Source organism: Xiphophorus maculatus, chromosome 11 (genome assembly GCF_002775205.1).
Source record: "Xiphophorus maculatus strain JP 163 A chromosome 11, X_maculatus-5.0-male, whole genome shotgun sequence".
Taxonomy (NCBI): Eukaryota; Metazoa; Chordata; class Actinopteri; order Cyprinodontiformes; family Poeciliidae; genus Xiphophorus; species Xiphophorus maculatus.
This window is the reverse complement of record NC_036453.1, coordinates 51733-189179: the sequence shown is the minus strand read 5'-3', so window position 1 is coordinate 189179 and position 137447 is coordinate 51733. Positions and strand designations below refer to the sequence as shown.

Sequence of the window (137447 nt, the reverse complement as noted above, 5' to 3'; positions counted from 1 at the left end):
AGCAGTATTGAAGGTAGACCTGCTCCTGCAGGAACATCATCTGCTGCTAGACTTTATTCACCAGAACAAACTGAAAGGTACTTCATTTATGTTGACTTCTCAACATATTTAAGGATTTAGTCTAATGTTCACACATAGGCCTGTCACAATAATCAATAAATCAGTTAATCGGATGATAAATTAAAACAAACTCAATCATTTCCATTGGCCTGATTTATCGTTTATCTTTTTTTCTCCCTTTTTCTACCAAAAACTGAATGATAAAAGTCTTCAATTTGGTACTTTGGTCTCAACTAGCTCATATTTTGAAAGGCAATTTTGTTTACAAAGATTTTCTAAATTCATTTTATTAGTTTTATTTATTTCTTTTGGATATTAAAAATGTATTTTAGTGTTAAGTGTTCATTAGAATTTAAAGTTTAATGACCTCTGAGAATGTGTTCTTGCATTATTATTTTGTCTTTACCATTATATTACTTAAAAAATGGTTTCAAAAAAACAATATTAGAGTTTGTTGAGATAACTTCTCTAACAATTTATCATACAGAAAAATTTTCCTTCGTGACAGACCTATTCACACATAATCCAGAATCTTCAGATTAAACTGTGTTTGTGTCTGGATCTCTGAAATCCAGAGACCCCATTTCATCGGCCTTTAAACAAATGTATACCTCATCTGCAAACCAGGACAAACCTGCTGTTCCTGTTTGTCTTCATTTCAAGTTGATAAATGTAGATGGTAAAATGTATTCACATGGTTTAGATTTTCACAAGCAGTAAATTTCTTTCTCAATTGATATTTTGACACAATTAACAGCCAATAAACACATACTTAAATTTTTTTTATATTTTATGCATTTATTTAAAGCAATTTTCAAGTTCAGCAATGTTCTGTCAAAGTCAGGTTTGTCCGTGCATCAGCTGTTCAGGAAAACCAACAAATTTTTTCTAACACTAACTATTTGTACTTTTTTCTGCATCTTCAGACAATCTGCAGCAGCTGAGATTCTGGGAGGTTCAACACCAAAACCTCAAGCTTCGAACTGAGCCGTCAACTGGACCAAGACATCTTTCACAACTTGCTCTGTTGGTAGACGTTATGGTTTATCCTTAATGTCTAGACTGACCTTGGTCTTCTTTGAATACACAGCTTTATGGTGTTTTCTTTTGTTAATTGATTATAGTAAATATTTGAACATCCATGTAAGTTTTAAAACATTTAATTGTTAACTTTAGGTAGCTGTGCAATCACCCATGTTAATCTGAACCTATTTTGTTAAAGATTAAACAGATTTGTTGCAATCTTAAATATTTAATCTGTCCTTTGTGTGCAGTGAAATGAACATCAAAGTTAATTCAGGAAACACTTTTGTCATCTGCTTTCTACATTATAAATCGAATGATGCTTCTATTAAAACCGTATATTTGTGACAAACTTTTTTCTGTCATAAAGCAGTGGTCAAACGATGGGTAAATGTAATTTACTTTCAACAAATAGAAACCAAAAAGATTTTAAAGTAAAGACACTATGAATACTCCTCATCTACCTCAACACAGGTAAAGTTTCCACTGTATGTAAGTAAATGTGATTATAATTGAGTGAAAATTGCACAGCAGGGCTTTAGCTCCAGTTCAGGAGGGTCCATGTCCTCCAACCTTTAGATGTCTCTTCTTTAACCCACCTGCGTCAAATCATGAGGTTAGAGGTCATTAGCACGACTCTGGAGAACCTGACTGTCCTAAGCAGCCATTTAATTCAGGTGTGTTGGACCAGGACGTATCTAAATGTTGCAGGACACTAGACATTGATTCCTGGATCTGAGGATTCCCGTTAGAGGATCAGTGTGTTGCTGTAGCAGCTCCATCGGATCAGAGGGTAGATGAGATCTCAAAGGTTCTGATCCTCCAGAAAGTAAAATAACACCAGACCCAATCCATCAGTTAGCCGTTTCGTCATGTGTAGAGAATTTAGGCCTGTCGCGATAAACGGTAAATCAATTAATCGTACAATAAATTAAAACTATCGACGTCATTTTAATTATCGGCATTATCGTCTCTTCCGGCCTTTTTCTCTTTCTGTTGATGACACCGAATGAAAAACGGCTCAACTCCGGTGCTCTCCACTGACTCCTCCCTTCCTCATTTCCTTAGTGTGTAAAGCTCAGCGCAGACGACACGATCTTGTCGGCCCATTTTCAAAACCTGACAGACCACACATTAGCCAGAAATCCTAGGTATAACGGTTCGATCGGGTTCGGTCCTGCCGTGTGGTGTCCAACAATGGGCACAAAATAATGGCTACAAGTCCATGAACTAATTTTAAAACCAGGCATTAATCAATTCTTTACTACAGTCTACCTGCAATGCATGTGGCTAGTGTCAGCGTAAAGTCCTGACTGAATGAAAATCATTAGAACCTATTTACGCCACGTTAACGAACAGCTGAAAAGTTGCCGGGTTTATCAACTGCGGTTGCAGTTTCGCTCCAACTCCTCCCCTTGTCATTTCTATATTCTTTGCAGGTTGAATAAACATTAATGTTGTTTCCACATATCATCTCCAATGTCCGCTGGACTTCGGGTTGCGCCTTGTCAGCGGAGGAGAATCCGCGCTTTCTGATTGGCTACCTGTCACATTCAACAGGCTGCTTTATGATCCCAGTCGGGGAAAACCCCTGATTTAGATCGAAGCGGCAACGACGATCTGCCATAACACACCACACAATCTTAGAAAGACCAACGTGCTAAGATTATCGTAAGGGGAAAAATAGGAGCAAAAAATCATGTAGTGTGAACTATTGCATCAGGTAGTGGATGACGTGCCCATTTTCTCTATGTAAATCTAATTATTACTGAAGGGCAACATAATATACAGACTTCATAATCTGCCCTCTTTTGCTTGAATGCAGTATTTATTTCCACTTTGGCTTTATGTTGTTTAGTTTATTTTTTTCAAGTGAGTTTTTTGTTAATGGAGACTGAGAATCCATTTTATTTTTGTTTTTGGCTGTTTTGTTTATTTTGTTTATCAGTTCCAGTGTTTAGTGCTCTTTTGAAAATAAAGTATATCTATCTTTGGCAGGAAATCGCATGAATTATTACGTCATTTCCATTAAATCAGTGTAAAAAGGTCTTCAAACAATATTATCGTTTATCGCAATAATTTTTGAGACAATTAATTGTTGAGCAAAATTTGCTATCGTGACAGGCCTAGTAGAGATAAATAAAAAATGTTATCTATACACATAGAAATTTAATAAATTAGAATCAAAAGGCTATTTGACTTACGGTAGTATACAGACTTCATAATCTGTACTCTTTTGGTTGAATGTAGTTTTTATTTTCACTTTGATTTTATGTTTAGTTTTTATTCAAGTGCATTTTTTGTTAATGGTACGGAGCCCCTAAGGGGACATGGAGAGAAAAAAAAAGGAAAGAAATCCCGACTTATTATCTCGAGATCCCGACTTATTATCTCGAGATCCCGACTTATTATCTCGAGATCCCGAGATCCCGACTTATTATCTCGAGATCCCGACATCAGTACATAACGACCTAATCACAGTGATGGAGGACACCCACCCATTTCGAGCTTGGGCTTGAGTATAAACACATTAAATCAGTGCTTGACAGCAGACATGGATTTAGTATTAGTGAGAGACATCTGAAGAGAGTTTTCATAGCGCGGGGTGAAAAAAAGTTCGACTCATATGTGTCAATAAAGGTGTAAAAACCGTATTTATTTCAAGTAATTTGCGAAATAAAACCCACCATTTTAGGGATTACATGGTTAAGAAATGTGATAATGTTACAAATATCTTTAAAATTTCCTCTTCGGTCATATTTCAGTCCGTTTTCTCGTCAATATGCGAGAGAACAGAGCGATGCGCGCTCCCGCGAGAGGGGATGCAATTTTGGGCAGGCATGCGTTTCTGGGCATAACACCGGTGGCCGGTGCTCGCACACGCATCAGCTGTGTTTCCAAACAAATAGTCCCAACGTAGTTCATTTGACATTCAGATCAAATAATAAAGTCATACCAGAACTCTGGAGAACTCAACAGAATAGCGAGATCAGTCTACTTTGGACCGAGGACACATTATGGGTTCCAAAGTGTGGTTATATTCTACAAAAAAAGACTAGGACCCAAACAAAGCTTGAATCACAATAAAGGGAACAAATCCTTCCAACGTCCCAAAAAATTAACACACATCATGCAAATGACTATTGAATGTAAAGTGTTTGACATGTTGCTTAGCCGTGATCCTCAGGGAGGTCTGAGGGTCCCTGGGGGAGGAATGGACTCTGGCTCCTCTGCCAGGCAAGTTTAGATGCTTCCATATCAAGGTTATTGTTTTAATATCAGCTCTGTACTGTATGAATAGTCTCAATCTCAGTTATATGTACAGTCATATTCAATAAATTAGAATTTGGGATGAGTATTGTCAAATTAAAAGCACTTTAAAATAACCTTAAAGCAGGAGTTTAGTGTTTTTATTGGTGTGATGTAATATTCTAATCTAAAATGTTATATTTTCCTTAGCTGTAAGCAAGACATCATTTTCATTAACACATAAATGCTATGTGTTAAGTCCACTAGTTTAAGCAGTGGACTAAATAAATCAGTATGACCATGATTTGATCTTGCATACTTGAAGTTGCTTAGCTTTCTCAGATGTTTAAATAACAATACACATATAATAATGTGTTTAACCATAGCTGGAGACACTGTAAGTCTTGAAAGACTTTTCCTGAGATGTGAAACATGCAAAATTGTGTTCGCAAACATTGTTGATGTGCAAAAAGTTGAATTTCATGTTAAAATTGTAATCTAACTGCAGGATTCTTCTTTTTTAAACCACCTTCAGTTTTGTTTGAATTGAATACAACATGGTGCAAATTTTAAATTAAGGACTTTATTCTCTAACTCATTGAGAATTGATGAAAATAAAATCAATAATTAATAATCATAATGAAATTGGTATTGCAAAGTTTTTAGGAATTCCTATCCCTATTTATGACTCTTATAATTTACTAATTTTAAGACAGATGAGTGTGTATGATTCTCATATTCATGTGTTCTTTGTGACAGGATGAGCTGGATGATACTGCCCAGGTTTGGAATGCACACTCCATCAGGCCATCAAACAACAGAAATGTCCCCAGTGGTCGACCCAATGTGATGTATGCATTACCTGAGCTCTACAGGACAAGAGACTTTCTTTGCCTTGTTGAAGAGGAACATGTTGAAGTATGCAAAAATGAGTGCATTTCTCGACTGACCAAACCATGTGATCCAGATGTCTTTGACCTCTGCAACATCCTTATGGCAGAGTCCCATCTGACCTTACCCACAGACGCTTACCAGGCTTTGAACTTGTATATGCATCTAAGAGAGGCAATCATTGCATCACTTTAAAATGTGCTGACTGCAAGCAAGAACATTTTTCAGCACCTTTACAAGCCCACTTAGAATGGCATGCAGATGTAAACAAACTGTGTTTCTTTTCTTTCAAAAGTATTTCATTATGTTCTCTAGAAGGGACAATGAAGAAATGTATTGTTCATTTGAGTTTCATGAACTGCCAGTTTATTCAACTGCTTCTAACCATTTTGTAAATATGCAATATCTGTTTCAGATCAAAATAAACTCTGTGAAAGCAAATATTTACTTGTCAAACAAAGATAAACATAAAAGGAAAATAAGGGTATTTAGTATAAATAATATTTATCTGAAAATGTAATTCTGTGATCAAAACAAAATGCTTCTTTTAAGTGATAAACTCTGTCCTGCCATTCTATTTTTAAAATAAATGTTGCATTAATTAACTTTTTAAAATTTGAAATGCTATAAAGAAAGGAAAAGTATTTGAAACAATCAACATGATACAAAGCAAAATGCATATTTCTTGCCTCTGAAGTTAATAAGGGTTGTAAACACAATTATGAACTTTTTAAAAAATCTGTAAAAACATCTAAAAGCTTAAACAGTAAACCTTACTGAAAGAACAAACTCTGCTTAAAGCAACATTGCACAGAGGCTACATCAACAGATCGGTCTTGTAGTACAGCATCTTGAAAGAAAATGAGAACACATTTCTGTTTAATTACAAAAAAAGGGGTTAGAATATGATAAAATCAAAGGAGCACTTCTTCATACATTGAAAAACAAAATCTTAACAAGTAATTCTGGTCTAGTTTCTAGTGAAAATATCCTATTACACTTAAAATAAGACAAATTAACTTAAAAGTAACTTTTCAGCAACATATAGAGTTTTAAGTAAGTAATTCTTTAATATTGATGAGAAAGTACTTGCTCTATTGGCAGATAAATTAACTTATAGGAAAAATATCTTGTTATAAGTTAAATAATTTTCCAATATAAACAGTACTTTTTGATCAATATTAAGGAATTATTTACTTAAAACAAGATCTTAAAATCTTGCGGAAAAGTAATTTTTACATTAATTTGTATTATTCACAAGGTATCTTTGAAAATAAATACAATTGAAATGTAAAGTAACAAAAACATACAGCCAAACCATGAAAACATAAAATCAATTGCTATATGACTGAATGCATTAAATATTTAAATATGAAATTTAGAAAAAAAAAAAAACTGCATTCAAAATTTCCAACCAAAACAAAAAGGTGCTGTAAATACCTCCCATCAACTTCAAATTATGTCCATTTCAAAGTAATTACTGGAGAGGATGTTGTCGAACTCTGTGCGAAAGTCTGGGTAAGAACTATAAGTGCAAGGAAGTTCTAGGGTAGCTCCACAGGTGCGAGCAACAGGCCTTCTATTAAGCCCGGTTTCAGTGTTGAAACAAATGAGAATTTTGTCAACACAGATTACAGAAGAGCCGGTGCAGAAACGCAGTATTTTTTCGGCCTTGTCTTCATCAGCATTTTTTACAAAACGTTGAAGGTGGTTAAAGGTTGTCTGTTCTCTCTGGGACAGCGTCACATTTGCTGATTCAAACAGCTGTAACAGTCTTTTACCTGAGGCCTTCTTTTTTTCATACAAAGACAACAGACTTTTCTTGTCAGCAAGTTCCACTTGTACACATGCCATGGATGTGGAGAAGCAATCCAATATATACTTTGGCTCTTGAAGAATTGCCTTGTGAGCCATGGTTTCAATGGCCTGCTGAATGTTCTCATTGGGAGGCAGGAAGTGGGACCCCATCCTTGTGAAGAGGTCTAGCAAGTCCTCTTCATCACCTTGATCCATGGTGCCCTGTAGAGCTTTCTCAACAGCTGATCTCTCTACTAGAGGGAGGTAGTTGAGAAATGATGGGATCAATACATCATCATCCACTGATTCAATTCCATGGACACAAGCTAAAATGAAAGCTTTCGATAGCCTCACTGGAATGACTCCATGGTCTAGAAATCCTTTGACCCAAATGTGTCCAATGGCTTGCCATTCAGACTCACAAAAGTCAGGCCTCAACCTGGGAACTCGCTCTGTTTCACCCTCACACTGTTCCAAAAACTGCTCCCAAAATGCAGTGTAAACCTCCCTTGATACCCCAGCATCATCGATTGCTCTTTCATTCACAAACTCCATTTTTAAAGTCTGATTCAAAAGGTTGTTTTCCATAAACACAGCCAAAAGATCTTCCACAACCTTGATCCTGCGAATTGACACATGTAGATGGTTTGCTAGATTTTCTGAGTTACCAGCTGAAACAGATTGGGGCAGTAGACCGCTTGAACTTGGGTGAGAATCTTCGGGTGGAATCAAGCCAGAGTCCTGGGTAAAAGATAAAGCAATAACCATTATTAACAACACAGATACAAATATAAGATTTCTACAAACAGATTGGACATTTGTTTGTTAATATTCTCTTCATTACTATGTTATGATTACCAAGCTAATTTGTAGAACTTTGGAAGATCTGGTGGAACACTAACCCTTCTGCTTAATCCATACTTTAATACTTTCATATGATTTTTTTTAATTAAATAGAAAATACCAATTCAATTAAATGAAAAATATATATTCAATTCAATAAAAAAATATGTATTCAATTCAAAAGATGTAATAATTGCATGACCTTTAAAAAAAGGTGGTACTGAGTTGTTCATTACAGAGGAGAAAATGAGCTCTGGGTTGTGTTGACTGTGTCCATTTCACCTGGCCAGTTTGTCCTGCCTCCATATTACTGGTTTGCATTTGTGATGAGAAGAGACTCCTGGCTGAAGGCAACAGTATCGGGGAACCGTGTCCAAAGGGACTGCTGAGATCGTCCTGAATGACAAAGTTGTACAGTATTGTAATATATAAAGTTATGTTTGATTACAGCACACAACACAAGTGTTAAACTATTCATACCTTTGCCTTAAGATAGATATTTATTTCACAGTTGATTAAAAATACATCACAAAAAAACTATGTAAATTCTACCAAATAATATGTTACTATTTTACCTCAATTCAAATGTCACATATCACTTCTATAAGTATCTAAATCGTATCACGCCAAAGCGTTTCTGATCTTACCTGTACAACTTCTTCAGTGTTGTCATAATTTAGTGTTACAACGACTATGTCACTGTCATCATCCAATCCAATTAGGTCCTCTTCAGGATTCCATACAACCGTGTCTCCCTCATCCATGTGTGGAACAGATCCAGAATTTTCAGAGCTGAAGGGCTGGGGCTGCCGAGGTGTGGATCCAGAATGAGGTGGATCTGTAAAATCAACAACTCCAGAATGGTTGTAGGAAGAGTCTAGGTGATTCAAAGTTTGATCATCACAATCCTCCATTTCACCAAAAGATCCTTTTCTAGCTGTTGGGGTTGAATCCATGTCATTTGGTTGTTCAGGACTTTGACAATCTTCTTCAGATGAATACTGAACTGTTTCTTCTTTCTTTGTGCACATGTAAAACCGTAGAAGCTTCAGCTTGGTTTTTTCATAAAGATTTCCGACTGTTTCATCTAAAGAAATCAGATTTTTTTTGAAGTCACAAACTTCAAAAAAAAAGTCTTCAATTACCCCTTTGGTGGAGGTCCCATCTGGAAAAAAAAGCTCCTTTCCCATTTCAAGAATTTGAGAAACAGTTGTACTTTTATCCACTGTTGCATGCCTCGTTCCTCCACCATTTCTTGTTCTCACTTGTTGGAATTCATCAATGTGAAAATGAAGCCACCCAATTTCAATTTTTCTCGAAGTCCTCCCTGCTGCCTTACTTCTTCCTCTTGCCATCTCCACCCCTTGCATTTGGAACAAACCAGATGTGCTACAAACAGCTCTTTTGGTCCTAGATCTCATTTTCCGTGCTCCAATTTTATCTCTTAAGTTCTGGAGAAGAGTATCTTTTTCTGCAATAAGTGTACTTTGCTGACAAAAAGACAGAACTGCTATTCTGTCACCATATGAAGTGATGTAATTGGTCATCTGTTCGTCTGTCATTATAGACAGCACAGCCTTGTCCACCTGGAGACATAAAAAATAAAAAAATAATTAGAATAAAGACATATATATATATATATATATATATATATATATATATATATATATATATATATATATATATATATATATATATATAGTAATAGTTGTATTTCAGAAAGCCATGCGAAGACTTCTTGTGTAGCACTATCGCTGCTAGTTATGGGTCGCATAATTTGTTGTGCCGTTGCCATAGTAACCCCCTTTTTTGAAGACAAATTGTAGAATGTGTGGTCAAACTTTAACAGATAAAACAAGTTTTTCTTGATAAAATACAAAGCGGTTCTTAGCTAAGGCTATCAAACGTAGTTTTTCACTGAGCGGATATTTATCAAACAATGTTTTATGCGATTATATTTACCTTGTCTCTTTGCATGTGCATGATATCCTCCTCTGGGACATCTCTGGACCGCAGAAAATGATATAAGTCGTCCTCCATAATCAATGTAGACACACTCCCCCACGTTTACCGCATAAAAACATGCCTTTCCCCCCAAAAAAAGTAACTCGCGATTTTTCAGAAATGTCGCGGGATCTCGAGATAATAAGTCGGGATAATAAGTCGGGATCTCGAGATAATAAGTCGGGATCTCGAGATAATAAGTCGGGATAATAAGTCGGGATCTCGAGATAATAAGTCGGGATCTCAAGATAATAAGTCGGGATCTCGAGATAATAAGTCGGGATTTCTTTCCTTTTTTTTTTTCTCTCCATGTCCCCTTAGGGGCTCCGTATAATGGAGACTAAGAGTCAATTTTATTTTTGTTTTTGGTTGTTTTGTTTATTTAGTTTACCATTTTCAGTGTATCTATTTTTGCAGGATATTGCTTGCATTATTATGTCATTACCATTACATCAGTTTAAAATGGTCTTCAAACAATATTATTGTTTATCGCAATAATTTTTGAGACAATTAATCTTACAGCAAAATGTTTTATCATCCACAATCTCTATTCTGAAAGCAGATGATCATCAGCCTTAACGCTATCTGTACCAACATTGTCCACATAAACAGAATCTATGGTAATAGTGTCTACATGTGCTTTCATCAAATGCTTCTTTAACATAGAATATGTGTAAAAAACAGATGAACAACATCGTAGGACACTGCAAACACAAGTGCGCCTTAAACAGTTCATCGAAGGCAGCCACTGCAGTCTGTGCCACACAAGGAATGGACTTCTGATCCAGGATGATGTAGAACTTCTGAATACTGCTCTTCTTTTTTCCAACGCAGAGGAGGAAGGGCTGTGCAGATCCAACTTTGCCAAGGAATATCGCCATGCTTGTCCCCACCTAAGATTGAGAGATAGCACATTAGAAATAATGGTTTTAGTCCCTCTCAAGCAACAAATTGAGAAAATTTTCCACCTTTCTTTAGCTGTGAACATGCCACAAAAGGGGATGCGACTTGCAAGGCAACTGTTGTGAGCTTAAGTGACAAGATCAGTTTTAATGGGCTCATACAATTCTATGTGCCATTATGTTCCCATAACCAATTTTTTGTTCCATTTTGTCATAAAATTAACCCTGATCCCTCCCACCCACCCCCAAAATAGCTAGAAATTCATAATACTTTGCTCAGGATGTTTTATGACTTTGTGGTTGCCAGTGCCATCCTGTATGCTGTGGTGTGCTGGGGCAGCAGGCTGAAGGTGGAGGACACCAACAGACTGAACAAACTGATCCGGAAGGCAAGTAACATTGTTGGAGTGGAGCTTTTACCAAAGTGCACCACAGAGCGCCACAGGAAGTCATTTCTGCCTGTTGCCATCAGACTTTTCAATACCCAAGTCTGTACTAATTGATTCAAATCTTTTCTGCGCTCATTTCTAGGTTATTTATTGATTAATATATTGCATGTGATTGCTTGTTATTTACTTATTTATTTGTTTATATCTAGTAATTTTAATCCTATCACTCTTAGGTATATATACTGTATATATATTTTACAAACTTTGTATGTATTACCTAAGATGGAGTAGCTTCCAACAAATAAGCAATTTCCCCTTGGGGATCAATAAAGTATATTCTATTCTATTCTATTCTATTCTATTCTATTCTATTCTATTCTATTCTATTCTATTCTATTCTATTCTATTTTATTCTATTCTACAAATAACACCAAATAATGACTTTACATTATTTGGTATAAAGTTTTACACCAGTTTACAAGACTGTAAACTGATCTTTACAGTCTTGTAAAGATCAGTTTTACAAGACTGTAAAATTGATCTGTTTTACAAGACTGTAAAACAGATCAATTGTAAGTGAAGCACAATAATTCATGTCAAAAACATACCTTCATGAACTTCACAACACAATCAGCAAGGCCATCTTGCAATAAACTTCCCCGAGATATCTTCTCCAAAGAGCATGATAAAGTCCTGCTCAATCTAGCAGAAGAAAAAATACCATCAAAACCCAATTCAAAAGTACAGTTAATCAAATCTGAGAGTTTCTCACCAAGCCTGGTGTATCCAAGAATATTGGGAAGTGATCCGAAATGAGTGATGACTGGTCCAGATCATGAGGCATATTTTGTCTATGCTCAAATGTTGCCTTCATTTTCTCCTTAACAACTTCCTGGTCTGATGCATGCTTCGTTATGGACATTGCTTCTTTGCATCCATCACCAAACAGCTGTTCAGAGGTTGAGGTTTCCCTCTGAGTTTTCGGGCCGCCTTGATGAGCAGACCTGGAGCTCCTCTTGAAGTCATTTGCAGTTCTACATTGAACGGTTTTCAATCGATAGGCCAGGTAGCCCTGTCCACTCTGAGGATCGTAGAAATGCTCCTATCACAGATCAGAAAACACAAAATGTCAATTACATTGCGTTCAAAAGGACTACATTGATTACACAGTTAATCGACATTGCAAAAACAGAAAGAAATCCAAACAGATTATGACCCAAGAAGAGAATCTTCAGGTGCTCTCATAGCCAGTTAGTGAGCAATTATCTTTCAACCTGGGAAAGAGGGTGACAATTCTCAGGGCATAGGTAATGCGGACATTTTCAGGAGGGACTGTCCTAAAAAAACAGTTCAATAAGAATATTCCTGTTTCACATAGGGGTTAAACAAACTAGAAAACTCATTCTCAGTAATAACAAATTGTTTGAATAATTATTATGTTAATTATATTTTTTCAAATAATTCTAACATTTCTATGGATTTCATACATGTACTGTATGTGTTTAATTCTTAAAAGTACTACCAGTCAAAAATATCAAAGTTAAATTCTGGCCCCCAATCAGCAGGCTGAGGTTTATTGGTACAAACCCATGACTTTCGATCATATCTGCCACTAAAATATTGACAAGTTTCCTTCTTGTTGGATCAGAGAGACTTTTGGTCTTGTACTCTTTTAATACATCTTCTCCCCCTGGTTTTTGGTACAGAGCTACATAGACAATCTGCAACATATTTCACTTGTCATCCTGGTATGAATTTTAAAATGGATCATCATTCTATTTCCCACCTTGACACAACTCACATCTTTTGCCATCTTACTGTCAGGTAGTCCTTCAGCCAGTCGCCTTCTCTGTGCTTTGGTGTTCTCTGTGATCAGTGTAGAACAGTGTTTCCCAACCCTGGTCCTCAAGGCACACTGTTTTAGACTGTCTACATGTTTTAGAGGTTTCCCTGCTTTAATGTGCCTGATTCAACTGATTGCAGTTCAGCAAATGCCTGTTAATCAATCAGCAATTGAAATCAGCTGGATTGAAGCAAAGGAATACATAAAACATGCAGGGCAGTGTACCTTGAGGGCCAGGGTTGGGAAACACTGCTGTAGAAGATGAGCTTGCTGAGCTTGGAGATTCAACTGAATCTGATCCATCTTCAGAACAGAAGGAAGCAACTTAAAAGTAAACAACTTAAAATGAACTTTTGATTTATGTATTTTTAAAATGCATTGGAAGGAACACTTGTTTTAATGCTTTTAAATCTTACCAAAGTGCTTAGTTACTACTTTGAAAGATACTGTAGCAGACCTCAGGAGTTCATCAAAAATATCAGCATCCACATAAACTCCAGAAGAGTCCTTCAGGTCTACACAGATTTCACTTGCCAAATTGAATTTAGCATGAACTGGAAGGAAACAAACATACTCATCTTAACATGCTAATTTATAGCATATGGTTAGAACTGGTAAGGGCCAAATACATTTATATTTAGAAAATATTTCAAATCACATTTTCAGACAATGAACTGGTGGTTGAAATAGTATATTTTATCTTTAATGTTGCTCATATTGCTGGTAGACAGTTCACCAAAATTTGACACAACCATTTTTATAAAAAATAATGACTTAATTATTAATTGAACAAGGACAGAGATAAAGAAACTACCTTAAACTCACTTAATTTAATGGCAGCTGCCACAACAACATAATTAGTACTCAACTTACCCTCTTGCATGAATTTCAAGTAATCATAACAGTCATCTGTCATTGGAACCCGAACCCATTTCTGAACTGTCTGATATTCCACTTGAACCAGCATTTCTGCATAATAAAAACAGTAAAATTGCACAGCTGACCGCAACTGAGAGCCCGGTGTTCTGTCAGATCATCATACGCTAAGTACTAGCATACTGTCTAGTACTTAGTGCAGCAAATAGAGCGGCTGCACACACTGTAATTTATCCAACGCCTTTTCTTTTTGTTGTGTCTTTTATCTCTTAAGCAGTGTAAAGGTACCGACGTGGACATAGTCTCCAGCCTCATATCTCACTTAAGCTTTAAATGAGAGGAGGGCTGCTCGTCAGCTTCACAGTTTCAGCATTGGGATCAATAAGCTTAAAGTAATCCATTGTTCTCTGGTCAAACGCTCACTCAGACTAAGAAATTAACTTGAATTCTAAATGTCAAAATCTGATATTGCAAAGACTAAAAGACACTACAGGTTTTAACATGTTTTATGTTTATGTGTGTTTGAATAAGTAAGTGATTTATAACTTCTTAAAATGTTGGGGAATAAGTGGATGAAACTATAGAATCATGGGAGAGAAAAGATATATAATATATAATAATATAAAAAAAATACCCCAAAAGAAAAACAAACCCTAATGACTCCTATGTGCTTCTTTCCTTTTCCTCTGTCTGAGCCTCGCTGTGGTGCATCTAACCTCAACTCAAACCTGTCCTCCCGTAGACCAGATGATGTCCTTCTCACACCACCAGCCAATGAAGACAGTCGAGAAGATCAAGAAGACAAAGAAGACCTCCAGCCATGAGGTGATTAGATTATAAAACAATATTGAACTGTTTATTCTTCCAACTCTATGAAGAAGATACTCTTTTTGAATATGAGACAACAGATATGTGCATTCAACATTTTTCTGACTTAACTTTTTGTTTATTTATATACTTTTCAATTCATCTGTGTTTGCTGCATAGCAAACACAAATAAAACAAACACTTGTTTGTTTTATTTGTTAGTGTTGTTGATTTAGCTGTTTTGTCAAAGCCTTTATTATCAATAGGGAAAAAGAGATTTCCTCTCTCCAAAATAAATAATTCTTCGCACTAGCTAGCCTAATAGCACTATATGTTTCATTTCACACTTTTGTAATTATGTACAACCATGTTAAATTCAGTGAATAATAATAGTTATGTAAATTATGCTTAACATACAATTTTAAATAAGTCACTAATCATGCAAATTATACTTAACATATAAGTGGAAAGAAGTCACAATATCCTCCTGCCTGATGAACAACTATTCATCTTTATAGGATTTCTCTTCTTTTAAAATACCGGTAAAGGATACAATAACTGAATAGGCCTGCGTAACAAGTCACCTGTAGAAGTACAAACATTACATGAATTACATGAACATTACAGGTCTGCCTGGAAAGACCTTTACCACTCTACCCATATTTCATCTCGGTCTGGGTCCTCCCAGACCCAGACCTCTTTTAGGGGCTCCTCCCCTAAAAGAGCTACATTTCCTACTTTGAGAACTGTTGGAGTAGATGTGTTCACCCTATGAGCTGATTTCAAGTCAGTCAAATAGTCTCTCCACCAGCTGTTGCAAAAGCTGGTCAAAAATTTCACTGTTTGCTGTGAGTACCTGATTTAGGTGAGGTGGCAATGGTAAACTGCGAGAAACGCCCCTCCGCCCCCACACACATAGAGAAAAAAAGTTCACTGCGGTGACCTCTGCATGAACAGGTAGGCTGTTATTTTTAGCTTAGTTTATTCTGCAAACGGCTGAAACATTTTGTATGGAAAAAAAAACATGTTGACATCTCAAAATTAAACATGAACAGTAAAAGACGGAATATACTGTATGTAAACACAGTGGCTATGTTTACATGATAAAGGCATGTTACACATAAAATCTAAAATGTGGTATAATTGCCCCTTGTATATTGAGACACTAGCAGATCTTTGTACTCAGCGTAACTGGTGTGGCCACATGGGAGTCTAGCGGCGGTAAAGTGTCACAGTATCCACAGTTTGGACTAAGTCAATGCCTAGCAGGCAGTATTCAGGGCATAACAACCGGAGAGCAGATCTGGACATTCTGACTCCACCCTCCACCCGCTTTGACGAGAACAACATCAGAAGGAGTGATAAATATCCCACAATAATCAACACAAATATCTGCAGGAGATAAAAGTATATTTAGAGCAGCTTTTCCAGAGCTGATTTTCATTAAATGTCGGTTTAGACACATTGAAGGGAATTTGGAACTCTCCCTGGAGCTGCTTCTTCTAGGCTAAATAAAAATGCAGCTTTGCTCTACTTTATTCAGGCACTCGTCAAACTGTTGATCTCACTGCTGAGTGGATACGGGCTTTTGGAGCACCAGTCAGGAGGACTCATCATACGAAAAAACAACAGGACGTTGTTTGATTTTTGTTGGGAATCCGGAGCCGCATAGAGTGCACCATGTAGTTTAAAGGTACGGTATGCTTCACATTCCATTAAGATTGAGTGACAGCACATATAGGCTACTTTATGAGCTGGTGTGTTAATGTCCTGTTTTTGTTTCAGTGCAGCTCATCCTGCAGGAATTAAAAGAAATGCTTTTGACAGTGGAAATAAAGCACAAACAAACCACTCTGAAATAGTTAACTTGATTTTATATTCACAATCATAAAACCATTTTTTAGTGGTTGTTGTACTGATTGATCAAACTGTGTGCAGTTTGCCTTCTGCAAACCAAATTAGGAGAGGTCTGCTCTGTGTACCTCATTCTAGTCTTTAGTGTCTTTGTTGGGTTACAGTTTTGACGAAGTCAGTATAAACTGTGATATACATTTGATCAGACTGCTTCCAAAGCAGATTGTTCATCATTAAAACAACCCTAAGAAGCTATGGTTTATTTTAAAAGCAGGGTTATGAAGTATGGTAGCCTCTACAAGAATCTACATGTATTTGATCATTTTCCAGGTCTGACTTGTACTGGAAAACAGAAGCTAGAGCACTTAAAATACTTTATTATTCATTCTTCTATCAAAAAGATTTAAGCTTCCTATTTAACAGATTTATATTTAATTTGAATCAGTTTTCTTTGAATTACCTGAACTAAAATTTTAATCAAATAAATTGATTAGTTTCGACTGACTGACTGACTGAGAGAACCCACAGACATTTCAAATCAGAATCACTTCAGATCAGGTGTCAAACAAAGCAAGTTTTCAACTTTTAAAACAGAAGAAACTTGTACAAAATTTACAAACTATGCTTCAAAAAAATGCATATTCAATGTAGGATTGTGGGGTCCAAATTTGACAAATTTTAATACTATAGCTTGTAAAGAAGAGTTGATTTCCTGCAAGAAAACAACATAAATTGAGTAGGCTGTTTACCAAGCTATTACTGTGAAACCCATTGTGCTGTTTCATAGTTCATATAACAAAAAAACAGTTTGTCCTGAAGTGTTTGGAAATCTTTTGAAATCTGTTACAGAAAACTGGAAAATGGATTGTAAAATGAAAAATGTGTAAGATTCCTAAAAACATCTCCAAAGAAGCTAACATATGTTAAGTGTGTCGTTCTTTCATTCCTACCCAAATCAGTCTAGAAAATTCTTGTTCATACAGTATTTATTCATCACATAATAACTTTGTAATGTGTTTTAATGTACCACTGCAACAGATTGTTTGCATTTAAGTTTAAAGAAGGATTAGTTCAAGATCAACCAAGATCAAGGAACATTCTGAACTTTTTTTTTTTTAGCTCTGAGTAGCCAGTATGAACAAGAGAAGATCTCAGATTAGTTCTTATAAAAATGTAACAATTTTTATGAAAGTACCGTATTTTCCGCACTATAAGGCGCACCTAAAACGCTTCAATTTTCTCAAATCCGACAGTGCGCCTTATAATCTGGTGCGCCTTATATATGGACCAATATTGAGGCACAACAGGTCTCGCAACTACGGTAAGCAGCCGCCGACTTCATTTTAACCCGTAGAAGAAGAAGCGCGCGGTGCATGCTGAGATATATGGCTGCGTGAAGCGTGCCGTTTCATTTCCATTTGTGTGTTTGTGTAAAGAGCCAGAATGGCTCCTATTAAGAGACACACTTACGACGCAGAGTTTAAACTCAAGGCGATCAGTCACGCAGTAGAACACGGGAATAGAGCAGCAGCGAGAGAATTTAACATTAACGACTCAATGGTGCGAAAGTGGAGGAAGCAACATGATGACCTGCGCCAAGTGAAGAAGACTAAACAGAGTTTCCGAGGGAACCAAAGCGAGATGGCTACAGTTGGAGGACAAACTCGAACAGTGGGTTGTTGAACAGAGAGCAGCAAGTAGAAGTGTCAGTACAATCACTATTCGAATGAAGGCAACAGCGCTAGCACTCGAACTTATCAATGAATTTAGAGGCGGTCCTTCTTGGTGCTTTCGGTTTATGAAAAGATGTAATCTCTCCATCCGCACATGAACGAATACCACGTCACTTACTTTACCTCGGGGAAAATAATAAAACAGCTGTTTATTCATTTTGGGAATGAACGGAGTTTTCAGAACGCTGGTTTGTAATTTATTAATAAAGTTTGACTGACCTAACTGTTTTGTTGACATTCCCTTTAGCGCAGCTCCATCTAATGGATGCATAACGTAACCCCAGCCTCTACTGTAGCACCTATTCTATGTGCCTTATAATGCGGTGCACCTTATATATGGAAAAAGTTTTAAAATAGGCCATTCATTGAAGATGCGCCTTATAATGCGATGCGCCTTATAGTGTGGAAAATACGGTATTCATTTTTGTTGCTGAGATTAGACTAAACCAACAAAATGAAAACTATTCAACCAAAAAAGTAAAAAACCTGTATACCTATCTTTTATAAAGGAAAACATCTCAGACTGTTTACAGGACCTACAATAAAATGTTCTTTTCTACTTTGTTTCACTAAAATATTGCATGTCTAAAATGATTTCTAAATAGAAAAAAATAGCTATTTAGCATTTTTAAGTAAAAAATAAACATGTCCTCTGTGTGTTTTCAGCTTGGTCATAATGGCCCACAACAGTTTGTAACCAATAGCACTTATATATTGTCAGTAAAAGACAGCAGCCTATTGGTAGGGTTCAGATTTTACGGAATTGCAGCAACCAATTGGATTAAGAACCAATAACCAAATGATTTTAGCCTCTGTAAATGTGCTAAATCCTTTAACAAAACAATTTGCTAATAATGTAGTAACACTTTTACGGCAATAAGATAAAACCATTTGCCAGTTGCGTGGTAAGTCATTATGTTATTTGTGTGATGTAAAATAAATCTTTGAACACATTGTAAATGTGAAACACCTGCATGTTACATTAAAACTGTTCTCCTGAATTCTAGCATATTCCAGTTCAGTTACTAAGTAATCTAAATAACAAATGCATGTCACAGTAATTAATGAAATATTCCATCATTCATTAAATTTTACCTAATTATAACAATGAGTAATTAGTTGTGCATTCTTTATTGATACATACAATCTAAGCAGTGTCCCATTTGCTATATATACAATATCCATAAAATCTGCAAAGCAAATATTTAATCCCAAAATTGCATGGCAGTTCATGTTTATACCATTATCAACTAAATGTATTACATGCTATGTTTATAACATAATAACTTACTGCATAGTTGGCAAGTTATAACATTGTTGGCTTTATTGCATTTAAAAAGGTTAACATTATTATGTCATTGGACTTTTTGTACTTGTTGATACAAGGAAAAATAATAGCATGCTATGCTATCTGGGCTTATAGCTCTTTTTGAGGAAAAGTTTGTTGCATGTAGATATGCTATATTGCCAAAAGTATTTGCTCTCCCATCCAAATTATCCGAATCAGGTGTTTCAATCACTTCCATAGCCACAGGTGTATAAAATTAAGCACCTAGACATACAGACTATTTTTACAAACATTGGTGGAAGAATGGGTCACTCTCAGGAGCTCAGTGAATTACAATGAAGGATTGTGATAGGATGCCACCTGAGCAACAAATCCAGTTGTGAAATTTCCTTGCTCCTAAATAACCTCATATGTGAGTCAAGGCAGGTGAGCGAATACTTTTGTCAATATAATGTATATAACCTGGCTTCAGAGTTGTTCCCTGTATTCTTTCTGTCATACTAAGTGGTGATCTTGACTCTGTGTGCATATCTTAGAGGTGATCTGAGACTAACTGTATGTTGGTTCTCTGTAATATAGCATCAAAAATATCACATGATTTATTGTTTTTTAACTACTGTACTTTTTACATCTGGTCTGATTTTTTTCTTGAGGTCTGACCTCGTCTTCTCGTACAACTGATCCTTAACTGTTTTCCGTTGGCCTTGGATTTGAGATCAAGTTCTAAAACTGAACTGTTTGCTTATTCAGTTTGTGGCCTGGTTATTCAATAACATTGTTTTGGTTGACCCTGTGAGGTGACAATGCTCTTGACCATCTCTCGTCACAGAAAATAAGTGTGTCATTATATGAAGGACTTTGCTTTAGTTTGTGAATTTGGTTTCCAGGTTTGTGTTTTTTTGTGTTAGCATTGTATTTTTAATGAACTGTATATTGTTAGTGTGGTCCCTGTGAGTCTTTCTTGTTTTTGTTCAGTCATTTTGCCCAGTCAGCCTCTCTTAGGTGCCTCAGCCTCTTTGTTCTCTTTCAGCTGTTGCTATTCAGTATTTGGACGCTTTGGCCTTCATTACTCACCTTTGAAAGGTCACTCTTGTCAATGAAAATTAGAATCAAAATTGGGATTTTCTCAAATTAGATTGTTTTTCCTCAAATTTTTTCAAGTTAAATAACATTTTTGTGGATATTACTACTAATACAGATATTAACAACTAATACAATAATAGACATAATTAATTAGTTAAATTTATTATGGTGGTGGTATCTCAGGACTCAATAACTTAAGAGAGGCACATGAAGCAAGGTCTTTTGTAGAGATTGGGAGGAGAATCACAAGGTTCAAGAGGCACCAAATGGATCCAGAACACAGCTGCAGCCATTGTGTTAAGGATCCAGAGACAACATCAGTCCTTAGTTCAGTTCTTACCTGAACTAAGGAGAAAAGTGAATGGATTGCTAAGTTATTTAACGTATTCTTTTAAGACAAAAGTAATTTTTATAGCTCATTTCCAATTTATTGCAGTGAAGAGGACTTGTCTTACTTAGAGGACTTCATTCAGTTAAATTAAATGTATATTTTTCAGAGGTTATAGGTTTATGTTCCAAATATAAATTATACTGTCCTCTTAGAATCAGATGTTTTTCCCCTTGCTGTCATTTACATACATTTGCATAACTATCAGATTACCCACCCTTCCTGGAGTCCTTGGAGGGGGTACTGGAGAGTGCCCCTCCTGGGGACTCCTTTGTTCTGCTGGGGGACTTCAACGCTCACGTGGGCAATGACAGTGAGACCTGGAGGGGCATGGTTGGGAGGAACGCTCCCCCTGATCTCAACTTGAGTGGTGTTCTGTTGTTGGACTTTTGTGCTTGTCATGGACTGTCCATAACGAACACCATGTTCGGGCATAAGGGTGTCCATATGTGCACTTGGCACCAGAACACCCTAGGCCGCAGTTCGATGATTGATTTTGTCATCGTTTTGTTGGATCTGCGGCCACATGTCTTGGACACTCGGGTGAAGAGACATGCGGAGCTGTCCACTGACCACTACCTGGTGGTGAGTTGGCTCCAATGGTGGGGGAGGATGCCGGTCAGACCTGGCAGACCCAGACATGTTGTGAGGGTCTGCTGGGAACGTATGACAGACTCTCCTGTGAGGCGGAGCTTTAACTCCCATCTCCGGCAGGACTTTGAACACGTTCCTGGGGAGATGGGGGACATCAAGTCTGAGTGGACCATGTTCCGTGCCTCCATTGTCGAGGCGGCTTACTGGAGCTGTGGCCGCAAGGTTATCAGTGCCTGTCGCGGCGGCAACCCTCAAACCCGTTGGTGGCACTTTCGGTGAGGGATGCTGTCAGGCTGAAGAAGGAGTCCTATTGGGCCTTTTTGGCCTGTGGGACTCCAGAAGCAACTGATGGTTCCAGCAGTCGAAGCGGCATGCAGCTCGGGTGGTTGCTGAGGCAGAAACTCGGGCATGGGAGGAGTTTGGAGAGGCCATGGAGAAAGACTTCCGTACGGCTTCAATGCGATTCTGGTCAACCATCTGGCATCTCAGGAGGGGGACGCAGTGCAGCACCAACACTGTTTATAGTGGGGATGGTGTGCTGCTGACCTTGACTCGGGACATTGTGGGTCCATGGGCAGAATACTTTGAAGACCTCCTCAATTCCACCAAGATGCTTTCCATTGAGGAAACTGAGCCTGAGGGTTCTGGGTCGGGCTCTCCAATCTCTGGGGACGAGGTCGTTGAGATGGTTAAAAAAGCTCCTTGGTGGCAGGGCCCCGGGGGTGGATGAGATTCGGCCAGAGTTCCTTAAGGCTCTGGATGTTGTAGAGTTGTGTTGGCTGACACGACTCTGCAATATTGCATGGACATCAGGGGCAGTTCCATTGGATTGGCAGACTGGGGTGGTGGTCCCTCTGTTCAAAAAGGGGGACCGGAGGGTGTGCTCCGATTACAGGGGGGTCACACTCTTAAGCCTCTCTGGCAAGGTCTATACAGGAGTCCTAGAGAGGAGGGTCCGTCGGATAGTCGAACCTCAGATTCAGAAAGAGCAGTGTGGTTTTAGTCCTGGTAGTGGAACACTGGACCAGCTCTACACCCTTAGCAGGTTTCCTCGAGGGTGCGTGGGAGTTTGCCCAACCAGTCTACATGTCTACAGGGAACCCTGTGGGGGGTTCTCTGGGAGTATGGGGTACCGGGCCCTATGATACGGCTGTTAGGTCCCTGTATGACTGGTGTCAGAGTCTGGTACGCATTGTCGGCAGTAAGTTGAGTTCGTTTCTGGTGAGAGTTGGACTCCGCCAGGGCTGCTCTTTGTCACCGATTCTGTTTATTACTTTCATGGACAGAATTTTTAGGCACAGCCAGGGTGTTGAAAGACTCTGTTTTGGTGGCCTTAGGATTGCATCTCTGCTTTTTGCAGGTGATGCTGTCCAGTTGGCTTCATCAGGTCATGATCTGCAGCTCTCGCTTGAGCGGTTCGCAGCCGAGAGTGAAGCGGCCGGGATGAGGATCAGTGCCTCCAAATCCGAGGCCAGGGTCTTGAGCCGGAAAAGGGTGGAGTGCCTTCTCCGGGTCGGGGGGATGGGGGGCACACTGCACCAAGTGGAGGAGTTTAAGTATGTCGGGATCTTGTACACGAGTGAGGGAAGAAGGGAGCGGGAGATTGACAGGCAGATTGGCGCAGCGCCTGCAGTGAAGCGGGTGCTGTACCTGTCTGTCGTGGTGAAGAGAGAGCTGAGTCAAAAAGTGAAGCTCTCGATTTGCCGGTCGACCTACGTTCCCACCCTCATCTATGGTCATGAACTTTGGGTCATGACCGAAAGAACGAAATCACGGATACAAGCGGCCAAAATGGGTTTTCTCTGTAGGGTGTCTGGGCTCTCCCTTCTTGAGCTGCTACCCCCGCGACCCGACCCTGGATAAGCGGAAGAAAATGGATGGATGGAGGCCTTTGCTTCAATATGTATAGTGCTTCATTTCACTGGTTTAATGCAGGGATATTATTGCTTGGCAACACAATCTGAAAAGTAAATGATTCTTTGAAAGGACTTTTTGAATTAAACAAATGTCCAGATTTGGTTTGTGCTTGCAAGAGTTTTCAGCCTGAGAAATAAATGCAGCTCTCTAGGGAATGTGCCTGCCTGTACTGTGAAATGACAAGATCCAAAAGTACACTTTATTCCTTCATAGCAATCTAAAACTGCTGAAGTGATTGGTTTAGGAGACCAATCCTAAACCACCATCCTTGGGGTTGCACCATTTTCTATGGGTTAGGACATTTCCTTCAAACAACCTATGTCAGATTTATTTTACTTTCCTGTCTATAGCTTTGAGCAGTGACCTTTTACAGAACTTTCAAAAACTTTAGAGGGAAGTTCAAATAATCTGGTGCAAAGTGTTGTTAGGACGTACCATATTTTCAGAACATTCTACAGTGAACAGCTGTCCGCCTTCAGTCTGATGTTTAAGTTGTTCCTGAGGTGGAAATCAATGACTCTAGGTAGAACCCAAACTCCTTTAATAGAACATGTTCTGCTGTGTCTCTGGAACTATTTAGTTCTAAGATAACATAATTGGAGTTTTTACTTTTGCTTTTACTTTTGCTTTAATAACTCATTTGAGGGGTTTAAATTAAATTTTATTTTGATTCTAATTTATTTTTTTGTGGTATTATATTAGCCTTCATTGTGTCCTTGCCCCTCTAGATTTGTATAAGGCCTAGAGTTTTAATTTTTTTGCCTGTATAATCTCTGCCTGTAGTGTGTGGTTGAATGCAGGAAGGCCTGGCATAAAAGGAACAAACAGCATCTTGCAACATCTTACCTTCATGGGTGTGGCAGGATTATAAAGACTGTACTACACTGCTTAAAGTTTTGTTCTTATTCACCAACATTCCCGTTACTTAGTGGAGTCTGCACAGCCTTTAAGATCCTTATAGTTATTGGATCAATTTATAAGGAAGGATTTTTAGAATTCAGTCACAAACAACAAGCAGAACATTAAAACATATGTTAAATAAGTTATTTATTTTCTTACATATTTTTATTTAAAAACACTAAACATGGCAAGTCAGATAATTTAACAACAAACTCCTACAGTTAAAGGTTACATCTCCTGAAAAGTGTTAAGCAGTAGTATGAAACATTTTCTACAAATGGACAATTAAAACAGTGTAAACCTCTCCATGCTTTGTGAAAGCAAATATGCTGTCCACCATTGAGTGACACTCACCACTGCTAGAATTTCATTTAATATTAGATTCTGTTCTTTAAGCTTCACTGCCTTATTTTCACTGTAACGTGTAAAAAAGGGAACTCAGTCAAAAATTGACTGTTTGACAGCATAATTTTCTTATTGCAAATATAAACTCCTTAAACTCAATGTTTTCTTCATTCTTTTACAATGTAACATCCTGGGATTTGTTGAAATGGGGCTTTTTCTAATCTTTGGCCATATGGCACCTTGGAGAAGAGCAGGGTAGAGGGGGAGGGTGGCATCTAGGTCAGTCTGTATTCTGGAAACAAAGAGTAAACTAATCCTTATAGTTGGAATGTAAAATAGATTTTTTTATATCCATAAAATAAAAAGTCAATCTGAATCTGCTTTTGCTATGGGGACAATGCAAGAAAGATTTTGGCACAATGTTTGGTAGCTGCAACTAATTTCACAGCGCCTAAATTTAGGTCACATTAAAAGCTATACGTTCAAAATAAAAAATTTAATAAGTTAAAAAAAACTCAAGCTCTTATTTTGTATTAAGATGAAGAAAACATGTTACACTTTGACATGAATATTTAAAAACCTAAATCTGAATATAAAAACTCCATTCCAATGATTTATGTAGATCCGGACCAGAAGGGAATTTTTGAATGAATATGATTTTATTGGTCTCTGATGTTGTGAAGGGCATTTATTTTTGCATAACTCCCTTACAATTCCACCACTGCTTTTCAGTCAGGTTGACGTTTGGAGCTTGGCTAGGCCCTTGCAACCAATTGTTTTCCTTTTTCAGCCACTCTGTTGTAGAACAGATGCTTTTTAGAATGGTTATTCTTTGGCAGCACCTTAATTAAGAATTTTTCAAAACTTGTAATTGGTTATTAAAACCCCCCAAACAAATAAAGTTTGCCAGTTTTTTAGTTTTGATGGAGGTATCATTGATATAATTTCCCTGATATATCAGTGAAAAGTTACGATAAAATAGCACACAGTGGGAAATGATACACAGCTCTGAATGTTTTATACTGCATTTTACTTTGTATTCTGAACAAAGGTGCTTTGGAACTACATACTGCTCTTAACGATTCTCTGTAGACGAACATAAACTGGTTAAAATGCTGTAGCATTTCAAGTATAGATCAGGGAGGCTGAGATTATCTGTATGGGGGCAGGGCTCCATTTAGAGAGATTTAGGTCATTACTGAAAATGTCATGTTAATACTGTTGTCATTCAGCTTTGAGTGACAACATGTCATAAATGGATTTCATGGTGGTTCTCTCTGTCTCACTGAATGGATCAATAGAATCATTGATCTATTGATCAATTTAAAATTTAATAAGTAAAAAAAAAATTCAAGCTCTTATTTTGTGTTAAGATGAAGAAAACAACATGTTACACTTGGACATGAATATTTAAAAACCTAAATCTGAATATAAAAACTCCTTTCCAATGATTTACGTAGATCCAGATCAGAAGGAAATGTTTGAATGAATATGATTTTACTGAATGGAAAATCAGATCCATTCAGTGGATCTGATTTTCCTTTGAACTTCTCCAGTCGTGTTTTTGCACAAATTTTTTTACAATGAAAATTATAGCAACTTAACACATAGGAGCAAGGTATGCTGCACAGTGTTGATTTTCAACCTCTGAAAAAGGTATGCTGAAGAAGGAACGGCTTATCCTGCTCTCTCGTCTTTACTGATAACTTTCCCTTTGAGTTATTTTGAAGATGTTATTTATTGATGTTATTTTAAAGGTGTTGAGGGGATACGTTTTGGTGGCCTTTGATGGCCTCTGCTTTTTGCAGATGATGTGGACCTATTGGCCTCATCAGGTCATGATCTGCAGCTCTCGCTTGAGTGGTTCGCAGCCTAGTGTGAAGTGGCTGGGATGAGGATCAGTACCTCCAAATCCGAGGCCAGGGTCTTGAACCGGAAAAGGGTAGAGTGCCTTCTCCGGGTTGGGGGGGGTGTCCTGCCCCAAGTGGAGGAGTTTAAGTATCTCGGGATCTTGTTCACGAGTGAGGGAAGAAGGGAGCGAGACATTGACTGGCGGATTGGCGCAGCATCTGCAGTGAAGCAGGCGCTGTACCGGTCTGTCGTGGTGAAGAGAGAGCTGAGTCAAAAAGTGAAGCTCTCGATTTACCGGTCGATCTACGTTCCCACCCTCATCTATGATCATGAACTTTGGGTCATGACCGCAAGAACGAGATTGCGGATACAACGGGCCAAAATGGGTTTTCTCTGTAGGGCAGGGGTCTCAAACTCCAGTCCTCGAGGGCCACAGTCCTGCAACGCCTCTGCTGCACCACACCTGAACAGAATAATTAGGTCATTAAGGCTCTGGAAAACTGATCTACACAAGGAGGAGGTCATTAAGTCATTTCATTCCAGTGTTTTGTACCTGTGGCACATCTAAAAACTGCAAGACTGCGGCCCTCGAGGCCTGGAGTTTGAGACCCCTGCTGTAGGGTGTCTGGGCGCTCCTTTAGAGATAGGGTGAGAAGCTCGGTCATCCGGGAGGGACTCAGAGTAGAGCCGCTGCTCCTTCAAATCGGGAGGGATCCAGTTGAGGTGGCTCGGACATCTGGTCAGGATGCCTCCTGGACGCCTCCCTGGTGAGGTGTTCCGGGCACATCCCAGGACACGCTTTAGGGACTATGTCTCCTGGCTGGCCTGGGAACGCCTCAGGATTCCCCCAGAGGATCTGGAACAAGTGGCTGGGGAGAGGGAATTCTGGGCCTCTCTTCTTAAGCTGCTACCCCCGCGACCCGACCCTGGATAAGCGGAAGAAAATGGATGGATGGAGGCCTTTGCTTTAATATGTATAGTGCTTCATTTCACTGATTTAATGCAGGGATATTATTGCTTGGCAACACAATCTGAGAAGCAAATGTTTCTTTGAAAGGACTTTTTGAATTAAACAAATGTCCAGTTTTGGTTTGGGCTTGTAAGAGTTAGCCTGAGAAATAAATGCAGCTCTCTAGTGAATGGGCCTGTCTGTACTGTGAAATGACAAGATCCAAAAGTACACTTGATCCAAAAGTACACTTGATAGCAATCTAAAACTGCTGAAGTGATTGGATTAGGAGACATCCTTGGGGTTGCACCATTTCTATGGGTTAGGACATTTCCTTCAAACAGTCTATGTCAGATTTATTTTACTTTCCTGTCTATAGCTTTGAGCAGTGACCTTTTACAGAACTTTCAAAAACTTTAGAGGGAAGTTCAAATAATCTGGTGCAAAGTGTTGTTAGGAAGTACCATATTTTCAGAACATTCTACAGTTAACAGCTGTTCGCTTAGGTGTTCTGGGCACGTCCCACCGGGAGGAGGCCCCGGGGAAGACCCAGGACACGCTGGAGGGACTATGTTTCTCAGCTGGTCTGGGAACTCCTTGGGATTCCTCCGGAGGAGCTGGAACAAATGACTGGGGAGAGTGAAGTCTGGGCCTCCCTTCTGAAGCTACTACCCCCGCGACCCGACCCCGGATAAAGCGGAAGAAAATGGATGGATGGATATTTTAAAGACACTATAAATATTAGAAAGTTATTATAAAGATATTATAAAGTTTTTATTATTATACTTACATTGTTGACATCATAAAACATCTTTTCTCCAGATTACACTTAGAAACACAAGCTCACAAATAGCAATTAAATCCAAAGAAAACAGTGGCTTTACTCTGTAACTTCTAGAACTGTTTTGTTTAAATGTCATGTTTTCAGCTTTGCTAAAAGTCACTTACACTTTGAAAAGTATTTGAGTGACTGACACAAGAGAAAACTAGAAACAGTGAACAACACAGAAAAGCTATTTTGATGTATATTACAATTGTATCGCTCAGTGGAAGGACAGGCACAAAACTGCAAAATCCATTTCAATCTGAGTGTGCATATTGGACTAAAGTTTTGAGAAGATTTGTGACTGTAATTATAATGTGACTCTGACTTGAGTACAATTTTTGTACCCCTCTATCCACCTCTGATTATGCAGTTGCATCTTCATATTCTTCTTCTCAAACATGTGAACCATTTATTTAGATAATGAGTGATTGTGTTTTAATCTGAAGTATCCATGTAATTAAAGGATCCAAAAGACTTCAAATCAATGCCAACTCTTCTCCAGATGTTATACATGTTGCTTTTACATTTATTCTGAGTGTGTCACCTGACACACACATTCAGGAGTGCTTTCTGAAGTTTCTTAACTACATCAAAGATGCCTTTAGCTCTTTACATTAGTCTGAGATAAATTTAGCCTTAATTTTCACTCTTATCTAAATTCATCATGTACGGGTTAGGCCCTGTCACGTCTGGGTATGTTCTGTTTCTGCTGACCTTTAAGCTAGGGTTTAGTTGATGCGTTGAACTGGGTGTGTGGCGTCGTGCGCCAGAAGCAGCAACACCACTCCCTCGCATTGGACCCACGCATTGTCGCAGTACCTGGTCGTGCACCTCTGAACCGTTCAAATAAACTGGACGATTTGCACTGACTTTTGTATAAAACTTCTGAGAGGGCTCATTTTATGAGAATATGGCTCCAGGGAATACATTAACTACAAATGCCATACTGCTGTCTTGGTTTGCACAAGCTCAACACGAACTTTCAAAAGTGTAACTATAACTCAAACCTTAGTCACTCATTTGAGTAAGGGACTACAGATAACTTGCCTTCATTGCTAATTCTGGCATATTCTGTTGTGTACATTGTTCTTTCTTATACAAATAACAATTGACTGTTAGATGCTCTGGAAACTGACTTGAACACAACAGCTCCTGTTGTATTATTTATTCAGTCTGGTGGTTTGTGACATCAGCTCCACTAAACAGTCTGCATGTATATCAAAATATAGACAAGTTGGACTTTTCCTTCTGATTTGGTAACTGTTTTTGTCAGTGAATGTTTTTTAAAAATCTCCATCATCCATTCAGTCTATGCCACCAATAACTCCAGTAAGTGCAAGGAAACCCACACAAGTTTTGCATCTGATTTAACTCTGCCCAGAACAGGGCAGGGCATTTTGCCGACAGTTGGGTGTATAGGAATAGACAGACATACGGAACCACGAAACCAAAGAGTTTATTTGAAGCTCAACTTCAGCATAGTGATTAAAGTGTGGTCTTATGGTAGCCTGTGTTTTTTTTGTCCACATTTGCCACCAATGTAGCTTTATCCAGAGTGCAGATGAAGGGTCAACCCAGATTCCTCAGGACAGCTTTTTTTTTTTTTTTTTTACCAAAATTAGGCTACTGCAGATATCTGCTGGACTTTCATTTTTTTAAACCCTTGAGAGCAGCTTTAGCACCAATTGACATTTTTAGTTGTAACTCTGAAACTTACAAAATATCTTTTGAGTTCTCATATAGCTAGGAAATTTTTCATCATTGCCACGAGGATTAGGAGTGTTTTAGCTATTCCTACCAAAATTCTAATACTGACACAGCTTTTAAATGGACCTATAGTATAATTACGAAGGAAGATGATTACACATTGCTAGTTGTAGGTTCTTTACTCCCAGTGCTGTAGACTAGAGCTGCTTCTCACACAGAGCCATACAGAGACCGTTGGAGGGGCGGGGGCTAAAAAGGGGCACATTGGACAAGATCTTAAAACACCATACAGCAACATAGTAACAATCCATATTAAGCTAGACTCTAAAATTTAACTGGATCATATTATATCATTGTCATCATATGTGGACAATCCAAAGCATATGTACTCTGTTTTCCCTGATAGGTATAATGTTGCTGAGGGGTTTCTTCTGCTGCCAGTGCTGGAAGGCTGTGTTGATCCGAGACTGTTGTTTTTAAACAGACCATAGGAAAGAAGGTTGCTGGTTATGAAGTTATAAAATAAGCAAATTTGCTATTTTACTAAATAAACCCTATCTGACTGTTTAGCCTCCATAGAAACTTGCCTGAAGACTGCTCTAAAGATTTAAAAAGCTCAGAGGGATTAACCACATATAATTTTTCAATGTTAGCACCTTAGAGAGATCTAGAATTGTAAGGTTGAGGGATGAATTATTTTCATTAGATTTTGTCATTCTTGAGAATCTTGAGAAACATCCATGCATTTAAGCTCAGTCAATTACTGTAACAGTGTTTTCATAGGTCTGCCTAAAAATATATATCAGAGGTCTACTGGAAGTCTGGGGCCCCTATAAATTAGGGGTGCAAATTAGCACACGCCACTGGCCAAATGCGGGTAAAAGTATGAAGTGGCATGTAAATTGGAGCAACGCACCTGATACCGTGGCGGGTTGACAATTTGAACAAAAAAAAAAAAGCTTCATTCAGTTTGAACTTCTGTCCAGGATGGGACTTACCGTCTGAGGCATATACTGTATATGGAGCGGCACAACAAAAAAGTATATTAAACATAATTTTTATCAACCGCGACAGCCCATTGTTTTTTTTTTTTTTGACAGACGTTGGGCTTACCCAATGAAATCCATCAGTTCTCTTTGGCCTGCCCCTCCCCTCCGAGGTGATAAACAGCGACATTTCAGACTCCGAGAAAAGTGAGCGGATAAGAGTCTCGTGGGAGGATGATGAGAGAGACGTGACCAGGGACAGATTGAGGAAGAGTTCGGGTTAGCTGCTGCTGCCTGGTAAGAAGGAGTGTAAATGTTCATGAAGAGGGAGCGTTTCATGCAGGCAGGAGGGCAGGTGTGTGGGCGTAGGTGTATGCATGGGTGTATGGTAAACTCCTTGACAGTAAATCGATTTTCATAGAGTTAAGAATAAATCATATATTTTACACAATTTGCTTGTAATGTTGGGGTTTGTAATCAAAAGTAAAAAAAACAGTGGCTGGTGAAATGTCTGAGTGGCCAGTAAAAAATTTTCTCCGCCAGCCGCTGTGGCTGGTGGAGAAAGTTTTTAATTCATACCGCTGCTATAAATGCTTGAATTGTAACACAGACCTAACATCTATAGATCTAAAGGCTATAGATCTAAATATATAGCCTTTGTTAATTGAGAATGATAATGCTATGAAATTTAATTTCTTGGTTTCAGAAGAAATAAATTAAAACATTAGGATTTAATTAGGAGGTTTACTTTGTAAAAGTGCACAGAATCATCTTGATATTTTGGATTACCATGGCTACAATCTGATGAAATCTGTAATTTTTGTGTTTGAGCTGAGTTTGTTCACAAACACATCACAGTAAATAATAGCCAATAATCAGTGATTAGTTTTAGGCTCAGCTCCCTATCACAGACTTCACTTAAACTATATTTAATCAGTGCTAGTGATGCTGATGTTCTTAGTAGGAAGGGGGGCTCTAAATCAGATTCTGCCTAAGGCCCATATTACCTTGGGCCCGGCCCTGCATGAAGGACTAGAGTTCCTCCACTGCACATCTCTGTGCAGAGACCTTTGGAGGGGTAGGGGCTCAAAGTTAAAAAGGGGCACATTGAACAAGATCTTAAAACACCATACAGCAACATAGCAACAATATTAACCCATAGAATTTAATATTTAATCGGATCATATTATATAATTGACAATGCAAAGCCAATTAAGTCTATGTTTTCCCTGATAGGTACACTACATTGTCAAAAGTATTCACTCACCTGCCTTGACTCACATTTGAGCTTAAGTGACATCCCATTTCTTTTTTTCTCCGCAGAGTTTTTGCGGCGCTAGTGGCTCATATTTTTTCCACAGTAGGCAAATCAAAGATGTCTTTAGCTGTTTACACCCTCCTTCCTAGTGAGGAAGGAGGGTGAGGAGAGGGGGGAAGACATGCGGTAAAGGTCGTTGGGACCGGGAGTCGAACCTGCGACGTCCGCGTCGTCCGCGTCGAGGACTAAGGCCTCCAAACGTGGGGCGTGCTAACCCCCTGCGCCACCACAGAACGCCCCAACATCCCATTTCTAATCTATAGGGTTCAATATGACGTTGGTCCATCCTTCACAGCTAGAACAGCTTCGGCTCTTCTGGAAAAGATGTCCGCAAGGAGTGTGTTTATGGGGATTTTTGACTATTCTTCCAGAAGCACATTTGTAAGGTCACATACTGATGTTTGATGAGAAGGCCTGGCTCTCAGTCTCCACTCTAATTCATCTCAAAGGTGTTCTATCGGGTTGAGGTCAGGCCAGACAAGTTCATCCACACCAGGGATGCTCAATACGTCGATCGTGGAAGGTTTTCAATCGATCTCGACAGTAGGTGACAAACTGAACGCCGCCCAAAGGCTGAAACCAGCGCGTCCTCTTCTGACGCGCTTATCAAAATATTCAAAAATCCGAAATGTTTGTAACTTTATTAAAGAATAAAAAAAAATCAACAAAACGTGTTCAAATTAATAATCTCAGTAATTATTGTTTCAACAAGGTGTTGCGCAATTCAGTACGTTTTGGTTCAATTGACAAAAAAAATAAATAATTTTTTTTTTAAAAAGACGTCTCAAAGATCGACTCTGACGAGCAGAGCAGGAGTTTAAATTAGCTACTCATCCACCGCTGTGTTCAGGGAGCGCTTGTTAATAATCGCAAAATAAATATTAAGCCTGAAAACCTAACATCGTAATGGACTGAATGTTATGTTTTTAACGTAATCTCTGCTTGGCTTGTGGCAATGAGTGTGCTTAAATGACAAAGAGAGAGTAAAAAGATGGGAGTGGTTTTGAGTTGATCACCTGTTTGGTTTATTTTATCTTTGTTTACATTTGCTGTGGCGCATCACAGCCGGTGTAGTTTCTGAACGTTCAGTAAACGACAAACTTGGACTAATTACCTCGGTCGTTTGCAGTATATGTCACAACAAATATCAAATGGGACAAATATATTTCATCAGGTAACAAAGAAATGACTTCTACCGCGATATTTATATGAAATTAAATTAATTGTCTATTATTTACCAAAAAAAATAGCTTGGTGTTCTCTAGCATCTTGCTTTGAGCTAAGAGTCTGAAAGGTTTTTCCTCTATTAAACTATTTATTTTTGTCTCTTATTTAGTGGAAATATTGATGTTGATGATATTTTCTCCAAAATGATAACCTCTTTCAACCTGTATAGCTCCACTGTTGAAAATGAGGAGCTAACATTCACAAATGACATTGAAATAAAATCCAGTCCAACATCTGGTTTGAAGTGATTCCTCTGGAACCTGTTGGAGGAAAAATATCTCAACTTCACAAGATGTGAAGTTGAGATACTGTTTTATCTAAACTCCTCCTGTCAGTCTGAAATTTCTTATATGGAGGTCATCAAACAAAATTTCAGATCTGCCATAACTGACTGACACCTGCTGGCCTCAGATTTGCAACCAGCTTCTGATTGAGAAACCAGTAACCTCCTCCCAGTGTCAGAATCTCACTGAGGAAGAAACTGCATTAGGTTTTTTCTCACTTTAACATTTCTGCTATAACAGATGCATATTTGGATATAAAATAAGTCAATAGAGTTTAATTTACAATTTTTTTTATCTTTGTGTCAATGTGGTAGATCTCAGCCAGCTGGTGACAGAAAAAGTAGATCTTGGTCTCAAAAAGTTTGGGCACCCCTGATCCACACGGTTTCTCTATCTTCAACATCAACAACATGAAACTTAAGAACATGGAGGCAGAGGCACTGAGAATCCCTTTAATCATTAATCAAATTATGACAGAATTTTTTCAGATGGCAGACAACAAGGTACAGCACAACCTCTACTGGAGAGATTTTGGGAGTGATCTTTAAAATGTTTGCACATATAAAAACAGGGCAAAACTTGATAGCATAAGCAAACCTGATCTACAAACATTTTACTGTCAGCAAAATGCAGGTGTATGTTTGCCTTCATGCATATGCATAACATATGCTAATCATCAGAAAGTGCAAAATACCTGGAGGAGGATATGTAAATGTAACACCATACCACCTGCAAATGGATTTACTAAGCCAGAATCAGAATGCAGGTGCTTTTGTGCTTATATTTATTTGAAAAACAGTGCAAACTTTCACGCTGTGATAACTGTGGTGAGAAAGATGAACAAATAGAATGACAGAAGACACTGTTTGTTAAAGTACTTGGAAGATTTAAAAAAATGTGAATCAAAAATAAAAAAAAAATAGATTAGAAATATCCTCCATCTACTACACTTTTAATCTGCATAATTGCCGAATAATTCCAGGTGTAATATTATTCCTCCAGCAGCATGTCTTTCAACTTCATTTTCTTTTATGAAGTTGACTCTTCACTCTGCTCTCCAATACTTGCTGTTTGTTTTATTTTTTTTTACTCTTGCAATTACTCTTCTTACTTGGAATCTTTAAATGTGTCTGTAAATCTCTAAATTAAATGTTTAGCCTATGTGTTGGCTGCTTGTGTGTGCCATTAAACTCAGAATTGAAACATTGACCTTGACAGGCTGCAACCAGGCCTGATATTGTTGTCTTCTGGTATTTCAAAGATGTTCACACCAACAGAGAAGGCAATTTCCTTTTATCCTCTGTCTGCATCTTATCCACTTATGTATTATGCATTTCCAGGTACATAGAGCAATTTCATAGCACAATCAAGTAACTATGTTACCTTCAGTTGTTATAAAAATACAGTATATATCAAAAATAACTTACAAGAAATGTTAGTTTGTATCATAGCTGTGTTTGACACCTTGAAATTGACTTGTCTTTTTAACAACCGACCTACCCTTTCCAACATTCTCCCTTCTGCATGTATCATAACAATGCTTCTTCATGCCATTCATTGATGCCATTTACAACAGTTCTGAGGAGTGTTGCAATTTGTATGATTAACTCAACTTCCACCAGGTGTTTGCTAGTTGCTACTGCAAGTCTAGAGGAGCTGTGTGGAGTAATCACAGGACAAGGGTGACCTGTGGAAGGAAGGCTTAACTGGAGACTGAAGCTTTTGGTAAAAAGGAGGCACATTGGCAATGGGAGAGTCAATGATTTCTCAAACATGCATGAAAGAATCAAAGCAACACTGCAGATATGTGGTTGATGAGGAAATAACGTAACATGAGATAAACTTCAAAAAACTTGAATTTGGGTAATGAAGCCGTCAATGAACATAATCAGCAGGTTGTACAAAATTGAGTGAAGCATTAAACCAATTTATAATTTTTTTAAAATGTTTATTTGCATGCCATCTTTTGCTTCCTGCTACAATGTAACAAGTTTTCTACGTTTATGTGTGTTTTCCAGGTGATAGTCTGATCCTCCAGAACCACTATTAAACCACTGTGGACAGCAATACGACTTCTTCCCCTCCAGATCATCTTGGCAATTTTTTTTTAAGTCAACACAACTTCTGTTAAGTAATTGTTGCTCAGAACTGGATTTGGGAAGCTAAGGTTCCTGCTACTTTTCTGATGGTAGCAAGCATCATTGTTACTGTCGGTGAGGGATCTGCAGCAGGCTCAAAATGCCAGTATGCCTATTACTCAGGACAACGCCTTCAGCATTCTCCTGCTGCTGGAGGACTGGCACAGGGCTCAGATGGTGAGATCTAACAACACTGACAACATAAAAGAAGACAGTTTGGAATACAAGGTACTTCACTGCTCTCACCCACTATTTTCACGTTTTACTGCAAATCTCCACTCACCTTTGCTTTCAACTAATAAACACTTTAAACACTCACCTTTGCTTTAAACTTTAAGCATTACACTTATTTCACCTGATTCTTTACATTTCAGAACTGCAGATTTCACATTGTGGTGACAATCATGTGGAAAACTTTGATTGCTTTTCTATTTTCTTAATAGGATTTGCTATCAGATTAGTTTGTAAATCTTCGTCTGTCAAAACTGATATTCACAATATTCAGGAATTGTAGCATTTATGTCTCTGGTTATAACCTTGATAAAAACAGATTCTAATAATAAACCCTTTAGATGTTGAGAGTAAATATAAAACATATTTAAATATTCTTCATTTCATGGTTTTAAAATTTTTTCTACCAGTATTCATCCAGTTTTATTGGGATACTAAAAAAATGTTTCATTTGTAAAGTAAGCAGTAGTATTATGTCAGCAGTAGCTTTAAGGCATAAAAAAATTTCTTTGTTTTCATCTTTCATTTTATTTTTTATGTTCAGTCCAAATACATGACCAAATTTATAGCATCATAAGACTCTAAACTCAAAGAATAAATACTGTAGATGTACTAATGTAACACAGATGAGAAGGGTATTTTATATATTAGATGAATGGGCCAATAGGTTCGACTATCGGAGCATAGTGGGGTGATAAAATGACACACGAAGAATGAGTTAAATGAATTTAAAAAAAACAACTGGCTTTAGTGACATAAACCATGAAATTAACAAACAGTTATACAAGACACACAATTATGAAAATAAAATTACACACAATAAAATACAAAAAATAATACAAATACTTGGCCAAGTGCTAGTTCTCAGTTTTGAATCTTTTGGGTGCACCCTGGTAATCTGAATTCTAAATCGTAATAGGCAACAGATCAATCAATTCCAGTTCCAATTAGGTTCAGCTCAACACCATTCACATGAGGAGAATTTCCTACACAGCAGTTTGTTACAAAGTACCAAATAAAAACCAGTCCAAAAGGTGAGATCAGAAATTCCAGGATTAAACAATAAAAAGAAAAATGTCAGTCAGTGGTCTCACTCATAACCAACTGTGTGTGAAGATGTGAGTGGTACCAGCCTACCACACTGCGGGGTGCAGCAGGACTCCAAACGGAAAAGAAGGAATCCAGGAATCCAGTTCTTTCTAAGTCCAGGTGGGAAGGCTCGCCATCAAAGTCACAGGAGGAATCCACCTCAGGAACAATCCAGCATAAACAAAAAAAAACCTGACCGATCTCAATGCGACACGTTAGGGACAACAATATGGTGGCTCTCAGTCCGGACCCGTGAGGCACTTCAACTGAACGGAGAACAAGATGAACTTAAAACGTTAGCCTAGTAGCCGTTAGAGCTAAACCAGTAGCCGTTGGCCGTTAGAGCTAAACCAGTAGCCGTTGGCCGTTAGAGCTAACGAGTCAGCTCTAACGGTGTTCAGCAGAAAAAGTGAACTTGTCTTTCCTTTTCTTTTTTTCACTTCACGCGTCCAGCTTAGAAGTCGGATGATCTGGGAAAGCGTTTGTTTAGAGTTGTATAACTGTTTTAAAACAGAGACTCTCACGCTGCCCAGCTTAATCGTTTCCGGATCTCTCTCGCTTACACACTCAATGCTGCGGAAGGGCGGGTCCTGCAGCGGCAGTCCGAATTCTGATTGGTTTAAACTCACTGGAAACTAAACTTCCTATTGGCTAGGTAGACCACCTAGCTTCCCTAACCTCCGTTTCTTAAAGAGGCATCCCCATTTTATGTGGGTTACACCCTCCCCTCTGAAGGGTATGCCCGTCCCTGGGCATCTGCAATGTGACACTGTGTCACACGGCTTACACATGCCTGACAGAATTATGGGGTACATTCTCAAAACCATTCAGGGAGCTAGTCAATGCCTCACTAAGACCCTGGAAAAGAGAATTCACCACCATTATCAGCGGATTTCCAAGTTTTACATATTCTAATCTATTAGGCTTTGTGTGCACTCTTTGAGAGCGACGGAGGGATGTTTCACCATCTTGAAGTCCATCAGTCTGAAACTTTAAGGGTTCAGGCTGGGCAGTTGCATCACAACACCCATCATCACATGCTGCATCTGAGCTTATTTCATTATCTGGAGGAGTTTCCTCAGACTGCTGTAAATCCAAACACTGGGGGGATCTGTTAACTGAGTTCAGTTCAGGTGAAACTTCTGTTTGTTCAGGTGAGTTGTCATGTTCGGGTGAGTTGACACTTTCAGGTGAGTTGACACTTGATGCACCGTGAATATCTCCAGTACTTCCATCTCCTACAAGGGACTGAGTTGCTGGAGCATCAGGTGAGAGGGAAACTACAGACTCCTCTGTTTCTGCTGCTTTCTGGGCTGCACAAGGAGGCTCACTCGACTTGTGAGTTTCAGGCACTACAACATTTGTATCAGGTTTTGATATAATATGAGGGAAGAATGTCCAATCAGGTACATCATCCAAATCTGAGATGATCTCCTCTTCACTCTCGACGACTGGACATTGTCTTGTTCTTGGTCTCTTGTTTGGACGAGGTTTGACTGTTTCAGGTTCTGCAGCTGCTGACAGGAATCCACATGGCAGAAGCAAGTCTCTGTGCAGAGTCCGCACTGGTCCATCTTTACTTTCAGGTTTGACAGTATAAACTGGCATTTCTCCAGCTCGCTTGAGGACAATATAAACATCCTCCTCCCACTTGTCTGCCAACTTATGTTTTCCACGCAGCTTCACATTTCGTACAAGAACTCTGTCTCCTGTCTGCAAGGTTGATTCAATCACTCGCCGGTCAAATCTGGCTTTATTGCGACTTGCATTCTTTGCTGCATTATTAGTAGCAATACGGTAACTTTCTTCCAACCGAGATTTTAGATTGCCAACATACTGGGAATGAGTCTGCTTACTAGCACTGGTGGGCAATCTGAAGATCAAGTCAATGGGCAGTCTGGGTTGTCTCCCGAACATTAATTCGTACGGGGAGAATCCAGTCACGTCACTCTTTGTACAATTATAAGCATGTACCAGAGGTTTGACAAAGTCTTTCCACCGGAGTTTATCTGACTTATCAAGTGTTCCAAGCATCTGAAGAAGAGTGCGATTGAATCTTTCAACCGGATTCCCCCTGGGATGGTAAGGGGTTGTGCGCACTTTCCTCATGCCAATAAGTTCACAGAGTTCTTTAATGGTTTTTGATTCGAAATCAGCACCCTGATCACTAAGGAGCTTTTCAGGAAAACCATAGTGAACAATGAAGTTTTCCCAGAGGCACTTTGCTACGGTCTGTGCTCGCTGGTTTGGAGTTGGCATAGCCACTGCATATTTTGTAAAATGATCAGTTATTACAAGAACATCTTTTGTGTTTGAGCAGTCTGGCTCTATTGACAAAAAGTCAATGCACACCAGTTCAAGGGGTCAGCAGGTCTTAATGTTCATTAGTGGAGCGGCTTTCTCTGGATGTGTTTTTCGGCGAATACATCGCTCGCAGGCTTTAACCGTTTTCTCTATGGTCATGTACATTTTTGGCCAATAAAATCTGGTTCTTGCCAAATCTACTGTTCGTTCGACTCCAAGATGGCCCATATCATGATGAAGACTCCTGAGTGCTGTAGCTCTTAGCTCCTCAGGAAGCACAAGCTGATATGAAATGTTTGGACCATCCTGTCGCTTATGATAGAGCACTCCATTCTGCATCTCCAACCGAGACAACTCTCTGAGTAACAAGGGTAGTTCTGGTAACTCCAGCTTAAGGCTGGGACATGGAGTTTCACCAGTCTCCAAAAGTACAATGACTGCATTGATAGCAGGATCTAAGGTTTGTTTTTGCCTCAACTCTTCTTCTGAAAATGAATGGACAAGAGGGGACCCATCTACTTGCTCCTGCAGGAAGCAGTCGGGAATTGCTGAGGACTGGTGAGTAAGGGATTCAACCAAAGTCAATCCAGGAGTGGTAGCTTGAACATCAGGTACTGATGAAGTGACCAGATGACGTTCACAAATAGCTTTGATCACCTCCTGAGAAACAGTTTCTGGATTTTGAAGGTTACTCAGATGGTACAGTGTGAACTGCCGGATTCTCTCGCTTTCCTTCTTGGATGCATAATCATCCTTTGGTGGATCGTGAGGTCGGCGAGAGAGTGCGTCGGCATCTAGATTTTGCTTACCCGATCTGTACTGAAGACTGAATGAGTAAGTAGAAAGACTGGACAACCACCTGTACCCCGTCGCATCAAGCTTCGCGGATGTTAAAATATATGTAAGTGGGTTGCTGTCAGTCACTACTGTGAAATCTGTACCATAAAGGTAATCAGAAAATTTTTCTGTGACTGCCCACTTAAGGGCCAAGAACTCAAGCTTATGAGCTGGGTACTTTCTCTCACTCTTGGAAAGTCCTCGACTTGCAAAAGCTATGACCCGAGATTGACCATCTTGAACCTGATATAATGCAGCCCCAAGGCCAACATTGCTGGCATCTGTATGTAGGACATACGGAAGTTGGGGGTCTGCAAATCCCAAGACTGGAGCTGATGATAGCTTTCTTATTATATCATCAAAGGCTCCCTGACATTGGGATGTCCACCGCTGACCAAAGGACTCCTTTGGGTCGCGATACTCTGAACCTGCATTTACCTTCTGTCTCTTGTTCAACTTTCTGAGTGGTGGATAACCGGAAGTTAGTTCATTAAGGGGCTTTACAATAGTAGAGTACCCCTGAATGAACCGTCGGTAGTATCCAGCAAATCCTAAAAAGGATTGAAGCTCTTTAAGATTTGTGGGGATTGGCCAGGTCTTTAAGGCCTGAACTTTCTCTGGGTCGGTTTCAACACCTCTCTCAGAAACAATGTGGCCAAGGTATTTTACTGATGTTTGAAAGAATTTGCACTTTTCTGGTGCCAGTTTCAACCCATATGTCATCAGTCGTTCAAAGACACGCTGCAAGCGCTGTTCATGTTCTTCCAGTGATGATGAGAAAATGATCAGGTCATCAATGAACACTAAAACTTCCTTTAGGTTCATATCACCAACACACTTTTCCATCAGTCTTTGGAAGGTTGAAGGCGCATTTGTTATTCCTTGGGGCATCCTGTTAAATTCCCAGAATCCAACTGGACACACAAATGCGGTCTTATGCTTGTCTGCTTCTTCCATTTCGACCTGGTAGTAACCTGACTTGAGGTCTAGGACGGAGAACCACTTAGAACCAGCAAGTGCAGTGAAAGCATCTTCCAGTTTTGGAAGAGCGTAGGCGTCTTTAATGGTCTGTAGATTCAGCTTTCTGTAATCTACACACAGACGAACAGAACCATTCTTTTTGCGAACCACGATTGGGGAAGCGAATGGGGACTCAGATTCCCGGATGACTCCAGAATCTAGGAGTTCCTGTAGATGTTGTCTCACAGCATCCACATCATTGGGGTGTATCGGGCGGGCTCTTTGCTTAAAAGGCGTCTCATCACTGAGCTTGATTCTGTGTTTTACCTTATCAGTATGGCCAAAATCCAGGTCATTCTGAGAGAAAACGTTTGGCATGGTGTTTAACATTTTTGTTATTCGGTCTCTCCATTCAGTGGATAAGGGTGAGTCTCCAAAATCAAAGCTTAGCTCTCGGGAAGACTTTGCTGGAGACTGAGAACAGTCTAGCTCACTGGCAGCATGTTCTTTGTGTAACACTTGTACTACAGCATTAACATCTGCCACAATAGTTTTGGGGGGAATGACAATGTCATGATTGGTGTCATTTCTCAGTACGACAGGAAGATGACATGAGCACTTGCTTGGTAAAGTTACTGCAATCGCTGAAACGAGTAAGCCATTCGGTAGAGAAGAAGCTGATGGTTGCTCAAGAATGACATCTCTTTGAATGTTCAAATGATCAACATGAACAAAAGCTTCAACAACAGCGGTCTGCCTTGCAGGGACAACTCTAGGCAACTTGCCCGTTAGTTTTGCACAACCAAGGCTGCTGTAGTTAAGCTCCCTTTGTCGTATCTCAAGTATTTTGAGAACAGCCTGATATCCATTCATCAAAGGCTGAAAAGATGAACGTTTCTGGTAATCAGCATAAAGAACGTCAAGTGTGTTTGTGCCTATAAGCACCTGTTCATGGGCTGCAGAGCGAAGGTGTGGAATAATCAAGGCCAAAGTATTAATTTCAATATCAGAGCCAACAAACTCTTTAGGAAAGGTGATGGTAAGCTCAACATATCCTAAATAGGGAACAAACTGGCCATTAGCACCCTCCACTTCAAGCAAATCATTTAAAGAATGAATGGTCAGATCAGAAAGGTGTTCTTCATAAAAGGACTGGGGCACAGTTGTGACTTGTGAACCTGTGTCCAGTAGACAGTTTGTGTCTTTCCCTGCAATGGATACTTGAGCTGTGGTTTTAGTTCCCACAAGGCCATGTGGTAATTTTGACCCTTCTACCTCAACACTCTTGACAACAGATTTCATGGTTTTGGGACTGGAGTTTTGTAACTTTGCTCCCATACGTCCCTATATGGGAGCCGACACTAGTTTAAATGTGTCTCACTTTGAGAAGCATTAGAGGCTTCCCAAGCAGCCTGCTTTTCTTTTAGCTGTTTTTTCTTAGCTGCTACTAGGGAAGGATTTGGTGCTTTATCACAAACTGAAACAACATGGCCATCCTCTCCACATTGGAAACAGTACCAGGGACGTGGTCTGCCATTTGCTTTAAATGTGGAGGGATGCTGATGGGCTGTTTTTGGTTTCACCACATGGGCTTCATGTGTGACACTTAGAGGAACAGACTTTGCTTTTTGTTCCTTAGGTTGTTTTGGCTTTTGGCCTGCGGACACCATGCTCTTCACCTGAACGCTGAGGTCAGCAATTTGTTGCTTGAGCATCTCAAAATCGGTTTTATTTATCAAATCAATTGTGTCATGTGCAATATGTACTTGTGACATGGCACGCTGCCTGCTGGGGTTATGGCCAGACTTAGCATGGCCAAAATGCTGTCGCATGCGAGTCATTTTTGCAGCCTGTTTATCTTCTTCTGTCCTAAGAAGGAGCAACAGTTCTGCAAAGGTAGGTGGTTTTTCTTTCTTTTGTTCCAACTGAAGATCGACTATTAAAGCGTTTTCCCAACAACCTCTACAGAACTGCTTTAAAAGCTGTTGGTCAAACTCATGAGCGGACACACCACCACGTCTCATTGTTTTGCTTAGAGCAGTGTGCAGTCTCTGCAGGAAAACAGAAGGTAGCTCTCCATCATTCTGGAACGTGCTCATGAACCTAGCATAAAGCTCGTCACCATCTTCAACTGTACCGTAAGCGGAGTCAAGCAACTTGAGATAAGTTGAGGGACTAGACTGTGGGCTCAAATGTTTGATCATTTCAGAAGCAGGAGGAAGAAGACTGTCTAATATACGATGTGTGCAATGCAAGTCTGACACAGATGGGTCTCTGACAAGAATTTCAACACTTGCACGCCATGTATCATAATCTGCTTCATGGCTTGGACGTGGACTCTTGCCTGAAAAAGCTCTGAGTCTACTGGGTGAAGCAAACTGGGGTGAGTTATCATTGCTGCGCACCACATGCTCAACCACCACTCGCTGAACTGCAGGTGGGTTAACATCGATTAGGGGCATAGCAGTGGATGCAGATGAAACAGAAAAAGTCTGTGGGGGGTTGAGATCAATCAGGTTTTTACTGGAAATGGAAGGGGTATGAGGCTCACTTGGATCACTTGCCGGTGTCAAAATCGTGGATTTGGTAGGCGTCACTGGTTGAGGGTTTTCAGAAGATGAAACATCTCTTTGGCTAGTTGAGTCTTTTTGTGGGGTTGGACTCTGTGAAGCTGAGGATTCTGGATCAGTCTCAGGTGATTGGGCAAAAATACTTTCTGCAGATGAAACCAGATTTTTAAGTTCCTCCTTCAACATTTCCCCTAATGAATTTCCACTCAGCCTGGCAATTTCAGAGAGCTGTTCCATGTACATCTTAGTAGCTTTGCTTCTGGCATCTAGTGTGTAGACACTTCCTAAAGCCTTTAACTCATACACAATGCCTGCTTGAGTCGTGCTTGGAAGCTGAAGAGGCAACAATGGCTCTAATGTCTGCATGGCAGTCTCATGTGAAAACTCAATAATCATGTTTTTATGGAAATCTGACTTAGGATCATCTAAGCGAATGTAACGATTAATGGACCCATACTTCTGGAGAAAGGTGGACACTTCCTCATCTGTCTCTGACCCTGTTAAACCACTAACAACCACAGAATGGGAAATTTGTACGGACTCCCGGAGTACCACATCCATTTTTCTTTCCAGAAAAAGTACTTGGGACGTTCAAACAACAGGGGTAAGATGTCTGACACTTAAACACACACTCTAGCTCCTGGCTGGCTCGCCAAAGCTTCCTCTGTAACACAGATGAGAAGGGTATTTTATATATTAGATGAATGGGCCAATAGGTTCGACTATCGGAGCATAGTGGGGTGTTTAAATGACACACAAAGGCAGTTAAATGAATTTAAAAAAACAACTGGCTTTAGTGACATAAACCATGAAATTAACAAACAGTTATACAAGACACACAATTATGAAAATAAAATTACACACAATAAAATACAAAAAATAATACAAATACTTGGCCAAGTGCTAGTTCTCAGTTTTGAATCTTTTGGGTGCACCCTGGTAATCTGAATTCTAAATCGTAATAGGCAACAGATCAATCAATTCCAGTTCCAATTAGGTTCAGCTCAACACCATTCACATGAGGAGAATTTCCTACACAGCAGTTTGTTACAAAGTACCAAATAAAAACCAGTCCAAAAGGTGAGATCAGAAATTCCAGGATTAAACAATAAAAAGAAAAATGTCAGTCAGTGGTCTCACTCATAACCAACTGTGTGTGAAGATGTGAGTGGTACCAGCCTACCACACTGCGGGGTGCAGCAGGACTCCAAACGGAAAAGAAGGAATCCAGGAATCCAGTTCTTTCTAAGTCCAGGTGGGAAGGCTCGCCATCAAAGTCACAGGAGGAATCCACCTCAGGAACAATCCAGCATAAACAAAAAAAAACCTGACCGATCTCAATGCGACACGTTAGGGACAACAATATGGTGGCTCTCAGTCCGGACCCGTGAGGCACTTCAACTGAACGGAGAACAAGATGAACTTAAAACGTTAGCCTAGTAGCCGTTAGAGCTAAACCAGTAGCCGTTGGCCGTTAGAGCTAACGAGTCAGCTCTAACGGTGTTCAGCAGAAAAAGTGAACTTGTCTTTCCTTTTCTTTTTTTCACTTCACGCGTCCAGCTTAGAAGTCGGATGATCTGGGAAAGCGTTTGTTTAGAGTTGTATAACTGTTTTAAAACAGAGACTCTCACGCTGCCCAGCTTAATCGTTTCCGGATCTCTCTCGCTTACACACTCAATGCTGCGGAAGGGCGGGTCCTGCAGCGGCAGTCCGAATTCTGATTGGTTTAAACTCACTGGAAACTAAACTTCCTATTGGCTAGGTAGACCACCTAGCTTCCCTAACCTCCGTTTCTTAAAGAGGCATCCCCATTTTATGTGGGTTACACTAAGACCAGCGAACTAATGAAGAATCTATTTAATTTTATCTTGTCTAAACTCATTTGCCTGCATGTTTTACTTCTAATCCTGAAATACAAGTTTACCAAAAAAGCTTTAATTGACTACCAGTTGTTACTTTTAATTCCTTAACCCGCACCACGCCTGTGTGCCTTTTTTCCATTGTATTTTCTGGGGGTGTGATTTACGGGTTTGTCAGGTTTGACACCTATTAAAGACAAGTTGAACAACACAGAAAAGACAAGAGAGTTAGATTCTTTTGTATTCGCGAGGAGAACGGACAGAGATGTGTTTACAGTTACAAATCTCCAACCGCTCTGAAACACATTTTTCCGCTCCTCTCTTTTTATTACTTTCAGAGTCCCTATCACAGAGAACACTGCAACTCTAAAGGATGGGGTCAAAGCATTTTAGTTGCAGTGCTAATGACAATCACTAACTAAACACATGTTATCTTGCATTAGAACACAGAGTAAAAACAGAACAGGTCGTATATCTTCAAGGCGACGATTCGTCAGCTATCTAACCGTTCAAAGGAAGAAGAAGTCCTGGTGAGCAATGAACCCCGTGAGCACGGTTATCACTGCTTCTCTTCAGGGAGGCCCTCTTGTGAAGACGAAGATAAAGTAGATCAAAACATACAGAAACGGTCTTTATGTTTAGGGAAAAGAAAACAATCAAGGAACATCAAATATGAAACACTATTGTTATAAAGGAAACAACAAATATATGATAATATGTATATTTCACCTAACAGGGTTAAAACTCTGACGGTGTTCATTAAGATGCTTTTATATATCAGCCTAGAGCCCCCCTCCCCACTTTCCCCCTCCTACCTTTTGATTGACACCGCATTCGACCAATAATGTTATGAAATGGCTTTTTCCGAGCCAATACTATCCAGACAGCGACTTTAGCTCGTTTTGACATGCCTGTATTCTTTCTGGAATACTTCTGACTGGTCAACTCGGAAACTAAATCTAAAGCCACCGATGTGTAGCCAACACGTGTCCTGTCATAAGGATATAAGGCATTTTGGGGTTTGTTTTGGCATGAATCCACCAGCTACATGGGTAACCATGCGTAATCTGTGCGCCTTTGCTGTGTCAAAGTCAGGTTCTGTGCGGCCTCATGTGTAACAGTGTTTACAGGACTTTTTGTCACCAACGGAGAGCCACGAAGAGTCACATTGTCAGAACGTGTCAAAACTGGATGTATTTCTTCAGCAGAACTTCACAACTCACAAGAGTGGATGATTATGGCCGTAAGAGTGCTGACAAGTTTTGGATTTGAGAATACCGGAAACCTTTAGTCGTCCACTGCTACAGTCAGAGCAAGGTGGGGTAAAGCATACTGAAGAGTGAGAATGGGGGCTGAGGGAATGGACCTTACCAGAGGGGCTGCGTTTCATTGGCTGATGCCCATTCTACGTGGTCACGTGGGTGGCTGTCTCACAAACACGTTAGCCAAGTACAACATAATGGCAGAACTGATACAACTTCTACACCTTGAAGCCTGTCTGCTACACAGTCTTACGTTAGCTAAACATATCAATATGCAATGTGTACTGTATCTGACATACAGTAAGATTTTATTTGAGCAGAAAAGGCTTTGGACTAAACTGTTAGTCGTGTTAGCCACTCTAGCTCCAAGTACAGCTAGTCAATCAACCATCGCTGTGTTCAGGTAAGCGCTGATTAATAATCGAGAAATAAATATCAAGCCTGGAAACTTGATATCATAACAGGCTGAATGTTATGGTTTTAATGTAATCTTTGCTCGTCTTGCGGGGCGCAGGCGGTTGTCACGGTAACAGGTGTGCTTAAACTATAAAGAGAGAGAGTAAAAAGGTACAAGTGGTTTTGAGTTGATCACCTGTTCAGGTTATTTTACCTTTGTTTACCTTTGCTGTGGCGCATTACAGCCGCTGTAGTTTCTAAACGTTGGACTAATTACCTCGTTCGTTTGTGAGTATATGTCATTCACAACAAACATCAAATAGAACAAATATTTCATAAAATTTTAACAAACAAATGGCTTCTACCGTGGTAATTATGTGAAATTAAATTAATTATACCCCAACTTCTGAAAATTTGCCTTTACCTTTACAGAGCTCTTTGGTTCCTCCTATCAGTCTGTAGCTTCTTATATTGAGGTCATCAAACCAAATTTCAGATCTACCATAACTGACTGACACCTGCTGGCCTCAGGTTTGCAACCAGCTTGTGACTGAGAAACCAGTAACCTCCTCCCAGATGATGACATGAACTTGTTAGTTCCTCTGTCCATTGTAGTAGCTGATATATTGTGAAAATCCGGTAGACATTGACACTAATCGAGTCATATTTACATAGAAACAACGACCTGGGAGGCTTTGCTTGTGAGACTTGTGGTCACGTGGGTCGGTTGTGGGCGGAGCTTGGTAAGGTCGGCGCGGATGAAAGGGGTTCTGTTGGGTAAATTGTATTATTAGTAATTATCAAATATTCGTTGTATCATGTAGCCTTGTAGTTACATTTAGATAATGTTTCTGTGTGTTAAATAACTTTGATTCCTTCCTGAGGCTTCCCTGGGAAATAGAGGTGACAGCTACTCTCAGCAGCTGTTGCCCTGCAGGACTTCCTACAAGACAGAGGTGTTAGTTGCTCCCAGCAGAGTTTTACAGTCCTGCAATAAACTCTGCTCTGTGCTACAAAGCCGTTGCTTTGAAGCTATACAACGTGTCCTATTCGACGCCGTGCCTGGAGCAAGAAGGATTTAGATTGTAGATAACATGTGTTTAGTTTAGTGATTGTCTTTTAGCACTGCAACTAAAATGCTTTGACCCCACCCCTTAGAGTTGCAGTGCTCAGTGTGAGAGGGTTCCTAAGAGCAATAAAAGAGAGGAACAGACAGATGTGTTTCAGAGCAGTTTGGAGATTTGTAACTGAAAGCACATCTCTGTCTGCTCTCCTCGCGAGAAACAAAGAATCTAACTCTCTTGTCTTTCCTCTGTTTGTTTAATAGATATTTAGACCTGACAGGTTCGAAGAAGGAGAGAAGGTGGGGGGGGGGGCGGGGAAGTTAAGACAATTCCAAGGGCTCCTGACCAACAGGGGGCCCTATACAATTTTAAATGTTTTTTTTTCATAGAAATTAAATAAAATGGGGCCCTTGTCAATTACAAAACTTATCATATTGTGTTTTCTAAAATTGTCTTTATCAGTAAAAATTAAATGTTACCACTCCCAGACCAAAAAGCACACATCCATATTTGCACTGAGCCCTCCCCTGGATCTTCATGAAATGGTTCGTTCCTGCTTAGCGCGCTTGACGGTGACAGTGTTCAGCGTTTCAGTAGAACGACTGTGGTAGTTATTTTGCTACTAAAAAAAATTAGAGAATCAGGTTTTCAAAAAAATTGAGATAAGAGAGAGAAAAAGACAAGAGTGTAAATTTTTAACCCAGTTTTTCTCCGAGGTGAGTAGACTGTGTTAGATTATCAACCATTCAGCACAGTTAGCTTAGCTACAGACTACTGTTTGCCTCCATTTCACTAGCATATAATGAATTAAGGAAAAAAATTACCAAGATATTCATATATTTAACTTGTCCCTGTGCCTTTTACCACTCTTAACAGATGAGTCAGTCAGCAGCAGCTCTAATCCACGTCCCTCCTGACCTTCCCTCTCCAAAGTGAAATTAAAGCTGCAGTATGTAACTTTAAAAAAAAATCTTTTTTTACATATTTGTTAAAACTGTCATTATATTGTGACAGTACGGCATGAGAGATAATCTGTGAAAAATCACTTTCCTCTACCTTCTTCCAGCGCTATCTAGAAACAACCAATCAGTGGCAGGAGATTTTTAGTGCTGTCAATCACAATCTTATCTGGCTGCTCATCCTCCCTCCCTTTGCTCTGTGTTATACTGTAGTTAGACTGGGGGGCTAAGTGGACTAGGTAACATTAGAAGGGGGGGAGAGGTAAAGGAGAGTTGGTGGAGGGGTTAGAGTGCTGGGGGGGTGGATGGATGGACGGATGGGGGCAGGGGTGGAAAAGAAGGGGGAGGAGTATGCTAACCTCCCCAGATATGCTATTTTACTTATAGAATTATAAGTAATTTCCACTATCAGTAACGTTGTGTCTACCAGAGGATTCCTCTGGTCGTTATCTTTCATTAGAGCCCTCACTGATGACTGTATGTTGACGCACTGGGGAGTTACAGTCATTTGAAGTTTGTATATCAGATGTTGTCCAAGTGTGCCATTTGGAGACTCCTAATGGAGACACCACATGGAAACTCCAAATGGCACACTTGGACAACACCCGTACATTCTCATAAATAAATATGTCCAAAATGACATTTATTTTTTGTGCTATTTTGATTACCGTATTTTCCGCACTATAAGGCGCACCTAAAACACTTAAATTTTCTCAAAAGCCGACATTGCGCCTTATAATCCGGTGCGCCTTATATATGGACCAATATTGAGCCACAACAGGTCTCGCAACTACGGTAAGCAGCCGCCGACTTCATTTTAACCCGTAGAAGAAGAAGGTTTTCTCTAGTTAACAGCAAAGATATGTGAGAAGAGTGACCCGGAGACGCGGATGGTTCTGTCTGACGGTTTATTGTTCAGCGGCTAACCGAAGCTAGCTTGTTAGCAGCTAACCCGTTAGCAGCGGCTGTGAAGCTGTACTGGGACTGAAGCGACAAAACAACTTCTGAGAATACGCCAACTCTCTTTATCAAGACGTCGAAACTCTACTTTATCCTGCTTGGCTGAATGAAAGGTATTCATAAACAGCGATCCGAAGCTAGCCTGTAAGCGGTGGGAGCTAGCTGTAAGCTAATCTGGAAGCCGGTAGGCAGTGGAAATCTGGAAGGTAACTCGTAAGCAGTGGCGAGGAATTTTCATTGGAGAATAAATAGTAAAAAAAAAGAAAAAAAGTGAAATTGAAAGAAAATGGGACCCAGAAAGACTCCAGCTTCGGAGGATCTGGATGATATCAAGAAATCCTTGGATTTTCTCTCGGAGGAAGTGACAGCTATACGGCTGCACCAAAACAACATTTTGGACTTAGTGAAAGAAGTGAAGTCGTTGAGACTTGCTAATGAGGAAAAGGATAAACGAATCGCTGCATTGGAGAACCGAGTGGCCGAATTGGAACAGTACAGTAAGATAAATGATGTGATCATCACGGGACTTAGAGTTAAGCCCAGTTCGTATGCCAGCGCTGTGGCTGCAACTAGTACTGTTGTTGAACCATCGGTAGAAGGGCTTGACTCCACAGAGAAACAGGTGACTTCTTTCCTCCGGACCAAGGGGATAGAGGTGGACTGTGACACTGTGGAAGCATGCCACCCGCTTCCGAGAAGAGGAAAAGATGATAAACCTGCCATTATCATGAGATTCACAAAGAGGAAATACAAGTTTGCCCTGTTAAAACAAGGCAGATTGCTGAAAGGATCTGACATATTTATTAATGAGCACCTGACCAAGAAGAATGCTGATATCGCCAGAAAGGCTCGGTTTCTGAGAAAACAAGGAAAGATTCAAGCAACATGGACAACAAATTGTAAGGTATTCGTTAAACTTAATGGAACTCCAGAGGAGGCAAAGGTTCTGGTTGTTCGAGACATCGCTGACCTGGATAAGTACAATTGAATGTTTTATGTTATATCAGGGATCTTAGATGATTGCATATGACACTCAATCACCATGTCTCAGTTAAACAACATGTTGTCCTCATCGGCTATGGATACAACATTAGCACCTCGAACTAAAGTAGACTACCCTGAACTGAAAACTTTTGACTATACTGAATATAAAAGCCAGGATAAGGAAAAGGACTTGGACCCAGAAAACAACTTTTTCTATAATAATGGGAATAACTGCTGCTACTACTCGACTCAACAATATAATATTACAGTTAAAACAGACAATAAATTCTCCATAATACATTTCAACAGTAGAAGTTTATATGCGAACTTTAACCACATCAAGGATTGTTTAAATCAATTTAAACAGCCTTTTAGTGTCATTACTATCTCAGAAACCTGGCTTACTTCGAATAAGGGAGCCGATTTTGAATTAGAGGGTTATGAATTTAGTTATATTAATAGAGAAGGAAAGATTGGTGGAGGAGTAGCCGTATATGTGGACAACAATTTCAGATATAAGTTAATTGAAAACATGACTAATGTGGTTAAAGATCATTTTGAATATCTAACAGTTGAAATATATATGGAAAAAAATAAAAATATAATTGTTAGCTGTATATATAGGGCTCCTGGTTCTAACATGAACCTCTTCATAGAATGGTTTGAGAAAACATACATAGCTATAAATTCAAAAAACTATTTTATTTGTGGGGACTTTAATATTGATCTGCTAAATGTCAACAATCACAAATTGACTGAAGAGTTTATTAATACCACATGTAGTCTGAGTCTTTTCCCTCAAATTACGAGACCTAGTAGAATCACAGCTAATAGAGCTACATTAATAGATAACATATTTACAAATTTAATAGACAACACCGTAAGTGGATTGTTAGTTCATGACATCAGTGATCATTTACCTGTTTTTGTTGTTTGTGATATCTGCCACAAGAAAGTAATGACTAAAAATAATCCAATTAATAAAAGATTAAGGACGGAAAAAACTATAAATGCATTTAATGAAGATTTATCTAAACAAACTTGGGAGTCAGTACTAAAAGAAAATGACGTGGATGAAGCATATGATAATTTTCTGAATATTTTCAAATTATTATATGATAAAAATTGTCCGATTGTAGAGTTTCCTTCTGAAAATAAATATTTTGATCACCCATGGATCACAAAGGGATTGCAAAATGCCTGTAAAAAAAAGAATAAGCTATACAGAGATTTTATAAGGCATAGATCAACTGTGGCAGAAAATAAATATAAGAAATACAAGAATAAACTGACTGTTGTTTTAAGAAAAGCAAAACAAGATTACTATAGTAAACAGTTGGACAGAAATAAAAATAACATGAAAGGTATTTGGAATATTTTAAACAAGGTTATTAGAAAAAATATTAAACATGTCAGTTATCCACAAAACTTCACAAACAATGAAGATAAACATTTAAATAATATCGAAGAGATAGTTCACAATTTTAACAAATACTTTGTGAGTGTGGGCCCAAAGTTGGCTGAGGAAATACCGCAGCCCACAGGACATGAAATATCAAATGATGCAATAGTGAGAAATCCAGATTCCATGTTTATTACAGCAGTGGAGGAAAACGAAATTATAGATATAGTAAATAAATGTGAAAATAAAAGATCAACTGATTATGATGGCATCGACATGATAATAATTAAGAAGGTGATTGTGGAAATTATTAAACCGCTAACATATATCTGTAATCTGTCATTTCAAACAGGAATATTTCCAAAAAAAAATGAAAATTGCAAAAGTAATCCCACTATATAAATCGGGGAATAGACATGATTTCACAAATTATAGGCCTGTTTCATTACTTCCACAATTTTCTAAAATTGTGGAAAAAACATTTGTTGTCAGACTAGAAAGTTTTCTTAGTAAACGTCATCTACTGACTGAAAGTCAGTATGGATTCAGGTCACAAAGATCCACAGCAATGGCAGTTATGCATTTAATGGAAGAGGTGACCAGTGCTTTAGATAAAAAGAAACATGCTGTTGGGGTATTTATTGATTTGAAAAAAGCATTTGACACAATTGATCATGATATACTACTCAGAAAACTTGAATGTTATGGTCTAAGAGGAGTAGTGTTGCACTGGATGAAAAATTATCTCAGCAATAGGCAACAATTTGTGCAGTTGGGTAATTTCCAATCCTCATGCTTGGATATTGTTTGTGGTGTCCCTCAGGGCTCGGTATTGGGGCCAAAATTGTTTATTTTGTACATAAATGACATATGTAAGGTATCTAAGAGATTTAATTTTGTACTATTTGCTGAAGACTCAACCATCTTTGGCACTGGTGAAGATTTAAGAAAGATGTTGTTTGAAATGAATCAAGACTTATGTAGGAGTGGTTTAATATTAACAAATTGTCACTAAATTTAGATAAAACAAAGTTTATGTTGTTCGGTAAGTGTAAAGAGAAGAGTGATTTAATAATACAAATTGATAATATGATTGTGGAGAGAGTGACTGAAATTAGGTTTTTGGGAGTACTGATCCAAAACAAGATCTGTTGGAAACCTCATATAAGATATGTCCAATCTAAATTGGTAAGAAGTATTGCAGTCCTTGCTAATGCTAGAAAATATTTAAACTCCTCTGCCCTATACATTCTGTACTGCTCACTTATTTTACCTTACCTAAGTTACTGTGTGGAAATTTGGGGCAACACTTACAGAACGTTACTACAACCATTATGCACATTACAAAAAAGAGCCATTCGTTTAGTTCATAAGGTTGATTTTTACTGTCATACCCACAATCTATTTATAGATTCTTATTTATTGAAATTCACTGATTTAGCAGAGTTTCAAACTGCACAGATTATGTTTAAAGTCAGAAATAAAATATTGCCAGAAAAGATTCAACAATTATTTTCCGATAGAGTGGGGGGATATGACTATAGAGAAAACCTTAACTTCAGAACTTTGAAGGCTCGTACAACAATGAAAACAATGTGCATTTCGGGGGTTGGTGTGAGGATCTGGAATAAACTCTCTAAAGAGCTGAAGCAAAGTCCAAGTATGAGACATTTTAAGAAAGGTCTCAAGGCAGCTATTATTCAAAGTTATAAGGAAGAACAAGGGGGATAATCCTGGTTGGGAACCAAAACTTTAGGTAGGATGTCATCAAGTAGGTGGCATATCGGCGCAGGTGTGGGTAAATATATAAAGGTATGAAAATAACAGTGTATTTTGTCTATAAGCAGATGGGTGTGTATATGGGTGTATATACGTATATATGTTTGTATATGTAAATATATATATATGCATGTGTACAGATGTGTATGTGTGTGTATGCACTATTTTCATCTAGCTGAGGAAATCTTATTAGACTTATTATTTCCTTTGTCAGAAAGGATATCGGACATTGAAAATACTGTGATAAATTACAGCTGGAAAAGGGGTATGACTACATAAGTTATACTTCAGCATACTCCTTTTCAGACTCATAATCACCGATGTGATGTGTTTCTTTATTGTTTTTTTTTTTTTCTTTTTTAAAAGAAATATATTATGTACTTTGTGTCGTTTACACTGTCGGTGAAAGGTTTGTCTGAAATAAACTAAACTAAACTAAAACTAAAAAACTAAAGATATGATTAAATAAAATATGTATTTACGGTGGCTGTGAGATGCAAACCACTTCAGCAAATCGAAAGCACAAATACAAATGACAAAAACACAACAAGTTCGGTGACTGGGCCTTCTGAGACATCTGGCTACCCACAAGTTAAAGCGAATGATAAAAATGATCATTTAATCATTTAAATGTAATACATCCCTGGTTCATTCACAATCAGAAAAAAATACACATCTTCACCATATCGGGGCATTGACTTGGCATCTTAACACAGACATTGTGGAGATAAGCTCAAACAAAAGTCTGTTTTGTCTTGTTTGAACAAAACAGACTCTTGTTTTGTTTAAACAGAAGTCTGAACTAAAACAGCTCCAGCTTTGATCTTTATGGACCTGTCCTGACGAAATCTCCCGGTCTCCGCGCTGCTCTCTGGATTGATGTACTTTCAGTCCTCTTCAGGTTCGCTGTTATATCAAACAGATTATTTTAATCTACATAAATTATAAGAAACATCTTACAGTAAGGTACGTCAGTACCTTAAAGTAACCATGTTTGACCACAGACAAACAGCGACTTGTCTTGCCAACTTCGAGGTAACCATGGCAACAATAAACAAACGGCAAAAGCGCCCGTTACAGGTTTCTCATTCCCTCTCCCTCTTTAGTAAAATGACACAGTATAAAAAAGCTAGCTAAACTAAGAAAATAATCAGAGTAGTTAACTGAGCCAATTTAGTTACAAAAGAAATATTTCTTGGTTGTTTAGAAGTTTGTTTCACCACGGAAATGCACAGTACTGGCCACAAAGTCAAGAAATTCTGCTCGTAAATTTACGATATTATTATCTTTAATTCTTACCTGTGAAAGGTAAAGGCAATGGGTGCACTTTGTACTGTAAAATGGAAGAAACTAGTCCACGCAGCACCTTCTCTCCACTGCCACTTTCACGATAACGGCGACGCATCCCTGCTGTAGTTTAGAAAATTAAGCTGTAACAATAATAGCTCTCTTTCTACGTTAACCAGAAGAAAAGTTATGCAAGGATCTGAAATGATATTCAATTTAATAATAAAGAGGTAGGCTCACAAACACAATTATAAAAACGTCTGTGCTCCAGTTTTTAATTCATGTATTCATCTTCAGTCAATTTAATAGATGAACTCTGACCTTTCCAAGCCATTTATAGCTCTTGTGTCCATATTAGCAACAGGATTTGACACCTTCGTTTGTCACACACAGAAGCACATCTACCATTTGTTGAGACTGGGATGATATTAAATTTATTTTCCGGTTTGTCTGCAAAGCTACTTTAAACATCACAGACAGTGCAGCTGCCTGCAGTGGTCAGTCTATCCGCTCACCTGTATAAATACTCCCGCCATTTGCTCTGAACCTTGGCTCTTTGTGGGAATTTTCTGTTTGTCTGCCTCTTCCATCATCATCCACTAGAGGGTGCCAAGAGGCTGCACTTTCCACTTTCCCTGCTGTCTGGATCCAGCGCACCTATGATCAATTACATCATCATCTAGAAGTATATGAGGAGCGGGCTGCCAGCACTTTAGCGCATGAGTGCTTGCCAGTTATGGTACTCTGTGACCCTCCAAGCAAGCTCTCTGAGTAATTTCTAAGAAAACTTCAAGTAACACTTTTCTGTTGCCTCCTGCCCAGGTGTTTTCCTGTGACGCCTCAGCTCAACCCCTGTGTAGCCCGAGTTCCCGACTTTCTGGTTTTCTCCTAGTGATGCCATGGATGTTATCCACTGGTTGCCCAAGTCCCTCTCCACCTCCATTGAAGGATCATTAACGGCTACTGGTTTTACAGCTGGCAGACTGATTGCTCCTCACCTCCTCTCAAGAACTTACCTGTCCGCCCTCCTCCACAAGCCTCTTCCATTCACCTTCAAACAACACTCCATCTGGACTAAACACTGGTACCTGGGTCACCTCAAGAACCCTTCAGGCACTCCCCCCTGGCGGAAATTCGTCATCACTCAAGATCATTCCATTTTCCTCTGAAGTTCCACTTATCCGACTCACCTTGAACTCACAATCACTCTCCCACTATCTTTGTAGTGCAGATGACCCCGGCTTCCATCTTCAGGACAAGAACCATACAATCTCATTTCTTCATTGTTAAAATAAACTTAATTTATCTGATTTTCTGTTCTCCTGAGTGTGTTTTGTATGGGGGCAAAGAGATTTGAACCCAACATGACAAGTGTTGCACACTCGAACAAAAATGATGTCGAGACATGCGGTTGTTGTAAATTTTCTTTACTTTCCTTTTTTTCTTGAAACACGAACAACATCCATAATCCAACGTGCATCACACTCAGGCTGCTATCTCCTATTCGGCTTCTTCAACACCGCATACATTTAGGATCCAAGGCTGCCCTACGCGCCTGTTCAAAAGTGATACTTTTCTAAACTCCTTTCACTCTCAGCCAGAATATTTATCTACGTATATATGAATGCACAGCTTCACATGGACAATGAATCACAGTGTTTTTCAATAACAAAACAAAGCAAAATATTCATAGGAACAAGAATAGAATCCTTTTAATGGAAGGGGGGTCCTTGATCTAAAGTTCCCAGCAACTGGTCCTCCACACTCTCCCCCTCAAAAATAAATGTCATCCCGACATAGTGACATCTCTGGAGTAACTGAGGCTTCAGCTGGTATGGAGACAAGTTTGGAAGACAGTCTCTTGGCACACTGTTCTGTATGACACAGTTCTTAACATGGCATCTATCCCCCTCTTCATGTCATGTTGAAAACATAGATATTACTGGCCAGTATTAAGGAAGAATAATTTAACATTAACTTTGGACAAAAAGTTTGGCTCCTTCTTCCTTAAAGTCCCGGGATCTTTAGCAGGCAGGCTGCGGCTGGAGAAAGTGAAACCACGACACTGCGTGTTGACGTCACAGATCACAGAGTTTAATTCCACACAAAGCAACGCATGAATCAATTACCAAAGCTGCAGAGGTACAGAGATATATGTTCATTACCTGTAACAGGAAAAATAGAAAAAGAAACACAACGAAAACAAGGGGGGGGGGGGCAAAGACGCGTCTTTGGAGAAAGCTTTGTGCCAAAAAGCAAAACAGTGGTAGCATTCTGAATTTTTAACGCTTGCACGAAATTTTATACTGAGTGGGTGTTTCTTCAATTTAATATATTCAATTAAGGCGTTCCGTTCTTTGACCAATTAGAAACTCCCGTAGGGACTAAGGGAAACTTGAGAAGTGTCCTAATTTACAGCGAAGTTCCAAAGGCGACTGGTTTCTGTTGAGAGACAAGGGCGGACCACTTAATCTTGGACGACACCAGGTACGAATGTCCCCGGCGCCGAGAGTCTTAAGATAAGATTTCGCAGACACCCTCGGAATCTGACGTCTCTTCCATTATCTCTCCTAACGTTCTCGAAGAGACTTGCATCTGGTAATTTTCAAGAAATGTTATCTTTGCAAACCCCAGTTTTTGCTTTTGCACAGTCAGCCCCCAAAAGATTGAGTTCTGCCAAAATAATACATAAAATCCACAGGACAAAATAAAGTATAATTCCTGAGCCATTTTCTAATAGTAAAGAAAACATTTTCATTCAAACAATTTCCATTTACTTCTAATATCGTCACAGATAATACAGTTTTCAAATACATTCATCATTTAGTAGTTTTAAAATGAGATAATACAATCTTCAGTAAAAACATGGTAATAATACTTAGAAATTAAATGTTAAGGGGTTTCAATCTTCTATTTTGCATTAGTTTTACACCATTGCAGATGCTGGCCTCAAGCAGGTCTCCCCCCAACTGCCTGCAGGAATGCTAATTTATGGTTCTGTGTTCTGGCCGGGCCGCAAGAGGCCCCATTTAGTGATCTACATTCTAACCCCTGTCTGTCCGGTTCAAAACAAGAGTATCAAACATACCCTTTTTACACATGCGTAAGATTAACTGTATTAAGTACTAAAATAATCATTTTTCCTTAACCCTTTAACTGCCTACTCGACCATATGATTTAGCACATTTTGAGTCTCTATATCTCAATATGAGGAGTGCCTAACTTAGCTTAACCTGATTGAGCCATCTCTGCCGCTTGGTTGAGGTACGATATGCTAAAGAAATCCACTGGAGGGCACTGTTTCTTTAAATAGTATTCTTCTTCTTCCCCTCTCCAACCAGGAAGTCAGAAACACAAAAATCTGTCACAAATATCGACTGGTTGTGGTAAAACTTTGAAAGGTAGAAATAGGTTTCTGGCATATAATAGTGTTATAGACCTTACTAAACAGAATTATGTTACTTGATACCACCTAAAAAGCTAAATTAAAGGTCTAATAATTTTTTTAAAATATGCTTGACCAAACGGTTGATTTGTCACTTTATGGTAAATGTTGCAAATTAAGCTAATGTAGTTAACATTTAATTTTTTTGCTATAAAATCAAAAGTAATTGTCATCTATTGGTGTAAATATGAAACAATGTGTTATTACAGTGTTATACACTAAGAATAATTATAACATCATTATCTTACAAAATAATTTTTGTGACTTTCTGAGTTGATATTAGCAAATATGGTAAAATTTTAGAATAAATGTGGGGAAATCATAATTTTCACAACTACTAACTAATTTTAACTTTTCAATCACCACTAGAGGGACACTAAATCCTTCTATGGTGCAAAGCCACGCACTCTTCTCGCCCTTGTACCAGAAAATCCTTAAGAATCTGATTGTCATCTAAGTGATGATGACCAAGTAGACGATCCTGATTATCAGCCCACACAAGCAGATGATACTGGAGACAGCTCTTCTGAATCCCTGGATGAAGAGGAGGCTCCCTGAAAAAGCAGATCTTCTACACAGCCACCTCGTAAAAGGAGCCGGAAAGGGAAACACACACTAAAAACTGTTCCCTTGGAGCAGCCAAATGACAATGCCGACCCAAGTTACACCCCAGGCCCCAACAAAAGCACAAGAAGAATCTGGAAGCAGGAAGACATTGATGAGTTCCAGGTTCTTAATTCAAGATTTGAACCCCTTGAAGCTGTGCCCTCACCCTTCCAGTATTTCAAAATGCTCTTCACTGATGAGATGATTGAATATATCGCACATCACACCAATTTGTACTCTGCTCAAGAGTTGGGGGACCCAATCAAGACTAGTCCTGAAAAGATAGAGCATTTCCTAGTGATCCTTCTTTTTATGGGTGTTTTCAATTTCCCATCACTGGAGGACTACTGGCACCATGAATCACACTTCGACCTGATCACTGACATCATGCCAAGGAGGAGATTCCAGCTGTTACGGCGATACATTCATTTATGAGGGAAATGTAGTCTGTGTCCAAAAGGAGTGTCCAGGTGGAAATGTGAGAAATGTAATGTCTTCCTGTGTTTGAATGCAAACCAGGAATGCTTTAAGTTATATCACCAGAGGTAAAGTGCATCTAATGCACAAAAAGAATGCTGTTTTGCAAACACATAGATAAGGTTGGAAATGTGATGTTTTAATATGTTTGGTAATGTTTTTTCTGTGTTTGCCATGTTTTTTCAAAGTTTAAATGAAAACAAGTAACACTAGTTCAGTCAATCCTCCAGATACGTGACACTTGTGTCCCAAAATACATGCTGTTGCACCAAAACAGAAAAGGTGTGCTGAGATATAAAAGCAACAAATGTTTCTATTGTTCTGCAGTATTTTCTTTTCCTTTTTGAATGTAAAAATGAATATTTTGCACTGTTACCTATAATCAGAAGTGGATTGAATGTGAGAATTTTGTGCTGTTGCACTTTAATACAGATACAGTCAAGATGGGAAGATTAAAAATGCAATATTCCCTTGTTCGACGCAATATTTTCCTTGGTTGAAATTAAAACCAGTGTTTTGTGGCATTTTGACAGAAATAAACTGTATCCAATGCCCCAGACATTTTTTGTTGGTTATTTCTTTATAAATTAGCATTTTATTTTAATTTATCTACTGTACTTGGTATTTTTATTACATCATATACTTAAACCATCAAGTGACATCTCAACTGTTTGGTAGAGATCAATATTTTAAAAACCACAGGGTCTGTTGGAAAAATTTTTTTTGATTGTGTATATGAGTCACCCTAGGGTAAAAGAAATGCAAAGAAAAAAATTTTCACAGGTTTTTTTCTTGGTGTGGTTGTTAAAGGGTTAACACCAGGTATTATCTGTATGGTCACTCTGCCATCTCTGCAGGTTGTGTATCTCAGATTGTAAAGTTTGACTTTAAGGTCCTGCCCCATAACCCTTTATTCAGACCCACTTATGCTACTATATGCTCAACATATATCAGTCTAAATCAACACAATAGTGGTCCCAACTCCAGATGTGCACTAATCAGCTATTATTATACTTAAAGCTTCTGATTCTAATCCCCCCTGTCCTGCCTAGCTACCTAACTTATGTACCATAACCTGAACATATAATGGAACAATGTAACCTAACCCCAATAACCACTGAACATTACTTGTGCCTAACCATAAGTGTTGGTTGGCCTAGCCTGCTGTATGTGAGTGCCCTGGGTGGATTTCGTTGTCTAGAAGGATACTGTCTTGAAACGGGTTCCAGCCCTCTCTCGTCTGCTTCATCAGATGACACCGCCTCGCCAGAATCTTGTTCTTCTGCTTCATCAGACGACACCGCCTCGCCAAAATCTTGTTCGTCTGCTTCATTAGATGGTGCTGCTTCTGCAGGATCTTGTCCATCTGCTTTATCAGATGATGAGTGCTCCTCTGTTGCCATTTCTTCTTCCTCTCCGTCCACTTCTCCTTCCTGCTCCATCTCTGATCCTTCAGTCACTTGAGCATCCTCTGCATCCCTCCTCAGCTGACCTTCAACTTGTTCAGGTTGCACTCTTGGATGGGTGATGGACCTCCAGTTGTCTTCATCATCAGAACTGCTGTCACCATTCTTGTCAACACCATCTCCTTGCTTCCTTCTGTTTCTACTCTGCTGTTGCCTTTTCCTGTCCATCATGTTCTTCGCATCTTTCTCTGTTTCAGCAGTCAGAAAATCACAAGGCAATAGTAAGTTTCTATGCAAAACTCGGATCTTCCCTGTGCCTTTTTCAGGATGTACCGCATAAACAGGGCTGTCCTTGTGTTTCCTTTCAGTGACTATGTAGACCTTGTCCTCCCAGTATGACCTGAGTTTTCCTGGTCCTCCTCTCTCCTCGAAATTCCGCACTAAGACCCTAGATCCTGGCTGCAGTTCCACTCCATGAATTCTCCGATCATACTCCGTCTTTGCCCTGTTCCGCTCCTTATGTGCTGTCTCAGATGCCAACTTGTAAGCTTCTTGCATCCTTTTTCTCCACTTACTGGCATAATCACTGTGGGAGGTGCTCTGATCAATTGGAGTTAACCCAAACATCATGTCCACTGGCAGCCGGGGACTCCTGCCATAAAGAAGGTAGTAAGGTGCATATCCGGTTGCTTCGCTGCGCGTACAATTATACGCATGCACTACTTTGGGCAGGGAACTCTTCCAATCTGACTTTTCTTTTTCTGTCAGGTTTCTGAGCATTGAAAGAAGTGTTCGATTAAATCTTTCTGCTTGACCATTTCCAGCTGCATGGTAGGGAGTTGTACGGGAACCTTGGATGCCACAATACTTTTCCAGCTTAGAAAACAGCTTGTTTTCGAATTCTTTACCCTGATCGTGATGAAGTTTAGCTGGAAATCCAAACTTTAGGGCAAAGTCTCCGAAGATCTTTTCTGCAGCAGATTTTGCTGATTTGTTCGTGCATGCATATGCTTGAGCAAAGCGTGTAAAATGGTCTATGACAACAAGGATGTATTCATATCCTCCTTTACAACGCTCCAAATGAAGGAAGTCAATGGAGACCATTTTGAATGGGAGAGTGGTAACAATATTGACCAGTGGTGCTCTTGTTATCCTGTTTGGATGCTTCCGCTTCAGGCAACTACAAACCTTTGTCACATGATGTTCCACATCCCTTTTCATATATGGCCAGTAAAATCGGTCACGGATTAAGTTCAATGTTCTTTCCACTCCAAGGTGTCCCATTTCCTCATGCAGTTCTTTATATATTAGCTGGTGGAACACCTTGGGCAGCACAAGTTGAACTCGATTGGAGGACTTGGAGGACTTCCTAAAAAGAATGCCATCTTCATTGACACACAGTTTGTTTCTTTCTCTAGAGAATACAGAGATGCCGTCACGGAGAGGTGACTGGCATACGATTTTTTTTCTTTCTCACCCATTTCCACTTGTGCCTCCAGCTGCCTAATCCCTTCACAGAGCCGCTCATACACCTTTTCCTCAGCTTCTCCTTGGAGTACAGTGTGTTGTTGTGAATGTGTGGAGGTTTGTATGTTCACATTCATGCCATCAGGTTTCACAGTCAACCTTTTTGGTTCCCTGCAGCCCCTGGAGAAATGTCCCAACTGTCCACACTTAAAACAATGCTCACATTGATCACTTATGTTGTGCTCTTCACATCCTTTGCATCCCCTTTTAACATTCCTTCTTGCTTGGTGAGTAGACTGAGAGCTGGTCATGCTTTTCTTCATTTCAGCAATCTCTTCTCTGAGCAGTCTTACTGTTTCACACAGCTCTGACTCCCTTGAACTGATGGGCGCAGAGGTTTTACGGGTTTTCTGCTTCACCACTTCAGCTGACTGTTTTTGGATTGCCAAACTGGCGTTAGGTGCAGCCTGGTTTTGTTGCCTGATCTGCATTTCTGTTTGTAGCTCGTAAATTTTTGAAATTTTGGTGTTGTAGCTTTTCTTCTGTTTGGACTGTCGTTCTGAATCCACACTTGCAGCCTCATTCATCTTTTCAATAAGAGTCTCATCGGTCACAGTTTGATCATCAAGGTAAGGCTTTAGCAGAAACTTTATGTTGTCACTCAACAGTCCAGTACTGACTGACCTCAGTACTGACAGAGCGCCAACCTCTGAATGAAGTCGGCGCTGTACTCAGGGCCGGATTTAGGAGGATGGGGGCCCCTGGGCTAGAGTCAAGATATATATATATATATATATATATATATATTTGTATGTGTTTGTTTTGTTTTAGAGGATGAGCAGAAAATGACCGAACAGTAAGTTTTGACAACTTACAACTTTAATAAGCCAGTTGTCACAAACTACAAACAACTCTGAACTCTTTTCTAGAAAGACTAAACCACATGTTGGGGTTGAAACTAGAATATGATGCTTGCATCACAAAATAAAATCACTGAATAGTTATTGTTGCCTGGACTTCAACACAAACTATAAAACAGATTGAGTGCAAGAAAGTGCAATGCTCAAATATACTTTTACAAAGTAAAGCGAGTAAAACAATATTTATACAAATATCCCCAGCATTTACAAGTCCATATAAGTACAAGTGGAATATATCAAAACTCAAACTTTTTCTTTGGTTTTAAAGTTCTTGGTAAGCGGGGGATAATGATGTTTCTGCTCCATCTCCGCTAACGGGTTTAAAAAAGCCTGTCAGTTTAGGCATTTTGTTTGTCGCCTCTTTGGCGCGATGCTCTTTTTCTTTTCTCTTCCTTCTTTTCTGTGCTCCGCTGTCATATTTTCTGTTGTCTGCCATTGTAAAATAATATTCCCTTGACGCTCCTCCTCCCCAATGCGTAAAATGCGTCAAAAGTGGACCAATAACAAGCAAGCATTCAAGATGGACGTTTGCCAGAACAAATTGGAACATTTTTCATCGGTGCTGTCAAAATTATCGTAGTCATTGATTAAATTCTGACACTATCCATTCACAAAAATATAAAACATCCTTTGGGGCCCCCGAAATGCCGGGGCCCCGGGCTGCAGCCCCAGTAAGCCCCTGCTAAAATCCGGCCCAGGCTGTACTGTTCATCTGCATCGACTTCTCTTGAAGCAAGCAACAGCCTCTCTTTCAGTTTGATTGCCCTGAAGAGGAAGTTTTGGGGGTTTCACGACTGTCCCGTGTGATATTTATCAGTCTTTGATAGATATCAGTGGAGCTATCCTCTTTAAAATGTCGCTTTAAAATCACTTTGAGCTGGGGCAGGGTCAGATCCCGTTTAATTTCAAGCATGTCCCGAATGCTTAAACCAGGGCTGATTGATTTTATTACAGCTTCTATTACTTCAGCATCACTGTGTCCTTTACTCAGGCCTTTCTCAATCTGATGCATTAAGTTGGTGTATCAGAGCCTGTCTTTCTGACCCTTCTCCCCTATCTGACCACATATTTTAAATTCCCTCTGTATGGTCACTTCTGGAAGCCTATTTGCTGTGGTTGGCATCACATTTTCAGTCACTGTTTTCTGAGGCTTACCATTTATACGTTCATTTAGCTTCCGTACTTCCTCTTGCAAAGCTTGGTTGTTAAGGTGGAGCTGCGAGCATTTTTCTGCCAAGTCCATTTGTTCAGTTACAGCCTGGGTGCTTTGTGACGTGTTATACCAGGGGTGGGCAAACTTTTTGACGTGCGGGCCAGAATGGGTTCTAAAATTTGACAGAGGGGCCGGGCCAGGAGCATTTGGACAAGCAATGTAATTTATTAAACCTGGGGATTGAAATGTATTAAAAAAAATTTAAAGAAATCAACATTTAGTGGGAAAAAAAATCAATGGAATCACTTTCAACATTCAGAACACATTATTACCCAATGAAAGGAAGGGGTCTTTAAAATGAGAGCGATGTGCGGCATGTTAATTAAGCTACTGTATACCGCTGCTGTGCGTAAATGCGCAAGTTGCTATTTTTTTCATAACACAGTAGAAAAACTCACATTTCAGTGGGAACAGTGTTGTTGTTCTCCTTTTTTTGCCAGTGCATCAAAGTCTGGAGTTAGTTTCGTTGTGGCAATTCTCAGAATAGATCTGAGGTGTTGGTCAGTTAACCGGGATCTGTATCGGGCTTTGTTGATGTTCATGACGCTGAAAGTTTGCTCACACACGTAGGTCGAGCCAAACAATGCCAGCATCTTCTGTGCCGTCCTCCGGAGGTTTGGAAATGTGGCTTCGTTAAGTGAAGCGTAAAAGTCATTCAGTTTAAGAGATCGGAACTTCTCTTTTGAGATGGAGTCAGACTGAAGATCGATCAGCTCCAATTGCAGCCCATGCGGTGCTGTTTCGGGGTCTTGTGACAGGGGACAGGACACCAGCTGAATGACTTTTCAATTTTTTCAAAATCTGTGAACCGACGGCAGAATTCTCTGTGCATGTCGTCCAGTGATTTGCAGTATTTCTTCACGTTTCGGGTGGCCTTCTGCATGGCCAGTGTGGGAAAATGAGCGAAAGATTTGTTTGACATTTGCCTGGAGAATAAAATCAGCTTGGATTTGAAGGCTCTCACATTTGTGTACATATCGTGCACAAACTGATCTTTCCCCTGCAGCTTAACGTTCAGCTCATTCATGTGTGACAATATGTCCACAGCAAACGCAAAGTCACAAAGCCAGTCCTCATCGCTCAGCTCAGGGAATTCGTCAGATTTCCCCATCAGCTCCAAAAACGAACGAATCTCCTCTTTGAGCTCCCACACTCGTTGGCACACTTTCCCCAAACTTAACCAGCAGACATGAGAGTGGTAAAGTAAGTCCTGGTGATCCGCATCGGTTTCCTCCAGGAACGCAATGAACTGACGGTGATTAAGTCCCCTTGCTCATATGAAGTTAACAAGTTTTACAACTGGATCCACAACATGATTAAGCTGCAATACAGACTTACACAGAGATTCTTGATGAATGATGCAGTGAAGAAAAGTAACATCCTGCTCAGGGTTTTCTTCTTTCACTTTATCTTGGATTCTCTTCAGCAACCCGACGTTTTTTCCAGTTAAATTTGGCGATCCATCCGTGGTGACACTGGCAAGTTTACTCCAAGGCAGCTTCATTCTCTCGATGACAGCAGACACCTGTTCATATAAGTCCTCTCCTCGTGTTTTCCCCTTCAGCGATTCCATGCTCAAAAGCTCCTCCGTTATCTCTAAACTGTCATTTATCCCTCGGATAAAAATTAGGAGCTGAACAGTGTCTTTCATGTCGTTGCTTTCATCCAGTGCTAGTGAATATAAATTAAAGGACTCCGCTTTTTTGTTTAACTCGCTGACTAGATCTTCGTCAATCAGTTCCACACGCCGAGTCACTGTCCTGCGTGACGAGCTGATTTTTTCAAACTTGCCTTTGCTTTCTGGACACAAAAGATCTGCTGTGTCTACTATGCATTCTTTCAAAAACTCGCCTTCGGATAAAGGCTTGCTAGCCTTTGCTAACTTGAATGCCAGCAAAAAACTTGCCTTGGTACTTGACTCCTGGATCGCAGTTTGTCGGTGAAAAAAATTCTGCTGAGTCTGTAAATGAGCTGCCAACCTCTGAGCAGTAGCCGCCCGTTCTTGTGTTGACAGCTTGCTAGCGTAGTTAGCATGCTTTGTGGCAAAGTGACGGCTGATATTGTACTCTTTGAAAACTGCAACCGTTTCTTGGCATATCAGACATACAGCCGTTGATCGGACATCAGTAAAAAAATATTTTGTTGTCCACTCCTTTTTAAACACTGGGCACTCAGTGTCCACTTTTCTTTTCTTTGGTCCGCTCATGTTTACCGAAGGGGGGGAAATGTCAGCTGGAAAGTGTGTCTAGACTAGTGCGCCGTCTATCGGGGAAACGAGGGTATTGCAGGGGAAAGGGAAATGAATGAGGATTTTACACATCCATGGGTTTTTACGATAATTTGGACAAGTTCGGCGGGCCGGATTAAAAAGCCTAACGGGCCGTATACGGCCCGGGGGCCGTAGTTTGCCCATGTCTGTGTTATACGTTGCCTCCTCTTCAACAGTAACTTCAGAATGTTGTGATATCAGTTCAATTGATTTTAACAATCTCTGAAGATAGCACCTCGCCACCTCCTCTTCTTCATCATTTATCACAGCATCAACGGACTCTGTTATTAATCATATTAACGCTCGCCTCATTACAGAATGTCCGCTTTGGATTTTAGCTTCTGCACACACCTCTTTGAGCTGATCCAACTGCAGGAGCCATAGCAGCTGCTGAGAGACGGTCTCTGCCAACTCCTCCATGTCGGTCGCGCACAGTGTATGCGCGCTCCCGCCGGGTAGCATCGCTCAAGAAAGTCCCTCGACGAAGCGTCAATAATCTCGGTGGAACCTCCAATATTTTGTTGCACACTCGAACAAAAAATGATGTCGACACATGCGGTTGTTGTAAATTTTCTTTACTTTCCTTTTTTTCTTGAAACACAAACAACATCCATAATCCAACGTGCATCACACTCAGGCTGCTATCTCCTACTCGGCTTCTTCAACACCGCATACATTTAGGACCCAAGGCTGCCCTACGCGCCTGTTCAAAAGTGATACTTTTCTAAACTCCTTTCACTCTCAGCCAGAATAGTTATCTACATATATATGAATGCACAGCTTCACATGGACAATGAATCACAGTGTTTTTCAATAACAAAACAAAGCAAAATATTCATAGGAACAAGAATAGAATCCTTTTAATGGAAGGGGGGTCCTTGATCTAAAGTTTCCAGCAACTGGTCCTCCACACAAGAATGCAAGTGTATTTATGTGATTGTAATTAAATTTAGGCATTGAGGACTTAACTATAATTTTATTCAAACTAAACTGTACACAATTTCCAAATTTCTGCACTAATCATAGCTGATGAAACACCAGTTGTCACCTTCAAACCAGATTTCCCATGGGGAATAGATATACTGAGTTGTTTGGCCAACTCAAATGTACAGAATTACTAGTACAAAGAAAATACAAAAGAGGTACCAAAGAAAGTACAAAATGGCTCTTTGAAATCAGCCATTTTTCTCTTTTGAATCAGAGCATCTAATCTGTTATAGTGCTAGAAATGTGCTGTGAGGTTTGTTCACAATCAGTGAACCAGTGTTAAAAAAGATGAATAGAATAATGATGATGGAGGAATCCATTAAAATTCATCTTTGCATCAACTGAAGAATGGACACATTCTTAAGGCTGTTATTCAGTTTGCTTAATAGCCTTCCTAAAGCCCTGTTCTCTGTTTGAAATTTGCAATATCTAGAAGGCAGTTCTATTAGAGGAAGTCCACCAGATTAAAGGAATTTTATTGATTCAACCAAAGCAAGTGGTCAAATATCAAGCCAGAAATATACCAGAAGCTTGCTTGTTAAAAGGCTTGTGGAAGATGAGCAACTCAATAGAAGACATTTAAATAGGTATTATTCATGGCATCTACATACAGTACAGACCAAAAGTTTGGACACACTTTCTCATTGAATTCAATGAGAAGGTGTGTCCAAACTTTTGGTCCGAACTGAGTACAGACCAAAAGTTTGGACACACAGTTGTGTCCAAACTTTTGGTCTGTACTGTATATTTGAACATTTATCATTTTCAGCATTGTTAGATCAGAGAAAATCAATTATTTATGAAATTGGTTATCCAGTTTGTTGGCTATAATTAATTTAAAGTGTTTGTTTTAGAATTATGTTATTCTGTTAATTCTGAGAAGTCCATAATCATATGAGTTTATGTAAACTTTTGTTAGGACTGATACTGTCTGTCTTTCTAAAATTGACTGAGTATACAAATTTGTTTTTTTTTTATCTCCTCCAGGATGAAGAGTACCACAATGGAGAAGAAGACAGTTTTTGTGGCAGTATTCAGTTGGATGATCTGCCCTTGTGTCTGGCTGCAGCTCAGAAATTGGTGGAGTATATTACGTTCAATTTCATGGAGAGTGACACAGCTCTCTTTGCTACAAGCTCCTGTTGTAGGAAGGGACTTGATGTCGAAGTTCATGCTGTTTTCTTCAGAAAAAGTGAGGACGATCCTGTTGAATTTGGCCTGAGCTTTGGGAACATCCCTATTTTTGGGGATCCTAATATCAGAAAAAAAGGCTCTTCAAGGAAAAAGAGAGAGGAGGGCCCCATCGTCGACGTGGGCTGCATCTGGGTAACAGAGGTGAAAAAGAAAAGCCCAGCAGCCTGTTGTAGGTGTATCAAACTCAGAGATGAATTGCTGTCAGTAAATGGACAACTGATGGTGGGAGTTAATGTCAGTGGAGCCAGGTAAGATGACATTAGTAATACGCTGTTACTACCCTGTTTGACTCTGCATTCTCTTCATGTCTCCTTGCTGTTTTTTTCCCCTCCTTAGACTTATGGTTTTTTGTTCTGCTCTAGCTCCTTGTGATTTTTGTTCATCATTTTTATTAAACGTCGTTCATTTACAAGCTCCCTCTTCCATTCTGCATTTGAGTCCACAATAAACCTACAACACAACATGGCGACAAGAGAATATAGACACATATGCAGCTACATTGACAAAGGGAGAAAGATGAAGGGGCGTGCTGTGGTGGCGCAGGGGGTTAGCACACCCCACGTTTGGAGGCCCTAGTCCTCGACGTGGACGTCGCGGGTTCGACTCCTGGTCCCGACGACCTTTACCGCATGTCTTCCCCCCTCTCCTCGCCCTCCTTCCTGTCTGCCTATTGTGGAAAAAATACGAGCCACTAGCGCCACAAAAACTCTTCGGAGAAAAAAAAAAAAGAGGAAAATGAAACTAAGACCAATCACACAATAGTTTCACATGCAGAGGGGTACAAAAAGTTCAGGGGTGTTTATGAAAAGAAGGGACTGACAACATGAGGCTGAGAACAAAATTATGTGGTTTTCATTATACAACTTCAACAATAAAAACTGATTTCAACAGTAAGAGGCTATCTCTTATGGGATATAAGAGTTCTTTAACAGTTAAGAGATCTGACAATGTTTATTTTTTGTGGTGAATCATTAATAAATAATAAATGCTACAAATATACAGTATGAATGAGGATGACTGATTTCATTGTAAAGCACCTTTAAGTGTCTTGAAAAGAACTGTATAAGTATGATTTCAATTACTTTATTGTCATAGAATCAATATATTAGGGGTTCTGGTTCAAACCTCAGAAGCCATATTTGTTTTGTGAGGCCTGCATATGTCTGTGTCCATGGGAATAGATGCTTTACTTTTCCAAGGTCTTTTGCACATACAAATCAGTATGAGCTGGGCTCGTTGGTAGGCCAGGGCACATATACCTGCTGAGATGCGCACACCTCAAATTGTACCCAGTCATGGTTATGCTGGAGACTGTAAGAAGTACTACATTTTTGCAGTTTTTGTGCCTTCTCTTTGTATTTTGAAGTCAGATTTTCCAAAATTTAAGTCGAAAACACAACATGAGCCCCCACTAAAATCAGAGTTTTGATTGAGAAAGTCAAAGCTTTTTTTTAGCACTGTTTATCATTAAACCAGCTGCATTGGTACTTGTAAAATATATACAGTATATGTAAACATGTTTCTTTATGTCTGAATGCATAATGAGGAGTAAATTAATGTGTCATCTGCTTGTATTGTTAACCCCCAAGCAAATTTCAAATTTAGCTGTTTTCAAACTAGCAACTAGAAATACTTTCAGTTTAGTTGTGACTTCATTCCCAGCTCAGAGCTCTACTTCTAAGACAAACTGAACACAACATTTAAATTTAAATAAGGCTTCTATAAGAGGAAAAAATAAAATAAAATACAATCACATTATAGAACGTTGGTGTGTCTGACTCAAAGATTTGAGAATACACAGATTTTGGATTTCCTCTCAGAACCTTTTCAGGATAATTTTTAAATTATTGTGCAAGATTATTTGCCCATTGGTGTGTAGTTCTCTGTATAGAAAGCCCATTTAATTGCATCCTTTCATGCAGCTGTCAAAGTCATTAAACACTGAAGGCAAAACTGAAACTGGTGCAAATAATCAGCCATATGTATAGGGCCATATCTTGATTGTCAAAAGCTCAAGGACACATCCTGGTGTACTTGACATTATAATGACATTATAGTTGAACAATAGCAAATAACACACTGGAAAATCTATTACTATACTCCTGTGTCTCCACTCCAGTGTCTAACAACACTTTCACATTGAAATGAAGCTGTTAAAATTTTTTGCAATGCTGCCCAGTTTTTGCAGATTGTGAAGTGGTCGCAATCCAATGTGAAGGGTGCCTGTCTGAGAGAGTTAGACAGACAGAGGCAGCACAGCAAGAGTTAATTGCAATTGGGGGGATATAGTGATTATTAACAGAAGGGTATTTGGCGTAGTCGTCACTGATCTTTCTGTATCCTGAGCATTTTTGTCCATTATGCTCAGGACAAAAATGCTGAGCCAAGTGAGTTTGAGAATATTTAATCTAGAAACTGGATTAAATATGTTGGTAGCTGCTGGTGGTGCTGCATGCTCACTTTAGTTAGTTGTTTACAGGGAATTTTGCAGGAGTTTGTAAATTTTTTCTTGAATGGACAATAAAACTTTACTTGAAAATTAATGGCTTTTTTAATATGTAATGTGTTTGGTGAAAACAGAAGAGCATAGTTTTGTAGATACTCAGTCTGTTTCTTTTTTTTTACAGCTACCTGGTTGATCAGTGCTGGAATGGCGGTTGCATTTATTTGATCCTTTTGCGTCACATCAAGCGAAAGGCCCCTCTCCCTCCTTGTGTCAAGGGAAGTTTCACTATTCCTAACAAGATGGATCACTGTCAAACCCAGCAGGACATAACTGATTTTGAAGTGGTGAACTGCAAACGTACACGCAAATTTGGGGTGATATCACAATCCTCTAACCAAGGCTACAACGAAAGTACTGGATCACAGATCCAAACCAGAAATCGGTACTCCCTTCTTAATACTGATGCAGAAGTCAGTTCTTCACTAGAAGAGTGCAGTCCAGACTTGTCTCCTCAGACTAAAACTATTCATTCATACAATGGATCTGCTGGAACTCTGCCGGGGAGAAGTCACAGTCAGATGTTGGAATGCAAAATGCAATCCTTCACTAGTGAAGCTACTACCCAGGTGAGACTCTCCTGACACACTGCGCTTAAGTTTAACCACACAAGGGATGACACTAATGTCTCCCTCATTATACAGATGAAAAGAGACTAAATTAGAATATTTCAGCAAGTTTAACAGCATCCAGATTATTATATGTCATTTAGACAGAATATTCTGTGCTGTAAAATTACTTTCCACCAAGGTGTCCACCATGATCCTCACCTGCAATGTGTGGTGTGGAGTTTTTATGTGTGGATTTTATAATCCTGTTTCCTCCCACAAATATGTTTTATCAACTAACCTTTTGAATTGTCTATGGTGTGAGAGTGTGAGTACATGGCTGTTTGTCTCATGTGTGGCTCTGTTGGCCCAGTGATTGACTGGAAACTTGTTTAAGGTGTACTAGGGTTGTCACAATAATAACATTTAAATTCAATGCTGATAGCATAATCAATGGTCCATAGCATTTTTGATACAAAATTTTTATTTTCTTAGTGAAACCCCAGTAAGAAAGCAAGTCAGAAGTCATTTTCATATTATAAAATAAATTAAGTGGAAAAAAACTGTGTTAACATTAAAAAAGTTTAATGTTTTTAAACTTTTAAAGTTTATACATTGAAATCAGTTGACAAAAATAACTGAATTAATTTTTTTTACAAGATAAACAAGTATTTGCTCCATTCAAATGTACAGTATATTGCCAAAAGCATTCACTCACCTGCCTTGAGTCAGATATGAGTTAACTGACATCCCATTCCTAATCTATAGGGTTCAATAAGGCATTGGTCCACACTTTGCAGCTAGAACAGCTCCAACTCTTCTGGGAAGGATGTCAGCAAGGTGTGTTTATGTGGATTTTAGACCATTCTTCCAGAATCGCATTTGTAAGATCATTGGATGAGAAGGCCTGGCTCTCAGTCTCCACTCTAATTCATCCCAAAGGTATTCTATCAGGTTGAGGTCAGGAATCTGTAAAGGCCAGTCAAGTTTATCCACACCAGACTCTGCCATCCATGTCTTTATGGACCTTGCTTTGTGCTCTGGTGCACAGTCATGTTGAAAAACTGTTCCCACAAAGTTGGGAGCATGGAATTGTCCAAAATGTCTTGGTATGCTGAAGCACTTAGAGTTCCTTTCACTGGACCTAAGGGGCCAAGCTCAGCTCCTGAAAAACAATCCCACACCATCATCCCCCCCTCAATCAACATTACACTTGGCACAATGCAGTCAGACAAATACCGTTCTCCTGGCAACCACCAAACCCAGACTCATCCATCAGATTGCCAGATGGAGAAGAGTGATCCGCCACTTTAGAGAACGCACCTCCACTGTTGTAGAGTCCAGTGGTGACATGCTTTAAACCACTGCCTGTGACGCTTTGCGTTGCACTTGGTGATGTATGGCTTGGATACAGGTGCTCCTATGGATCTGCTGTCAAAGCCCTAAGAGGAAACAGGACAAAATCTGATATTTTATTCCTTAAAAATAAAATGATAAACAAAAAAGTTTTGGAGACAACATGTCTGCTCATCTTTTAAGCTCTTTACTGTGAGTAAAATTCTGAAGAATACAATTAAACTGTTCATTTTGAATTATGTTTTATTTATATCAATAGTTGTCTCTCCCTCTTGTGTGATAGATTTCTTCTTGATTTTCTGTTTCCCCTAGCTGAGAGAGGGCAGTCACATCTGGAAGATGCATATGGTGAAAGGTCATGAGGGTCTTGGAATACAAATAACAGGGGGACGTGGCTCCAAGCGCTCTTCTCATGGAATTATTATCGCTCATATAGAGAAAGGAGGCGCTATTCACAGGTAACAGTAATTCCAATTAATTTGTAAATTGTTCCATGCACATGAAATATGAGTCTTCAAGACAAATTCTTGCTGATTAATGTTAAATATCCATCCATCCATTTTCTTACACCCTTGTCCCTAGCGGGGTCGGGAGGGGTGCTGGAGCCTATCTCCAGCGAACGTTTCGGGCGGGAGGCGGGGTACACCCTGGACAGGTCGCCAGTCTGTTGCAGGGCAACACAGAGACAGACAGGAAAAACAACCATGCACACACACATTCACACCTAGGGAGAATTTAGAGAGACCAATTTACCTGACAGTCATGCTTTTAAGACTGTGGGAGAAAGCAGAGTACCCGGAGAGAACCCACGCATGCACAGGGAGAACATGCAAGCTCCATGCAGAAAGACCCTGGGCCGGGAATCGAACCTGATCTTGTACCAATCTTGCTGCAACAGTGTTACCTACTGTGCCACTGTGCAGCCCCAAACATTAAATATCAAATTTATAATCCATGCCATAATTGTCTGGTTTACACTACCTATAATTGTACCAATATCATTTTCAGATATTTATATCTTCAAGTAAAAAATAATCAATATCCAACCTTTTTCAGAAAATATTTTAATTATTTACACTTTTAAATTAATTAAATTATTACTTCACAGTTGTACAATTTTTAAATAAACATAAGTCATTGAAAAATGTGTGTAATGTTTGTAATTTTCATATGAGTTTAGTTATCACATACAAATATTTATTTAGCACATTTTTAAGTATCAAATTATGTGAAACTCTTTGTTTTAGCCTAACTTTTACTGAATAAATAATGCCACTGCATTTTATTCCTGGTGGGATTCATCTTTGCAGATTTAAAGATCAAATTGTTTCTATTAAGTAATAAAAGTGAAATCCTCACTATTTTCATTCAAGTAAAATATGTGTTTGTGGGAGTTTCAGGGATGGACGTCTTCATGTTGGTGATGAACTACTGATGGTTAATGGTCAGTCTCTAGTGGGTCTCACACATCAAGAGGCTGTTTCCGTCCTTCGCTCCACTACTGGTCTTGTCCAATTGGTGATATCAAGTCAGGTAAATGCATGTACTCACACAAACATAAATTAACACACACACTTTGCTTAGGTGACTGAGTGGGAATAATACACTCATTACACATCGAGCCATTAGCTTTCTATGTGAATTTCAACAATGATTCCAATTCCTTCTTTGAACACTGGAGCATGTTTCTCAAGTATCTGTTTCAGTCATTCCCCCACAGAAATTGCACTCAGGTCTGGTGCCAGTCTCATGAACTTTGCACACAAAACGACTCCTCACAGAGGATAATCTGACGTTGCATTGTGCGTTAGAAACTGCCACATCTATGGAACCAGAGGTCGCGTTAACGGAATATTTTCCGTATTTGACCGGTTATGTTTTTGAATGACCAGAGAATTTAAAGCCCATCCATCATTTGACAGATTATAATTAACACCCCTGACTGGTACACATGGGCAGACATTTTAGACTTTACGCAAAGAGTTCATTGCAGAGGCAACTAAAATCAATTAATGAAAAAAATCCTTTCTGAAAATCATCTCATGGACACTGAACTAAAAGCATCTTTCTGACTGGGAGCTGACAGCATGTTGAAGAGTTATGGATCGGAAACTTTAGAGCGTCTGGTTAGGAAGTGCATTCCAAACTTTGGTTGAAGTGGTTTAACACACCTGGATCAAATGATGGCTCATTAGAGGCCCTAGGAGAACACTGACCTCCTGAGAAGGTTGTTACTACCACAAGGGAGAGAACTAAAACATGCAGGACGCTGGCCCTCAAGGACTGACTTTGGACACCCCCGATCTAGAGCATTTTTCTCAACTCTTCCAACCTTTGGTCCATCTGTGTGGTTGTTCTCTTCCATGGCCATAGTTGGTTGTTGGTCATCTTAGAAATCCAGCATTATAAGGGGTTCATCAAGAAAGGTTTCAAACAGAATGCCAACACACACTCCACAGGGCAATGATGCATCTAACTGGAACTCTGGAGTCCATGTAGATGGCAACACTTCCCGATGAGACAGCTTCTGTTATGTTATGTGGTTACAGGACAGCTGGAAGCCCAGGTTGGGGTTTATCAATTTTTCCCCAGACAATGCATTCACTCTCTGGTGATAGTGTGACATTGTCCTCCAGGAGCACAGAGTAGTAGTCACCCTCACTTCCCCAATGACACAAGAGATTGGCTCTTTACAAACAAATACTTGGTGACCAGCAAAGACTTGTCATCTTGGCTGCCTGCATTGCATCAAGGCCTAGGAGCAGAGTGTCATGAATTTGGCCAACAAAGACCATCCAGTTGAACTTGTGTTTCCCAATTCCTAATGTCACCTCCAACTCAACTGAGTACACCCACTAATGCAGGAGTGGGTGAAAAATGTTTTGTTGAGCAGCATGGTATAAACTTCTTCTGAAATTATTGTGGCTTCTGCACCAGTGTCAACAACTGCTTTAACTGGTAGGCCATTGACAGTCATTTCAATTTGCAAGCTAGGACCCTTTTTAGTTGTATGTCCGAGCTGTGGGGTGAGTTGTTGAGCCTTCCTACTTTTGACACCCCTGTGAGTTTCAGAAGTAAGCTCCCTGGAATTGGTTCTGCGTTGAATTGGATCTTGAACACTCCCTCATCATATGCCCTGCTTCACCACAACAGATGGGCTTGTTCATTTGGTTTGGGTTTGGTAACCGAGCTCGGGAATTTTGAGCAGGTAGCTGACGTGATGCCAGCCTGTCACTTTCTTGTTCTTGTTTTCTGTTGGCATAAACTGATGCAGCAGTTCCACAATCCTTTAACACAGACGTAAGGTTTTCTAACTTTAAATTTAGCTGCTCCACATTGTCCATAAGCATTTTAAACTGGTCCTCTGTTACATACTTCGGGCTCTGGAGGCTTCTGGAGGTGGGGCAAAAGTTGTCAGGAACATTTTCACCCTCATCAGCCCAGGAAATATGCTGGGCCCTCCCTGCTCTCATTTCAGCCTCACGACCCAGAGTTGCTTTAAAATTGTGTTTGTGGGCTTCAGCGAGCTTTTGTGCCTCAGCCAATGATGGAGGTTCATAGTTCATTACTTCATAAGCTATCTTTATCAACCTTAGGTCCTTTCAGGAAGACAACAGTTGCAAGCTGATCCTGAAGTAATAAATCTGTTCCTGGATATGCCAAACTCACCAGACGTCGCACTTCCTCTACAAATTCTGTGGGTGATTCTTTGCACTGATGCAGTTCTCCCAGCTAGTCATTATACTGCTTGGTTCCTAGAGATGAGTATGTATCAGCACAAGAGGCACCTATTCCCTTTTTTTTGTACTCCTCTATAGAGTAAGAACTCATCTTCCATGTTGTTTTTAGAGAGAAGAAACATCGGTGATGATTAGGTGCAGAGCGGTGCAAACTTTGTTACTTTTCTCATGTATGAGAAGATAATGTAAGTTCAGTACCATGGAGATCTGGCTATACATGGATGAAGTGAAAGTGTGGAATACTTCAACCGTGCGTCCTGCTGTTTCGGATTGGAGTGGCTAACCACCGCTGCTAACTCCTACTCCAACCTCTCACCGCACCGTCACAACTCGCACACACACGAAGGCATTACATAACAGTTTTTAACATATTTCCTCCAGATACAGTTGATATTTTGCAATGCTTAATGCAACTCGACAAAGGTGCGCTGATTAACAAATTCAGAAAGGCAAATATTACACAAGTCTTGTTTATGCACTTTACCTAGCACGATATGCTAACAGGGATCGTGGCAGACAAGGTATGCGACTGTCATCATAGGTTGTGTAAGATTTCTTCTTTGTAATTTTGTGAAGATTACTTACCATTCACATTCTGCATCCCGTCACAGAAGAGAAGCAGCAAACCCTGTAGTTCAGGAGTGTTCTGAGATAACAGGGAGTCAGAGTCATCCGCGTTAGTCAGCGCTAACCAATAGGAACGCATCTTACATTGCTCGTCTTTAGGCCCCACCCAGGATGTTCATGTGAGATTCGCAAGCAAAACTCTTTGAGTTCAACCAAACAAGGGACCGTCAAACAAAAACTTAGGCTGTCAACCAAGAAATTCTGACAGGCGCATGTAAAAGTTTGCGCACTTCATCAAATAAATATTTGTGTTTTAATTTTTTTTAATTGCTTTTTAAACAAACATATTTTGTTCTTTAAGAAAAATTATTACAATTCAAAAAATTTTGAAAACAGTTTAATTTTGTTTGATTGAGATAATTCTTTTGATTGAAACAAAACATTTTTTGCAAATCCAAAAGTTTTGACCACAATTTAATTTTTTTTTACATGATTTTTTTTTTGACTGAATAATTGTGAAACAAATTCACTCCACACTCATGTCTTAGAGTGCTTTAATCTAGTAAAAGGGGAAGGCCATGGGTGACAGCGTTAACAAAAACACATAATTGGAAAGTTGCGTTATTTTTGGGTTTTGGACGACGTAGCACCGATGTCACCCAATGCAGATGGAGGGCAGGAAGTAAATGAAACTCATTTATTTCTGTTGATGCAGCATCAAAATGCCTAAAGTCTGTGTCCTGTATGGTTGTTCCAACCATTCTAATAGAGAAAGATAAACATTATTTTTGTGTTTCGAACGTAGTTGGTCACAAGGGAGTTAATTAAAAAAAAACTTACCAAAAATAGAGGAGGAAAGTGGATCAACAATCTACGGCTAAAAACAAGCATAGAAAACTAACAATGCCAGAGTTTGCAGCAACCACCTTCAAACAGGTAACAATCTGTTTGTCATAAGTTGGTGGTGTGAGGTGGTGAGGCGGATGCGATGGAAACAGGTATAGCAGGAAAATGATATTTTAATGATGAAAATAGTCCAACATAATCCACAAAATCAGGCAGCACGACTGAGCGGAAGCCAGGGCTCAACGCCGGTAGCAACTGATAAAACGAATGGACAACAAGAAGGACTGAGCGCACATTAGACAAGGACCCGACGAGGAACAAGGAACACAGGTGGAGTTAAATACACAGAGGGTAATCAAGGAAATGAGGCACACCAGGGAACAATCAAGGGGAGGACAGGACAACGAAGAGACTCAAGGACACAGAAACTCGACATAAATACACAGAAAAACACAGATCATGACACTGTTATAATGTAATGTTTATTCAGAAGGACTTTCATGCTAAAAAACAAAAGAAAAATAAAAGCTAAATAAATTAAATATAAACTACCGTGCAATACAGTCACAGTGAGCTATGACTATTTCCCTACATGGTTCTTGTCTGGCCACGAACTATATTCAGTGGAAACCCCCATGTTCATGGCCAGACATGAACATGGAGTTTCTGTAGATGAATGAGAATGGTTGACCTACTGTACATTGGACATCCAGCCTCCTACAACGTCTCAACATTAACATACAACTCCAGCATGAATTTGGGTTTACAGGAGCTAAATAAATTATTTACCCGGAGAGCCAAGCTCATAGAAATAAAATGGGTTAGTTTGTTGTTAGCCATAACATTGTCACCGTAGACTAATTGCTTAAAATAGCACAACTCACTACTCACCCGACAGAAGCAAGTCGACAGCCATTTATTGCTTCTTTGATAGTAAATGGTTGACCCATCCTGAAACTAAATTATTGTATTCTCCAGGCTTTTGAAAACTTTCTTCTGGCTCGTTGTATAATATGAGGTCTGCAGCACCAGATAGTTAGTTATGTGGAATGCTTCGATGCTGGGTAAATCCTCAAGATTATACGAGAAGTCTTTTTTACCAAGATAATACGGATCATATACTAAATATATTCGTATTTTTTTGAGATGCCTCATCTGTTTCAGTCTATTTATGGAATTAGCATACTCGTGATCAATTTTGCTGTGTTTTGAATCTGAGAAATCCACTTCCGGACCTCCATCTGAATTTCGGGACACGTGTCTGCAACCCAGCAATTGCATGGATTTGAATCAGTGTATATTGCATCCTGTGAAAACAAGAATGTTTACAAATAAAGTGGACAATATACTGACAATTTAGTGACATTTCCACAGTTGTGGTCTTGACCGGTCTTGAAATAAAATCCCAAGTCCTCAACGACCAAGCCAAAACCAAGACCAAATGCGGCCGATTCAGAGACGAGACCGAGACCATCAAAAAGTGGCCTCGAGACCGGTCTCAAGTACTACAACACTACTCCTCTGTCTTCCCATTGATGCAACACCATGAGAACCCAGCCAAAAGATCAACGCCGTTTTTTCTGGTGTTTTCTTATGTTTTATTCTTACTCATTAATAGATATGATTTTAAATGTGACTGAGTAACTTTACTCAAAATAAATTCAAGTAAAAGTAAAAGTTCACATTTTGTGACCAACCTAAGGTACAAAATAGACAAATTGTAATTACAGCAGTAGAAGTAAATGAAACTAATTACTTTCCACCCTCTATGCCAGAACCAAAATATATATTTTTTCCATATTGTGAAGTGCTTATGTTATTGGCCTCACTAGATACTCGCACTAGCTATCCAAACAGCTAAACAATCTTGAAAGATGAAGAAAATCCTGACGGCGATGACTGGTTAATAAAGTTTACTTCAGTGATAGTTCAATAATTTTCTTCTCCTTCCTTTTTTTGTGAAACTGTAACATACAGAAATGCAATGTATTACAATCTAGGCTTTACAGAGCGATACAAATAAAATAAAGGACCAACATGGCATTGACTTTCAATGAAATGAGGATGTTAGCTAGCGATTAGCAACAAAAATTAGCATATGAAAACGGACTCATTAGCATAATAATAACGGGCTATAAACATACAACTTTACACAATACCATCATATTATGTAACATTACAGGTGTCTTAATGTTTTTACCAAGTAATACTCACAGACAATGCTTTAACAAACACCAAGAAAGAACTAGGAGTGTGGAGCGGCCATTTGATTCTGGGCAAAGCACTTCCTGTCCATATTCTTCTTCTACTATTAACTTAAACAATAACTTAAAGTGACCACAAGGTGGCGTATTTCAACTAATAATAACACTAGCAATATTATACACAATAAACATAACAGCTTATATGTTCTGCATTATTCGTACAGGTAGCCTATAGTACAGTAAAAATATTTAGGTTTTTATTTGTTTTGGTTCACACAATGAGCTATTGACGATTTTGGTTATAGTCTGGCAAGAATTTAAAACTACTTTCACCCCTGGTTCTACAGTCATCCCAGAGCAGTACTTCAAATTTCAAATTCATTGGAATCTTTATCATCTGTTTTTGTGTTCAAAATACAAAATACACATGGATTTGTTTTCTATGTAATATGCATGTTTTTCTGTGTGCTTCCAGGAGGAGTCAAAAGTGGATTTTGAACACTTTCCCTCCACAAGCCTTCCGGACCTCATCAGCACCTGCAGATCCTCTTCATCCCAGTTTCAGGCTGCACCCCCCAGCTTTTCCTATGGGACCTTCAGTAGCACCACTGGTCTTAACAATTCCTGCCTGGTAAACTCAGATTATTTGACATTTGAGTGGACATTTATTGTCATAGTACTAAAATCACACAAATAACCTGCATTTCATTATTGTAAATGAGAATTTGTTTTTAATAAGTCTCCTGGTTAATCAAGGGTTTTAAAAAGCATTGCAATGTTGACTCTATGGAAAACTACTACCAACATTGGCTCAGAGTAATGGTGCTGAAGGCAGGTATGCAGTCGAACACTTTGAGGATAGTTTCCTTGAGAAAACTCCGAAAGGGGATCTAGAACATTTCTATACTTTCTAACAAAGTAGGATTATGAAAACTGCAGGGCATGTTATCCTGGACAGATCTTTCTCTGTCATATAATTTTATCTTTAATATTTTTAGTTGAAATAAAAACACTTGTGCAATGTTATTTTATGTAATTCTATTTTTATATTACGATTTACTGGATAACTGGAGCAGCATGTTTAGCTTTTGCCATTAGGATTAATGGCAAAAGCATCAGGATGGATATCCTGATGTATTCCTAGGCCAGAACATTACCAAAACATTTATTTGTTATTAAAATAAATTTAATATACATTGTTGTTGAACAATTTAGAGAAAAGCTGTGTGTTATTGCAGTTATCACCGCTGGAGAACCCAGAGGACTTCCATCAGGGGAAGGCATCAGAAACATGCCGCTGCAGTCCTACACCTATGAAGCTATCCTGCCAATCCCAAGGTAAATACATACTTTTCATCCATCTGTCTGTTTGTACGTCCATCCATCCATCCATCCATCCATCCATCCATCCATCCATCCATCCATCCATCCATCCATTCATCATAAGTGGAAGGCGGAACATAAGTTGTGTACATAAACAGTTTAGATCCAGGGTGCCCAAACTTTTTAAGACCAAGATCTACTTTTTCTCTCACCAGCTGGCTGAGATGTACCACATGACACAGATATAAAAATTGTAAATTAAACTCTATTGACTTATTTTATTAATAATTATAAAGTGATAGAAAACCTAATGCACTTTCTTTCTCAGTGAGATTCTGACACTGGAAAGAGGTTGCTAGTTTCTCAGTCAGAGGCTGGTTGCAAAGCTGAAGCCACCAGGTGTCTGTCAGTTATAGTTGATTTGAAATTTGGTATGAGAAATTGCAGACTGACAAGAGGAACCAAGGAGCACTGTTAAGTTAAAAGCACATCTTCTGAATTTGGGATAACAACAGTTTAAATCAAGCCAGATGTTGGACTAGATTTTATTTCAATGTTACTTATGATTGTTAGCTCCTCGTTTTCCAAAGAGTAGATATGCAGATTAAAAAAGCTTGTCAGTTGGGAGAATGTGTCATCAACATCAATATTTCCACTAAACAAGAGACTAAAATAAAAACCAGCAAAGTGCCTTTCAGAAGTAAGTGCTTTCTTTGCTCAAGCAACATGCCAGAGAGCACCAAACTATCCATCCACCTTCTTCTGCTTATCTGGGGTTAGGTCGCAGGGGTAGCAGCCTGAGTAGGGAGGCCCAGACTTCCCTCTACCCAGCCACTTGTGCCAGCTCCTCCAGGGGAATCCCAAGGCGTTCCCAGGCCAGCCGGGAACATAGTCCCTCTTTTCCGGGGTCTTTTCCTGGTGGGATGTGCCCGGATCACCTCACCACAGAGGCATCCAGGAGGCATCCTAACCAGATGTCTGTGCCACCTCAACTGGTTCCCTCTCGATGTAAAGGAGTAGCGGCTCTACTCTGAGTCCCTTCCAGATGACTGAGCATCTCACCCTATCTCAAAGAGACAGCCTAGACACCCTACATAGAAAACTCATTTCAGCCTCTGGTATCCGTGCCCTCATTTTTTCGGTCATGACCCTAAGCTCACGATCGACCAGTAAATTGAGAGCTTCGCTTTTTGACTCAGCTGTCTTTTCACCACAACAGACGGGTACAGCGCCTACCTCACTGCAGACGTTGCGACAATCTGTCTGTCGATCTCCCGTTCCATTTCTCCCTCATTTGTGAACAATTTGCAAACACTCCTTACCTCATCAGCTGGATAGTGCTAGAGTCAGACAGGTTACTGAGTCTCTCACACAACATAAAACTTAAGATGACAGCTCCAATAAGCCGCCCCGACATTGGAGGCGTGGAACATGGTCCACTCAGACTCAATGTCCCCCACGTCCCCTGGAATATGTTCAAAGTTCTCCCGAAGATGGGAATTAAATCTCCGTCTCACAGGAGACTCTGCCAGACATTCTTAGCAGACCCTCACGATACGTTTGGACCTGCCAGATCTGACAGGCATCCTCCCCCACCACCGGGCCAACTCACCACCAGGTAGTGGTCGGTGGACAGTTACGCACCTCTCTTCACCCGAGTGTCCAAGACGTGGCCGCAGATCCGATGAAATGACGACAAAGTTGATCATCAAACTGCGGCCTGAGGTGTCCTGGTGCCAAGTGCACATATGGACATCCATATGCTTCAACATGGTGTTTGTTATGGACAATCCATGACGAGCACATAAGTCCAGCAACATATATATTTTTTTAATATTAGGCAATTCACATAATTATCGTGGAGGAAGCCACTTGCTTGTTAAATACTTCATAAAATATATATCTTCTATTTGATGTTTATTGTCAATGACAAATACTCGCCAACGTACAAGGTAATTAGTCCAATTCTGTCAATTATTGAACGTTCAGAAATTACAGTGTTTGCAGTGCACCACAGCAAAGGTAAGCAAAGGTAAAACAACTCTGAATAGGTGATCACCTCAAAACCACTCCTATCATTTTACTCTCTCACTCTTTGTCACTTAAGCACATCCGTTGCCATGGCGATTGACGTATTGAGCACCCCTGCTTTAGATCTATGAGAAGGGTCTCAATGCCCTATCACATTTCTTATGTTACTTTTTTTGGACACTTAAAACATTTGAAAAAGAAAAACATCTCAATCAGTACAGAGTGACTCCAACATGTTGCCACCCTGAATGATGCAATTCTAGAATATTATAATTATTACATTTAATTATGTTGAGTTTGATTATTTCTGTACAAAATACAAAATTGTATTTATTCTTCCTCAGGTGGCAGCAGTTGTCTGGAATCAGTGGGCGAGGATGATGAGCTGTTTGTGGAGAGCATCATCAGCGGCAGTGAAGTGGCAGAGAAACCTCTATCTGGTCGACGCAAACACTCCTTACCTCATCAGCTGGATAGTGCTAGAGTCAGACAGGTTACTGAGTCTCTCACACAACATAAAACTGAAGATGTTAGGATGAACATACACGGTGTACTTCTCTTCTAGATAGTACAGGTTGTGCTCTAGTGTTCTGTAAAACCGGGATCCATATGTTACAGCTCTTTTTACAGATATTTGTGTGATCAGTTAAGCTCAACTTATTAACATGGCACCAATGCACAACAAATTGGCAGGTTAATAGGTGAAGAGGGCCTATATCACAGCATGTTGTTGAGCATGATCAGACAGACACTGGAAGATCCTGTATTTTACAACATCAAAAAAGTTTGCTTTGTAACTTGTAGAAATTGCTGAAGCCACATGTTTAGAGTGCAGTCATGGCTTTTCTTGCTTCTACAGTGTATTGCAATACGAATATACAGTCATATGAAGAAGTTTGGGCACCCCTTCTTAATTATATTTATCTCTAAATATTTGCATGTATGCAACAGCTATTTCAGTTTGATACAACCAATAACTTATAGACACAGTAATATTTCAGTATTGAAATGAGGTTTATTAGACTAAAAGTAAATGTGCAGTACACATTAAAACAAAATTTGACAGGTGCAAAAATATGGGCACCTTAATCATTTTATTGATTTGAATACTCCTAACTACTTTTCACTGACTTACTGAAACACAAAATTGGTTTGGTAACCTCATAAAGCTTTGAACTTCATAGCAAGGTGTAGCCAATCATGAGAAAAGGTATTTAAGGTGGCCAGTTGCAAGTTGTTCTCCAATCTGAATCCCCTCTGAAGAGTGGCATCATGGGGACCTCAAAACAACTATCAAATGATAATTAAGATTAATAGGGGTTCCCAAACTTTTTCATATGACTATAGCTTATACACTCAAACAATAACTCTTTGGATTAACATAAAAAAATCATGGAAAGGATTTCCACCTAATTACTTTGATTTATTTCAGCACTATGTAATTCTGTTACTCCAGTTTAAAGCAAATATGTTAGTTCAACTTAATTTATTAAGGTTATTACAACTTTTTAGGTTGATTCAACTCATTTACTATAGTTGCACCCAATGTAATTTAATAGAGCCAGCCCAACTAATTTGCAGTGTTTTGGACCAAATAATTGACTTTACTTGATTAAGATGAATGCAAATTTAGTTGAAACCAACTTATTTTACAGTGGTACCTTCACACTACTTAATTAAGTTGATCCAACTCATGAAAATTAAGTTAGCTCAACAAACATGCTTCATGCTGAAAGAAAACCATTTCTTTCAGCATGAAATAGCTGAAAGATTTCCAATCATGGAAATCCTTACCATGTCCAATTATGTTCATTCAAAGACATTTTTTAAAGTGGTATTAAATTAAGTGTTTTAAGACAGCACTGGGTGAAAGGTTAGAAAGAACACTCAACAATTAGAAAAGGTACAACAGTTGTTATCCATTTTGTTTTACATGTGCAGTGCAGGCACTTTACTACAAAAGGTATAAACTCTTGCAATATGGCAACCCATTTGAACATGCATTTAAGCTAGTTTAAATTAATAGTTTAAACAAAGCCTTTAAAGTCAGTGTTTAATTAGTAGCAAGAAATAATTCAGCCTACCACACACTGTAAAAAAAAGTCACTGTAGAATTTACAGTAACTTACTGGCAGCAGGGTTGCCAGCAACTACTGGAATTTTTACGGTAAAGAAATTACCGTAAATTTACAGTAACTTTACGTTATTTTTTTTTTACAGTAGTCTTACTGTAATTCTATTACAGTTTTACTGTGATTTCATTACAGTTTGACTGTGATTTTATTGCATTTTTTTCTGTAATTTTTCTTACTATATTACTGTAATTTGATTAGTTTAACTGTAATTTCTTTTAAATAGCACAGCAATTATATAACATGGTTACTGTGATTTCATCACATTTTTATCATAATAAAATTACAGTAGTCCTGTAGTAGAATTACAAAAAGTTGTAATTTTACTGTACTTCATGATACTGCATACTTTGCTAGCTTTTAAAAGCTAAAATGTGAACTTGCAACTTAATTTACCTAACTCTCAAAAAAAAAATTATTTTTCTAAATAAAAAATATACATGTATATTTTAAAATCACTTGATTTTATTGTCAATTTAAATCTGACAAACTGAAGCAAAACAAAATATAATATTTTGCAACAGCAATATTTTCTTGTCACACAGAAGTCAAAGTATTGCAACCAAAGTGAAAAATACTCTGATCTAAAAACACAACTGCTACATTTACAATCATGGTAATATTACATTGAATACAATTAATTTAATAATCTTTACTAAAACCATCCATCCATTTTCTGTTCACCCTGTGTCCCTAATGGGGTCGGGAGGGTTGCTGGTGCCTATCTCCAGCTACGTTCCAGGCGAGAGGCGGGGTACACCCTGGACAGGTCGCGAGTCTGTCGCAGAGCAACACAGAGACATACAGGACAAACAACCATGCACACACACACACCTAGGGAGAATTTAGAGAGATCAATTAACCTAACAGTCATGTTTTTGGACTGTGGGAGGAAGCCGGAGAACCCGGAGAGAACCCACGCATGCACAGGGAGAACATGCAAACTCCATGCAGAAAGACCCCGGCCGGGAATCGAACCCAGGACCTTCTTGCTGCAAGGCAACAGTGCTACCAACTGCGCCACTTTACTAAAACAAAAGTACCCAAATGCCAAAGTTTCCCAACTGCATTTATGTCAGTTAAAGACAGGATGAAAAGGAAAGATTTAGTGGACAGACACTCTCTGACCTTCCTTCATTGTCGCTGTCCTCCTGTTTATCAATAGATAAAATGTTCAGTGATATTAGTTTTAATTTTAACTTAGTACTCAGGTACACAGAGACATTTCCATAGACAGATACATTCTGATATCTCTATCCATATACTATGTTTGCAGACAGAGACACAGAGAATGTACCTTCTGGGCCTTTATCTGTAGACCTAAGATTGGAAATACAGTGAGATGGGAATATCTCACTATGTCTTCCATCCATTAGTCTATGGACAGAAGGATGGAAGTTACAGTGAGACACAGACAATTGGAGTATCCGGGGTGGTGAGAAGGGTGAGGGGTCAGTCTTGTCACCTCCCACAAGATGCCGCCCTGGGCGGCTGACAATGGCAGAATCTGGCACTGGCTGATTAATCACAATTAATCACTATGCCTAACTTTGTAAGCTTGAAATATAAATATGCACACCGTTGTGCAAACCCCTCTTGCTGCACACCAACAATTTAAAATTATCAACAACAATTATCAATTAACAATTATCTTGCATTTGTAGTCTCCCATACTCAACAGCAACTAAGAGAAATTTACTCCACCACACATGCATACAACTGGTACCAAACTTGTTCAGGAGCCAATTGATAGATAAGATCTATTTTATTAGATCTATTTTATTTTCTAGTTCTTGGATGCCCCACCCTTTTATGATAGCACCAAGGGCAACTGCCCATGAACCGCATATCAAAAATGCACAGTCTCAAAAAATGTTTTGTTGTCTCAAACCAACCATATCTGAAAATTCTTAGTTTTCCAGGTTTTTACATTCACGAAGGTTTATTGAAAGTCAGTTTGTTTTAAACATTGGTTTAGAAATGTTCCTCTACATTCATTTTCTATGATGAGGCGGCACTATATTATTATCCTCATCCAGCCAGCGAAGACCGGTGTTATTCGTGCACGTGAATTTGCGGGCTAGTAAACTAGATGTGCACAACGTTGGTTAAAGACCCAACACAAGAAAGTTGAAACTGTTCAACTCTTGTTGCTGTCTGCTGTTGCGGAAAAAGTATTTTGCTATTCATAGCTCCCCATGTGTAACATGCTGCTGTGAACTAGATAACTCTCGCGGGAGAGAGCCTCTGATGTCAAACTAGATGGTTCAATTGATCTGCGTTATGTGATATTAACGCCTTAAAATATTGAGGTTAATCGTGTGAGCTAATGCGTTAACGCCAACAGCCTGTGTGCAAGAGAAGAAAGAAACAGTTGAGGCATCCTACCCTCAAACAACTTCCTCAAAAAGACCAGAATATAGCCATCTGTTACGGAGCCCCCTAGGGGCCATGGGGAATTTTTTTTCTTTTGCGTTACCTCGCAAAACGTTTGCATTCCCTCGCAATTCTTTTGCGTTACCTCTCAATACTTTTGCGTTCCCTCGCAATACTGTACTGGTCAGTTATGCAGCATAATTGAATACTGCAAGCCTTTCTTACGGTGGGTGCCATACTTTATGCTTTAATATAAGGTTATGTGTGCATTATGTGCAACACAAGACAACTTGTGTTGCACATAATGCTAGCTGAGAAATAACAGAAGTTAGCTTTAGCAAACAAGCGACAGTAGCTCAATGTAACCACATAAAATATATTTTCGTACACAAACGCAAAACTGCAATACTTAATGTTTTTTTAAAAAGTACTTACCCAGTAAAAGTCATTATTGGCCTGCCCCCTTGCCTGTGAACGTTCGCCTAAAAATCCCACAATGCCACTGTACACGTGATCCAGCGGTCCAATCCCTTCCCATATACTTTCCATACGCATTTGCAAAGTATATGGGTATATACTGTATAAAATGCTGTATTTTTAAAACCCAGCCACCTTACTGTATTTTCATGCTGTAGTTTTTACAGCGATTTGTTACAGTGCAGTTCTTAAGTGCCAATGGTGCCCTGCAGAGAAAAACAAATATCTGTAGTTTAATGTGTAACTAAAACCACCTTAAAATTTTCCAGGCGCAAAACACTTACAGGTAAAAGCCAGTAAATTAGAATATTTTGAAAAACTTGATTTATTTCAGTAATTGCATTCAAAAGGTGTAACTTGTACATTATATTTATTCATTGCACACAGACTGATGCATTCAAATGTTTATTTCATTTAATTTTGATGATTTGAAGTGGCAACAAATGAAAATCCAAAATTCCGTGTGTCACAAAATTAGAATATTGTGTAAGGGTTAAATTTTGAAGACACCTGGTGCCACAAACTAATCAGCTGATTAACTCAAAACACCTGCAAAGGGCTTTAAATGGTCTCTCAGTCCAGTTCTGAAGCCTACACAAACATGGGGAAGACTTCAGATTTGACAGCTGTCCAAAAGGCGACCATCGACACATTGCACAAGGAGGGAAGGTGGCCGTCGCTGCCACCAGTTCCAGCTCCTCTCGCCGGAGCCGGCTCGCCTGCCGGCTCACCTGCCGGCTTTTCCGAGCCTCCAGTCCCTGCTCCAGAGACTACTGCCGCTCCTGCAGCTCCCGAGTCTCCGGTTCCGGCGCTACCTCCAGCTCAGTTCCCAGCTCCAGCATCATTGGGACAATCCACTCCCCTCGTCACCGCCGTGGCGGACTCAGCTCCTCTCGCCGCTGCTCCGGATCTTCCGCCTCTCGTCGCTGCTCTGGTTTCAGCATCTGCTGGCTCTCCTGCCTGCTTGCCCGAGCCTCCAGTTCCCGCACCAGAGACTACTCTAGCCGTTTCAGGAACTGTCCCCATGGTGATGGGATTCCAGGCTGCCCGCCTGGCACCGGGCCGACAGGCGGTGCGGCTGAGGGCTTTTCCAGCCCCAGTTAGTGGGTTATCGGCCCCAGTTAGAGGGTGTTTCCCCAGTGTTCCTTCCGAGACCCCGACTCTCAGTGCTCCTCCCGAGGCCCCGCCTCTCAGTGCTCGTCGCCGCCTCTGGGCGGCCCCCGAGACTCCTCATCGTCTTCGCCGCCGCCTCTGGGCGGCCTCCGGGACTCCTCGTCGTCGTCGCCGCCGGCCCCCTGGACTCGTCATGGTTCCCGCCTCCTGCGCCGCAGACGGCCGCCGGACCACCTCCGTGGTTCCCGCCTCCTTTGCCTCCGCCTACCCTGTGGGTAGTTTTTGTTTGTTTTTGGACTCTTAGTGTTCCCTGTGTTTCCGCCCACAATGGTGGGTTGTTTTTTGATGTTTCTGGACTCGGGGCCCCCCGTCCAGCGCCCCTCCGCCCACCCTTGTTGTTTTTTTTTTGTTTTTTGGGCGCCTGGTAGTTGCCCTTGAGGGGGGGGGGTACTGTCATGTTCCGTGTTTTTCTGTGTGTTTATTTTGAGTTTCCTGTGTCTCTGAGTCTCCGTGTTGTCCTGTCTTCCTTTGATTAGTTCCCAGGTGTGTCTTGTTTCTGTGATTACCCTCTATGTATTTAATGCCACCTGTGTGCATCTTTGTCGGGTCCTCATCTCGTTTGGCGTCTTGTCTGATGTTGTGTCAGTCCATTCGTTTCTCCTTGTCGCTACCTGTGAAGAGCTCTGGTTTCCGCTCTGCAGTGCTGCCTTGGTTGTTGGACTACATTTCTGATCAGTTCTGTCATTAAATATTCTTTATTTCACTTACCTGGATCTCCTGGCGTCTACCTCACCACCTCACACCACCGCAATTCATGACACCCGGTGGTTTGTACTATAAAGTATTTATTTTTCATTTGGCTTTAACCAATTTTGATTATTTTTTCTTCAAAATTGCTGAATTGTTGCAATTTCCCATTCAAATGCTCGGAAGCGCAGCTGGTGAGGCAGCAGCGAGCTAAGCCTCACCTTCAATTGTACAACCTCTTGCTAACTGTGCTGGCTGCCATTCAATGAGAGCATGTTCGTCCTGTCTGTACGTTACCAATAAAATGGTTAAAACAACATTTAATATATGAACTGATGTTCCATAATGTAGCTTATGTATATAATGTACAGTGTTTTATGTCCCCAACTGTGTGTGTAACGTGTTTTGTGTGCTAAGGAGCGATCATAAATGGCAGAGAACAGATTCGAGGTGAGGAAGGCAGTTTTCTTGCTATGGGGTCATGAGGAAGTGCTCATGATCCCAGACATTGATTTTGTAACTCCACATCTGCAAAGAAAGAGACAGTGACAACGAGCTAGCCGTACAGTAAATAAGTCAAGTGCAGTGATATATTGTTTTCTCCTCTCTTCAAACGTCAACATGGATGACTACATTTCCACAATTTTCTAAAATGGATTTTCAATCGAAGCAGGAAATAATACTAAAGGAAGACCAACGCCAGAGCTGAAAGGTTTGCTTCAAACTATGAGACAGAAGGGTACCTGCTGTTTTCAAACTAAGTGGTATATAAGAAAAGACAGGAAGCCCTTCTTATCTGTCACAGAAAGTGCAGGTGCTGCTTTAAATCAGCTGACAAAAACACTTTAAAAGCATTAAAAAATTTTGTTTATTTCTGTAGCTTCCTGTATATTCCAGATTTACTCATCATTTGGTCCTGACATTGTATTATCTTTAAAAACAATAAAACCAGATTAACAACATGAAGTTTAAGTGTTAACCATGTGAAATTTAGGTGTTAAATATATAAATATTGCATCTACTGATATCTAATGATAAAGAGAAAAATGGGAGAGAGAAGCATGACAAGTAGAAGAGAAAATCCCAATAAAACAGAGTCAGAGAGAAAAAAGGGGCTGTCACTGTATTAATTTATCTGAAAGTTGCTGTTTTTGTATGTTTATCTCCATTCTAGGAACATCAGATAATTAAGAAATCAGCCCGCTCCATGAGCACTGTTGAAGAAGAGTCTCTATGGCGACTGGCACAGCCGTCTATTATCTCCAGCATAGTGCTGATGAAAGGCCAGGGGAAGGTGAGTGCTGTCCTTCGACACATATGCATATTTAAAGCCCAGTGGTTGTCTGTAGGTAAGCTCTACATGTGGAGTCTTTATAATATTGTGTGAGAGTTTTTTTAAACACATACAGTCACATTGAACATCTGCAACTGCAAAATCATTTCATGAATTAATTATGCAGTCACCTATCTTGATGTGGCTTGAAGTCACATCAAAATCATGAATCTCCTCAAAGTCCGGTTGTAGCAGAATGTATGGATAAAAGTATCTATTAAACTGTTAAAATATTAACAAACTGAATATCTGCATTCAGTTTGAACCTCATAAGATTAGATAATATTTCACATCTTTTCAAATTTATGTTATTTGGCCTCATGCAAATAAAATGCATTTAAAATAATTGATAAAATATTTTTTACAGAAGTATTATCTTGGAGTTCTATTTCTGGGGTCCTCTGTAGTCTAGAAGGCCACAGAAATAGCTGTGGTTGGCAATTTTTTATACATTGAATTTGACATAAGCTCTAGAGGACCTGTCCCTAATTCCCAGTGAAAGATGAGGATGATTTGGAATTTCAATCCTCTATTACATGTAGCCCGTATGTTTCAGCTTCTGGCTGGTTTGCTTTTTCTAACATCATGCAGACTTCCAGAAGAAATAAACCTTTTTTCCTGACAAACAAGAGACTGATTAAGGTGTTTAGTCAAAGCTCAAACACTTCCAACATTTCAGCAGTTTGTCAGCTCTGCTTCCCGTGAAAACAAGACTTTGGATTTGGATTTTCAAATCAGGCAAATGAGGCTCTGAGGATCAACATGAGCAGGTGAAGAACAGAGACTCTGACAGTTAGATTGCGCTGTACAAACCTGGGAGAATGAAATGTGATGATAGTACTGAGGTCTGATGTGTATAGTGCAATGTCAGGTAAAGTTATTGTGCAGAGGTGAGAGTAAGTTAAAGTATGAATGCAAAATTCCTTTTTGGCATTTACTGTAATATTCCATGCCCAGGGCCTTGGCTTCAGTATTGTTGGTGGGCAGGACTCAGCACGTGGCCATATGGGCATTTTTGTCAAAACAATTTTTCCTCACGGAGCTGCTGCAGCTGACGGGCGACTGAAAGAAGGTAACTATTCCTCCTTATTCTGGATATCTTTGCATTCACCAAACAGTGAAGTGAAGTTCAAGTTAATCTATTACATTTATGAGGTTTATTGGAAGTTACAGATGAGATATAGTGTTCATATTTTCATTGGTGTCGAAGTGTCACCTGTAGGACATAATATTGCTCCCCACCCTCCACCTCATCCCCCAGTCTCTGTTCTGTCTGAGTTAGATGGAGTAGGAAAAAGCTCTACAAGTTTTACTATAGTCTACATCCTTGAACCGCAAATGCTTCCTACAAGAAATGATTCAGTATGATTGTGAAGTCGGCGTGGCTTATATTCTACCTCACATTTTAAACACATACTTGAACTCTTGAACTCTGATATCTTCAATTGGAGAAATATATATTTTACTATTAAAATCTTTGGCTGAAGTGGTGCTTGTAATCACATTGTAGCACACAGCACAAATTCATCCTAAAGATCAACTTCAAAACCCTCAGATATTTGTTAGTGTACAATTGATGCAGATCAGGAAGTTGGGACATTACACATTCAGTCTACTGTAGACTGAATGAATAGCTCATAATCTAGGAGCAATTATTTAATGTTATTGTTTATATGCAGTTAGTGGGACAACAGTCAGTGTATGTTTATTTTTTTCACTGTGGGAAAAAGTTACATATTTTTATCTATCTGCTTGATGTGTGATGACAGGATTGTTTTTGACATCACATGTTAAAATGGCACATTGAGTAGGTCGAGTGCTCCTCTGACCCAGAGATCTGGAAGACGGCTTGTCTCTATCCCGCCTCTACAACCAGTGCACCAGTCAACAGCTAACTTAAAACCAACCCTGTCTAGGCGACCCAATTGGAACCACTGTTCTCACAGTTCAAAAATATTAAAAATAGTTTTCATAACAATGATGCCAAAGGCCAAATAAAGAGTTTTTTTTTTTCATTTTCAGCTTGATTAAACACTAGGGGGTGCTATAAGTTGGTAACATTTTTACTTCCAAAATGTATTGAAAATGGGCTGAATTTTTGTGGATATCTTCAAGAGACAACCCTGGAACTGTCAATATGGTAATGATTGGTCAAAGTGAGCATGGCATATGCGCAAAAATTAGGTCTTTGGGAAAATTTACAAAATGTCACTCATTGAACTTAGAGGGCTAAGATAGTCAGGATATTTCCCTTGCTGACCCAAAGTGCTGACCCAAACTTGCAGTTCTATATAAAAGCATGCTGTTACTATTCATAAAACTTGTAACTAATGGTAGTGGTAGGAGCTCTGACTGTTTGGTGGAACATCTTGAAATTTGGAATGCTATTCAAATCCATCCTACCTATGTAGCACAAGAAATATTCAGATTTAAGAGCCCCCCTGGGTTTATTACTATATATTAATATATATGGGCAGTTTTTATTTTATTTAGAAAAACGCTTAGACTATGTTGCATTGTGAAATTTAGGAAATTACGGGATATGATTGAAACATCTCAAAATGTTTCAAAATTTTGAGAATATTTTGAAACATTCTGATTTTTTAGCAAATTTCAAAATTATTAGGCAAGTTTTAGTTTTGACCATATCATCATTTTTATGCATATTTTGCAACTCCAAACTAAATAAACTTGAATGCTTATTGGATATAAACATATCAGTTGATATGTACAGTATTTCTTTAATAAGGGAGGGTGGGGCATAAGGAGATCAACACTCTAAATAAAGGTGTACATTATTATTAGGCAGCTTTTTTGCCTCAGGCAAAATAGGCCAAAAAAGAGATTTAAGTGATTCTGAAAAGTCCAAAATTGAAAAAAGTCTTTCAGAGGGAAGCAGCACTCTTGAAGTTGCTAAGATATTGGGGCGTGATCACAGAACGATCAAACAACAAAATAGTCAACAGGATCGCAAGAAACAAGTTGAGAAAGAAGACATAAATTAACTGCAAAGATCTGAGAAGTATCAAACGTGAAGCTGCCACGAACCCATTATCTTCCAGTGCTGTCATATTCTAGAACTGCAACCTACCTGGAGTTCCCAGAAGTACAAGATGTTCCGAGCTCAGAGACATGGCCAAAATAAGGAAGGCTGAAACCTGACCACCACTGAACAAGACATATAAGTTGAAACGCCAAGACAGATCTGAAGATAGATTTTTCAAACGTTTTATGGACTGATGAGATGAGAGTGACTCTTGATGGACCAGATGGATGGACCTGTTGCTGGATCAATTATGGGCACAGAGCTCCACTTCACATCAGATGCCAGGAAGGTGGAGGCAGATACTGGTATGAGCAGATATTATTAAAGATGAGCTAGTTGGACCTTTTTGGGTTGAAGATGGACTCAAAATCAACTCCCAAACCTGCTGCTAGGCTTTAGAAGACACTTTCTTCAAGCAGTGGTACAGGAAAAAGCTTGCATCTTTTTAGAGGATCGTGATTTTTATGCAGGACTGAAGCATGCTTTTACCCTTCCATACCAGACTTAAACTCCACTGAGAACTTGTGGGCCCTTCATAAAAGGGAGATTTATGAAGGAAAACAGTTCAAATCTCTGAGCAGTGTCTGGGAGGCTGTGATTGCTGCTGCACAAAAATATTGTCACCTTGGTCAACTCTTGGATTGACCAAGAGTTCTGGAGTTGTTCAACAATTAAATGAATTCTCAAAACTACGACTTGCGTACTAATTGTGCACACAGTGTAGGTCAGCATTGCTAATGTTGTACAATAAAAGTGAACAATTATTTTGTACGAAGCCCTTATGTATAGAGATTTCATGAAGTACAAATATTATTCCATTCATAGACAAGGTGGTGTGAGAAAATAAGAGGAATTTTTTTATAAAGTTTCAATTTTTAATGATTCTTGGATTTTAGATATGTCTTGGCCCAGTGGCTCAGTGTGGTATAAAATGGCAGATAAAATTTTTTGTACTAAAATACCATTGGAGCTAGGGACATTGAAATATACTATCATGATTCCAAAAGTAGACTTTACTATTGGAGAATATTTTTGGAAATTTTGTTGTGGATTATGAAATGTCTGCAAATTTATTAACCTGGCTCTGTGTCATAAAATGGTATTTAGCAATTTTCTATTGAGAAAGCTTTCAGTCTAGGGGTATGGAGATAAATATCTATTTTTATTGTAGATGGAAACTTCCATCCATCAATTTTCTGAACACCCTTATCCCTAGTAGGGTCAGGAGGGGTGCTGGTGCCTATCTCCAGCGAATGTTTCAGGCAAGAGGCGGGGTACACCCTGGACAGGTCACCAGTCCAGGCAGCACAGAGACAGACAGGGCAAACAACCATGCACACACACATTCACACCTAGGGAGAATTTAGAGAGGCCATTTAACCTGACCATCCATCCATCCATCCATTTTCTGTTAACCCTGTGTCCCTAATGGGGTCGGGAGGGTTGCTGGTGACTATCTCCAGCTACGTTCCAGGCGAGAGGCAGGGTACACCCTGGACAGGTCGCCAGTCTGTCGCAGAGCAACACAGAGACATACAGGACAAACAACCATGCACACACACACTCACACCTAGGGAGAATTTAGAGAGATCAATTAACCTAACAGTCATGTTTCTGGACTGTGGAAGGAAGCAGGAGTACCCGGAGAGAACCCATGCATGCACAAGGAGAAGATGCAAACGCCATGCAAAAAGACCCTGGGCCTGGGATAGAACCCAGGACCTTCTTGCTGCAAGGCAATAGTGCTACCATCTACGCCACTGTGCAGCCCCAAGATGGAAACTTGCATAAGAATATTTTTGTATTTTCTTAATGAAATATGGATTTTATATAATTTTTTTTACTAAGCTCTGTGTGGTAGTTAACCTTTGCTGAACCACCGTTAAAACTAGAAACTTTGAAACTTAGTATGACTTCACATGAAGACATGACCATCTCAGAATATTTCACTAATCTTCTGATGACTCAGTCGTAAGTGCACCCACTAATCAGCCGTGACTGATTAGTTTTTTAAGAAAAGTCTAAAATACGACTTAATAAGTTAATAAATAGCTTTTTTCCCATTTCATACTGTTTCTGAACTATTCGTGCTTTGCTAGAGCAGAGCTGCAAAACGTCAATCGCGGAAGGTTTTGAGTCGATCTTGGCATTAAGTGACAAACTGAACGCCGCCTGGATGCTCAGACCAGTACGTAACTTTATTAAAGAACATCAATAAAACATGTTCAAATTAATGACCCAACAAAAATATTAATCTCAGTAATTATTGTTCCAACAAGGTGTTGCAAAATTCTTTGCGTTTCGGTTCCATTACCAAAATAACTAACAGAGCAGGAGTTTAAAATGAGCTGTTATGTTATGTTATAACGTAATCTCTGCTCGGCTTGCGAAGGCGGTTGTCACGGCAACGGGTGTACTTAAATGACAGAGAGAGACAGAGAGTAAAAAAGCATGAATGGTTTTAGTTGATCACCTATTTGGGTTATTTTACCTTTGTTTACCTTTGCTGTGGCGCAGTACAGCCACTACAGTTTCTGAACGTTTAATAAATGACAAACTTGGACTAATTACCTCGTTTAATTGCGAGTCACAACAAACATCAAACATGGTAAATATATTTAATTAAGTATTTAACAAACAAATGGCTTCTACCGCACTAATTATGTGAAATTAAATTAACCGTCTAATATTTAAAAACAAAAATAGTATGGTGCTCTCTGCCATCTTGCTTTAAACTCAGCCTGAGAGGCTCTTTCTCTATCAAACTATTTTATTTTTGGTCTCTTATTTAGTGGAAATGTTGACGTTGATGAGACTTTCTCCAAAATGACAACCTTTTTCAATCTTTATGGCTCTGCTGTTGAAAATGAGGCTCTAACATTCACAAATGACATTGAAATAAATTCCAGTCCAACATCTGGTTTGAGGTGATTGCTCTGGAACCTGTTGGAGGAAAAATATCCCAACTTAAGAAGATGTGCTTTTAACTTAACAGTGCTTTTTGGTTCCTTCTGTCAATATGAGAGTCGGGGTGAGGAGACGCCATGTTAGGAAGACGAAGTGGAAGCTGGAGGAACTTCAGAACAAACAAGTCATGATGCTAGGCCTACTGATTATCCCTCTATATGGACACAGAATCAATACAACCAGTTTAAAAGCTAAAATGAATGGTTATATGCCAGACATGGAAAACTGGGATGCACTCCATGCCATGACATTCAGAAATATCCAGACCAGTATACAGTATAAAGGGGTCCCAAATATTATGCAACATATTTTCTCTATTGTGTAATTTACTAGTTAGAAAGTCCAATGACACATATTCAAGGACAGTCCGTCATTGTCATTGTATTTTGGATGGAACCTTATCTGTTATCCAGTTCAAGAGGACACATTTCCTGGCACAGAATGTACACGTGTTTTTCACAGTTCTTCTTAAGGCTGTTGTTCGTCACTCCCAGTAACATATACATTGGATTACACTCAGTGCTAATGGAAAAGATCTTGTCCAACTCTTCCTTTATACTGAACCAGAATTGTTGAATTTTCCTACAGGACCAAAGACAGTGAATTAGATTACCCACCTCTATTTTACATTTGGGGCAAAGTGGAGAAAGGTCTGGATTAAATCGTGACGTAGATGTGGAGATATATGGGCATGATGTAAAATTTTTACCTTATTACAAACACTCAAGTATTTAGCATTTTCCCAATCTTCATTCCAAGCCTCGTTGCTGATCTCCATAGCTAGCTCTTTTTCCCATGTCTCTTTTAAGAAAGTCAGTTTCGTAACCCCCAGTTTTTTTAATAAGCTATAAGAGGTCTTAATAGAGTTTATAATTTTGGCTTAAATTATTGATTTTCACAATCAGAGACATTTTGGTTACTGAGCATCATTGTTTTCTTCAAAATGTAGTCACCTGTAAATACCGAAAGAAGTCATGTCTGTGAATATTATATTTGGTAATTAACTATCAAAGAACATCAAGTTTGATCTGTCCATTAAATCAGAAAGAACAGATATACCTTTTGTTGCCCACACTCGAAAGCCAGAATCAGAAATCCCAGGTGGAAAAAGGGGATTATTGCAGAATGGAGTGAAAAGGGATGTTAGGTGAGACCTGCCCTCAAGCTTTTGAATTATTTGCCAGGTTTTAACAGTAGATAAGGTGAGAGGGTTACTACAACACATTTTAAAATTTTTAAGTTTATTAAGGAATAGTATGTTTTTCAAAGGGATGTTAGACATGGAACTCTCTATAACAAGCCAGAGAGACACTGGTTTTTGTATCCAGTCAGCAGCTACCCGCATATGCGCGCTAAGCTGATGTCTGGGAGGTCAAGATTGCATTCTGTGGATGGAAGACAAAGTGTAGATATTTTGAGACGAGGTTTTTTCCCTGCCCATATAAAGAAACTGAACCAACTATTTAGAGTTTTAATGGTCTTATGTGTAAAAAGGATTGGAACCATCTGAATTGTATATAATAACCTGGGTAGGACGTTCATTTTCAGAAGAGCAACACGGCCGAGCCAAGATAATGGTAAGGTCCTCCATCTCTCCAGGTCCAATATAACACGCTCAAACAGGGGGGTGAAATTGCTTTTATACATCTGGTAAAAATAGGAGTGATCTTGATCCCTAAATACACAAAACCCTCTGGGGACCACGTAAAGGGGAAAGGAGAGGGAGTCTGGGGTTTCTGTTGCAAAATACCTAATGGCATTACTTCTGATTTGTTGAAATTGATTTTATAACCTGAAATGTCACTGACTTTATTGATAGTCTCAATGAGAGAGAGTATGGATACACACGGAGCTACGCAAACTGGGACTGCACCATGGGGTGGCTCACCCAGCCAAGCTGCTGGTGACTTATCAAGACCGAACTCATGCTTTCAAAACAGCGGCGGCTGCACGTGAGGTTTTACAGAAAATCCAGAAGAAAACCAACGGGGAGGTAACAATGGGTTAAACGGTTTCTTAAGTTAACAATTTGTGGCTTCCTATAACCTTGTTGCCTTTATTGATCAGTTATATTGGTGGTAGAACAGCAGGGATCTATTACCAATACATTTACTTCTGCTTAGGTATGGCAAGAGGAAGTGTGCACATACCGGTTGGTGTGCATACTAATAAGTTCGAACCCATGAGCAAATATATGGTAGATTAAATTACTGTTATATATAGTGAACAGCATCGGTAATCAAACTTTTGTTTTGGTTATTGAGTGGTTAGACTGCTCCTCACTGTGTGTGGGTCGGTCACACACGATAGCGGGAGGTGTACGGAGGGGGGAGGGAGTCCCTCGGAAATCGGACTTGGTGTGGGAACCTAGGTTTAGGGGATATGTTGTGAGTTTTGTTCTGTTTAAGCTTCTCAAATGTTCATGTTTGTATGGGGTAAACTTTGTTTTTATTCTTCTCCATTTCTGGTAATTTGGTGGATCTTACATGTCGCAAGCCCTAAATCTTAAAATGGTTACATGGAACTGCAGGGGCCTACAAAGTCTAAAGAAGGTCAAACAAGTCATTAATAAACTGCAAGATTTGAATTCCAAAATAGTATTTCTACAGAAGACGCATCTTATGGAAGAGGATGAGGGGCTGGTCAGGAGGAGGTGGCAAGGCCATGTATTCACTTCAACATTTTCTTCTCGAGCAAGAGGAGTTATGACTCTTATCCATGAATCTGTCCCATTTCTTGTAAACAATGTTATCAAGGATAAGAAGGGTAGATATTTGATAGTTCAGGGTTCTTTACTATCGGAAAAAATTAACCTAGTTAACGTCTATGGTACTAACACAAATGATTCTGGGTTTTTTCAAAACTTGTTCCTCTCACTTTCATCGTTGCAGGTGCGTTTTGTGATCGCAGGGGATTTTAATTGTACTCTTATTCCAGAAATAGATAGAGCCACAGGGTCAGATATGACACATAACACCTGTAGAACAACTATACAGATGTTTATGAAAACTCTTAGACTGGTAGACATCTTTAGGGAACTTCAGCAACAAACCAGAGCCTACTCATGTTATTCAGCAACATTTCAGACTTACTCGCGAATAGATTATTTTTTAATTTCATCAGAAGTAATATCCAAAATTCAAAACTGTATGTATGTAAAACATAGTGATTTCAGATCACGCTCCATGTTGTCTGAGCTAGTGTGATAAGAATCTTACCAGGGGTCCCCCTAGATGGCGCTTTCAGCATAAATGGTTACAGGATGAGGATTTTGTTAAATATATAGGAATACAAATTGATGAGTTCTTTCATTTGAACACAATTCAAACAGCATGCATCAGATGGGAGGCCTTTAAAGCGCTTATTAGAGGTCATATTATTAGCTTTACAGGCAATAAGTCCAAGGAAGCCAAGACTAAAAGGCAGCACCTAGAAAATAAAATAAAGAACATTCAGGAGAGGGTTTTTCAAACAAATGATACTGAGTTGATCCTCAGAGCAGAATATGACAAAATGTCCAGTCTCAGAGCTGCATCCAGTCTCTAAAGATTGAAACAAAATTTTTACAAACGGGGACAAGGCTGGAAAAATTCTAGCTTGGCAGATTAAACAGGGTGAAACAACAACCTCGATTACATCAATTGAAACACAGGATAAAACTCTAATAGATTCAAGGGATATTAATAATGCTTTTAAAGATTATTATCAGAAATTATATGACTAAAGGAAAGTTAGACCAAGTGGAATTAGACAAGTTTTTAAGTAGACTACATATCCCTGTCATCGCAGAGGATTGCAGATGGAATCTTTAGGCTTTGGGCACTGCAAGGTTTGAAAAGTATTGGTGACCTTTACCCATCAAATTCTGATATATTTTTGTCATTTGGAGTGCTACAAACCAAATTCAAGCTGGATAAAAAGCATTATTTCAAATTTCTTCAGATAAGAAGCTTTATTAAAGCAAATTACAACAATCTTAATAAGCCCCCTCTTACGTTACTTGAAAAGTTAATGACTCGGAATAAATCAAGGAAGGGCATAATTTCAGACTTTTACAATGTGCTGATCTCTAACTCATTAGAGCAGTGGTCCCCAACCACCGGCCAATTGGTACCGGGCCGCGCAAGAAATAATGAACTACTTCCGGATCTTTTATTTTGAAAATCCTAAACCGGATTTTACCGGTTACGTCTTGCGCGTCAAAATTGAGCCAACTTGCAGCAGAATGAGTAACAAAACAACATCGGAGTACTGCGCCGCCCCCCTCCAACAACAGCATCGGACTTGATACTTACGACCCCACCCCCCGGTCCGCAGCAAAATTGCGAAGGGCTGACCGGTCCGCGACTAAAAAGGTTGGGGACCGCTGCATTAGAGAATTCAAATAATAAGCTTATAAACTGGAACTTGGACCTATCATCAAATATCAGTGAACAGGATTGGGAAAGGGCTTGCATTAAAACTCACACAATGTCCATAAACAACCGTCTTAGAATTCGACAATTTAAATGGCTAATGCGTATCTATGTTACACCTGTGCATTTAAATAAATACAATAATAACATCCCAGATCGCCGGCTGGAGGTGCTGGTCCCGGAGAAGCTGGCGTTACTGGTCCCGGAGCTGGAGCTGGGTCTGGGCTGGCGGAGAAACTGTGTGGCTTGGGAGACAGAGGGTTACCCTTCAGCACGGCGATTGCCGTCAGGCGCTCCCCCTCTGCCTCCTGCTGTAACTCCGCCAGACCCAGGTTCAGAAGACGCGGGATCCAATGGTCCAGCATGAGGACCATGCGCGTGGCTATATTCAGTCGCCAATGAGCCGAATATGGGCTTGCCACAATTGCCACATAGTCCTCGATTGTACTCCACAAGCCTCCTGAGTCCATAATGTAATTAGCGTGCCTCACCGTACTTTTGGTCGGGTCCTTCTGTCATGAATTGCGGGTGTGAGGTGGTGAAGCAGATGCTGCAGACCCAGGTAAAGTGAGAAATGACGGCTTTAATGATAAATAAGTCCAAAAACAACCAGGCAGCACGACTGAGCAGAAGCCAGGGCTCAACGCCGGTAGCAACTGGTAAATTGACTGGACAACAGGAAGGACTGAACGCACATAAGAGGAGGACCCGACAAAGACACAGACACACAGGTGGCATTAAATACACAGAGGGTAATCACAGAACGAGACACACCTGGGAGCAATCAAGGGGGAGACAGGACAACACGGAGACTCAAAGACACAGAAAACTCTAAATAAACACAGAAAAACACAGATCCTGACAGACAGAGGGTCTGTTTGCATTCTGATTTGCTGGAATCTGTGGTGTGCCATGTTGTATAGATGTGTACATTCATATCTGACCAATTTGTAATCTGCTTGAATACCCCCGTTTTTGAGAAGCTGTGTGTTTTTTTTTCTTTTTCTTTGTTGTTTTTCCTTCTCTTCCCCCCCATTTTTGTTTTCCCTTTATTTCTTTGATTTTTATTTCTCTGAGTTGAGTAAAAATAATTACTGTCATGTAATAACTACAAAGAGAACCTGTTCAGATAATTACATGTTTGTATTTCCAAAGTGAAAAATCTCAATAAAAATATATTGGTAAAAAAAAACAAAGTCAATAGTCACATGGGCCAAACAGAAACCTTCGATGACAAAGGAGGTGTATTCTAGACTGAGGTAATGCTGCTTTCAAATCTGGTGATATGGCCGCACTGAGATCAGGGAGGGCCAATCTAAATCATGCCATCAAGGGAGCAAAACATGCCTAATGTCAAAAGATCCAAGGTTTCTTTCATGATTCTTTCATGAAAGATGATTCTTTCAACACCAGACAACTGTGGCAGGGCATCCAGTCTGTGACTGATTATAAAACCACATCTTCATCCTGCCAAGATGACATTAGCTTCCTTAATGAGCTCAATAGCTTCTTTGGAAGATTTGAAGCCCTAAATAAAACCCCTGCAAGGAAAGCTACCCCACACCCTGATGAACAGGCCCTCAGGCTCGAAACATCTGCTGTACAAAAATCACTGGGGAAGGTCAACATACAAAAAGCTCCAGGTCCTGACAACATTCCAGCAAGGCTGATCAAAGAATGTACAGACCAGCTAGCCCATGTACTCACGGACATCTTCAATACGTCACTGTACCAGACCATTGTCCCCTCATGTTTGAAGTCAGCTATTATTATTCCAGTGCCCAAGAAACCAACCATCACATGTCTTAATGAATTTAACCTCATTGCATCTATCATCATGAAGTGCTTCGAGAGAGTGGTTAAGGATCACATAATCTCTATACTGCCTCCATCATTTGACCCATTCCAGTTTGCATACAAACCTGACTGCTTGACTGAAGATGCCATCTCCACTGCTCTTCACCTGAGCCTGGTACATATGGAGAAAAGAAAAACCCACGTACGGATGCTATTTTTGGACTTCAGCTCAGCATTTAATACAATAATTCCTCAGGATCTGGTAGGCAAACTGATCTCCCTGGGCTCATCACTCCACTGTGCAACTGGCTGCTAGACTTCCTCACCGACAGAACTCAGTCAGTGCATGTGGGTAATAATACCTCCAATGTCATTTCTTTGAACACTGGTTCGCCCTAGATCTGTGTCCAGAGTTCCCTGCTGTTTACTCTGATGACCCACGACTGTAGTGTGGTTTAATACCAACCACATCATGAAATATGCAGACGGTGGCCAAGTGATGACATTTCATTGCCAATTTCACTTATGTTTCTTTGTGCAATGACAATAAAATAAGTTTAAGTCCTCTTGCAGAAGTATTTATATCCCCGAAGTTGATTAAAACTTGAAGAATTAAGCTTTAAACTGATGACTGAAAACTCAAAATGTCCTTGCTTGGATGAATCAGCTCCAAGGAGGCTTGTATGATGGTTTGGTTAATATTTGACTTTGTTTATAGATCACCAGTAAACATATAATCTTCATCTAGTTTGATGATTTATTTTTAAAAAGTGATATTTTTTGACATTCTCACTTCAAGTTCTTGTCTTGTTCTGATTACACTACTCTTTGGACAGGAGATGAGATTTTGGAGGTAAATGGAGAATCACTCCAAGGACTCACACACCAACAGGCCATCCAGACCTTCAAGGTGAGCTTCAGCTTACAATTTTGATTTTCTGAACAAATGTTAAACCAGTTGATTCTTTTCAATAATGCTTCCCCGAAAACAAAACCGATTTTTGTTTTTAAATAAAATGCACTGCAAACGTAGGGCAGAATTTTTTCTGAAAGAGAGATGGGTTTATAGTCTTTTTTGTAGTTTTTATAGTTGATGCATTGAACAGGGAGCAGGCACCAATCACACCACTCTGGCACCTCTCTCGTTGTCGCTGTTTGATCTCTGAAGTTTACCTCTGCACAAATCGTGTGCGCCTGCTATCACTCAAACTGAATACAGGCTCACCCGTGTGGACATTTATATCAACCCTTGTGAGGATCCATGTTTCTTTGGGGAATTCATCAAGGTAAGAGTCAAGCTTACTTCCATCGCGTTTAATCTGCCTCCTCAGCTCAAGGTGAACTGCAAATGTTCACATTGAGTTGTGCTAAATGTTCATATATGCACAGTGCAGCAGATTTAGCTCATCATGCAGGGCCGGTACAAGGTTTATGAGGCCTTGAGCCGAATTTGACTTGGCGACCCCTCTTGCTGCTAAGAACATCAGCATTTCACCTCTAACAGCATTTCAACATGGAGAAGTGGGTAGTTTAACTGGCAAAGTTTAAAAACAGTCAGTTATGATTGTAATTTAGAAAGATGTATTTGAGAACAAACAGAGCCATAACTCTGCCACATTTGCATCACTGTAGATCAATCTCACAGCATCAGGTTGTAGCTCTGGTAACAAAACAGTCTAACTGAAAATTGTTCTTTAAACTTTTACAAAGTAAATTTGCCAGCTCCTTAAAATTTAAAACGTAAATGTTAAACAATTCAAAGTCTTTTAATTTATGTATGCTTAAACAATTAAATCAAATAGGCTCTTTGCACGTCAACTTCTGCGTTTAGGAATAAGAAGCTCGGTCGCTTCCGGTCTATGAAAAATGGCATTTTACATTAGGTGCTTGCAGGGCTTGCCCAAGGTAACAACAAACCCAAACAAGTAAGCTGGAGAAAAGTTTTAAGATGTACGCCTTGTTATACATTCACAGGAATACGAAGGTGAGTTTTACTTTCTTTAAAGTTTGTGACTAACATTAACTTTAACTTATGCTAGTAGGCAATATTCCTGGACATTTTCATTATAAAAATGTGCTATTTAAGCATCTAAACATTTTTATTAATTCTAACATACAACGTTTTTACCTTATTTTGTCATGTCCACAAAATCACTTACCATTCCAATGCAGGATAAGCAGGAATCTGTCACAAAAATAGTCATAGCCCCCATATTGCTGATCATATTTTCTTAATTAGTGACTTAAATTAAAGATGCAAAAAGTGTCGATTTTTGGATATGTAAACTATGTATCCTCTCTGGATGTAAATATATATAAGTAACTTAGTTTCTGTCAGTTCTGTTAAGATGCAATAGAGCAGTGGTCCCCAACCTTTCTACACGGACCGGTCAAGACTTAGCAATTTTGCTGCGGCCGGGGAGGGGGGAGGAAACGTCAGATAAGGTTTCTGGGTGTTGGTGTTCCCGCTAAAGCCTTTGTTTTTTGCCCCGATTTTCCCTTTACGACAATCTTACAACGTCCTGCAGTGTGTGGTGTGTTACTTGCTGGTGTGTTGAATATGCCCGATCTAAAATTGGGCATATTCAACAAGGTCTTGATCTGATTATCGCAGCTTGTTGAATGTGACAGGTAGCCAATCAGAAAGCGCGGTGACGTAAGAACGGAGGGAAATCCCAAACAGTTGACATGGCAACTTTTATATGTAAAGGTCATTTTTATATATGTTTACTATATGTGGCTATGTTTATTCAGTTAAAAATGTTAACTACAAAAAAATATAACTCACCTCCAAATCATAGTGCAGCAAATAGAGCGGCTGATCCCACCGTCTTTTATCAAACGCCTTTTCTTTTTGTTTCGTCTTTTATCTAAAATGAGCCACAAACTATCACTGCTGCTTCTACGTCGTCATCCGTGTTTGATTATTCTAAATTCACGTATAGTATGTTGGAGGTTTTACTGGATTTTCTTCAGGAATCGGGATGTTCGTGAGTGGAATCGGTTCTTGTGGTGTGTTGCTCCTGCCGTGTGGCTGGACACACGAACCGACCGAACCTGTTGGACTTTTATCGGCTCTGTAGTCACAGAGGTTTGGAAAATCGGTCGACAATCCTTAAATCGTGCTGTGTGAACCAGACCTAAAACTCACAAGCTTTACTCATCTCGTCTCCACCACTGCTAATGCTCTGACTCTGGTCGCTATGGTAACGTTTACATATCCCTTCAAAATAAGATACAGATGCGCCACAAAAACGAGCATTTTACTTTCGGGAAAATTTTAACTCACGATAACGACTAAAGGGAGCCCTGAGCTTGTTTCTCTGCAACAAGACGGTCCAATCTTGGAGTGATGAGAGACAAAGACACCAGAAGTGTTGCTTATGCACAGGGCCCTTGGTCTCCAGTGGCGAAGCAGTTTGAAGCTTCATTGCCTCATTAACATCCGGTAACCATATCATGCAGAGCTTGGAATGCGGGAATCACCTACCAGGATAAATCCATTCTCCTGTCTCTTCTCTGGGCCTTTTTCCTTCGTAAAGAAACTTTCCAAAGAATCTGATCTGTTTCTTACTCATTTTGCTGCTTGTGGGCTCAATGTTGGCGCGCAAGATGTAACCGAGAGAATCCGTTTAAAGGATTTTCAAAATAAAAGATCCTCCAGACTCAAATAATACATAAAACGGAAATATTTAATTATTTCTTGCGCGGCCCAGTACCAATTGGTCCCAGGGGTTGGGGACCACTGCAATAGACCCTTTTCACAGTGACGTCAGACAATGGCCGCCATAACTCAAAACTGGGTATCTTTACTTCCGGTGTGATTTTGCCTTGGGAACCAAGCTGAAAACTTCCCGCATTCTCATAATCTTAAGGATATAATAAAAGGTAAGTTTAATAATAACAGCATTTAAGTGTTAGATAGCTGTTACTAATCATTGTAAATTCACCATTCTCTATCTGTGTATAAAATAAACAGCCTCCGATCGGAGAGTAAACCACCTAGCAGCAGCTTTAGCCACATTTAGGAAAAATATACTCTCTGTCAGCGCAAAAAACGCAACCGGTGAATCATTATTTTTTATAAGTTTAGAAAAAACAAGACAAAAGCCACAAATAACAGTTGGGCTTGACGATATTTCTGTTTTTCCAGCAACAAAATGCGCATCTCCATGCACTGTTCATGTTTCTGTCACTGCTAACTGTCACAGAGTCTCTCCCAAAGACGCAAAGAAGGAATAAAAATAAATACACAAGAAAATATTAATGTGCAATGATTTGGATAAATAACTTTAATCTGATTACTGGATTTGAAATACGAACTCGTTAGATTATTCGTTAAGGAAAAAGTGGTCCGATTAAAGGCATTACAAAGCAGCGGCGGCACCGGACATCTCTGCTCATAACAAACAAATCCCTATTTTATGGGATGAGTGGCAACTCCAGTCTATAATTTAATAATCTGATCAAGATTAGAGCCTAAAACGTTATAGTTCAAAAACAGTAAAAAGGTCTGGTTAAGGAACAGTTATGTCACGTAGTTAGCTAGCTAACAAAATTCACTAATGCTAAGCTAACGGTTACGCAAAACAAAAATACCTACCTTCATAGTCAAACAGGTATTGTTCGGTGAAGAATTTGTAGCCTTTGTCTAATTTAGATTTTTTTTGTCAGAGAGAACTGGTTTGCAAATCGTGATATATCTTCAAATCTTATTTTAGGCAAATGTTTTAGAGACTGTGTAAACTCCATGCTCCGGTGATCTGTCTGATCAACATATGCTGTCAGATTTATACATCTCTCTCTCTCTCTCTCTCTCTCTCTCTCTCTCTCTCTCTATATATATATATATATATATATATATATATATATATATATATATATATATATGAAATAGACAACTTTATCATTACTTACTATGTACACCGGAACTAAGGATACACAGCTTCGAGCCAAAACGGAAGTTGTGTGACGTCATGTGAAAAGGGTCTATTGAGGACAAAGCAAATTTCTGTTTTATAATGGACAATTATTTAATTTTACCTAACTGCTACTGTAGGAGCAGTAGGGTTTAAACCTAAAGGTTTAAACCTTTAAACCCCATGGTTTAAAGTTTAATAAACTTTGACTCCTATGCTTTATAAAACATTTCATCTGATGATTGCTTTGAATATTGCCACATTTGCATCACTGTATCATTTGTTACAAACAAATTATGTTTCTAGTTCAGAAATCCAGGAGGAGAACTATGGAAGCCTGCTTCTGTCACTCCAGTAAAAAAAAAAAAAAAATTCTCGAAATTTCGAGATAGTATCTCAAAATATGTCTCGATATCTATATATACATATATATACTGTAGATATACTGTAGATATATATATATATATAGATATAGATAGATAGATAGATAGATAGATAGATAGATAGATAGATAGATAGATAGATAGATAGATATCCTTAAAATTTTAAATGTAAATGTTAAACAATTTAAAGTCTTTTAATTTATGTATGCTTAAACAATTAAATCAAATGGACTTGCATATCTATCTATCTATCTATCTATCTATCTATCTATCTATCTATCTATCTATCTATCTATCTATCTATCTATCTATCTATCTATCTATCTATCTATCTATCTATTAAAAGCATGTCTGTATTTAAACATAATACCCTGGGAATGTAATTTTAAGTTTGTGCCTCCAAATAAACTTGTTTTTTTAGTTGTGACACACTGAAGGTGTGGGAAAAAAAAGTTAGAAGCACTTTCTTAAAATCCCAAGTTGTTGACGTCTTCACCTTTTTAATGAACAACTTCTTTTCCGTGTAACAGCAGCTGAAAAGAGGGGTTGTGACCCTTACAATTCGCACCCGTCTGCGCAGTCCCGGCCTAACTCCATGTGCAACCCCAACCCTACCCAGTCGCTCCAGCTCATCCAACTCTTACACTGATGGGGGCACACCTGTCCCATTAGGCGTGAAAGATGTTGAAGGCCACAAGGGTCCTGGTCTAGGTCCAAAAGACTGCATCGTCATGGAGGTTACTCTTAATAAAGGTTAGCACTCATCATGGAAAGCTCAGTTCCCTATTAGTATTGGTCAGGATTCTCTTGCAGGAGATTTGTTACCTCAATGGAATTTCCCTGGCAAAATAAAGGTTAAATATAATAGATGTTTTATGGATGATTTTGCTGCGTTGCTTGCTCATCTCTCAGCCCTCTTAATAAACATTATTACAATGAGTGATTTTAACAGTCACATGGATGATGCTGATCTCTTGCTTTCCAAAGACTTCTCATCCTGTCTCAAGAGCTTTGGTGTCCAGCAATTTACACACATCCTGGACTTTTTCTGTTGCTCTGGACTCATTCCTCTTAGCTGTTCTTTTGATGAGCTTCATTTTACTGATCATTTTCTGCTGTCTTTGAAGGTTAATCTCCAGTTCTCTTCCTCCAAACTTCAATGCACCATCTCTTTCTGCAGTATTAAAAATATTAATTAAGATGTTCTTTTACCACATATTGCTGTCTACTTTTCATACATCTGATCCAGTTGACCTAGTTTCCATCTATGACAATGGCCTCACTAATATCCTTAATTCCTTTGAAAACTCAGCCATTTTCTTTTTGCCTCACAATCCTTTTTAGTTACAGGTAGTCTATGAACAAGGAATTTATATTCTGAGCAGAGGAAAACAAGGGTTGTGATCTGATTTCCCCAGAAGAGGTCTTGCTTTGGAGATGTATGAATCTTTGACATTTGTATAAAATTAATTCAATGTCTTGTTTTTTCTGGTAAGCAGCTACTAAACTGTTGAAATGTTGCCAGTATAGCAGAGAGTGAGACATTATTAAAATCATTAGATATAGCCACAAATGCATTCTGTGAGACAAACTGTATGTCAGCAACACTGGAACTGATGACATCACATGCATTGTAGGCAGCAGCTGAGGGTGGAATGTAAACAACTGCCAAAATAACACTGGTGAACTCTCTTGGTAAATAATGTGGATGGAAATTTTCTGCCAAGAGTTCAGTGTCACTGCTTATACACCTCGTTTCCTTTTCCTGCTGCTTTTTAAATCTCTGACTGTTTGTATAGACAGAGATTATACAAACAGGAATAGTTGCACCAGCAGGCAAGGTGGGTGTCTTGGCCAAGGACATAACAATAGAGACAGACAAGGTGGTGACTTGAACCAACGATCCTCTGATTAAAGTCATATGTCCATCACCGCCCCATTCATCCAGATCACTCCACACTGACCTTGTATGCAATCAGATTATGCAGCTGGAGTTAAGAAATCAAAGAGGTGGATTAGAATTTATAACATTCACTTCAGGATTTCCCCTGAGGTGGTCTAAGCTATTTGTCCTCATGCAGGCTCTTTAAATACATTCAGTGTTTAAAAACGATTGAGAGCACACAACAGGGAAACTAGGAAAATGAATCAAAGAGTAATGTATAACTAGACACAAGAAATAAAGAAATATGATAAACTAGAATTACTGAGAAATGACTGAATTAGAAAAACAGAAACAAGACTGATCTGATAAAGAAAAAACACTAACAAATAGAAAATGAACAAACCCAAAAATAACTCAAACAATCCAGGACATAACAACATAGCAATATGGATGTTATGCTATGTTATATCAATCCACATTGACCATGTGTGTTATTGGACACAAGATCCAATAAGTTCCAATAACACAGTTTATTGGTCTATATATATTTTAAGGAAATTTCATTGCAAGGCTCCGATTAGTAATAATAAAAGTATCAATATAAATAAATATAACAAAAGATTCTGTATATATATATATATATATATATATATATATATATATATATATATATATATATATATATATATATATATAGTATATATACTGCATTTATACTGTATACAGTATATACAGTATATGAATTACAATGCTTGCTTTTCAGATTATACAAAATATTATATAATATAATATAATCACTGTATTTTAAGAAATAACTTTCTTGAACATTTGTATTATGATGTTCTTTATTTTAGAACATGGAGTTGGTCTGGGGATTGGAGTCTGTTATCTGATGCTGGAGAACTCTGTTCCTGGTATCTATATCCACAGCTTAGCTCTTGGGTCCATTGCCAAGATTGATGGAAGGCTCAGGTAAGCTGTTTCGTTTTGTTCTTTAGGGCCAACCTGCTGCTATTTTGGCTCTGCTGTCCTCACACCCTGTTCTCTGTGTGTGCAGTCGTGGAGATCAGATTCTGGAGGTGGACTCTGTCAGTCTTCGTCATGCTGCACTTAGTGAGGCTTACGCTATTCTCAGTGAATGTGGACCTGGTCCAGTCAGTCTCATTATAAGCAGACATCCAGACTCCAAGGTCAGATAATCCCAAACTACTGACAGGCTCAGAATTTTCATTTAACATATGTTTAGTCTTTTGAGTACAGTGGCATTTGATAAAATAAATACATATTGTGGACACATCTCAACAGCAAAATCGTTCTGTATATTCTGCCAGGTTGTTTGTAACTTTACTGTGATACTGCTATGATACAAACATGATTCAGGACTGTTTGTATCACATCAAGTAAATGTGGCTTATTTCAGTGATAAACAGTGGTATTAAGTTGTCTTAACTTTGCATTCATACCTGACAGATCTCATAAAGTGAGATTTCCCATATAAGAGGGAGAAATGCAGCATTGGTTTAGCATTCTTGGTGAACCAATGATGATACAGAGTGATGCTCTGTGTAGCTCCAAAGTGACAACTCTGGCACGGCTTTCTGAAGACGGGCTCTTTATTTTTTGCCGTGAAAACTACAGAAATAAAACACAAAGCTTTAGACATGGATACATTTACAAACAGACAGGTGACGCGTGCTTTGACAAAAAAGTTACCTCGTGGCCGCCTGCCACTTCGGAGGTCTTTAACAGAATGATTCGTCGTTGTACACTCTAAACCAAAATATTAAGTAATTAAAACACCATAACCAATAAATTCACAAAACATTACAAACATAAATACAAAATACCTTGACAACGACAGGACATGAGGCTGCTACACATAGCTCTGGCACCAGCTTCTGCTTCTTCTATGGTTACTTAAGTCTCGCAGCCTCACACATGTACACAAATCTCGCGATACCTTTCGACAAAAAATTATTTGACACGAAATAAAATACAATCATTTAACACAAATCTTAAAACGTGAACCAAACAACTTAAAATACATTATTCTATCTTTCAGAAATAAACATACATTTTTTCAAGAAATAAACTATTTTATTGCCACTTACACTCTGTGTCTGTGTCGGGTTGCAGGTATCAGAGCAAGAAATGGATCAAATTATTGCTCAATCAACCAATAAGGACAATGTGTTCAGAAATAGACCCTCCTCTCATTGCCAAGGTCTGATTTTCACATACAGTTATGTTTTATTCTCTCATTTTACAGTTTTTTAAATGTTATAATTTATTAAAGTACAACATTTATTTTAACTACTCTTACCCTAACCTCAAGGTCAGTCTTGTAAAAGCCGTCGGGCAGATGTAAAGTCCAATGAGGAGGACAGCCCCTCTGCTCTCAGCTGGACCATGAAGAGGTTCCTTGAGCCTGTCAGCAGAGTAAGTGTTGATCCAGGATTTCAGTTCTGCTCCTTAAGTCTCACATTTGAAACACTGGTTTTAGTTGAATCAATAACTAAAGATTGATTCAACTAAAGACAAATGTGAGCACATCACAGTTTATGATGTTTTCTGTAATCTTTCTTAAATGCCTACGTGTTTAACTCACAATTGAATCCTCATGATCATCTTAATGGACATGTGGTGTTACCATAATGTTTTGCATGCCAACTACGTTTTGATGTATATGACAGGATTGTTCGATTCCGGGCCAGGGGTCTTTCATCAGATCTACTCAAAACCTTCCGCGATCGACATATTGCACCCCTGCTCTAGCAAAGCACGAACAGTTCAGAAACAATATGAAATGGGGAAAAAAATCATTTATTAACTGATTAAGTCGTGTTTTAGACTGTTCTTGAAAAACTAACCACTCACGGCTGCACAGTGCACCCATTGATTTTTTACAGCAAACAGCCATTCCCCTCTCTTGCAGGTACTGTGTACTTGCGCAAAATTTTTTATGGGTACGCAGTACCCGACCGTAACTGCTTACTTTCACCCCTGATTACCACTATTAATTCATAAACTTTTTTTCATATGCTTTCTTTTTGTTGGTTTCGAAGCCATGGTTCATCTGTACTGTGCGCTGCTCTTGCCTAACAAGATGGCGGATCATTTCCGGTTCAGACATGTGGGAACTATGTATAGAATAGTAAATAAAACTAGAACTGGAAGAAGTAATTAACAGGTTCCAAGCCTGTCCCAGCAAATATGCCTTTTGCTTCTCCTCTCTGTGCACATTCTGGTCCTGTAGTATCCCACCAGCCTGGTTTCACTTTGTCTCTTAGTGGACTGAGTTGGAAGTTTTAAGGACAGTGCTTACTCCTTTTAGGTTCTATATTGGCAGTGAAATAAATACTTTTAAAAAGTCCTGAGTCATCAGAAGATTAGTGAAATATTCTGAGATGGTCATGTCTTCATGTGAAGTCAAACAAAGATTCAAAGTTTCTAGTTTTAACGGTGGTTCAGCAAAGGTTAACTACCATTTTATACCACACAGAGCTTAGTAAAAAAAAATTATATAAAATCCATATTTTATTAAGAAAATACAAACATATTCTCATACAAGTTTCCATCTTGGGGCTGCACAGTGGCGCAGATGGTAGCACTATTTCCTTGCAGCAAGAAGGTCCTGGGTTCATTCCCAGGTCCAGGGTCTTTCTGCATGGAGTTTGCATGTTCTCCCTGTGCATGTGTGGGTTCACTCTGTGTACACCGGCTTCCTCCCACAGTCCAGAAACATGGCTGTCAGGTTAATTGGTCTATCTAAATTCTCCTTAGGTGTGGGTGTGTGTGCATGGTTGTTTGTCCTGTCTGTCTCTGTGTTGCCCTGTGATGGACTGGCGACCTGTCAGGGTGTACCTCGCCTCTCGTCTTTTGACCCCTGGGGATAGACACCGACAACCCTCATGGCCCCAACAGGATAAGGGTGTAAGAAAATGGATGGATGGACATCAGGATTGTAACAAACAATCTATCTTTGTGCTTAATAGTAGGAGTTTAAAAGCTGGCTAAGCTACAGTTTTAATGATGAAATGATCATTAAATGCTCTCAAAGCGGCTTTAGAATGAAATCAGTCATTTCCATTCTCACACTAATAATAACAAGGTACTGGATTGTAGCCACAGCTGCTTTGGAGTAGTAATTGCTTGGAAGCTGTGAATCTGAACCAACATTCATTTTATGTTCCTCTTTGTCTAATGTTTCTAATGCTGATGTAGGGATCCCTGAGCTCTGAGACAGAACTATCTGAGTTCTTCCCTCATGAGGTTCCTCTGGCCACATCTGGGTCTGTTCTGAAGAGCTCAAACAGTGGTCAAGGGCTCCACCAGCTGGGCAGCAGAGCCTCAACATATGGCCCACTACAATCGCAAGGTAAGAACATTTCAATTTGATTCAGTTCAGTTTTACTTATATAACACCAATTCACTACAAATGTTGCAAGTTTACTTTTAAAAGGACTTAGTACAAAGGAAGTAAAATTTGAAGGGTGCAAAAGGGAGTGGTCAAAATTCAGCCACACTGCAGTGATTGGTGAAAAAAGAAGGACATACAGAAAACACTAAGCTGATTGGTGAAACTTATGGAAAACTTGTGATTACTGGTGAAAACTGCAAGTTTGTGCAAATTTTGCGAATGATGAGTGAATTTGCATTAGTAGTTGCAATCGCCATTGTAACTTCCTGGAGGGACTGTAAAATGCCTTAGGAGTTTATTGTGTTGTGTGTTTTTCTCAGAATGCAGCACCTCTGTGACAGATGTTAACCACAGCCCTGGATGCACAACATCACACAACAAGACTTCTGTCCCTTTACATCAACATACAGAGCCCCTTTGCCATGCCCTCGCTGATTCCAGTACCATCTCAATGCGGAGCCCACTTCTCTGCCAACGAAAGGTCATACACTCAGAGGATGAGTTCAGTGACGATGAGGCATCAGATAAAGCTGAAAACACTGAACCACTGACCCAGCAACAAAAACCCACACCTGCACACTTACCACAGATGCTATCTAACTCCATACCAAGTGGAGAAGAGATAGCAACATGGCTGATGCCCAGACAGCTCTTTGAAAGGGAAGATTTCAGAGGTTTTCACACTGTTATCTTAAAGAGAAAAGAAGAAGAGACATTTGGGCTGGACCTGGAGATTATGTCATCCCCTCTGAGAGTTATGATTGCTGGTTTAAAGCGTGACAGTGCTGCTGAATGGGTACGTGTGAATGAACGAAGTTTATTTCAGTGAAATAAACCAAAAATCATGGGTCTATTCTGAAGAGCTCCAACAGTGGTCAAAGAGTGAAGCATTGATAAAATGGTGTTCTAAGTTGCTTTCTTATTTATCTTCTAGGACTGTGAAACTAAACTCTGCCCCGGTGATGAGATTGTGAAAATTGGAGGTAAACCAGTGAACTCCTCAAGCTACCAGGAAATCTGTGAACTTATGCACCATCTTCCAGTGAAGCTGTCTTTGGAGGTGAGGCGAGCAACTTCAGGTAAGACCAACACAAAGAATGGTGGTCCTCAACAAGTGGGTTTTAAAAAGAGCCAAGATAAATAAAATAAAAGCAAATGAAAAAGATAGTTGAAGCTTATTGACAAAAGTCACACCAATGAAAGCTCTTGATCTTACCAAAGTATTTTAGACTTCTGTATGCCACACTATTGAGGTGTGCACTCATGGACACCTCAATAGTGTGCATGAGTGTGCAAATTCATACCCATACACCAGGGGTCTTAAACTCCAGTCCTTGAGGGCCACAGTCCTACAGTTTTAAATGTGCCACAGGTACAAAACACTGGAATGAAATGGCTTAATTCTCCTCCTTGTGTAGATCAGTTCTCCGAGCCTTGCTAATGACCTAATTATTCTATTCAGGTGTGGTGCAGCAGAGTCACATCTAAAAGTTGCAGGACTGCGGCCCTCGAGGACTGGAGTTTGAGACCCCTGCCATACACATTCATAAACACATTAACCCACATTAACCCAGGTTACTTTAGAAATTAACCTGGGTTAATTTCTAAATTAGTGGTAAACAGTTGTTTACTGATTGTTGAATAGAAAGAAAAGGGAGCTGCAGTTTGAAACCATTTTGTTTGTAACTTTTATACCTGAAATCAAATCCACACAGTAATGTACATTGATGTTCTGGCTCAGTAGCTTCTACACTCATTACTAAGATGGATTTCTTCCTAAAGAAGCTGGGCCACAAGAGGACCATTTGCTGGGTTTATAAAACACATTACACCTTCTACTGCAATATAACTATCAAGTTTTTGGGGGGTAATTCTAAGAGCTTTAATTTAGGACATTTACTCTTCTCGTCTTCCAAAGCTCCGAATGAGCAACATGGATCTAACCTTTGCTTCTATGGCTCTCCAAAGTTATTCTGTGGAGCAGTCATTCAGTTGAGTTGCAGTTGCAGCAACTCAATTGCAAATCTGCAGCAGTTGAGTTGCTGCAGATTTGCAGGTCTGGCTCCTTTTTCCTATCTGTTGCTGATCATAGAATAGAATAGAATAGAATAGAAGTACTTTATTCATCCCAGCAGGGAAATTACTTCGCAGTTACAGCATAGGGACAAGACAAGACAAGAGACAAGACACAATAACAACGTCCGGTTGTTTAGTCTGGAGTTTGGCTGTGTCAGAGCTGATGACATCACAGGCCACCGCTGCATCAGCTGATGGGGCAATGTAAACAGCGATCAAAATGGCGGACGTAAACTCCCTCGGTAAATAACACGGCCGCATTCCCACAGCCAGAAGTTCAATGTCCGGGCTACAAATCTGTTCCTTCACGTTAACATGGCCGGGATTACACCACCTCTCACTCACATAAGTGCAATCCCGCCGCCCCTCTTCTTCCGACTCTTGGAAAAGTCCCTGTCCCCCACACCAAGGAAAATCCAGGAACCTCCACGCTGTAGTCCGGAATAAGCGAGTGTAGCCAGGTTTCCGCGAAGCAGAAGATACTGCACTCCCAGTACTCCTTCTGGGTCCTAACCAGCACCGTGAGTTCGTCTGTCCAATTTACCAAAGACCTCACGTTCCCCACAATAATCGCCGGTAACACTGGCCTGCGCCGTCTCTTCTTCTACCTCCGTTTAACTCCAGACCCGCATCCCCATCGTCTCCTCCGTAACTCCTCCGGGACCACAGGCCCGTCTCCGGGCAGCAGCAGAGGCCCACACAGCGCAATCAGCCGTTCACGCGAGCAAACAAAGCCGCTACTCCGCTCGGCGAGGTTCTCCACAACCAAGAGTATAAACAGTAGCAGACGAACGCAGAGAACATCGACAGAACCACATCCAGCCATTGTGGAAAGCCCAACTGATGATCCATGGGTTCTTCAAGCACGGATCATTAATCGGTTACAGCAAATATACACAGACAAACACACACGACGGGAGCTGCGTCTGCGCCGGCGCCATCTTGACGAATCATATTTGGAAATCATATTTAATCTACATTCGGAAAAGAACCAAACCAGAGCATCTCTCTAAAAAGAAGCGCCACACAAAGGGTCTTTTCACCATCAGAAAGGCAAAACATGTTTGTCATGTTTTAACCTTTTTGTCAAAAATGCATCAAATATTCTATTGTCATTGGACATGCTTGTAAATTTTTTTAGACAAACTTCATGAAGTTTCCAGAAATCCCAAGTATTGTCTTTGATAGCAGCTGCACATTTTAATCAACAAAACAAACAACTCACATGCACTTCTTTAGAATAGGTTGTCAAAGTTTCCCAAAAGAATTGAACCTGCTTTGTGGCACATGTTGCTCTCAGTTTAACATAAACTTACATCGTTGATTTATAAACTCTGGTGTTGAATATTTACCTGACAGTGAGACAAGAACCCAATAGCAACATAGCAACCTGCAAGAAATAGGACCACTTTATATAAACTATGAACATGAAGCCATCTATGATTATTGGCTATGTAAATATACAATTAAACCTTTAATTTCCATGGTAATTATGAGAGTAAATAATGCACTGCACTGAGATTGTGCTGGTTGAAAACCTCTGGTTTTCAAAGGTACTCTATTAGACTATGAAATAAATGTTTTGTTTTCATGTTTATGGTTGCTGTTTTCTTATGTTTACCAGTCAGTAGTTGCAGAATATGTCTTTAAAATAGACCACCATGTTGTCCTGTATCATTCCACCCCAACATCTAGGCCAAACATTTCCTCTCACTTTTACAGAACAGTTTGCAGGCATCTGACTTTATGTTCATGATGATTATATTTTATAGTATAGGAGGCATTTTAATCATCAGATGTAGATTTAGTTGGGTGCCTTGCGTTAATTCCGGGATCTCAAACTGCAGTCCTTGAGGGCCCGAGTCTCGCAACGTTTTGATGTGTCCCTTGTCCTACACGCTTGAATTAAATTGCTAAATTGCACTAGCATGTACTAGCATGCAGTCTGCTAATGAGCTAATATTGGTTTCAGGTGTGCTTCTTCTTCTTCTTTTGTGTTTTATTGGCGGATGGTTGCCATCCGCCAATAGTTGCCATCATTAGATGGTAGGTACCGGATTTACTGCCACCTACCTGACTGGAGTGTGGTCATCAATGATATTCAGAGGGAATGTAATAATACACACCTCAATAGTGGGGGTGAGTGTGCAAATTCATACCCATACACATTCATAAACACACGTACTGTATGTATATGTATTCACACGTATACACCCCTACATACATACACACATACATATATACTTTTAAATACGATTAAATAACCTAGTGTTTTTTAAAAATCTAATTGATTTCTTTTTGTAATTCAAATTTTATTGATTTTCTGAATATTATCCCACATAAAGCACAAACACAAACAGAAAAGCCTGGTGCACAGACCCTGCCTCTCCCATATTCCCAGGGTATAGCTGGGGGTAGGGAAAAATAAATTTGCTCAGGAAATCCAAGAAGCTTTATCTTGACGTTTCACACAGAGGTCGTAGTTCTTTTCAGTGAGTCCCAAAAGCTATCCCAGTCCATGTGCCTGTTCCCTTTCATGTTGTAGAGCATGGCTTCATAGGAAGCTGTGTCCGTCATTTAATCCACTACTTTAGCTCGGGACACTTTGTGGTCTTCCAATGTCTTAACATGATCCTGCATGCTGTCACCAGACCGATCACCAAGACTGTAAAAACTCCTTTTGGGGTGTTTGGCATTTGAGATCTGTCTCCTAGTAGACACAGTGCTGGAGTCTAAGGGATCTCTGAGCCAAGCCATGCACTCAAGAGTCTCCAAGATATTAATCCAAAAAGGTGAAACGAGAGAACAGTCCCAAAAAACAGTGCAAATATGTGCACACCTCTTTCTTACATTTCCAACAGATATTGTCTGCCTAATGGCAGTAGTCTGCCATTAGGCAGTAGTCTGTAGTCTGGTAGGCGTATGATAATATCTATGTAGCACCTTATACTGTATAAATTTACTTTTGGCCGCTTTCATATATTGGTTGAGTGGGCTCTCTGACAGCCCACTCAACCACTTTTCTTTTGTTTACTCTATTCTCAAATCTCTCTGCCATAAAAGTTTAATATTTGACGATTCACTACTCAAATTATAACCTAGCAGCTTATAAAATTGAGAGGTATAGTGTGTTGATCACATGGCATCCTAATATAGTTTAATATATCATTTCTATAGTCTTTTTCAATTTTGAGGTAACAAAATGTATCATCTGTAGATATTTCCATAAATTTGCTCAACCTTCCAAATCAAATGTGTGAGTAAGTTCGTTGTAGGACATGAATTGCCCTATATAAATCACCAATGGTGCATATGCCACGTTAATGCCACTACCTCCAAAACACAGGTGATTTACCAATACATATAGCAAGGTTATTCTAGAGACTCATATTTCTCTATCTGATGTGAAAGCTTTAACAGTTTATGTACCTTTGACCAAACTTTACAAGAATGAACATAGACTGGGTTGGTTGCGTCAATCTTTTGAGATAATTTGTGTTTGGGGTCAAACGGCGAACAAATATCTCTTTCAATATTAAACCATTCCTGCCCATTCTCACCTTCCCAATGTTTAACTAATTTAGACATCTCAAATGACAGACAATAGAGCTTAGGATCTGGAAGTCCTAGACCACCCTTTTCCTTAGGAGCATACAATTTTTCCAGTTTTATTCTCGCTATTTTACCTCCTCACAAGAAACGTTTGATCAAATTTTCATACCTTTTAAAAATATCCAGTGGAATTGTAATAGGAAGCATTATATGCATATAGTTAAACTGAGGGGTGGTAATCATTTTTATAATGTTAATCTTACCCCAGAGTGTTAATTTTATCTTCTCCGACTTTTCAAAGTTTGTTTTAATGTTTGAAAGCACTGGGTTAAAATTTAGTAAAGGTAATGCTTCCAATTCCCTACTAAGTCTAATCCCAAGATATTTCATGCCTTTGCGTGTCCACTTGAATTTAAAATCTTTGACCATGTCTGAATGACATATGAAGAGGATAATGGCAGTATGGACGCTTAGGAGTTTGCTCTGCCCCAGGACCTTATTAATTTTCCGATTTTCTACTTTCGATACCTTCATTCTGCCTGTTAAACGGTCCATTGGAGATGCCGAAGTCGCAGCGTGTCAAGGAATTCCCTATTTTTTTTCCATCAACGGGCAAAAAAAGACCCACTCAACAGCACGCAGGATTTGGGAGGGTATGTGCTGCTTCTCAAGGGGTTTTGTTTTGTTCTTTTTTTAGTCACTCCACAACAATCTTGGTTTTGTCTTCCTCATGTCTCTTTTTGATCTCAGTATTTCATTCATCTCCTTCTAACGTCATCCATAATACCTTACGCCAGTATGCCTCGGCTACTTAATCTCATTTCCTGGAATGTCCAGGGTTTAGGCCATGTAATTAAGAGGAAGAAAATTTTGACTTTTTTGAGGAAGCAGGGAGCTGATATTGCTCTTCTTCAGGAGACTAGGCTATCTAGGGTAGAACATCTGAAACTAAAAAGAGACTGGGTGGGCAATGTTTATTCTTCTTCTCATCCACAGAACAAAAAGGGCACAGCCATCCTTATTAATAAGAATCTCCCCTTTACCATCTTACATGAGGAAAGAGATTCAGAAGGTAGATTTATTCTGATTAAAGGTTCAATTGCTGGTCAATCTACAACCATATTCAATGTCTATGCCCCTAATAATGATTCACCTAACTTCATTTTGCAAGTAATTTTATTGTTTAGTCAGTGTTGTGATGGCTTTGGCTTGCTGGCTGGCGATTTCAATTGTATAATGGATGCCGGTTTAGATAAATCCTCCGCAGCACATGTGTCCAATCCCAAAGTTTCATCTGCTCTTAAAGAATTATGTTCAGACATTGGGTTGATCGATGTGTGGCGTCAGCTGAACCCCAAAGTAAAAAACTACTCTTTTTATTCAAACCCCCATAACTCATATTCTAGACTTGATTTTTTTTTTTATCCCAAAATCCTATCTACATTCTGTTCTGTCTTGCTTTATGGGTTCAATCACCCTTTCAGACCATGCCCCTATTTATTTACAATTTGAATCTTCATTTAATACTGTGAGGACTCCCATTTGGAGATTTAATACCTCGTTCTTGAACAGCAGCTCTTTTTGTACCCTTGTTAGGAATAATCTTTTACAGTACTGGTCTGATAATGAATCTTCTCCAGTTTCTTCTGCCATGATTTGGGATGCGGCCAAGGCCACCTTAAGAGGGCAGCTCATTTCTTATAGCTCTTTTCAGAAAAGAGTTTTGGAGGAAAACAGAAAAAAACTAGAGAATGAGGTGTCTAGGTTGGAGCATATACATAAACAGTACCCTACATCAGGGAATCTCAAGGCATTAGTTGCTGCTAGGACCAAGCTGAATATGGACTACACTCGCCATGCCCAGAAGCTGTTAATCTATACTAAAAAGAAATATTACGAGTTTGATAACAAGTCAAGCCGTCTGCTTGCCTATCAATTAAAGAACCAAATCAACGATCGCTCTATCAATATGATAAGAACATGGAACGGGGATGTTACCTGTGATCCATCTGTTATTGATAACACTTTCAAAGACTTTTATAAATCCCTTTACACGGCTGGTAAAATAGAATCAGATATTATTTCCTATTTAGATGGTTTTCTCTTACCCTCGATTTCCTTGATGCTGCTTTTACACCTGAGGAGGTTTGGGCGGCAATCCATCTATCCATCCATTTTCTGTTCACCCTTTGTCCCTAATGGGGTCGGGAGGGTTGCTGGTGCCTATCTCCAACTACGTTCCGGGCGAGAGGCGGGGTACACCCTGGACAGGTCGCCAGTCTGTCGTAGGGCAACACAGAGACATACAGGACAAACAACCATGCACACACACACTCACACCTAGGGAGAATTTAGAGAAACCAATTAACCTAACAGTCATGTTTTTGGACTGTGGGAGGAAGCCGGAGCACCTGGAGAGAACCCACGCATGCACAGGGAGAACATGCAAACTCCATGCAGAAAGACCCCGGCTGGGAATCGAACCCAGGACCTTCTTGCTGCAAGGCAACAGTGCTACCAACTGCGCCACTGTGCAGCCCGGCGGCAATCCAATCGATGCCAAATGGAAAATGTCCTGGTCCTGACGGATTTCCACTGGAATTTTTAAAGAGATCCATCCCATCTTTTTACCTGCTATAAATGATATCTTAGCAGGAGGTGTGCCTCCATCCTGGAGTTTTGCTTCTATCAGCGTATTATTGAAGAAAGATACAAATTCGCTAGATTGCTCATCCTATAGACCTATCAGTCTCCTTAATGTTGATTACAAAATTGTTGCGAAGGTGTTGGCGCAGAGACTAGAAAAAATTCTTCCAAAGATAATAAACCCCGACCAGACAGGTTTTGTGAAATCTAGATATGGAAGAGACCATGTGCGTTGTGCTCTAAACGTTATGCATTACCTTAATCAACATAAAGACCCTGCTTTGCTTATCTTTCTCGATACAGAAAAGGCCTTTGATTGGGTGGAATGGCCCTTTTTATTCCTAGTTTTACAGAAATTTGGCATGGGCCCTAATTTTATTAACATGATTAAAGCCTTCTATTCCAGTCCAGTAGCCATGGTAAATACTAACGGTTTGCTGTCAGATGGTTTTTCTGTTCAGAGGGGTTGTAGACAGGGGTGCCCCTTGTCACCTTTGTTGTTTATGTTGTTCATTGAACCTTTAGCTGTGGCTATTAGATCTAACCCAGACATATCTGGAATTAGGATAGGTGAAGATCACCATGTGATCTCTCTTTTTGCGGATGATGTCCTTTTATACCTGAAAACCCCAAATAAATCAATCCCGGCTGTACTTAGTTCCACAGATAAATGTGGTGCTCTTTTGGGTTATAAAATTAATTTAGGCAAGTCTGTCGCTTCTCCTTTCAACATCCCCCAAGATATGGCGCTGCAACCTATTTTTCATACATCTAAAAGAGGTTTCAAGTACTTGGGCATCTTTATTACCCATGATCTGAAAGACTTATTCTCAAACTACTCCCCCCTATTTCAGAATATTAAGAATGATCTGTCGAAATGGTCTACTGTACCTATATCACTTCTCGGTAGGGTTAACACAATAAAAATGAATATTCTCCCTCGCTTAAACTGCCTGTTTCAAAACCTTCCTTGCTACTTGTCTCTTACATTCTTTAAATCCCTTAATTCTCATATTTCTCGTTTTATTTGGAACAATAAGTGTTACAGCCCCCCCCCCTTTTTTTGTGAGGAGGGGAGTAACACGACAGCCACAATCATTTGACAGAGTCCAGGCGAATGTTGTAAAAAAGAGGGATTTATTGATGGCGAAAATCCCGGAAGGCTCACACAAACTGTGGGGGAGAAAGGGGCGGTTAGGGGGGTGCCAAATCATAGAAAATAATAAAACAAAACAGGGCCTAACTACTGTCTGAACTAAAGAAACAAAAGAAAACAAAAACCCTGCTTATTTTATCTAACAAAAGTTTCCATCAAAACTTTACATGGGTGGCACCCACCTCCTTACCTAGTGTATCTAACAGAAAAACACCTACGTGATGAAATGTACAGGGTACCCCAAACTTACCTCGCCCTCTAACTCCCACCACAAACCTTCACACAAAGCGCAACAAGACATGCGTCAGGTAACAAAGCCAGCTCTCCGCTCTCCCCAGCTGGGCTGCTTAAATAAGGCCTCCCTGCATGCTGATTGGCCCATAGTTGATGAGGATCAATCAGAGGAGATTGACACCAGCTTTCCCTAGTACCTGTAAAGAAACAAAGGGGGAGGGGAAAAAGAAACAAACAGCCTGCCAGGCATGTAACATCCCCACCCTTATAAGTCCAAACAGAAATGTTTGGAATACTCAAGGTAAGAGAAAACAAGTTCAAAAAGCACGTGACAAAGCATCTGCCAATACATTCTCAGACCCCTTTTTATGGCAGATCTTCAGGTTGTACTCCTGAATGATCAAAGCCCACCGCATGAGTCTTTGATTTTGATAGTCCATCCTGGAAAGAAAGACAAGGGGGTTATGGTCTGTGAAGACAGTGATCGGTTCCACACTCAAGCCAAGGTAAGCTTCAAAATGCTGTAATGCCAAAAGTAGTGCAAGCGCTTCCTTCTCAATGGTAGAATATCTACCTTGATGAAGATTAAACTTCCTTGAGAAGTAGCTTACAGGATGTTCTATGCCGTCTTTATCATCCTGCAAAAGGACAGCTCCTACCCCAACAGCACTGGCATCTATGTCCAGTTTAAATGGCAAACTAAAATTTGGGGCGGAAAGAACAGGAGAACACGAGAGCAATCCTTTTAGATGTTCAAAAGCATGCTGACATTCATCAGACCAAGTAAAAGGTGTAGAAGGGCTGGTCAAAGTTGTTAAAGGAGCAGCTACCGTAGAAAAGTTTTTACAAAAGCGACGGTAGAATCCTGCCATCCCCAGGAATCGACGGAGCTCCCTCCTGCTCGAAGGAGTAGGAAAGTCAGAAATCACTTTGACTTTCGCATCCACCGGACACCACTTTCCCTCCACCAACCTGTTGGCCCAGATAGACAATGGTACCTTTTCCAAACTCGCACTTTGAAAGATTGAGCGTCAGCGAGGCAGCTGAAAGATGTTTGAAAACCTCAAGCAAAACAGAAAGATGGGTAGACCAGTCATTTGAATATATCACAATGTCATCTAAATATACTTGGCAGTTTGGCACATCTCCCAGTACTCTATTGACAAGCCTTTGAAATGTAGCCGGTGCATTACATAGCCCAAAAGGCATCACTGTGTACTGAAGAAAACAGTCTGGTGTAACAAAAGCTGAGATATCTGAGGCCTGCTTGGTTAGAGGTACTTGCCAATACCCTTTTAGCATGTCAAGTTTAGTAACAAATTTTGCTGGTCCGATTTCATCAATACAGTCTTCAATGAGGGGTAACGGGTGTGCATCAAGGACGGTGACAGCATTCACCTTACGAAAGTCTGTGCAGAACCTTGGACTTCCATCAGCCTTCATGTCTAATAGACATGGAGAACTCCATGGGCTGCAACTCTGAATGGCGAGTCCATTTTTAACAAGGTACTCCACTTCTTTTTTCATGATCTCCCTCTTTGTGGCATTGACACGGTATGCTCTCTGCTTTATAGGTGCAGGATTGGAAAGAACAATGTCATGAGACACCACATTAGTCCTGGTAGGAACATCCCCAAACAGACATTGGTAGTCTGATATGAGTTTTGTGATGTCATCCACTTGGTCACCTGCTAAATGTGACAAATAGTCAGGCAGTTTAGCCAGTATTTCACTATTACTAAGCCTTGCAACTTGTGGAGGATCTTTGCGTGTTACCATATCCTCCTCAGCTGACTTTGACACACAGGTTACATGGGAAATAGCTTCAACCCGATTCTGGGTTGGTTGGTCTCTCTTGAATGATACGGTTTTATCATATTGACATGACAGAGCCTGGTCTTGCGGCGGCGATCAGGAGTTTGAATAATGTAGTTTGTTTCACTAAGTTTCTTTTCTACCACATATGGTCCAGAGAACTTTGTTTCTAGAGAAGAGCCAGTGACGGGCAGCAAGATCAAAACCTTTTCACCAGGGTTGAACTCACGAGTGACTGCTTTCTGGTCATAACGTTGTTTCATTTTGACCTGCTTTGAAGCCAATGCTTTATGCGCAAGTGCACAAGCTGCCTGAAGGCGCTCTCTCATCTTTGAAACATACTCTGGAATACTTTTTACAGAGTGAGAGGGTGAGATTAGTTGGTCTTTAAGGACATTTAAAGGTCCCCTAACCTCATGTCCAAACACAAGTCCAGCGGGGCTACACCCTAAAGTGTCCTGCACTGTTCCACGCACGGCAAACAATAGAAATGGGATACCATCATCCCAGTCTTTCTTGGTATCCATACAGTATTTTCTCAGCATCGCTTTTAATGTCTGGTGAAACCTTTCAAGTGCACCTTGGCTTTCAGGGTGGTAAGAGCTTGAGGTGACATGCTCTACACCCAACTGTTTTAGTGCCTGGGCAAAGGTTCTAGACTTAAAGTTTGTGCCCTGGTCCGTTTGGACAACTTTGGGAAGACCAAACACTGAGAAAAACTTTACCAGAGCTTTGGTAATCATGGGAGCTGTGATCCTCCGCAGGGGCACGGCCTCAGGAAACCTGGTGGAAGCACACATTATAGTCAAGATGAACTGGTTTCCATTTCTAGACTTTGGCAAAGGCCCCACACAATCTACAATCACCCTTCCAAATGGTTCATCCACAACTAGAATTGGGGATAAAGGAGCAGGAGGTATACCCTGGTTTGGCTTGCCTGCAACTTGGCAAACATGGCAAGTACGACAATAAAGCGAAACATCAGACTTGAGACCTGGCCAAAAGAAGTGTTCGAGAACTTTGTTATAAGTTTTATTTATACCCAGATGCCCCGACAGTGGGTGATCGTGTGCTAATGCAAGCACCTGCATGCGGTACCTTGTTGGCACAACCACTTGATAAATGGTACTCCAGTCTTCCAAGTTTTCACCAGCCCAGCGTCGCAACAGGAGACCATCATCAACCATATATGCCACCTTCTTCCCCTGGGCTTCCTCCTGGGTAAGAACAGAAGAATGACATTTCAACAAAGTCATGTCCTGCTTTTGAGCAGCGATGAATTCCTCCCTGGAAGCTGGTAATTCCATCATCTCCGGACCTGGAAGAGGAAATACATTTTTAGATTTGTTGAGTTCCGTCTTTGATCCGGCCAATTGAGTCTGCTCTGTAGCAAGAAAAGAGTCAGACAAATCAAGACTGTATTTCTTGGACTGGGCCCGCGTAACCACACAAGCAGGAAAAATGTCAGGCATTGGTTCAAAGACCACACTTGTATCAGGTGTGTCCAACACCTCAGGCACAGGCAATACCTTTCCACCTGCCAAGTCATTTCCTAGAATGAGATCAATCCCCTTTATGGGCAAGGTGGGAAGAACAGCAACCCTGCAAAAACCACTCACAAGAGATGAGTCAAGGTGGATATTATGCAGTGGTGCAGATACAAAGGTCATTCCAATACCTTGAACAACCACTCTGGACTGACAAGATGACATGATAGGTAAGGACAAAATACCCTCCCTAATGATTGTCTGGGAACCACCTGTGTCCCTCAGGATTTTGACTTGTCGGCCATCCTTTGGATCCCCTGTTAAAGAAACAAGACCCTGGGAAATAAAAGGTATGAAACAGGGATCTAGTTCATTCTCATTTTTAGCAGTTTGGTTGCTGGAGTGCGACACATTTTTAAGCAACCCAACACCTTTTGTCTGTGTTGCCAAAGCCTTGCTCTTTAATGAAAGGCAGTCAGCAATGACATGGCCTTTTTTATGACAGTAAAAACACTCCCTTACCTCTCGTGGAGAAAGGGACTGCTGCTTAGCCTTAGCTTCTGACTGAGCGAGGTCAGGTTTTTGTTGACGAATGTTCAAAACTTTATCTGCACGAGGTACAGACACAAATACATTCTTGTGGGTCAACATGAACTCATCAGCGACAATGGCTGCTTTAGACAAAGAGGCCACCTTTTGCTCATTCAAGAAAACCACCAGTCTCTCCGGCAATGTGTTCTTGAAGTCTTCCAACAGAATTAGTTGGCGGAGGGATTCAAAGTCACTTTTAACCTCACTTGCAGCACACCATTTATCAAAAAGTAGTCCCTTCTCACGTGCAAACTCCACATAGGTCTGGCCACTAGACCTCTTATGGTTCCTGAATTTTTGCCTGTAAGCTTCAGGTACAAGTTCATAAGCACGTAGGATTGACTTTTTCAGTACCTCATACTTCATGCCCTCCTCGGCTGACAGTGACGAAACAACCTCCTGCGCTTTACCTATGAGCTTGCACTGCAATAGAACAGCCCACACCTCCTTTGGCCACTCCAGTGCCACAGCAATCCTCTCAAATGCATTGAAGTAAGAGTCCACTTCTGACTCCCTAAACACAGGCACCAAAGTAATATTCTTGCTGACATCAAACTTGTTTTTGTCCGACACCACCTGTGGAGAATCAGAGTACACAGATGAATGAGGAGGTGTGTTGCCACGTGAAAGTCTCAGCGCTTCTACCTCCAACTGTTTCAGCTTAACCTCTTTTTCAGCTTCAATTTCCAACTTGCGCATTTCAAGTTTGAAACCAAACTCAGCTTTTCTTACCAACTCCCTCTCCTGTGCCTCCAGCTGTAGGCGAGCCAGCCGAACCTTGAGTCTGACATTACCACTGGAGCCACTGAGCTCTGGTGACACTGGATCGAACCGTGGTAAAGTCGCAGGGGGCACCCGACCCCCTTGATGGCGTTGCCATTACAGCAACACCTTCATCTTTTGAAGGAGGGAGTTCTAAATCAACAGAAGGAACATCACAAACATCTACATCCATTTTACTTGGGTCCACCAGGACTTTAATCTCAACCAGTTTTTGAACAACAATGTTCTTAATTTCAGCTTTTGAAAAGTGTTTTTTCACGGAAATATCAAAATGCTCAGCCAGAGCTAACAAGTCGTCCTTACGACACAATTATAGCTGCACATGGCTAGAAGCCTGTAAAAAATCCTCTAAGCTGAAGCTCATTTCTAAACAGACACAAGGATCTCTCAAATGATTATGGATGTCTACAGCTCAGGGAAAAGAGATATCCCGGACGAGCCCCCACTTGTTACAGCCCCCCCCCCTTTTTGTGAGGAAGGGAGTAACACGACAGCCACAATCATTTGACAGAGTCCAGGCGAATGTTGTAAAAAAGAGGGATTTATTGATGGCGAAAATCCCGGAAGGCTCACACAAACTGTGGGGGAGAAAGGGGCGGTTAGGGGGGTGCCAAATCATAGAAAATAATAAAACAAAACAGGGCCTAACTACTGTCTGAACTAAAGAAACAAAAGAAAACAAAAACCCTGCTTATTTTATCTAACAAAAGTTTCCATCAAAACTTTACATGGGTGGCACCCACCTCCTTACCTAGTGTATCTAACAGAAAAACACCTACGTGATGAAATGTACAGGGTACCCCAAACTTACCTCGCCCTCTAACTCCCACCACAAACCTTCACACAAAGCGCAACAAGACATGCGTCAGGTAACAAAGCCAGCTCTCCGCTCTCCCCAGCTGGGCTGCTTAAATAAGGCCTCCCTGCATGCTGATTGGCCCATAGTTGATGAGGATCAATCAGAGGAGATTGACACCAGCTTTCCCTAGTACCTGTAAAGAAACAAAGGGGGAGGGGAAAAAGAAACAAACAGCCTGCCAGGCATGTAACAATAAGCATCAACAAATTAGGTTCTCCACTCTTACTAAACCCAAGCAGTTGGGAGGTTTATCTTTACCCAATTTGCAGCTCTACTACTGGTCTGCTCAGCTTAAAATTATGTCTGACTGGTTTTCTAGTAGAGACACCTGCTTATGGCGGGGCCTTGAATCTTTATCATGCTGTCCTAGAAGGTTAAGTTCTCTCCCTTTTATCAATAACTTAGATCAATTGGAGTCATTGAAGAAAACATGGTAGTTTGTTAGCTTGGCAAGACATAAGGAAATACTTGAATATTCCCCCCTTTATCTCAATTAGATCCCCCCTGACTTTAAACCCGGACCTACCAACTTTTATTAGAAGTATTGGCCTATTGAACTGGTCTTGTTCTGGTCTGAATGATTTTTCTGATCTGTTGATTTCCGGTGCTATCAAATCATTTAATCAAATCAGGGACAAGAGCAACATTCCTCAGAAAGATTTTTATAAATATCTTCAAATTCGGCATCGTATGGATTCATTATTTCGGTCCAATGCATTCTGTAGGGAACTGACGGACTTAGAAAATGTTCTGGTTTCAACCAATTCTCCCAAAGGTCTGATTTCCAAATTCTATGCATTCTTACTCTGCTCTGTACCATCAAGCTTTGACTCTGTCAAGCGGTTGTGGGAGCGTGATCTGGAGATGAAATTGAGTCCTTTAGATTGGCTTAAGATTTGCAATGGAACCTTTCCACAATGCACTTCTGTTTCTATACAAGAACAGAATTTCAAACTTTTCTATAGATCCTACTATACCCCTGTTCATCTTCAGAGAATGTTCCCCAACCGTTCCAACCTGTGCTGCAAATGTTTGAGGCATAGAGGTACTTTTCTCCATCTATTCTGATCATGTGATTTATTAAGGACCTTTTGGAGGGACGTACATTTGGTGATTGAAAAGGTTTTGGGTGTTCGCTTTTCTTTGTCTCCTGTGTTCTATCTTCTAAATGTTTCCCCTAATCATTTGGATGCACATTCTAAATCCTTGTTTACAATTCTTCAATTTCTTGCCAAGAATTGTATTTTGTTACAATGGATTTCTCCTTCTGCCCCCACAGTAAATATGTGGCTCACACAGATATCTGTTATCCTTCCTTTGGAAAAGCTGACTCATGATCTTAATCACAAATCCGGTCCCGACGACCTTTGCCGCATGTCCTCCTTCAAAAATGGCGCCGGCTCAGCTGGCTGCCTGCAGACGCAGCTCCCGTCGTGTGTGTGTTAATCTGTGTATAAAAAATTCTTGCTGTAACTGGGAAATAATTTCCCTGCTGGGATGAATAAAGAAATTCTTCTTCTTCTTCAGACACATTTTTGACACTTTGGGGTCCCCTTGAGTCTTTTCTGATTGGTCCTTAGGATTTTAGTTTTTTTTAAATTATTTTGTTCTATAGCTCTATTTATTCTTGCCTGCTTTTGTTTCCTCTCTTGATGGCTGAGGAGTGACGTGGACTGGAGGAGAAGAATGACACCTTGTTTCTTGTTCATGTGGGGTACTTTGTTGTAGTTTTTTAAATATTGTTTTTATTTATTTATTTTTAAAAATAAATAAATTTATTTATTTATCTTAAATAAATAAATTTATTTAGAATAAATAAATAAATTTATTCTAAATATATTTATTTATTTAGAATAAGTGGCGGCATATAAACCTGTGCCGCCACCTGTGTGTGGCGGCACAGGTTTCTTCTTTGTTCTTTGTAATGTAACGAATCTAAAATTAATAAAAATAATAATAAAAAAAAAGTAGTAGGAGGAGGTGTATTCTAGAATGAGGGAGCGTAATGCTGCCTTCAAATCTGGTGACATGGTCGCATCAGTGAGGGCCAATCTAAACCGTACTATCAAGGCTGCAAAACATGCCTACAGTCAAAAGATCCAACGTTTCTTTCACGATGCCACCAACACCAGACAACTGTGGCAGGGCATCGAATCTGTCACTGATTATAAAATCACATCTTCATCCTGCCAAGATGGCATTAACTTCCTTAATGAGCTCAACAACTTCTTTGGAAGATTTGAAGCCCTAAATAAAACCCCTGCAAGTAAAGCTACCCCTCACCCCGATGAACAGGCCCTCAGGCTCAAAACATCTGCTGTGCGAAAATCGCTGAGAAAGGTTAACATCTGAAAAGCTGCAGGTCGTGACAACATTCCAGCAACGCTGATGAAAGAGTGTGCAGACCAGCTAGCCCATGTGCTCACGGACATCTTCAAAACATTACTGTATCTGGTCCCTGTCCATTCATGTTTTAAGTCAGCTATTATTATTCCAGTACCCAAGAAACCAGCCATCACATGTCTTCATGACCTATTGCATTAACATCTATTATCATGAAGTGCTTCGAGAGAATGGTTAAGAGTCATATAATCTCTATACTGCCTCCGTTGTTTGACCCTTTCCAGTTTTCATACAAATCTAACCGCTCAACTGAGGATGCCATCTCCACTGCTCTTCATCTGAGCCTGGTACACCTGGAAAAAAAGAAACACCCACATACGGATGCTGTTTTTGGACTTCAGCTCAGCATTCAATACAATCATCCCCCATGGTCCCCCAAACTGGTCCCCCTGGGATTCAATACTCCACTGTGCAACTGGCTGCTAGACTTCCTCCCAGACAGAACTCTGGCTGTCCGTGTGGATAATAACACCTCCAATGTCATTTATTTAAATACTGGCTCCCCATAGGGCTGTGTCCTGAGCCCCCTGCTATTTACCCTAATGACCCATGACTGTCGTCCCAGGTTTAACACCAACCACATCATGAAATATGTAGATGACACAATTACGGGACTCATTCAGGACAACAATGAAGTGAACTACAGAAAAGAGGTACAACATATTGTGGACTGGTGCAGAATAAACAACCTGCTCTTGATCGTCAATAAGACAAAAGAGATCATTGTCAACTTCAGAAGTTCTCAACCCAACCACACACCACTCCTCATCAACAACAGAGCAGTGGAGATCATCAGCAGCACTAGGTTCCTGGGGGTTCACATTAAAGACAACCTTGGCTAGACACCTCTTATCCCTTAACTGAAGGTGCAAGCACAGCAGTGCTTGTACTTTCTGAGAAAAATTAGAAGAGCTTCGCTCCCCCCTCACAACCTATCCACCTTCTACAAAGGAACCATTGAGAGCCTGCTGACCAGAAGTATCTCCATCTGGTCTGAAAGCTGCCAGGCGTCAGACTGGAAGTCTCTGCAAAGAGTGATGAAGACAGCGGAGAGTATCATTGGGACTCCACTCCCCCCTATCCAGAGCATTGCACACAGACGCTGCTTAGCCAAAGCAAACTAGATCCTCTCTGATTCCACCCATCCTCTCCATGGTCTGTTCATCTGGTTGCCGTCTGGCAGGAGCACTGTAGCACCGCTGAGAACAGCCAGACTCAGAAATAGTTGTCTCCTACTGGCCATCAGTGTCATGTTCTGTGTTTTCTGTGTATTTACTTAGAGATTTCTATGTCCCCGAGTCTTCGTGTTGTCCTGTCTTCCCCTTGATTGTTCCCAGGTGTGTCTCGTTTCTGTGATTACCCGCTGTGTATTTAACTCCACCTGTGTTCCTTGTTCCTGGTCGGGTCCTTGTCAATGTCTTGTCAATTCGTCGTCTAACGTGCGTGCTGCCTGTTGTTTGGACAGTGTTTTCTTCATTAAAATCATTATTCATCTTACCTGGGTCCGCTGCGTCTGCCTCACCACCCCTCACCGCACCGTTCGTGACAATCAGATTGCTCAACAATCCCTTCATGAAGACTGTCTGAGACTGTTTGAAAATAGTAATTATTATTTGTATATTATTTAATTGTAGTCAGACTTGTGTTTTTGTGTGTGCTCCGGTGGCCAAGCGAGGACATTTCATTGCCAATTGTACTTATGTTTCTTTGTTCAATGACAATAAAAATACGTAAGTCTAAGTCTAAGTGTATTCTGGAGTCTTTCTGTTTTTAAGAAATTTTCCCAAATGCAATGTCCCCAATCTATCCAAAGCTATTATAATTAGATTTATGATGTCCCAATAGTCCTACAGCACAGTCTTTGTTGGATGACCATAATTATGTCCCTGGAGGTTTATCAAATTGATTTCATTCTTCTTAACCTTAAAAGAAGCTCACCAGTCTCAACTAATAAAACTGCTAAAGGAGCTGATTAGAAAGCTCCTCAACATATTTGTAATCCTTGTGTTTGTTCTCTATCATGTTTCTCAAATGACCCACATATATGCAGCATATATGTTAGAAGCTGCCATATTTGCTACACAACCATAATCCAAAGAAGACCTCATGAGAACCTGATAAATTCCCAACAGTGCATTCTTGAAGCGCCCTATTCCTGACCAGAAAGAAATCTCAACAAATGATTCACTTTTTTACATTTATTTTGAACTGATTATATGTGTTGTTTCCAAGTTAATTTTTCATCAAAGATGACACCTAAAAACATCACTGTTCAAGGTTACGATTGTACAGATTCAAATTACCTTCTTTATGTCTTCCATATAAACAGAGAACGTGGGTTTTTGCAACTGACATTAAAAATCCCCATTTGTTTGCCCAAACTTCCACTTTCATAATGGCATCCTGCATCTTTTTCTGCAAATACAAAAGCTTATGTCTCTGCACCCACAGAGCCCCATCATCTGCAAATAAAGATTTTCCTATACTGCTATCTACACTGCTCAAAAAAATAAAGGGAACACTTCTGTGAAATCAAACTGTCCACTTAGGAAGCAACACTGATTGACAATCAATTTCACCTGCTGTTGTGCAAATGGAATAGACAACAGGTGGAAATTATTGGCCATTAGCAAGACACACTCAATAAAGGAGTGGTTCTGCAGTTGGGACCACAGACCACTTCTCAGTACCTATGCTGTCTGGCTGATGTTTTGGTCA

At 39.7% G+C, this 137447-nt stretch overlaps 1 protein-coding gene and 1 long non-coding RNA gene across 2 annotated transcripts; one reads left to right on the top strand and one right to left on the bottom strand.

The window, feature by feature from the left end:
• Window positions 1-7544: 7544 nt before the first annotated feature.
• On the bottom strand, window positions 7545-8602 carry LOC111610127. Its single transcript, XR_002753503.1, has 3 exons — window positions 8511-8602; window positions 8146-8259; window positions 7545-7761 (listed from the first exon to the last, which is right to left on the bottom strand). It is a non-coding gene; the product is annotated as an uncharacterized LOC111610127 (long non-coding RNA).
• A 7391-nt stretch (window positions 8603-15993) lies between these two features.
• Window positions 15994-134970, top strand: LOC111610089 (PDZ domain-containing protein 2-like). The gene is made up of 22 exons (XM_023342501.1): window positions 15994-16377; window positions 31220-31402; window positions 35953-36300; window positions 69793-70247; window positions 72627-73071; window positions 74719-74864; window positions 75807-75939; window positions 82239-82394; window positions 83002-83101; window positions 85462-85610; window positions 93137-93256; window positions 94253-94367; window positions 106357-106430; window positions 111353-111575; window positions 113562-113679; window positions 113765-113897; window positions 114844-114931; window positions 115043-115146; window positions 116932-117085; window positions 117448-117923; window positions 118062-118206; window positions 134954-134970. The coding sequence occupies exons 3-22, from the start codon at window positions 36181-36183 to the stop codon at window positions 134968-134970; spliced, it is 3471 nt and encodes a 1156-aa protein (XP_023198269.1). The 5' UTR covers window positions 15994-16377; window positions 31220-31402; window positions 35953-36180.
• Window positions 134971-137447: the final 2477 nt, after the last annotated feature.

Bases quoted from the DNA above. Each gene is read 5' to 3' on its own strand.
- LOC111610089 (XM_023342501.1), top strand. From the start codon at position 36,181: ATGCCTATTACTCAGGACAACGCCTTCAGCATTCTCCTGCTGCTGGAG. The intron at 111,576-113,561 runs GTTAGCACTCAT...TCTTTATTTTAG, and splicing joins GGAGGTTACTCTTAATAAAG to AACATGGAGTTGGTCTGGGG. The intron at 117,086-117,447 runs GTAAGAACATTT...TGTTTTTCTCAG, and splicing joins TGGCCCACTACAATCGCAAG to AATGCAGCACCTCTGTGACA.